Source organism: Erythrolamprus reginae, chromosome 2 (assembly GCF_031021105.1).
Source record: "Erythrolamprus reginae isolate rEryReg1 chromosome 2, rEryReg1.hap1, whole genome shotgun sequence".
NCBI classification, from domain to species: domain Eukaryota; kingdom Metazoa; phylum Chordata; class Lepidosauria; order Squamata; family Dipsadidae; genus Erythrolamprus; species Erythrolamprus reginae.
Window position 1 is genome coordinate 184,235,472 of NC_091951.1, and position 144,179 is coordinate 184,379,650.

The 144,179-nt window shown below is 41.3% G+C and overlaps 4 protein-coding genes across 6 annotated transcripts in view; 2 read left to right on the forward strand and 2 right to left on the reverse strand.

The window, feature by feature from the left end:
- Window positions 1-2,841: 2,841 nt before the first annotated feature.
- Window positions 2,842-69,883, forward strand: AVIL (advillin). Its single transcript, XM_070740726.1, has 20 exons — window positions 2,842-2,918; window positions 17,888-17,984; window positions 20,223-20,297; window positions 21,565-21,761; window positions 23,696-23,804; window positions 23,916-24,026; window positions 26,669-26,874; window positions 28,972-29,050; window positions 32,403-32,501; window positions 34,067-34,220; window positions 37,358-37,458; window positions 41,276-41,413; window positions 42,978-43,136; window positions 53,098-53,277; window positions 54,030-54,175; window positions 56,690-56,834; window positions 62,672-62,860; window positions 64,139-64,207; window positions 66,358-66,468; window positions 69,316-69,883. The coding sequence occupies exons 2-20, from the start codon at window positions 17,919-17,921 to the stop codon at window positions 69,427-69,429; spliced, it is 2,448 nt and encodes an 815-aa protein (XP_070596827.1). The 5' UTR covers window positions 2,842-2,918; window positions 17,888-17,918; the 3' UTR covers window positions 69,430-69,883.
- Window positions 69,884-74,825: 4,942 nt separating this feature from the next.
- Window positions 74,826-91,628, reverse strand: TSFM (Ts translation elongation factor, mitochondrial). 2 transcript variants are annotated; one of them, XM_070740729.1, is made up of 6 exons: window positions 91,565-91,628; window positions 84,626-84,769; window positions 81,058-81,186; window positions 77,701-77,823; window positions 76,508-76,592; window positions 74,826-75,482 (listed from the first exon to the last, which is right to left on the reverse strand). In XM_070740729.1, the coding sequence occupies exons 1-6, from the start codon at window positions 91,625-91,627 to the stop codon at window positions 75,064-75,066; spliced, it is 963 nt and encodes a 320-aa protein (XP_070596830.1). In that variant the 5' UTR covers window position 91,628; the 3' UTR covers window positions 74,826-75,063. The 2 variants fall into 2 exon arrangements, with proteins under 2 accessions (XP_070596830.1, XP_070596828.1); XM_070740727.1 differs by lacking the exon at window positions 91,565-91,628 and adding an exon at window positions 86,632-86,742.
- Window positions 91,629-92,032: 404 nt separating this feature from the next.
- EEF1AKMT3 (EEF1A lysine methyltransferase 3) lies at window positions 92,033-97,125 on the reverse strand. Its single transcript, XM_070740730.1, has 3 exons — window positions 96,933-97,125; window positions 94,752-94,863; window positions 92,033-92,424 (listed from the first exon to the last, which is right to left on the reverse strand). The coding sequence occupies exons 1-3, from the start codon at window positions 97,113-97,115 to the stop codon at window positions 92,039-92,041; spliced, it is 681 nt and encodes a 226-aa protein (XP_070596831.1). The 5' UTR covers window positions 97,116-97,125; the 3' UTR covers window positions 92,033-92,038.
- A 40,427-nt stretch (window positions 97,126-137,552) lies between these two features.
- METTL1 (methyltransferase 1, tRNA methylguanosine) overlaps window positions 137,553-144,179 on the forward strand; it is a 23,193-nt gene continuing 16,566 nt past the window's right edge. The window contains exons 1-2 of one of the 2 annotated variants that reach the window (XM_070736034.1): window positions 137,553-137,681; window positions 140,456-140,622. In XM_070736034.1, the coding sequence (XP_070592135.1) occupies window positions 137,596-137,681; window positions 140,456-140,622 (253 nt within the window). In that variant the 5' untranslated portion in view covers window positions 137,553-137,595. The remainder of the gene's footprint in view (window positions 137,682-140,455; window positions 140,623-144,179) is intronic. The other variant, XM_070736033.1, reaches the window with a different exon arrangement.

Here is a 144,179-nt window from a genome sequence, read left to right on the forward strand (position 1 = left end):
TTCTCCTAAGTCCCTAGTTAGACCTTCTCCCTCCCATGGGCTTTAAAGATCTTTGGTATATCCCATGTTGGACTCTCCTTCCAGATGCAGTGGAGAAGACCCGTTGTACCTACCTGAACGGTCTTCTCGATGCACTGGAAGGAGAGTCCAAACCCACCCGGTAGTTGAAGTTCAGGGACACCGGAGGTTGGGTTGGTTCCTGAGTTATTGCATTGGTCAATAAAAGTTGGTTATCCTCTTAAGTGCCTTTCGTTTTTAAAACTGAGCTCATGGGGGGACCGCAAGGGGGCGGTAACTTTTATTATGTAAATTTTTACTCAGTCTCTACCAATCGCATTGGTTAAATACCCATGTTGGACTCTCCTTCCAGTGCATCGAGAAGACCGTTCAGGTAGGTACAACGGGTCTTTTCTGCCGTCAGACTTCTATGTTTCTATGTCTCTAAGTTGCACCTGGAAGCACAGTCTAGATCACAGAGCAGAAAGATGTCCTGTTAACAGGCTGAGGCAATATTATCACTGCTCGTGGCATTGCATTGTGGATCAGTTGAAGCTTCGGAGGGGAGCTCCACATAGAGCATGTTACAATAATTGAGCTGTGAGATGTTACTGCAAGCCCCTCTGATCCAGGAAAGGATGCAACTGATGCACTGGATGGAGTTGTGCAAACACCCCCTGGGCCACAGCAGTTACCTTCTCTTCAAGCAGAAGCTGTGAGAGCTCCCAAGCCGTGTGCCATTCCTGACCAGGGAGGTGAAACCCTATGGAGAAGATGTAAAATCCTTGTGCCTGGACAGTCCCGACAATCACAGCCCCTCATTTATAGTAGGTCCGGTCTGCAGTTGTTTTCTCCCCAATTAGCCTCCAATTGATAAACTACACATGGAATGTTCCACCACCCACATTGGGCACATCTGCTTTGGCCTTGAGCATCTGCAGCAGAGTCTGCTGCCACGGTGTGGGGCACATGAACTGCCCATGTGAAATAAGTCGATGCCACCCTCAATGAGGTAGTGTGCTTAGTGACTGGTTGTCTTAAATGTACACCAGTTGATAAAATATATCCTTTTGCTGGCATTGCCCCACCAAAGACCAAAAGAGAAGTAGCAGCAGATGCTGAGAGAACTAAGCAAGAGAATGACATCCTTGGAACCAGTGAAGGGCTACAAATTTTTTTACTACCACACTGTGGGTGTGGCTTATTTTGTAGGTGTGGCTTACTGGCCATGTGACCAGGTGGGAGTGGCTTGACAATCATGTGACTGGGGGTGGCTTAAAGATCATGTGACCGGCTTAAAGGTGGCCAACCTGACGTCACTCACGTCAAGGGTTAGGGTTAGGGTGCCTGGCCTCTCCTCACCTCAAAGAGATACAATTTCCCTATCTATTACTGAACATCCAAAATATACTGTTTAATTCTATGTATATATGCCCTATGTGTACATACATATTACACACAGGCACTCAAAAATATACATTGTCTACTAAATAAAGTGTATCTACACACACGCATGCATAGCTCTTCTAAAATTATAACATTCAACCTCATTTACTTCGATAGGAAAAACATACCCTTCTGGTTCTGCATACCTGACCGTACCCGTAGGATCCCATCACTGCTCGGAACGGACATACTGTATGCTCCTAACCCGCTGACTCAGTACTAGGATCAGCATTATGGCAAAAACAAACATTCTTGCCACAATTGAATTAAAACATGGAAGAAAGGAAGCAAGGAATAAATTAAAGGAGGTTATGGCTGAAGGATCTGACCTCCCTTATACTACTTGGAGGGCCATGAATGGGTTGAGCGTTGGAGCTCCTAAGTGTAATATGCTCAAGCAGAGGCTCTTAGCAGATAACAACACACTGTGAATGTGGAGAAACGTAGAGCCTGGCCCATCTGCTGGTATATCGCCTACTACTTGAAACGTGTGCTGGTGGTGATTTATTTTTGGCCAAAAATAAAGTCCAGAAGGTGGCTTCATTCCAGCAGTTTAAAGTTTGATCTAGACAAGGAAGAGGAAGAAGCCTCCAGGCACTAGCACTGAATTTCAACAGCCTCACTTGGGTAGCCTGGGATCGAAAGTATGCAGTGGTGGGCAACTGCCCGGACGGAGGGGAACGCAGTGGGGCAGTGAAAATGGAGCTCCACCCCAGAGCACCCAATTTGCACTGAAAGATGTTGAAAGAAAATGCAAGGTGTCCTGCATAAGCCAGGCCAACAGCGTGGTAGTAAAAATTTTGGTAGCCCTTCACTGGTGGTATATCATCTCCATACTGATGAAATGAAAACGAGTAGCAGAGCCATGGGGAGTGACCTCACCCCCCCAACCCTCCCCATCTAGAACCATTTGCAAAGAAAGGAAGGCAACCACTACAATCTGATGCCCCCAAATCCCAACCGTTCCCAATCCAGCAGTTTCGTGGATCATGAGATGCTTCAAGAATATAGTCCCATTTCTGGCTATTGGCTCTTCATGCCCACAAGACGAGCTGCTCCGCCTCTCCGTCTACTGTCTTCTGCCTTTCATTTCCGAGCAAACCACTTTAATGTGGTTTAATGCCATATTCCCATTTTGTTGCATTATTGATGCAACCCTGCATTTCAGAAAAATCAATGGAAAACTGGGATGGCAGCAATAGAGAGAGGGCTGGCCTAAGAACCCTTGTAGCTCCTCCTAGTTCAAGATTTGCAACAACGACAAAAAAATAATAATAGATGCTTTCCCTACAAGTCATTGGGCACGGCCAGCTCTGTTTGGATCAAGCAGCTCACAGGCAGGCAGAATGCAAATATAATCAAATTCTGTAGAAGCTGGCCTGGATCAGAGGCTGCTCTGAATGGGAAGGACCATTTTCTCTGCCTGGCAGTCTCAGCCCTAGAGAGAAGTGGAAGTTATCTCCAGCAAATTCCTGGTAAGTGTGGCATGATTTATGGGGTGGTTGAAGCCCCTGCCGTAGGGGGAAGATGGGAAAAAGTGGGAGGAGATGGAGACCCTCCAGAAGGGATGGGTATCAAGCTAAGCTGATGGAAGTTGTTTTTTCCCAGGAGAAAAATCAGATTGAAGGAAGAAGTGGCAAGGTTTCTGAAAATGCGAGCGCTTAACTAGCAATTCAATCTTACACGTATTTGAGCCCCACCAAAGGTTGCAGCCCTAAGAATGCTCGAACGGAGCTTATTCAAGGCAATCCACTGAACTGTGTGAACCAAATTAGAATATATTTCTTTAAGCAAATTAAGTGTCTGAGATAGGTGCGGTTTGGTTGTGCTCATTGTCTCAAATAGGATCCATTTTAAATGCCCTCTGTTTGTTGGGATGTCATTATTTACAAGGTTGAAACTGGGGTATGAAGTCACGGTCAGAGACAGAATTTGGGCTCAGTTCCATGTGATTATGTGAAATGAGCGTTGGCACTCTATAAGGGACAGTTTTTGTCTGTAGCTTCTAAGGTCTATTAGTGACTCTTTGACTTTTCTTGGACAGCTCTGTATTTTATTTATTGAATCAATGTATGTGGCTGCCCATCTCATAAATGTGACTCTGAGCAGCTGACAACACCTTAAAACCAAAAAATATTAGCAAAGGATACAAGTCTACCACTGGTACCAAGGAAAACAGCAATTGATACATCATACCATGTAACCTCCCAAGTCAGGGCTCTGGAGCACATCCAGGTTTTTAATAGGTTTGAAAAGGCCATTGGAATGAGGACCAATCTGATCTTGGGGGCTTTCAGAGGCTAGGCCCTGGAATAAAGTCTAAATGTATTTCAAGAGGGATTGGGTATACTCAATCCAATCAAATGCATTTTTACTACAAGTTTTACATTTTGAACATTGCAAAATATCAGAACAAAAGCTAGGCGATCGGAAACAAAGGAAAGAGTACTTGAAGAGCAAACTTCAATACATGGTAGGAAGGCTACAACCAAGCTTCCTAAATAAATCTTCTGTTCAAGACAAAACAATGAGATCCGGCTTTTGCTTTGAAAAAGCAAATGGAAGATACGAAAAGCCGGATTAATCAACATGATTACAATGAGTGCCAAGCTCATTCTCAGGCATTTGTTTTGATAGCAGAAAGCTTTTCAAATTGGACTGACCACAATGATTCTGCTTTTTGTTACTTTAGAGCTGACAAAGCTCCTTCCGGGATATTAAAAGCTGTAGTATGTCTAAAATATGCACTGATGGTTTCAGACTTTATACCAGTTTGATGATCGTATCTTCATCCCCTCCAAGGCTGCTCATTCTCCCTTGGGCTTCTTTAACTTTTGCTGTGCCAGCATCTGAGTAGCAATCCCTAGAACAGTGTTTCCCAACCTTGGCAATTTGAAGATATTTGGACTTCAACTCCCAGAATTCCCCAGCCAGCATTTGCTGGCTGGGGAATTCTGGGAGTTGAAGTCCAGATATCTTCAAGTTGCCAAGGTTGGGAAATACTGCCCTAGCCTAGAGGACTATGCCAGAGCTAAATTATACGATACTGTCCCATATGCATAATTTTACACCACCCTCTTCTCTCCCCCCCCCCCCCAAATTTAATCAACCCATGTTAATTGAAGGCTATGGAAGAAGAAGGAGTTGTCTTATATTGTATATCAAAATATACAATTTCCCCAGTCCAATGATAGTTGATACAGTTTGACATTGGTTACCCAGAATTTTCAAAGGGTCCTAAACCACACTTGGAATGCATGGATTGTTCCTAGAATATTCTATATCAAAAGCAGGCATTCCACCACTGAGCAATGCCCATCCCATCTCTTGCATTCTCCATATCTTTACAGTGTTGCCTCAAAGGACTTGCTCCTCTTTTTTGGGGGGGGGGGCACTCCTTTCTTGCAGCTTCAATACCACTAGCCATTTTCAGTTAGCCATCAGGTTGGCCGTCCTATTAGTGCCATGCTAAGTCAGTCCCCAGTGCGATGAGTTGTGAAGTGGAAGTGCATGAGTGACATCACCAATCCTTCAGAAAGTATTTTTATTTTATTTTATTTATTTATTTTGTCCAATACATAATACATAGAAACATAGAAGACTGACGGCAGAAAAAGACCTCATGGTCCATCTAGTCTGCCCTTATACTATTTCCTGTATTTTATCTTAGGATCGATATATGTTTATCCCAGGCATATTTAAATTCAGTTACTGTGGATTTATCAACCACGTCTGCTGGAAGTTTGTTCCAAGGATCTACTACTCTTTCAGTAAAATAATATTTTCTCACGTTGCTTCTGATCTTTCCCCCAACTAACTTCAGATTGTGTCCCTCTGTTCCTGTGTTCACTTTCCTATTAAAAACACTTCCCTCCTGAACCTTATTTAACCCTTTGACATATTTAAATGTTTCGATCATGTCCCCCCTTTTCCTTCTGTCCTCCAGAGAGTTTATTAAGTCTTTCCTGATACGTTTTATGCTTAAGACCTTCCACCATTCTTGTAGCCCGTCTTTGGACCCGTTCAATTTTGTCAATATCTTTTTGTAGGTGAGGTCTACAGAACTGAACACAGTACTCCAAATGTGGACTCACCAGTGCTCTATATAAGGGGATCACAATCTCCCTCTTCCTGCTTGTTATACCTCTAGCTATGCAGCCAAGCATCCTACTTGTTTTTCCTACTACCCGACCACACTGCATACACATTGAAGAGAATAGATATGTAATAATATAAATAAAGAAAAGAATAAAAGAAAAGATATAAAAGTATAGGTGAACATATTTGAAAGGAAGAAAAGATAAATGAGATAAGGAGAGACAATTGGACAAGGGACGGAAGGCACACTGGTGCACTTATGCACGCCCCTTACTGACCTCTAAGGAACCTGGAGAGGTCAATCATGGACAGTCTAAGGGAAAAATGTTGGGGGTTAGGGGTTGACACTACTGAGTCCGGTAATGAGTTCCACGCTTCGACAATTCGGTTGCTGAAGTCATATTTTTTACAGTCAAGTTTGGAGCGGTTAATATTAACTTTGAATCTGTTGCGTGCTCTTGTGTTGTTGCGGTTGAAGCTGAAGTAGTCATTGACAGGTAGAACGTTGCAGCATATGATCTTGTGGGCAATACTTAGATCGTGTTTTAGGCTACGTAGTTCTAAACTTTCTAGACCTGGGATTGATAGTCTGCTTTCGTAGGGTATTCTGTTTCGAGTGGAGGAGTGAAGGGCTCTTCTGGTGAAGTATCTTTGGACATTTTCAAGGGTGTTGATGTCCGAATTTCAGTATTGTGCTGAGGATTCCTACAACAGCAATGCAAATGAGACATTACTGCAAGCAGTAAATTGCACCAAGCCCTATGAAATTCTTGTTTTAGATGGTTGGCTGTGTAGAGGGGATGTTTTTATTGAATTTATTTTATTTTTGTTTGTTTTGAAATCTTACTTGTGGGTTGTGGGGGAATGGCATGGAAAAGCATGAGTAGAATTTCTTGCACAACACAGAACAAAGCTTCTTAGAGCTGGATTTCTTGCATTTCATTCCCCAAACTAGGGAACATCATCAGTGCTCCAAAGATGTTACTTAGTTTGGGTAATGAAAAAATCTGTAAGAAAACCACCAAGTTTAAAAAGCATCAAGGGACCTCACCGAGTTATAAATAATATCTTCTAGAGATCCATAAGTTACATTTTGTGAAGTTATACACTGTATAAAAATAGAGAAATATGTCCCCACCCCTGAAGATGAGAGGTAACACAAGTAGTTTATCATTGATTATGTTACCTAGCTTAAATAGTGAAATGTCTTTATAAGGCCTTGGTAAGGCCACACTTGGAATAATGCATTCAGTTTTGGTTGCCACGGTACAAAAAGGATTTTGACACTCTAGAAAAAGTGCAGAGAAGAGCGACAAAGATGATTAGGGGACTGGAGGCTAAAACGTATGAAGAACGGTTGCAGGAACTGGGCATGTCTAGTTTAATGAAAAGAAGGACCAGGGGGGACATGATAGGAGTGTTCCAATATCTCAGGGTTTCCACAAAGAAGAGAGAATCAAGCTATACTCCAAAACACCTGAGGGTAGAACAAGAAGCAATGGGTGGGAACTAAACAAGGAGAGAAATAACTTAAAACTAAGGAGAAATTTCCTGACAGAACAGTTAATCAGTGGAACAGCTTGCCTCCAGAAGTTGTGAATGCTCCAACACTGGAAGTTTTTAAGCAGATGTTGGATAACCATCTGTCTGAAGTAGCGTAGGGTTTCCTGCCTGAGCAAGGGGGTTGGACTAGAAGACCTACAAGGTCCCTTCCAACTCTGTTGTTGTTATTGTTATTCCTATTGCTGTTGCTATTGCTATTGTTACAACCAAGCTCAGAGAGCACCAAGAACCCCTCATTTCAACCGTGAGCAACAAATATTCTCCTTTATCGATAACACAGAATAGGAGTGGGCAACCTATGTCCCCACCCCCATGCTGAACCACAGTTCCCAGCATTGCTCACCACTGGTTATGCTAGTTGAAGATGTTGCAAGTTGTAGATCAGCAACATTGAGAAAACCATCGATTGAAGCATACAATCAGAGTAGTAAATCATCATAACAAAGTAGATGAGTAGATTAAAAAAAAAAACCCAATAACTATGACAAAGCCAGATAGGGTATGCCAGAGCATGTGAAACAAAAGGAATATTCTGGACCTTGAGGGGAAAAATCAGCATTGGTTCAAGTCATATCTTTGGGAGAGAGTTAATTCCACAAGCAGCGGACTGACAAAAGGGAAGGATCGCTTTCTTCCTTAAGCACTTAAGTAGCTTTTAGTATTGTAACAGATTAGTACAAAGCAGATTACTTTTGCCTGAGAAAACATCTAAAGCTATTAAGGACACAGTACATAAACACCTTTGGCATTACAACAAAAACCCTCACCCCTCTGGAAATTCTATGAATATTTTGAGATGATAGGTTATCCTGCATGGAATACACCTTACCTGAACACCAGATTTCTTTGCTGGATACCACTGGGCCTTGCTCTCAGAACATCCTACAGATACACACACACGCCACTTGTGTTATTGTAGTTAACATGGAGCGGGAAAATCTGATGCAAGACCTGGATGGAGTTACTATATGGCTCTGTCGTTTATTGTTGTGGTTAGCTCTGGCCCAGCTCCTGCCCCAAGGACTGTGGATGTGGGGGAGACATCCACATGCTGCAGACCTGTTTTGCCCCCGGTGGAATCTGCTGATGAAGGCTCCTCTGACCAAGAAGGCATGAGTGACAGGGAGGAGGAGAGTGTGGCAGACAGCTCAGAAGGAGATCAATTATCTAGCTCCTCCTTGGATTCAGAACAAGAGTTAATGATACAGCCACGCATGCGGAGAATGATGCATAGGCAACAACAACTGAGAGATTATTATCAAAGAAAATGAGGCCACCTGTGGTTGGGTGAGGCTGTAGTAATTAGTGAGGCCGCTATAAATAGCAGCCTGTGGGTTTGACCATTGTGGAGGATTATCTGATGGTTGTGTTCGTGACTGCTTTACTGACTTTGACCTTTTGTGTGCTGATTTTTCCCCGCTTTGAAACTAAACCAGAGCAAAGTGTGTTTCACTTTGTCAAAAAAGAACGACTGTGAATTGCCTCACAGCTGCAAGCTAAGTATCACAGAACTGATAAGGGACTTGTACAAATTACCAGTTTGTTTGGAGACAAGTGCTCTTTGCTATCCCAAAAGAGGGCTTGGTTTAAGTGAATTTTCATTATAAAGAACATTGTTTTGAATTTCCAAACGTGTGTGTGTCTGAAATTTGTACCTGTAAATTTTTGGGAGGATTCTACCAGAGAGCTTGACAGAACATTTATAGAATCTAAAATTTGGTTGTATACACGTGAAATGCTTTCCAGACAAAATTCACAAACTGCTACTGGGCAACTTTATTGCTTCCAAAAGTTATTCCAACCATCGATGATTCTGGAGAAAATTCTTGAGCAGTCTAGAACTAATACCATCACTAGTATTAGCCCAGGGGCTGGCGGGAAGGCACTTTTTTAAGTAGAGAAAGAAGAGAAGCCATCCAAAGATGTAAAATTTTGCTATCGAGTATGCAGTGTGTCCTGTACCGGCTAGCAACCCAATACTGGATGAGACTCAAGGGTTTTGGATAATATTGCAGAGCTTGGCAGAGCCAAGAATTAGCCAATGTGCCTGCTAAATATTGTATGTGCATCTCTCTCAAATTGGATTGGGAGAAGGAGGCAGGAGGCCTTTCTCGGCTATGACCTTTAAACTGAATGTCCTGCTATGATTCATCCGAAGCATGTATTTAAGGAAACGTTAGGTATGAATAGAAAACTCATTGACCTTGCAGGACTGACCCACAAACAGGAAGGAGAGTTCTGCATCCTTCCCAAGTGTCTTTCCTGCATAGGCCCTTATGGGTGGTGCTGTTGCTGACCCATTCTCATGCCATTGTTTCTATGAAATATTGACTTCAGGAGGAAGTTTGCTCCTCTTCACTTCGCTCTATAAGGGAGTTGCTTTAGAAAGACAATTGCTTTTCCCTCATCTTTGCAATAGAAGACTCTCTCTTCTAGAGTGTGAAAGGCCTCACCGGATCTCTCAAGTCTGGACCTTAGCCAAGAGGAGAAAGGCTGGACAATTCTTTCCAGAGTCAAGGCCAAGGCCCTGCCTTTTTCTCTGGAACTCCAGCTGGTCCAGACTAGTCAGTGTCATCCCTGGGGAATGTCTATAGTGATTCTCAACTTGACTTCCTTGGTTTTCTTTTCCTTTGACAATGTTTCATTTGTCATCCAAGTCCAGAACTGAAGAAGCTTCTTTATTTTTAGTTATTTATTTGTTTGTTTGTTTATTTACTTGTCAAAACATGTACAAGATAATAGGTATGGTATAAACATAAACAAAAGCAAAGTACCGGTAGGCAATGTTCCCTCTAATTTTTTTTCGGTGTGGGCGGAAAAGTATAGTGTCTGAGCGACACTCCCTTTGGGACTGGGCAGCATAGAAGTATAAATAAATAACTAAATAACTAAATAACTAAATAAATAAGAAAAAAAATCCCTTCTTTTTTTATTAAAAGAAATTAATAATAAAACAAAACCAAAATCTATTACTATTATTACTTCTTCTCCTCTTTTTCCATCCCTGTCTCCTCCCCCCCCTTTGTGTGTGTGTGTGTGTGAACTCTTGAACCATTTCCAATAAATGGTTCAAGAGTTCACACACACACACACACACACACACACACACAAAGGGCTGGAGTTTTTTTTCTCTGTTATTAATTGGGTGCTTTTTACCATATGCTTTAAATCAAGAGTCATTTCTCTCTCTTTCTCTCTCCCCCTCTTGCTCTTACGGGGAATGCTGCCGGTAGGTATAGGTCAGTGATGGTGAACCTTTCTTTCCTGGGGTGCCAAAAGAGCTTGTGTGCGTGCTATCGCACATGCATAAGTGCCCACCACACCCATAATTTAATGCCTAGGGAGGATGAAAAAAGCTTCCCCTGGCCCCTGGAGGCTGGAAACGATCTGTTTCCCAAATTCTGGTGGACCCAGTAGGCTCGTGTTTCGCCCTCCCCAGGCTCCAAAAGCTTCCCTGGAGCTGGAGGAAGGTAAAAACGTCCTCCCCACCCCCCTGGAGGCTCTCTGGAAGCCAAAAACACCCTCCCAGAATCTCTGTGCAAGCCAAAAATCAGCTGGCTGGCAAACACATGCATGTGGGAGCTGAGCTAGGACAAGGGCTTGCGTGCCAGCAGATATGGCTCTGCGTGTCACCTGTGGCACCCATGCCATAGGTTCACCATCACTGGTATAGGTAAATTTGGACAATAGGACAGTAGGACAGGGACGGTAAGCATGTGGTGCGCTTATGCACATCTATTACAGACTTTTTAGGAATTGAGTGAGGTCGACTGTGGACAGTCTAAGGTTAAAGTTTTTGGGGTTTGGGGAAGAACCCACATAGTCAGGTAGGGCATTCCAGGCACTGATCTTGGAGAAGTGAATCATTTTCAAAGAAAAAAAGTAGCCAAGAAAGTCCAGTTGGCTTTTGGAAAAATACCTTTGGGGCTGTTACGTGTGGACATATGGAGTACAGATTTGCATGGCCGCCGCTGATTGGATAATCTAGCGGCGGGAAAAATAAACCACTGTCCATGGCTAGCTAGGCTGCAGGGATACCTATAAAGGAGGTTCATATTTCTAACAGCTAAGGGAATAAAAAGGTGCTGAACTGTTCCCGCGTCTGTCTTCTTTCTCACCCACGTCTAATCCATGTCTTCAAGGCCTGAACAGGAGTCTGACTCTTGCTGGACTCCTGTTAAACTCCACCACCTGGCTTCTATGAACTGGGGAGAAGGCGGAAGTAGGAAAGATGTAGAGCCTGGGTGGCGCAGCAGGTAGAGTGCTGCAGATGACTGCAGATCTGTAGGTCAGCGACTCAAATCTCATCACCGGCTCAAGGTTGACTCAGCCTTCCATCCCGAGTCTACGGAGAGGGGCGGCATACAAATCTAATAAATAATAATAATAATAATAATAATAATAATAATAATAATCCTTCCGAGATGGGTAAAATGAGGATCTGGATTGTGGGGGCAATACACTGGCTCTGTTAAGAAGTGCTATTGCTAACATGTTGTAAGCTGCCCTGAGTTTAAGGAGAAGGGCAGCATAAAAATCAATCAATCAAACAAACAAACAATCAATCAATCTAATAAATAACAAAAAACAAAAAACAAAAAACAAAAAACAAAAAATAAATAAACAAGCAAGCAAGCAAGCAAGCAAGCAAGCAAGCAAGCAAGCAAGCAAGCAAGCAAGCAAGCAAGCAAGCAAGCAAGCAAGCAAGCAAGCAACTGGAGTCCGCTTCAATCTCCCCAAACACTTCACTTGGCTGTGCTGTCTCTCTCTCTCTAGGCTACATTCAGGTTGTGCTGTGTCCAGTACAAAAAGAATAGAGATGTGTACTGTAAACATCTGCACCACTTCCATTGCTCTGCATGCATGACTAGAAGGATCCTGCCATGACAAGAAGCAAAAGCAGGAAAAAAAGGGTGTGCGCATGTATGTGTGTGTGTTAGAGAGAATTGGCAGTGGTGCAGCACACACTTGCTGCAATGTTAATTCCTCCGTCCCAGAAACTGTCTATTTTATCCCAGGGGAAGGGCAGGGTAGACGTGCTTAAAGGCACCCCTGTAGGTGCTCCACAAAACATCTTAGCAATGCCTCTACATATCCAGGGGAAACAAAAGCTTTGGAATTGAACTTAGATCTACTCCTGGCAGCAAAGAGTCAAGGATGAGCTCAGAAAAGCTATTTCATCTGAATCGATACACGGTCCACCATTCCTTAAGCTCACAGAGACAGAGAGATGTGACGTCCATATGAGTTTGGGGGGGGGGGTTGTTCTAGATGTATAATTATCAAACTAGATAACATCAACAGTGCTCCAATGATGTTACTTAGTTTGGCAATGAAACATCTTCAATAAAATTAGATCAGAGAGCACCCAAGATACCTTATTTCAACCCTGACTTATAAATATTACACTGGTCAACAAAAATAAAATAAAATAATGTGCTGGCTAAGGATGCTAGCCAGATGAATACCTAATAAACAGATTCTTTCCCCTATTTTTCTCCCCCAAAACTTAGGTGTGTCTTATGCTCTGAAAAATATGGTGCATATTAAAATAGTATAATGTGTGGCAGGCCAAAGACCCCAATTAAAATGACTTCGGCCTGACCTCCACAGTCTCTGAAAATTACATAAATGCTGGGCATGCTTTTGAGAATAGTTGTTATTGGATGTTTGGTCTGTGAATGCTGGCATGCCACTCAAACATCATGGTGTGTCACCAGGGGTGGGCAACAGGCAGGACGGAGTGGAACACAGTTTCACCGGTGGAAATGAAGGTGCATGAACAGCTCCAGCTGATTGGCAGCTGTCACTTCCTGGATTACTGGTCTCGGCTCGGCTCTCCTTTTTCCCCCCTGCTGCTGCTGCTGTGTCTGTACTCCTTGCTTTTTTCCTCTTTCCTCCTTCTGGCCTTAGACGAGCTTCCCTCTCTCCTGCCCGGCTCCCCTCCAGCCTCACGCAGCCACCTCCCACCTGAGGTGCAAGCAGAAGGTGTGGGTGGAAGTGGCGCTGGCAGCATTTATGCTTCTGGCAGCACCCGTTCGCCTAACTACCCAGCTTGAGGCAGGGAGGCGACCCAGGAAGGAGAGCGCGGGAAACACAAAGCAAATTGTCACCCCAGTGAGCGACACTGGTAAGGTTGTAAATTGAGGACTTAACAGTTCACTTGAACGATGATGATCGTTCAAGACACTCCCACCCGGTCACATGGTCAGCAAGTCACTCCTACCCAGTCACATGACCATTAAGCCACACCCACAAAATAAGCCACACCCACAGTGTGGCAGTAAAAAATTTGGCTGCCCATTACTGTGTGTCGCCTATGACGTGTGTGTCATAGGCTCACGATTATAGTGTATAGTCATCTGAACTGCAATGGTAGAGGCAGTTTGGTATAATGGTTAAAACATCTGGCTAGAAACCAGGAAACCCTGAATTCTAGTCCTACCTTAGACATGAAGGTGACCCTGGACCAATCACTCTGTCTCAGCCCTAAGAAGGAGGCAAGGGTAAATTACTTTATATTCTCTCCACCTCCCCAAAAAATGTCCTTAGCATTACCAGGAACTCTGCTTCTCTCAAGAGTGCCTCTCTTATTTAAATTCACTTAAAAGTGTAAGTGGAAAACCCATGAGACTATACTTTTTTTTCCTCTTTGTCCATTGTGAGAACTTCGGCATCTCTTTTGGGAGCAGCTTATACACGGGTAAAGGAGGAAATTCATTTCATTTGGATTTCAATTTGCCCTCTTGAACCATCATGCAGACTTCAGAATGCATCCGTTCATGTGTTGAAATTCCCATCATTCAGAATTCGCTAGGCAATTCCAACTTTAAAAAGAAGCATGCCACACCGTAGGCTTATTTTAATAAGGTAAGGAAATGAAAAGACATCCCAAATTGTATTTCGATTAGGGAAATGTTCCTTGCAAAATGTTGACACACAATGTGAACTGTGTATATTTTGGATGCATGTTTTCCTGGTTGCAAACTGAATTAAAGTTGGGAAGATGAATTTAATAGTGGGCAGAAGGGGAACCAAACCAGACAAAATCGAAACAGACTGATATGTTAATTCCTTCGCTGAATCCATTCTCCTACACTATGCTTGACATACCGTATTTTTGAAGTATAAGATGCACTGGAGTATAAGATGCACTTTAGTTTGGGGGGAGGAAAGCAAGGGGGGGAAATTCTGCCTCTGCCTCCCAGAAATTTGTCTTCCAGCAAGGAGCAAACAGCACAGATGATATACACTGTTTGCCGTGTATTTCTGTGCATGTGTAACTGACCCATAGAAATAGCACAGAATTGGAGAAATGTACATTATGGTAGTATATTAATGCCAGTATGTTTTCTTAAATGTAGTCACACTAACTCCTCTCAATTGTTTAAATAGATCTACTCCAAACATGACTAAAGTCAAGGTTGCCTTATCTTAATATTAAATGGGACATTGCTACATTTCAGGTTATACTTTTACAGATCCTGTTATAATTGATGTGGCTTTCTGGAAGTATAGTTATTCTCTACTATTTAAAAGAAGATACAATATCACTGGGCCTTATCAGATCAAGCATTTATTTTAAAAAGCTTCTTCATTTTGTTCTCTAGAACAATAATAAAGCAGTCATTAAAAAACAAGTCTAATAATTTGAACATTGTATAGACATTTATAGTTATTGATTTACCACTTTGCATCCAGTTCAGCAGAAAATAAAAATCTGCATCTCCCTCCCAGCAATTTGCCTCTTTGCAGCTAGTTTCACTTTCAGTTCAGCAGTGGCCTCAAATCAGCTGAGGGTCAGGAAGCTGATAATGACTCGCTTGCTTGGCTTAACAGGCTCGGTTCTGTTTGCTGCAAGGAGGTAAATTGCTGGGAGGCAGAGGCCAAGGAGTAGGGTGGCTGATTGGGGCTATATTCAGTGTATAAGACACACCCACGTTTTCACCCTATTTGGTGGGGGGAAAGATGTGTCTCATGCTCCCAAAAACACAGTATGCACCCTGTATGACTGGTGCCACACAGCCAGGGTGAGAAAGCTTTGTTAGTGAACTCCAAGTTCCATCAACTCCAGCCAGCTTGTCAAGGATGGTTGAGAAAAAAAAGTCAACAATAATTGAAAACTTAGAAATCCTCTAAAATTGCCATAGAGGACAATGAGAAATCTTGAAACATGAGTGGCCAAACTATTCTCTCTGCATCATCATCTGAATGCACATACTCATATTATTTTTAACACATAGATGTGAACATCCAAAGTTACACATCTCCATATTAGCATCATGCAGGATGTCCCATGTCTGATTCAACTTGACCATTTGAACTCGGCTTCTCAGCCATGCCATAGGGCAGGGGTAGGTAAAGTTGGCTCTTCTATGACTTGTGGACTTCAACCCCCAGAATTCCTGAGCCAATCATGCTAGCTCAGGAATTCTGGGAGTTGAAGTCCACATGTCATAGAAGAGCCAACTTTGCCTACCCCTGCCATAGGGGAATGGAACGTTGAATGGGACATATTGTTTTGTACATGTATCAGAAAAAGCGTTTGGACTTAAATGATCAAATGGGTCAAACTATTTTCCAAAGCATGCAAAAGACAAGACAAGAAACAATGGATGGAAACTAACCAAGGAGAGAAGCAACCTAGGACTAAGGAAAAAATCCCTAATGGTGAGAACAATCAACCAGTGGAACAGCTTGCCTTCAGAAGTTGTGGGTGCTTTATCACTGGAGGCTGTTAAAAAAGAGACTGGACCACAATTTTTTTGAAATACCATATAGGGTCTTCTGCTTGAGCAGGGGTTTGGACTAGAAGACCTCCAATTAGCCTCTTCAAACTATGCTATTCTATGAAATTCTCTGATGACGCCTCTTGGTTAGTAAAAATCGGGATCTCTCCCTAACCTAGTTAAAACACACACAGCAAGCATGCCCCCTAGTGGTTTGCTGTCATACTAAATAATAGTCATCGTAATTAAATTATTACATATCCAAAACTAGCAATTTTCAGACTTATTATAAAAAGCAACTACCGTCAAAAATTATTAATAATCATGATGACAGTTGTTATTATGAACCTATTATGCACTTCACAAACTATTATCTTGTGTCTGTCAGAACACAAACTGGAACTCATGTGTTTAACAGTGCAAAGTGACTGCTTTTGAATATTGCTCTCCAAGATGTGCTAGCCCTGGTCTGCTTTGGAAGGCTGCAGTAGGCTGAACTACTTATTTGTTGCTATTATTTAGATGCTGCCTTTCAATGACTTTAAGTGGCTTACAACAATACATGAAAAACATCCCTAAAACCTAAAATGTTACAAATATGTAATCTTTTTTTATTTTTTTTTATTTTTTATAGATTTTTAAAAAAATATGAGACAAAACAAGACATACAACATTTAACGTGTAAAGGAGCTACTATTGCTCCGCTAGGCATAGAAGTCTTCTAATACAAAAAAGAATGACTAGTTATAATTAGATCAATACAGAAAGGTAAAAGTTGTTAATAACATATCTCTTAATATCTTTAGTATGATGTAAAATCTACATACTTCAGCATTTTCGTTGTATCTCAATCTCGATCAATGAATAAAACTAAAAACTTATCCATTAAATACCAGTATACAATATATTCAACCAAGTAAGTCTAACTTTTCTATAGTTTATTTTTGTACCATTAATAATCTTTATTAACATTCCACCAATTACGTGTATATACTTTATCCCAAGTTTTATAATACTCTGTTTCCATTTGATTATTTAACCTTCTCGTCATCATATCTAATTCTGCACATTCCATAATTTTCTTAAAAACTTCATCTTTTGGAATTTCCTTTTCTTTCCATTTTTGCACAAATACAATTCTTGCCGCTACTAATATGTGGATTATTAAATAATATATTTCTTTTTTGTATTTTGTATCAGTAATACCTAATAAGAAAAATTCTGGAGTCTTCTTAATCTCCTTATTTGTAATTTCCTTTAACCATTTTTCTATCTTATTCCAATAGATCTTAGCTTTGGGGCAAGTCCACCATGTGTGAAAGTATGTGCCAATTTCTTTTTTACACTTTCAGCAAATAGGTGAGGTGTTTGGAAACATCTTTGAAATCCTGTATGGTGGAAGATGCCATCTATAGAACATTTTAATTTGATTTTCTTTGAAGGAAATCGATTTGGTTATTTTCCAATTGTGTACCCATACCTTTTCATAATCTTTTTTTTAAATGTAGCTCCCCTAAAACTCATTCAGCAAAAGACCCATGGAAGAGTAAACTCTTCAGTTCTTTTTTAAAAAGAATAATAAAATGGTGGGAACTGACTGGCTCTCTAGGTTCAAGTTACTCCAATGTGAGGGATTGGCCCTGAAGACACATAGGTCTTAACCCATCCAAATCTCTAGGGTTGACTGCTTGCAGCATGTTCTTTAAGTCAAAAAGTGTGGGATGGGGAACCTGAGACCACCGTGGTGGCACATTGGTTAAAATGCAGTACTGCAGGCTTCTGCTGCTACCTGCCACCTTCCTGCAGTTCGATTCTCGCTGGCTCAAGGTTGACTCTGACTTCCATCCTTCTGAGGTGGGTAAAATGAGGACCCAGATTTTTGGAGAGGGCAATATGATGACTGTGTAAACCATTTAGAGGGGGCTATAAAGTACCGGGAAGTGGTATATACTGTAAGTCTAGGTGCTAAGTGCTATAATGTTCATTCGATGGAGGACCTCTCTCAATGTTTTCATGAGAATACTAACGAAGATGCCTTTGTTCTTCCTTGGCAGGTTGTGAGTAATCTAAAGATTAGAAGACAGCATGGCTCTGACCAACGCCTTCAAGGCTGTAACCAATATGCCCGGACTGATCATCTGGAGAGTTGAGGTGGGATAAATGCAGCTCTTGCAATGTCCATTTGAAGATTTCTTTCCTCTCCCAGATTCACTGTTGAAGGTTGACCATTTCGTTCCATGTTGGGCCTCTTTAGAACCTGACGTCTAGGTAACATCCTGGGTAGATTGTAAAGGTGTTTAAGTACCAATCCTATGACTGCACTTTATGGACTGGCTCATTCATCTAGAGGAAATTTGATGTGTCTGAGATTAAATCTGAGTATTAAATGTATTTTTCCTGCAACACCACCACTGTTTGATGGGTAAAGTTTATAAAAATAGTAGACTCTATAGAAGTTTAAAACCTCCACACACAAAAACCCATCTTACAAAATACTTCTGTTTTGGGTCTTTTTAAAATTGAAAGTAAAAGTTTTGGGTGCTTATGTTTTTTATTTATTTGCTTATTTGCTTATTTAAGTTTATTTAAGTTTATTTAAGTTTATTTAAGTTTATTTAAGTTTATTTAAGTTTATTTAAGTTTATTTAAGTTTATTTAAGTTTATTTAAGTTTATTTAAGTTTATTTAAGTTTATTTAAGTTTATTTAAGTTTATTTAAGTTTATTTAAGTTTATTTAAGTTTATTTAAGTTTATTTAAGTTTATTTAAATTTGTATGCCGCCCACTCTTGAATGAATCAACAATAAAATAATAAAACCAGTATCAAAAATAATTAATTTACAATAATAGTTTTTTAAAAACCCTTAAATATTATCAATACATTCATACCATATCAAGCATCCCAATCAATCATATCTAGGCCAGAATTAAGGGTGTCAATTCTTACAGCCCTCAGGCCTTCTAGCAAAGCCAGGTTTCAAGGCCTTCTGGAAAGCCAGTAGGGTGGGGGTAGTACGGACCTTGGGGGGCAGTTGGTTCCAAAGAGCAGGGGCTGACACAGAGAAGGCTCTTCCCCGTAGTCCCAACAACCGACACTGCTGAGTTGATAGATGGGACCCAGAGAAGGCCAATCCTGTGGGCTCTAATCGGTCGCTGGGAGCTTTGTGGCCTTTGAGATGGAATTAGATGGCTTTTGCAGGCCAAGGATAACAGACAATTCAGCACCTCTCTCCCCAAATTTAGAGAAGACTTGGTGAAATATTCATAGTGTAAGAACATAAATGTCAGTCACTGACCTCTTTCTCTTGTTCCCACATGGTATTTTAGGGGGAAATGTAAAATAAACACTTCAGAGTGTCTTCTGCAACCTCTGACTATCGCCATATCCAGAGAACTGACCTAATGCAGTGTGCCCATATTTGATTTTGGATTCAGAGTTTATCAATTAAGTAGTCCTTGGCTTAAGTAGTTCATTTAGTGATATTCAAAGTTACATCGGTATTGGCAAAAGTAACTTAAGACCATTGCGTCCTCCCTCTGGTCAAATGATCAAAAGTCAGATGCCTGGCAACTGACTCCTGTTTATGATGGTTGCAATGTCCTGGGGACATGACATCACCTTTTACAAACTTCTCAGAGTCATTGAGGGAGTCAGGTTCCCTTAACAACCATGTTACTAATTGAACAACTGCAGGGATTCACTTAACAAATGTGGCAAGAAAGATTGCAAAACGGGGCAAAAGAACTTTCTCACTTAGCAACAGGGATTTTGAGCTCAATTGTGGTTGTAAATTGAGGACTCCCTGTGCACTTCTGTACCAGATGGGATGATAATAGCTTTGAAGTTGCTATTCTTGTTCTATGCCGTTGCATCAAAACCTTTGCAATGTATTGAAAATTCCCCAGATGTCTATCTGGAAATACCATTCTACTTTCTGAGAGTTCCTTAAATAGATCATTAAAGTCAAAGTAAACAATAGAAATGAATGTCTGGTACACACTTAATTACAGTAGAAGGAAACTGCCCTTATTGGCTTCAGGAACGAGGGATGCTTGTAGGTTGGAGATGTTGGGCCATGGTGGCGCAGTGGTAACAATGCAGTACTGCAGGTTACTTCTGCTGACTGCTGATTGCCAGCAGTTTCGAATCTCACCAAGCTCAAGGTTGACTCAGCCTTCCATCCTTCCAAAGTGGGAAAATGAGGACCTAGATTGTTGGGGGCAATAGGCCAACACTGTACAGTGCTTGGAGAGGTCCATAAAGCACTGCAAAGCGGTATATAAGTCTAACAGCTGTTGCTATTGGGCAGAGACCCAATGGGTCAAGATCATGACTGCAGGCATGGTTTTCTTCGGGCACATCTTTTAAAGGTATGCTCTTCTTTACAGAAAATGGATCTAGTATTGGTGCCTCCCAAAACTCATGGCAACTTCTATGAAGGTGACTGCTATCTTCTCCTTTCAGTAAGTAACCTGAAAGTTGGCTATCATTTATTTCTGTATAATGTAACATTATTGTTGTTGTTGTTGTTGTTGTTGTTATTATTATTATTATTATTATTATTATTATTATTATTATTATTATGTTAAACCTGCCCAAAAGACTACATTGGCTGCCGATCAGTTTCCGGTCACAATTCAAAGTGTTGGTCATGACCTTTAAAGCCCTACATGGCAGTGGACCAGAATACCTCCAGAACCGCCTTCTACCGCACGAATCCCAGCGGCCGATAAGGTCCCACAGAGTTGGCCTTCTCCGGGTCCCGTCGACCAAACAATGTCATTTGGTGGGCCCCAGGGGAAGACCCTTCTCTGTGGCGGCCCCAGCCCTCTGGAATCAACTCCCCCCAGAGATTAGAACAGCCCCCTACCCTCCTTGTCTTTTGCAAATTACTTAAGACCCAACTATATCGCCAGGCATGGGGGAACTAAGACATCATCCCCCAGGCTTTTATATTTATGTTTGGTATGTATGTGCTGTATGGTTTTAATTGCTGGGGTTTTATATATGTTTTTTTAATATTGGATTTGTTTTACTGCTATATTGTTTTATTATTGTTGTGAGCTGCCCCGAGTCTTCGGAGAGGGGCGGCATACAAGTCCAATAAATTATTATTATTATTATTATTATTATTATTATTATTATTATTATTATTATTATTATTATTACATAGGCCAAACACTACATATGATGGTGTCATAGGACAAAGAACAGCACTATGTAACTCCAGGAAAAAGACCAATGATCCAATCCCAGAACTGATTGTTAGGACAGGCAGCGAAGAGCCCAGCAAAAGAAGGACTTTACTCTCTGTACTAATTTTCTTCAACCTTTAGAGAAGGTTTTTCTTAACGTAAAAGTGTGTAGATTCAATGCCCAACTGACTGGGGAATTCTGGGAGCTGAAGGCCTTACATCTTCAAGGTGTCCAGGTTGAAAAACATGCTTTAAAACCTGGACTTTGAACTTCAGATTATCTGCAAATCAAATTGTGCTGTTAAGTTGTCTAGCGGTAATGTTGATGTACCTTTAGGATTTTAAAAAAATATATTTTTGAGGCTTTGGGTACAAACTCACTGGAATACTAAGATGGAAGCATCCCAGAAACTCAGTGAAATCCCTTCTGTAATTTTCTGAAGAAACATAAAAGGTAAGGCTTAATCCAGCTGTTTACAGTCCCCAAGTATTCAGCTTTGATTTATGTGCCCCATAACCTTTATCGTATCCACAGACCCGTCAGCTGGGCAGCATCGTTTCCTATGATGTTCACTACTGGATTGGAAGCTGCTCCTCGCGAGATGAACAGGGCTCTGCTGCCATTTATACCATCCAGCTGGATGACTACCTCGGGGGAGTCCCGGTGCAGCACCGGGAGGTGCAAGGCTATGAATCTGAGATCTTCAAGGGTTATTTTAAGAAAGGGGTCATGTGAGTATGCCTGATCTTTGCCGAAAGGCTGAAAAGATCATTTGAGAAGAAGACCTTGAGGGTGGGTGGGTAGGCTTTCCTTAGTGGTGAATATGATGTGTGCCTCTTTGATGGCTGGGGAATAGAATAGAATATAGAATGGAATGGAATGGAATGAGCCAGGGTGGCGCAGCGGGTAGAGTGCAGTACTGCAGGCCACTAAAGCTGACTGCTAGATCTGCAGGTCAGCGGTTCAAATCTCATCACCAGCTCAAGGTTGACTCAGCCTTCCATCCTTCTGAGGTGGGTAAAATGAGGACCCGGATTGTGGGGGCAATATGCTGGCTCTGTTAAAAAAAGTGCTGTTGTTAACATGCTGTAAGCCGCCCTGAGTCTAAGGAGAAGGGCAGCATAAAAAATTGAATAAATAATAAAATAAATAACAATGGAATGGCATAGAATAGAATATACTCGCAACAGAATACCTTATTCCACCAGATTTGAAATCTTGGGCTTAGGCAACTTAAAAGTAGGCCACCTTTGAATTGATCTACAATGTCCTACCTGTCAATGGCTACTTCAGCTTCAACCGCAACATTACAACCGAACAACACACAATAAATACAAACTTAATGTAAACCACTCCAATCTCGACTGCAGCAACAGTGTGGTCAATGCTTCCCTAAACCCAGGGGTGGGCTACTGCCCAGACAGGGGGGAACGCAGTGGGGTAGCGAAAATGGAGCTCCACCCCAGAGCACCCAATATGCACTGAAAGATGTTGAAAGAAAATGTAGGGCATCCTGCATAAGCCACGCCAACAGTGTGATAGTAAAAAAATTGGTAGCCCTTCACTGCCTAAACCCCAAAAACATTAACCTTAGACTGTCTGCTGTCGACCACACCCCATTCCTAAGAGATCTGTAAAGGGTGTGCATAAGCACATCAGCATGCCGACCGTCCCTCTCCTACTGTCCTGTTGTCCTCATTTATCTGTATTTACTTTGTTTATGTCTGTGTTTATATCCATACCTGCTATCTTGTACTTGTTCGACAAACAAATAAACTAAAATAAACTAAAATAAACTAAAATAAACTAAAATAAAATATAAAATAAAATAAAATAAAATAAATTAAAATAAATAAAATAAATAAAATAAAATAAATAAAATAAATAAAATAAATAAAATAAATAAAATAAATAAAATAAATAAAATAAATAAAATAAATAAAATAAATAAAATAAATAAAATAAATAAAATAAATAAAATAAATAAAATAAATAAAATAAATAAATAAAATAAAATAAAATAAAATAAAATAAAATAAAATAAAATAAAATAAAATAAAATAAAATAAAATAAAATAAATTAAAATAAATAAAATAAAATAAATAAAATAAATAAAATAAATAAAATAAAATAAAATAAAATAAAATAAAATAAAATAAAATAAAATAAAATAAAATAAAATAAAATAAAATAAAATAAAATAAAATAAAATAAAATAAAATAAAATAAAATAAAATAAAATAAAATAAAATAAAATAAAATAAAATAAAATAAAATAAAATAAAATAAATAGATGAGGATAGTCATGCCACAGTAGGTGCAACCAACAGACTTTCCCACTGTGGATTTAAAACATTCTCCACCCATCCTTGACAGTAATTGACAGAGAACTATACTGGTGAGAATGAGTTGTCCCTGTTCCTGATCTCTAGCCTATCTCCACTTTCTCTGTTCCCAGTCACTGCGATCCCCTGAATTCCCCTGAAACATTAGCTACAAAGCCTCTCTCTCTCACACACATGCACACAGGTGGTATGAGTTGTATACATTTCCAAGGGTCAACTTTAGCACCAAATCAAAATTAATATTCTTAATCCTCAGGAAGTGTTATCCAGCTTGCCTGGCTATCATATCTTTTTCCCCTTTTCCTCTAACTTGGAACAGCTACATGAAAGGAGGCCGGGCATCTGGCTTCAACCATACAGAGACCAATGTCTACTCTGTCAAGCGGCTTCTACATGTCAAAGGAAAAAGGAACGTTATGGCCAGAGAGGTGAGTTTGAGCCCCAACCATGGTTTGGCTGTTGCATTTCACATAAGCCACGCTGATTGACGGCATCCCTTGATCGTTCCCTGTCTGTTCTTGTATTCTCCTCATCTGCAGGTGGAGATAAGCTGGAATAGCTTTAACCTTGGTGATGTATTCCTCCTAGATCTGGGTAAAATCATTGTCCAGTGGAATGGTCCAGAAAGCAACAAGCAGGAGCGGCTGAAGGTATTGTTGACCAAAAGGGTAGCAGGGTTGCTTGGATTATGTCTTCTCAGCTCCATCTGATGATGCACAGGAGTTTTGCAAAACTTTCTCTTTGTTCACATCTATAGAGATTCTCAGTCATCCAGGTCATGGTTGCCCCAAAAGTGCTTTTTCAAGGGGCAACTGGACTTTCTGTTTTTTTCTTAGTAGATGTTTCACTTGTAATTCAAGAAGCTGAACTGAAGAAGTTTCTTGGATGAGAAGTGAAATGTCTTCAAAGAAAAAACAGAAAGTCGAGTTGCCTCTTGAAAAAGCACCTGGGTTTCTCATTGTTCCTGTTGTCCTTGAGTCAGGCATGTCCCTTCTTAAAGCCATGGGGTGGGGAAGAAAACAATAGCCAAAAACTCTTCGTTTAGGGAAAAGAAAAATTGTAAGACATATGGAAGGCAAACAGCCTTTTGTTATATTTGTTTCAATATCATCATGAATGTAAGTTTTATAGAACTATAGTAGTACCTCTACCTAAGAATGCCTCTACTTATGAATTTTTCTAGATAAGAACCGGGTATTTAAGATTTTTTTGCCTCTTCTCAAGAATTATTTTCCACTTACAAGCCTGAGCCTCCGGAACTGTAACCAGAAAAGGCAGGGAGAAGCCTCCATGAGGCCTCTCTATGAATGTCCTGGGAGGAAATAGGGGCGGAAAAGGCGGGGAGTAGCCTCTGTGGGGCCTCTCTAGGAATCTCCTGGGAGGAAACAGGGCCTCCACCGTCCCTGTGGTTTCCCCAAGGCCAACTCTGTGGGACCTAATCGGTTGCTGGGATTCGTGCGGCAGAAGGCGGTCCCGGAGATATTCTGGTCCGATGCCATGAAGGGCTTTATAGGTTATAACCAACACTTTGAATTGTGACCAGAAACTAATCGGCAACCAATGCAGACTGCGGAGTGTTGGTATATCATGGGCATATCTGGGAAAGTCCATGATTGCTCTCGCAGCTGCATTTTGCACGATCTGAAGTTTCCGAACACTCTTCAAAGGTAGCCCCATGTAGAGAACGTTACAGTAGTCAAATCTCGAGGTGATGAGGGCATGAGTGACTGTGAGCAGTAACTCCTGGTCCAGGTAGGGTTGCAACTGGTGCACCAGGCAAACCTGGGCAAACGCCCCCCTCGCCACAGCCGAAAGATGGTTCTCTAATGTTAGCTGTGGATCGAGGAGGACACTCAAATTGCGGACCCTCTCTGAGAGGGTCAGTAATCCCCCCCCAGGTTAATCGATGGATAGATGGAATTGTCCTTGGGAGGCAAAACCCACAGCCACTCCGTCTTATCAGGGTTGAGTCTGTTGACACCCATCCAGACCCTAACAGCCTCCAGGCACCGGCACATCACTTCCACAGCTTCATTGACTGGACATGGGGTGGAGATGTACAGCGGGGTATCATCAGCATACTGATGATACCTCACCCCATGCCCCTGGATGATCTTGCCCAGCAGTTTCATGTAGATATTAAATAGCAGGGGGGAGAGGACTGGCCCTGGAGGCATCCCACAAGGGAGAGACCTAGAGGTCGACCTCTGACACCCCCACTAACACGGACTGCGACTGACTGGAGAGGTAGGATGAGAACCACTGAAGAGCAGTGCCTCCCACTCCCAACCCCTTCAGCCGGCGCAGAAGGATACCATGGTCGATGGTATCGAAAGCTGCTGAGAGGTCAAGAAGCACCAGGACAGAGGATAAACCCACCCTGGGCCTGCCAGAGATCATCCATCAACACCACCAAAGCAGTTTCCATGCTGTAGCCGGGCCTGAAACCTGACTGTCGAGGGCCTAGATAACCGGCTTCTTCAAAGGACCGCTGGAGCTGGAGCACCACCACCTTCTCGACAACCTTCCCCATAAAGGGAAGGTTGGAGACTGGACGATAGTTGTTGAGAATGGCTGGGTCCAGGGAAGGCTTCTTGAGGAGGGGGCGCACAAGTGCCTCCTTGTAGGGAGCCAGGAAGGATATTCATATTCCCTCTCATAATAATAATAAATTTATTGTCATTGTCAAAACAACGAATTGTCATTGGCAACGAAAGTCGTGTGACACCCAGAGACCAGTCCCACCATACATAAAATTTAAAAATAGAATAAAAAATAGAATAAAATGTCCCACCCACTACAAATTCCCCACCCTGAACCACTCAACCATCTACATGACAAATCGAGTAATATTGTTCGACAGTTCACTGATGGTGACCCTTTAGTTCGTTTTTAAGTGCGAGTATAGCTCTGGGATAAAAACTATTCAGGAAACGTGTGGTCCGAGTTCTAGTTGTTCTGTATCTTCTGCCAGAAGGCAACAGTTCAAAGAGATTGTAAGCAGGATTAGAAGAGTCTTTGAGAATGGTATGCACCTTCCAAGAACAGCGGTCTTCCTTTAGCCATATTTATACTTTTAAACCATTTGCAAAATGTTTTAATTCTTGGTTTTGCTGTAGAGTCATTTGGGTGAGATGAATAGCGCTATAACTTTTGACAAGTAATAAATAAATTTCCTAACGCAGCACATAACAGAATTCAACGCTACTCAGGATCAGCTGAACGGAGCTAGTCTGGCCAATAGTCCAATTTCATATGAGGGGGCTTCCCATGTTCTTTTGGTCTTTCTTAGGCTATGCTTCTTGCCCAAGATATCCGCGATAGAGAACGTGGAGGCCGTGCTGAAATTGGAGTCATAGAGGGTGACGATGAAGAAGCCAGTTCAGATCTGATGAAAGTGTTGGAGACTGAGCTGGGAGAAAGGGCCCAAGAAATCGAACCTGCCATTTCTGATGAGATGGTGGACCAACAGCAGAATCACAACCTCTTCCTCTATTGGTGTGTTGAACATTTTTACTTGTGACCAAGACTTGACCATAGTTGTTATTGATGCAGCAATTGCACAACTGGGATGGATTGTGAATGTTGATGAAACTTCTATAGAAAAGATGTTATAGACCAGGGCTCTACAACCTTAGCAACTTTAAAACTTGTGGACTTCAATTCCCAGAGTTCCTCATCCAGCAAAGCAGGCTGTAGAACTCAGGAAGTTGAATTCCGCAAGTCTTAAAGTTGCCAAGGTTGGAGAGCCCTGTTTTAGACAACCTAGGTGGGTCTGGATTGGAAGAAAGCAAAAACTGCCCACATCAGCTTTCAGCAACACTTTGAAAGGGAAAAGAAATGTGAGATTTTGGGGAAACTGGAGAATCATGCATCAAAGCTTATAGAATTGAAACTTGACCTTTAAAAAATATGATTTCTGTAATTGTCAAAAGTCCTGTATACTCTACCTGGCTCAGTTGTTTCAGGTACTAATTTTCACAGTTTGAGTCACAAATGTACTTCCGTGGACCACATCATACTTAAGTGGTTAGTAGAAGGGATATGCATAAGTGCACTAACACTCTTATCATCCCTCTCACTGTATTTTTATTATTTTATTCTTGTTCTCATTCCAATTAATTAATTAATTAATTAAATAAATAAATAAATAAATAAATAAATAAATAAATAAATAAATAAATAAATAAATAAATAAATAAATAAATAAATAAATAAATAAATAAATAAATAAATAAATAAATAAATTTGGTGTGTCAAAGCAAGGAAAGTGGCGGACTGGAATAGATGACAACTGTATGTGAAGCTAACATGCCGGGCAATGGTAAAGTCAGAATAATGTCAGCCAGGCAAGAAAAGCTGGAATAAATATGTCAATTTTGATAAAATAAATCTTATCGGTCCAAATTTGTAGGTCTGTGAATGGTTTCAAAATCCAAACCAAAATTATCACGGAAGCTACTGTAGTTATCTTTGAAACTATCTCTGAAGTTTATTGGAACTTCTTCACTGATGCTACTTACTTGATAGGTTGCTATTTTTCTAGATTTTTTTTTCTTTTAAACAAGATAGTAACTTAACACCCATTTCTGCTGTAGGCCACAGTTATTTACTTGCTGATAGTGATGGGCGAACCCAACGATGTTCGGGTTCGGCAAGTTCGGACGAACTTTATGCAAAATTCGGCCGAACCCAAACTGAACCCGAACTCGAACCTGAACGGGGAATCCCTCCCATGAAGAGATTCCGGGGGCGTCACCGGCAGGTTGCTAAGGACACCAAGGTGATCACTTCCTGGATTCCATGGAATCTTTTCGTGGGAGGGATTCCCCAGCTCCTTCAAAGGGAGGTCTTCACGTAAAAATAAACATTGTTATTTTTACAAAAAAGGATGCCGCAGCGGTGCTGCAAGCAAAGGGCGGTCCTTAAATGTAAAAATAAACATTGTTATTTTTACATGAAGACCTCCCTTTGAAGGAATCCAGGAAGTGATCACCTTGGTGTCCTTAGCAACCTGCCGGTGACGTCAAAGCTCTGAACGCCGAACGCAACCCCGAACTTTGCCCGAAGTTTCAAAAAATTTCGTGTTCGTGTTCGGCATACCGAACACCGCAAAATTCGGTACGGACCTGAATTGTGCGAATTCGGTTCGCCCATCACTACTTGCTGAACATTCAGAAATCATTCTACTTTGCCATACTGTAATTAATACAATCAGAAACTAAATTCCAAGATATTAAAATGGAGGAGGAACAGCTAATGAATCATACAACTGAATGATGGCCTCTCTGGATGGATTCACACATGCTTATGCATCAGTTATTTATAGTAACTTGGGTGGTCCCTGCTTTAGAGATGAAATGGTAATTGTCTCTATTGAAATATGTCAGAATGGGAAGTACTGATATAAGTATTTAATTTGTGAAGGTTAATTTACACTTAATCAATCAATTAATTAACATTTACTTGTATGGCCTCATGCTCATACGTCATACTGGATACTCTGGGAAGAATTAATCGAGTCTGTAAGAAACTCTAATAGTTCAGGAATTCTGCCATTTCAAACTAACCAAACACACTTGTCTTCTTTTCTAGCGTTACAGACTCTGGAGGAGAAATAGAAATTACAGAAGAAGCCAAACGCCCTCTCAGGCAGGAATTATTAAACCACGATGTAAGTTTAAGATTGGCATGGCATAAATGGCGATAAACTAGGCTTCTTAGCTCTAATACAGGGGTGTGAAACTCCATTTCATTGAGGGCTGCATCAGGGCTGTGGTTGACCTCAGAGGGCTGGGTTGGTTGCTGCCAGGGTGGGTGTGGCCTGCTTGACATTATTCATGTTGGGTGGCCCTGTGGTGGCCTGAGCACTCTGCCAGAGAAAACGGACTCCCGAGCAACAGCCTCCTGCAATCCTTTGCCAGAGAAAACGTGACCCTCCCAAGCTCCGTTTTCACTGGCAGAGACACTGTGGGCCGATACTTCTTTGTTTTCAGCTTGGCCCTTATGTCCAGATCTAAGCACCCCATGGGACAGATCTGGCCCCTGGGCCTTAAGTTTGATGCCCCTGGTCTAATACATGAACAAAGTACAGTGGTACCTCTACTTACGAACTTAATTCATTCCATGAAAAGTTGGTAAGAAGAAGCAATTTTTCCCATAAGAATAGTGAAGGGCTACAAAAATTTTTTACTACCACACTGTGGCCGTGGCTTACTTTCTGGGTGGGACTTGCCAGCCATGTGACCAGGTGGGTGTGGCTTGATGATCATGTGACTGGCGGTAGCTTAAAGGTCATGTGACTGGCGGTAGCTTAAAGGTCATGTGACTGGCGGTAGCTTAAAGGTCATGTGACTGGGCAACATGACGTCACTCACATCAAGGGTTAGGATTAGGGTGCCTGGCCTATCCTCAACTCAAAGAGATACAATTTCCTCTCTATTTACTATTACTGAGCATCCAAAATATACTATTTAATTCTATGTATATATGCCATATATGTACATACATATTACACACAGGCACACACAAATATACATTATCTACTGTATAAACTCTATGTGTATGTACACATACACATGCACGCACAGCTCTTCTAAAATTATACACATTCAACCTCATTGAGTAAAATAGGAAAAACATACCCAGAGCCCAGAAGGGAGGAAAAATAAAAAAATAAAAATTTTGTTGCTGGTACTGTGTACCTGACCAAAATTTTGCTACCAGTACTGCGTACCTGACCGTACCTGTAGGAGCCCATCACTGCATAAGAATCAATGTAAAAGCAAATAATGTGTGCGATTGGGGAAACCACAGGAGAGTGGAGGCCCTGTTTCCTCCCAGGAGATTCCTAGAGAGGCCCCACGGAGACTTCTCCCCGCCTTTTCTGGCCCTGTTTCCTCTCAGGAGATTCCTAGAGAGGCCCCACAAAGGCTTCTCCCCGCCTTTTACGGTTACAGTTTCAGAGGCTTGGGTTTGTAAGTGGAAAATAGTTCTTGAGAAGAGGCAAAAAAAATCTTGAACACCTGGTTCTTATCTAAAAAAGTTCATAAGTAGAGGCGTCCTTAGGTAGAGGTACCACTGTAGCTTGTTGGATTATTACACAAAGTGGATTGAAGCCCTACATTCTTTTGTTGATGGTGTTTTCCTATAAATATTAAACTAAAATCCAAACATATGGCAAACATATGAGGGCACAAGATTTTGGAGAGATAAGTTTGTATTTGTTGTGGTCAATTTAATCAGTTTAATCGGTTTAGTCAGAAAGCCCTATTTTCTGCCAAATACCGTGTTTCCCCGAAAGTAAGACAGTGTCTTACTTTCTTTTTATCCCCAAAAGCCCCACTATGTCTTACTTTCGGGGTATGTCTTATATTGTTAAAGGGGCACTGACAGCTAAAAAAACTGTGTAAAATGTGTTTTTTTAGTGTATATGCATTTTACCTTCTGTGACGGGCGGGGGGGGGGGAGGTTTCTTTGGAGTAGGGACGTGCCCGAGTAAATTTGCAGAGGCGGCAGTGACAAGTGCAGGGGACGGCGCGGTGACGTATGGAGAGGGGGACGGCGCAGGCGTGGGCAGGAGGCGGCGCTCATTTGGATCAGACGGAGGCGGCAGATGCGGTGACGTATGGAGGGGGGGACGTGGGCAGGAGGCGGCGCGCAGCTAGATGAGAGGGAGGCGGCAATACCCCCGTGTTTCCCCGAAAGTAAGACATATGTCTTACTTTCGGGGTACGGCTTATATTAGCCGACCCCCCTGAAACCCCCGATACGTCTTACAATCAGGGGTGTCTTACTATCGGGGAAACAGGGTAGTACCCTTGAACACTAATAACATAGCTTACATTTGCACAATTGGCTAGGCTAAAATGTGATTGGCTGAGTTTGAATATAGCTGGGGATATGGGAACGTTACAAGTGGAAATTTCTCTCCACTTGTATGTCAGTTGCTGATCCCTACAATAAACTTGACCTTATCCTGCTACCACACAAAACATATCAAATATTTTTGCTCACTGTCCAACTTAGGGTTGGTGTTAGACAGGGGCCTTAGTTTTGTAGCGGACACCTATTTTGCTCATGAGGGATTTGGGCTTCAGCCATTGCTGAAGAGGGATTTTATTTTTATTTATTTTTATTTATTCATTTGTCCAATACACAAATACATAGGAAGAAAACTAGACATGTAGTAATATGTATAAGGGTAAAGTGACCTTAGAGAAGAGGATATATGAAAGAAAGAAAATATTTATGATAAGTGAGAGAAAGAAAAGACAATTGGACAGGGGACGAAAGGCACACCAGTGCACTTATGTACGCCCCTTACTGGCCTCTTAGGAACCTGGAGAGGTCAATCGTGGACAGTCTAAGGGAGAAATGTTGGGGATTAGAGGCTGACACAATTGAGTCCGGTAATGAGTTCCACCCTTTGATAACTCGATTGTTGAAATCATATTTTTTACAGTCAAGTTTGGAGCGGTTCGTATTAAGTTTGAATCTGTTGCGTGCTCTTGTGTTGTTGCGGTTGAAGCTGAAGTAGTCATTGACCGGTATGACGTTGCAGCATATGATCTTGTGGGCAATACTCAAATCATGTTTTAGGCGCCGTAGTTCTAGGCTTTCTAGGCCCAGGATTGTTAGTCTATTTTCGTAGGATATTCTGTTTCGAGTGGAGGAGTGAAGGGCTCTTCTGGTGAAATATCTTTAGACATTTTCAAGGGTGTTGATATCTGAGATGTGGTATGGGTTCCAGATTTCTGGTAAGACTAAGACTCCTGCCTTAAAACCTTGGAGAATTGAGCCAGGTGGATGAATGGCCCTAGGTGAGGCATGTTTCTAAAGTTTTTTGCCAGGAGTGTGGGCAGGGAATTAGGATTCTTAATTTTTATCAATTTTCCAATTGTTGTAAAACAAATTCAGCAGCTCATAAAAGCCAGTTTTGCACTGATTTGAACTTATTTTTATTTTTGCAATAAGTGATTTATACTATTTATACTATACTCGTATTTATCTCCTTTGGGTTTTAGGATTGCTACATTCTGGATCACAGCGGGATGAAAATCTATGTCTGGAAGGGGAAAAAAGCCACTAAGCTGGAGAAACAAACAGCCATGTCGAAAGCCCTGGTATGGTAGAGTAGTTCATTTCAATTCAAATGGCCACTTCCCAATTCTTTCTCTAGATTTTAAATAAGATTTCTTAATGTGGTACTTTAAAAAGTAACGCTTACATGCTCCAGTTGCTAGTGGTATGAAATATTTTTTTAAAAAAATTGTAGCACACTTGTGTGTTTGCTTTTTAAAGATCAGTGTTAATTTGCATCAGGCTCTAGTCTAATAGAAGAACCCAAACCTTTGCAGATTGTGCACATACAGTACAGGTAATCACTAGACAGAGCAGGATCTTCAGCAGTCCTGTTGTACACATGAACTACTACTGCCGGAGGGGGGGGGGGCTCTGAATCAGCCCTTAAGGCAGTAGAGTGAGAAACTTACATAGCTTTGTTACCATCTTGTAGTTGTCTGCAGCCCAGTTGCTTTTGAAGTTGTTTTTGCAGCCCACATATGATTATATATCTAAGAAAAATTGTTGGAGAGAAAAGGCAACTACTGTATATACCAGTATATCTACCATACATTTTCTTTTAGAGGTCTGCATTGTTATACAAAGAGCAGAAAAGAAGTAAAAAATAGTAAACCAAAAAATGCAGCATGTGGAAAATGTTAATAATAAAAAACAAAAAATAAAAAGTATATGTTGTGTGTCTGTCTGTCTCTGCTCTGTGTCTCTCTATGTTTGTTTCTGTCTGTCTGTCTGTCCGTCCGTCCCTACCTACCTACCTACCTACCTACCTACCTACCTATCTCTATCTATAAATCTATGTATCATCTATCCGTCTGTCTGTCTGTCTGTCTGTCTGTCTGTCTGTCTGTCTGTCTGTCTGTCTGTCTGTCTATCTATCTATCTATCTCATCATCTATCTAGATGTAAATGTAGATGTAGATCAGTAGTAGGTTCTAAAACCTTTTACTACCGGTGATAACAATTAGGGTGTAAAGAGAGTTGTTATGCTCTTTATGTTAAATAGGGTGAATGGAAGAGGCAGACAGAAGTGGCTTCAAACAACAGCTCTTTATTTGGCAACTACTGTATTTACAACCCAGCAAATCCTCTGTCTGACACCCGGCCCTTTTATAGGGAGCTGCCAGACAGTCTAGCCCAGTGATGGCAAATCGTTTTTGGCTCGGGTGCCAACAGGGTGCATGCATGTGCGATAGCGCACAAGCCCACACACTAATACAATGCCCTCCCCTGCACATGTGTACAACGCCCCCTTGCGAATGCACATAGGCCTCACTGAAGCCTCTGGACTTCCAGTAGGCCCATTGGGCTGTTTTTCACTCTCCCTATGATTCAGAAAAGCCTCCTGAAGCCTGGGGAGAGTGAAAACGGCCAAAAAGAAGGCCAAAAATCAGCTGGCCAGCCATGCATGTGCACTGGAACTGACATAGGGCAATGCCTTGTGGGCCCTCAGATATGGCTCCACATGTCACCTGTGGCATGAATGCTATAAGTTCGCCATCACTGGTCTAGCCAATCAGCAGTCAGTATTTTCCTTCCAAAATGGAGGACCTGCCTGAAGCCTATGTGCTTCAGTCTGAGAATGTAGCACTTTGTCTTGTTCCTATAGGAATTTATTCGGAAGAAAGGCTATCCCTCTAACACCAATGTGGAGACTGTACATGATGGAGCAGAATCTGGCATGTTCAAGCAGCTATTTCAAAACTGGACAGTCCAGGAACAGACTGTAGGGCTAGGAATAACCCACAACGTGGGAAGAATCGGTAAGGAGTATGTATGTATGTATGTATGTATGTATGTATGTATGTATGTATGTATGTATGTATGTATGTATTATTTGTTTGTTTGTTTGTTTGTTTGTTTATTTATTTATTTATTTATTCTATGCCCACTCCACCCCCACCCCCATCGTCCAAACCAGCTTGTAACCAGAATCCCAGGGCTACAAAAATTTAAGTGGCCATTAGATGGCGCCAAAGAACTAGGGTGCTCTCTGGGGTTTTTTGCTGCTATTTAGTGGTCAACTCAAATAAGAGAGAGCCAATTTGGTATACAGTACTAGTTAGGTGTTGGGCTCAATGGTCATAAAAGCAGGCTAGGTGACTTTGCAGCTTAACCTACTTCACAGGGCTGATGTGGAGAAAATAGGAGGACGAAACATTATATGTTCATTATATTATATGAGCACATTGTATGAGAATATTATATTCAGAGGACCAGGGTGACATTACAACAGTGTTCCAATACTTGAGAGGCTACCACAGAGAGGAGGGGGTCAAACTATTTCCCAAGGCACCAGAAGGCCAGACGAGGAATAACAGATGGAAGCTGACCAAGTAAAGATTCAACCTGGAAATAAGGAAGGACTTTCTGATGGTGGGAGCGATCAACCAGTGAAACAGTTTGCCTGCGGAGGTTGTGAGAGCTCCAATACTTGAGACTTTCAAAGGGAGATTGGGCTGCCATTTGTCCGAAATAGTGTAGGGACTCCCTTGTAGGACTAGATGACCTACAAGGTCCCTTCCAACTCTAATAATAATCAAATTTAATCTCATCTAAATGTGCCATCCTTAGTTGTAGAAACTAAAGATAAAATCTAAACCATCTCATCAGCACGATTTGCGGATGGATGGATGGATTTTTTTTAGGATGAAAGTGTGAGTTTACAAACACACACACACACACACCATATGCAGTAGACTGGAAATCTGAACTGGGACCCTCAGCTGCTCAGTCATTATTCACTCTTGCACAAATCCTTGCTCCAGTTCCCAAGACAGACAATGCCAATCTTCCCTTCTGTAATAATATTCTGTCCCCATCTGCAACCTTAATCCCTGGATTCCCAAACTTCTTATCCAGTGTTTTAACTCTTGGCTCCTCACCCCACCCCACCCTCTCTTTTTTAGGATAAAACATTAGAGCCGTGATGGCAAACCTATGGCACAGGAGCCACGGGTGGCACAGGGAGCCATATCTGCCGGCACCTGAGCCGTTGTCATTGCCGTCAGCCCCAGCATGCGTGTGTGTGCCAGCCACCTGATTTTTAGCTCGTGCAGAGCTCTGGGAGGTCATTTTCAGCCTCTGCAGGGCCTTTGGGGGGCAGGGGGTGTTTTCATCCTCTCCAGGCTCCAAAAAAACCTCTGTAGGTTTGGGAGGGTGAAAAATGGGAAATGGGGCAGAGGGGTCTTGTGCGCATGCAAGGGAGGGCAGGGCAGCACAGGAGGAGGTCACATAATAATAATAATAATAATAATAATAATAATAATAATAATAATAATAATGATGATAATAATAATAATAATAATAAGAAGAAGAAGAATTATTAAATAATAATAATAATAATAATAATAATAATAATAATTATTATTATTATTATTATTATTATTATTATTTAGATTTGTATGCCAGATGTTATTACACGTATATATTTTAGAATTCTGTGAACACCATTTTTCAGATGGCATCTTTGGATGTTGTGTTACAGATTTAATGGTTAAGTTATAAATCATAAGCCATGATTTCAGTGGTGAAATTGTCCTGGTTCTGTCCGGCATGCTTGAGTCAGTAGTGGTGGTGGTGCATGGTTTGGAGAACCGGTAGTGGCAGTAGCATGAGGCTCCGCCCACCCACCCAGATGTTGGTTACTTCCTGGTTTTAACCCTCTGCTCCAGTGGTGGGCTGCACATGGTACAGGGTCACATGGCATTGTGGTAGCAAAAATCGCAATGCCCATGCAGCTGCGTGCCCCCGATGTGTGCACGCATGCACCCACATGAGGTTCGGCTTCTGCGCATGTGCCGCAAGTGAAATCTCATGTGAGGATGTTTGCGCACATGAGATTTTGCCTCTTTCTGGCTTTTTTTTGCTTCTGAGCTGCCTGTCATGGGTGTACCTTGGTACACCCATATAACACCTTTACTCCACGAGCTGCACTGGCTTCCTATTAGTCTCCAGGCACAATTCATGCTGTTAGTTATTACCCATAAAGCCCTATATGGCTCACAAGATCATATGCTGCATCGTCCTACCTGTCAACGACTACTTCAGCTTCAACCACAACAACACAAGAGCACACAACAGATAAAAGTTCAATATTAAGCGCTCCAAACTTGACTGTAAAAACTTGACATGCGCATCACCGGGGCCTGGGGCGCATGGGGGGCATTGAATTATGGGTGTGGGCACCCGAGGAAAAAAAGGTTAATCATCATTGCACTAGAGGGCAACTCACAACCCACATACCAGAGGTAGAAAAACTATGAGCGGCCAGCAGTTGCTGAGCTACAAATGGATTAATGGCCAATTTCTCGCTATCATTGCAGGTCTTAGGAGGGAGATAAAGGTAGTCCTTGACTTACAACCACAATGGAGCCCAATGCTAAGTGAGAAATTGTTAAGTGAGCTTTTCCACATTTTACGACCTTTGTTAAGTGAATCAATGCAATTGTTAAATTAGTAACAACATTATTAGTCTAATCTGGCTTCCCCATTGACCTTGTTTATCAAAAGATCACAAAAGGGGGTCACATGACTCCGGGACACTGTGACCGTCATAAATATGAACCGGTTGCCAAGCATCTGAATGTAAACTATGGCGATGCTGTAACGATTGAAAGTATGAAAAATGACCATATGTCAAACCCCCCCCCCCCCCACTTTAAATTGTCATTAAAAAAAACTTTTGGAAGTCGAGGATTAAAAGTACTGGATAGTTTAGCAGTGTCTGGAGGTCCACACCTTCTTCTTGCCTAATTCAGGCCAATCTGATTTGTGATACACGCCTCTACTTCATCATGGTTTGTGAATGCTTTCGGTGCCTTTAATTTCACCCATCTTCGGGTGGGAGCATAGATTTCCCCCTGACTCTGGTCTGAATGACCCCATCCTTCTTTTCAAGCTAAGGTGAGCCAGGAGAGATTTGACGTCCTTACCTTGCATGCTTCGCCACAGCTGGCAGCCCAGGAAAGGATGGTAGACGATGGGGAAGGAAACGTTCAGGTAAGAGTTACAATTTCTGTTTTCTGCTAGGGAATTCTGGATACTCTCGGTTGACTTTCTTGCAAATGTAACCTCCCTCCCCCCTCCCACCCATTTCTTAAATGGAATGTTCTTGATAACTGATCAAAAAGAGAAGCAACTTGGAATTAAGGAGAAATTTCCTAAAAGTGAGGACAATAAACCAGTAGAACCGCTTGCCTTCGGAAGTTGTGGGTGCTCCATCACTGGATGTTTTTAAGAAGAGACTAGATCTGTGATGGCAAACCTAGGGCAGGCGTGCTACAGGTGGCACAGGGAACCATATTAGAGGGCACGCGATACGTTGTCCTATGTCAGCTCCAGTGTGCTTGTACACACTGGCCAGCTCATTTTCATCATTGGGAAAGGCCGTTTCACACCCTCTAGACACTTTAGGGAAGCTTCCCTAAGGCCCCGGAGTGCAAAAAGGCCACCCAATGGACAAACTGAAAGTTTGGAAAATGTACTTCCAGTTTGCCCATTGGGCTGTTTTTTGCACTCCAGAGGGTTCGAGGATAAAGTGACCAGACGTCCCGCTCTCAGTGGGACAGTCACACTTTTCGATCATTTGTCCCGCGTCCCGCTCTGTTTGAAAAATGTCCTGCTTTTCTTTCCTCCCAACTTGGGAATAGGCAGGAGGGAGGGGATTCCAGGCTCTCCGCTGCTGCCTAGCCCTCCCTGCGCCTAACCCAGCTTGGCTGGAGGTTTCTGCGGGGAGGAAGAGGTCTCTACGTGTGAGGAAGAAAGAGCGAGAGGGCCCACCGAGGTAAAGGGGTGCCGCGGCAGGGGCAGGTGAGGCGTGCACTTGCTGAGGGCAAAGCTTCGGTTGCCTTGGCGCTTCTGGAGGCAGCGGCCCACCCAAGGGCGATGGACGGTGCTTCTCTCCAGGCTGCGCGCAGTCCATCCGGGCACCTCAAGATCCACTGAGGGGGAAGCACAGTGTTTCTTCCCCTCACCTTGAAGCTGGTGGAGCCCGCCTGAGTACGCTTGGGGGCATCCTGAGGCAGGATCTTCCCCTCGCCCCCCATTTGCCCCCACCCTCAGAGCTCCCATTTGGCCGAAGGAGCAGGTGGGGGGGAGCCGGGGGCACCCAGGAGGAAGGAGCCTGCCGCTGAAGGGCCTGGCCTGAAGGGGGGGGGAAGGGGGGGGTAGGCCGGACCAGGCTGCCTTTGCATCTCTTTTCCAGAAACTAGAGCACCTACTGAGCCCCAGGGAGGGGGCTGGGTTCATTTCCCTTATGGGGAAAGAGGAGGGAGGGGAGAAGAGGAAGGAAGAGTGAGGAAGAAAGAGCAAGAGAGAGGGAAGGAGAGAGAGAGAGAGAGAGAGAGAAAGAAAGAAAGAGAGGGGGGAGGGAGAGAAATAGAGAGAAAAGGAGGGAGGAAGAGAGAAAGAGAGAAAGAGAGAGAAAAAAGGAAGGAAGAGTGAAAGAGAAAGAAAGAAAGAAAGAAAAAGAAAGAAAAAGAAAGAAAGAAAGAAAGAAAGAAAGGGAGAGAGAGAGACAAATATAAATAGAAAGGGAGGAAGAAAGAAAGAGAGAGGGGAAGGGATGGAGGGAGGGAGAGAAAGAGAGATGGGGGAGGAAGAGAGAGAGAAAGGGAGCAAAAAGAGAAAGAGAGAGAGAAAGGAAGAGAAAGGAAGAAAGAGAGAGAAGGAGGGAGGCAGAGAGAAAGAGAGAAAAACCAAGATAAAAGGAGGGAGGAAGAGAGAGAGAGAGAAAAAAGAAAGAATTTTTTTTGCAATTTTTTTTGCAAAGCCCCCCCCCCCCTCCATTCAATGGTGTCCCTCTTTACCAATGCTAAAATCTGGTCAATTTATTCAAGGAAGCTTCCTGAAGCCCCGGAGTGCAAAAAACAGCACAACGGACAAATCGGAAGTGCACTTTCCGAACTTCCAGTTTGCCCGTTTGCCCGTTTTTTCCCATCCCACACTTCAGTGAGGCCTCTGCCCATGTGCAGGGATGGGAGGGATTGTGCACATGTGTGGGGGCAGGTTGGGGGGGTTGCACATGCATGTGGGGGGGTTGCACATGCATGTGGGGGAGGGAAGGGGTGTTGGCATGTGCACACATGCTAACACATCCATACACACCCTTTGGGCACATGAACCAAAAATTTTCGCCATCACTGGATTAGATAGTCAATTATCCAAAATGGTATAGGACATGTTCACCTGCTTGAGCAGTGGGTTGGATTAGAAGACCTCCCAGCAGGTCTCTTCCAGCTCATTCATTCTATTCTATCTCTGATAGGGGATAGCAAACTCTGCAGGCACACAGATGCACAACATAGCAAGCATCATTATCATGCCAGGCATTATATATTCTGCGCTCCGTAACAGTGCCCCGTGACATCATGCTGGCCAAATGACCCCGTAAACCTGGCTCCATGAAATGGAAATGAGCAATGCTTCCCCCTATAGTCAGCAACGACTAGCGGAGTAAAATCCACAGGGACTCCTTTATGTTCCTGTTATATTTACTGACTATAGAATAGGAATTTTTGTCTCATAGCTTTTGACCTTTGGAGGAATCCATATCTGTGTTTATACATGTGGTAGGTCACAAATGTTGGAAGCGTGGAATATATGCCTGCTGGAATCTAGTGTGCTTTTAACATTAAACTATTAATGTGCTAACACCCTGTCTTATTCACAGATTTTTACTGAAAGTCCAGGCACAGTCATCATCATCATCAATTTCTAACTTTCCCACATTTTTCTATCATTTCATGTATGTTTACAATATCTACCGCAGTGTTTCCCAACCTTGGCAACTTGAAGATATCTGGACTTCAACTCCCAGAATTCCCCAACCAGCATTCGCTGGCTGGGGAATTCTGGGAGTTGAAGTCCAAATATCTTCAAGCTGCCAAGGTTGGGAAACACTGATCTATGGTATGCAGGTCTTGAAATGTTAGGAGGTCAAAAGATGTAGATAAGGTTGTGCATCCATTTCAACTACCTGTCCACAAAGCAAATGCAAATAAAAATGTATTTTTATTATTAGTAGTAGTATTAGTAGTAGTATGCTTATTGCTTACTACTTACTACTAACTACTTATTACTATTCATTGCATAGTCAGCCAGATGGTCAGACTGGGTTTGGCATTTTTGTCTACCTATCGAGTCGTTAGCAAGGACCTAGGATAGGGAAATCTGGATGTTTGACGGTGTCAAAGATATTGTCGCAGGCTGGAAGCAGTTCCACGTAAAGCTGTCTTCTGCAATTGACTGATGGCAAATCTGTCAATGTCTGCGGTGCTCAAGTGGTGTTCCAGTTATTTGGAATTGCTTCCAAGTTGGCTGCTGCTGCTCCCCCTCCTCCTCATTATTATTATTGTTGTTGTTGTTATTGTTATTATTATTATTATCTCTTTTGTTCATTAAACATGAAACTCAGTCAACTGAACATTTTAAGAAGTGTCATAAATACCAATGATACGGATTGCTGCCAGTGGACTTGGAGGTATCAACCAAGTATCTTCTTAAAATATATGATGTTCCAAATTATTATTAGTAGTAGTATGCTTATTGCGTACTACTTACTACTTATTACTATTCATCACACAGCCAGATTTTTGCAGTTTTTTGCAGTTCCGCTGGTGTTTATGCAAGAAGCTGCAATTTCCTAATGTGTATTGTGAAATTCTTGGACATGGTACCAAGTGCCATGATGATGATGATAATGATGATGATGATGATGATTACTACTACTGCTAGTACTACTAGTACTGCTGCTACTACTACTATCCATCTCAGGAAGTTAAAAGTTAGAAAGACTACACATTTCTCCCCCCAACAGGTCTGGAGGATTGAGAACCTGGAGTTGGTAGAAGTGGACAAACAATGGCATGGATTTTTCTATGGTGGAGACTGCTATTTAATCCTGTATACCTATGAGTTGAAAAATAAGCTACATTACATGCTTTACATCTGGCAGGTAGGTGTAGAATCTCAAATGCAAAGCTTCTAAACAGCTGTCCCAAAAAGGTCCAGTTGCCTTTTTAAAAGCATCTTTGGGACAACCATGACCTGGATGATTGAGAATCTGCATAGAGATTCTTTAACAGGTACAAGCAATTTCTTTGAATTCAAGCCAGGACTGCAATGCCCGGAGTTGATATAATTGAATTACATTTCAAGATTTACTGGTACTTAGCTCTCATTCCAATTATCCCAAATTGGGCAAAAGTGGGTTTTGTTTGGGTAAATAACACACACGAACCTATCACAACAGGGATATTTAGATTGATGTAAAGTGTTTTGCCTACATTGGGTAAAGAGGACATTCTTCTAAGGGGTTTGGGGTCACGAAGGGGGGAAAAATAGGAAGCACTGGCGTACGCATTGGATCTGGCTAGGCAGTAAAAGAAGTGTTCTCCAAGGCTTGAGAATATTTGCATTGTGCTACAATCTGATATAAAGTGATTTGTTTCCTTGAACCTTCCCTGCATCTTTCTAGGCCCACAATATATATTAGCAATTTCAACAGAATGTCCTCCATATAGATGAAGGGCATTCCGGAGCCAGGTTGTTTTAGGAACAAATCCAGATCTGTATTTATGGGTCATTGCCTTGTTCTAATCCCATGTTTTTAGCAGTGGAGGAGAAAATATAAGGATAAATGTCAGTATTTTAGTGAGACAATTGATGTGGGGGCAGAAAATTGGATCACCCCTTTTCAAGTTTGCTGATTTCATCATAGTTGTCTTAGCTATAATAAAATCATAGAAATTGAGAATCCCCACAGATATCATAGCATTTAACAAATGAAATTTCAAAGCTAGCTGGAGATAAAGATGTATTACTTGCTTGTGAAGTAGATTTATATCATCTCTTGCTGTTAATCCAAAGTGCTATACTGTTTCCCCCCAAATAAATCATCCCCTGAGAATAAGCCCAATGTGGCTTTTGTGTACATGGCACTAAGGCCAAGCACTTAATTCAGGGGTCCAAAAAATACAAGACAAGGTCTTATTTTCAGGTAAACATAGTAGTACCTACTCTTACAAAATCTGGATTCACACTTCTCCATAACAAGCTTAGGTAGATAGGTAGAGATTTCATCTACCTAAAACGTTTTATGAAACAGATTAGACAGAGAGATCCTGATGTTACAATCAGCCAGTGATGATAGGGCTAAATGGAGATTTTTTATTTTTTTTTTAAATATAGTTTTTTATTGGTTTTTTTTAAAAAAATTAACAAAAAACAAAACAGAAAACATAAGTGTACCATCACCATACAGAAAAAAACCCTTCACCAGGGAAGAATCAATTTTTGTCCTTCATATGCTTTGTCTCTGGGTTACATTGTTCATTCTTTATAGAGTGATTGAATTTTATTTCTTACATTTGCATCGCTTACTGAATGGAGATTTGAACTCAGCCTTCGCCAGTCTAATTCCAAGACCACTAATTAGATATACAAGTTGTGATGTGTACTGTAAGTGTAAGATGACAATAGCAATTAAACCATGTAATGTTTCCTTCTATGTTATCCAGGGATGCCATACAACAGTGGATGAGCTTGCAGCCTCAGCTTACCTTGCAGTCCAAATGGATCAACAATTGAATGGGGAACCTGTGCAGGTCCGAGTGACTATGGGCAAGGAGCCACGTCACTTCCTGGCCATCTTCAAAGGCAAGCTTGTTATCTTTGAGGTAGGAAACAGGTTTATGCAACATCTACTCTCCCACAAAAATACTGCATCCAGTTTTGGTCACGACATTATAAAAAAGATGTGGAGACTCTAGAAAGAGTGCAGAGAAGAGCAACCAAGATGATTAGGGGGCTGGAGGCTAAAACACATGAAGAACGGTTACTGGAACTTGGAATGGCTAGTCTACTGAAGAGAAGGACAGGGGAGACATGATAGCAGTGGTCCAATATTTGAGGGCTTGCCATGGAGAGGAAAGGGTCAAGCTATTTTCCAAGGCACCTGAAGGCCAGACAAAGAATAATGGATGGAAACTGACCAATGAGAGATTCAACCTAGAAGTTAGGAGAAACAGTGAGAACCATCAACCAATGGAACAGCTTGCCTTCAAAAGTAGTGGGAGCTTCATCACTGGAAGCTTTCCAGAAGCAATTGGACTGCCATTTGTCAGAAATGGTGTAGGGCAGTGATGGTGAACCTTTTTATCCTTGGGTGCTGAAAGAGCCTGGGTGCCTGCTATTGTGCATGCATGAGTGCCCACATCCATAATTCAATGCCTGGGGAGGACAAAAACAGCTTTCCCCGCCACCCGGATGCCCTCTGGAGGCCGGAAATGGCCTATTTCCCAACTTCTGGTGGGCCCAATAGATTTGTGTTTCACCCTTCCCAGGCTCCAAAAGCTTTCCTCCACACACACACACCCCCCGGAGGCTCTCTGGAAGCCAAAAATACCCTTCCAGAGCCTCTGGGCAAGCCAAAAATCAGCTGGTCGGCATACACATTGGAACTGAGCTACTGCAACAGCTCGTGTGCCAGCAGATATGGCTCCGCATGCCACCTGTGGCACCCGTGCCATAGGTTTGCCATCACTGGTGTAAGGTCTGCTGCCTGGGTGGGGGATTGGACTAGCAGGGGGTTGGATTAGATGACCTACAAGGTCCCTTCCAACTCTGTTCTCTGTAAATCTATAAATTTGATATACAGCAATGACAATACGAATAGGAGATAAATATTACATTTACCGCAAAGACCTGTCATCTAGAGAAAATTGATGCAAGATGCTTATTCATTGGCTTTTTCTTTGCCACTACAGATTGCCAAAATAGATAACTTGTGCTCAAAAACTGCTGGACATGCTATAATCAGCCTGGATCACGTTTTGTACATAGTGACACTTTTTGTACAAAGTTCAAAGAATCTGGGTGATTGAAATACGTTTTAAATACTGACTTCTCCCTCTCACCACTAATTTTCTTGCTACACAATTTCCAAAAAAAGTATAGAGAATTGGCTCTGTAGATGATAAACAATACTATGTTATTATATGCTTCTTACTGAAAATTATGATTCATTTCATAGAAGAAAGGCAGACTAAGATTTGTCAGCATGCTTCAATGTCAAGAATTAACTTTGTAGTTAAATAGCTAATCTGTTAATGATTTTTTTAGACCTAAGAGACCATTTATGGAGTATAATTCTGCACAAAAACTTGTGCCACATGTGCAGTTGATTTTTCCTAACATAATACTTTAAACTAATAGATTTTGTGTGATTTGGGATTATAAGGATAGGTTTCCTTAGCTTGTCTAGAAACTCCTGCAAACTACTTATTCAGATGGGTGGTTTTTAATTACATTGCATGCCAACACTCATTTAATTTGATTTTGACCATGTCTTTTAAACAATGGATGATAAGATTGGAGATGAAATTTTATCCGTATGAGCTGTTACGTTTTGGGGTTGGGGTTTTTGACTTAGTTTTATCCTATGGAAAAAACTGAATCTGAGATAGGATTTGCATCTAAGGGTTAGCAATTTCTGAAGCCTAATTTAGAATAAGCATTACATTGAAATTCAGGTTGAGATTGTATATATAGTGAGCAGTTTACATTTTTCTTTTTGATTAGTTTATCTCATAGAAAAAACTATGGGACAAATATATTCTGAGGGGAAAAAATCCTGTAGGCTTAGGATCACCTGAAGTCTAAGAAGTGTCAAAGGACTATGATGGTTAGATTTGGGTTGCTTTTTTATATTCAACACAAAAATCTTATGTTTCCCTTTTTGCTTACTTTTCCTTCAAGGGAAAAGCTCCAAGAAAAAGACATTCTAATAGAAAATCTCCACATTAATTAGGGTTAACATGTCCTAAGATCGGGGCGAACGGGCAAGCGGCAAGCGGCAAGCGAGCAGCCGGGCGGGCGAACGGGCAAGCGGCAAGCGAGCGGCCGGGCGAGCGGGTGACGGGCAAGCGGCAAGCGAGCAGCCGGGCGAACGGGCAAGCGGCAAGCGGCAAGCGATCTTGGGGTTTCCCCTTTGCCTGGGCGGCGGGGAAGACCCAGGGAAGGTTCCTTCGGCCGGCCAACAGCTGATCTGCTCCGCAGCGCGGGCAGCAGCGAGGAGCCTGGGCAACGGGGAAACCCCATCTTCGGCTCCTCGCTGCTGCCGCGCTGCGGAGCAGATCAGCTGTTGGCCGGCCGAAGGGTCTTCCCCTCCGCCCACACGCAAACTCCACCATCTGCGCATGTGCGGCCATGGAAAAAGGGGCGCGCATGCGCAGATGGTGTTTTTACTTCCGCACCACTACATCCCGAAATATCGATTATCGCGAGGGGTCTTGGAACGGAACCCTCGCGATAATCGGGGGATCACTGTGTATATATATATATATATATATATATATATATATATATATATATATATATGTTTTCGTAGATTTTCATGTATGTATATATACATGAAATGTATGCATATATATACACATATATATATACATACATACACACATACATATATATATACATATACATATATATACACACATACATATACACATATATATATATACATACACACATATATATACATATATATATATATATATATATATATATATACATACATACATACATACATACATACATACATACACACACATACACATACATACATATATAGGAATAGAATATATCAATGAAAGAATAGAAGAAGAGATATAGAAGATATAGGAGAGCAATAGGACAGGGGATGGAAGGCACTCTAGTGCACTTGTACTCGCCCCTTACTGACCTCTTAGGAATCTGGATAGGTCAACCATAGATAATCTAAGGGTAAAGTGTTGGGGGTTTGGGGATGACACTATGGAGTCCGGTAATGAGTTCCACGCTTCGACAACTCGGTTACTGAAGTCATATTTTTTACAGTCAAGTTTGGAGCGGTTAATATTATGTTTAAATCTGTTGTGTGCTCTTGTGTTGTTGTGGTTGAAGCTGAAGTAGTCGCCGACAGGCAGGACGTTGCAGCATATGATCTTGTGGGCAATACTTAGATCTTGTTTAAGGCGTCTTAGTTCTAAACTTTCTAGGCCCAGGATTGAAAGTCTAGTCTCATAGGGTATTCTATTTCGAGTGGAGGAGTGAAGGGCTCTTCTGATGAAGTATCTTTGAACATTTTCAAGGGTGTTAATGTCTGAGATGCGATATGGGTTCCAAACAGATGAGCTGTATTCGAGGATGGGTCTGGCAAAAGTTTTGTAAGCTCTAGTAAGTAGTGTGAGATTGCCAGAGCAGAAGCTACGTAGGATTAGGTTTACAACTCTTGAAGCCTTCTTGGCTATATTGTTGCAGTGGGCTTTGGCACTTAAATCTTTTGTTATTAGTATACCAAGGTCTTTAACCGAGTGGGGATTATCTGTGATAATTTGATTATTCAGTTCGTATTTGGAGTTTAGATTCTTCTTCCCAATGTGTAGGACAGAGCATTTGCTAGTTGAGATTTGGAGTTGCCATGTGTTAGACCACTCAGAAACAGCGTCAAGGTCTTTTTGGAGAGTAGTTGTGTTATCGGTGGTGTTGAAGAGTTTTACATCATCGGCGAAGAGGACACAGTTGCTTGTGATGTAATCGCAAAGGTCATTGATGTAGAGAATGAAGAGCGTTGGTCCCAGTACACTACCTTGGGGAACACCGCTTTTAACTGGGACAGGGGTGGATATGGTGCTTCCTATTTTGACAACTTGTTGTCTGTTTGACAGGAATGCTGTAATCCATCTGTGGAGGGATCCTGAGATGCCATAGGATTTGAGTTTTAGGAGTAGTTTGTCGTGGACCACTGAATCAAAGGCTTTGCAGAAGTCAATATAAATTGCATCTGTAGATTTCCCTTGATCTAGATGAGTTGTCCATATATTTTTGCAGTGGAGGAGCTGCAGGTTGCAGGATAGTTTTTTTCTGAACCCAAATTGTTTGTTAGAGAGCAAATTATTAGTTTCTAAATGGAGAGTAATTGATTTGTTTATAATTGATTCCATGACTTTGCATGGGACGCAGCATAGTGAAATTGGTCTGTAGTTATCTACAAGAGAGGGGTCTCCTTTTTTGAAGATGGGGATGACCATTGCTTTTGACCATAGCTTAGGAAGTGTGCTGGTTTTGAAGGATTTTTCAAAAATTATGCTTAGTGGTTCAGCTATGGCAGAAGAGAGCTTTTTTAGGAAGTATGCACATAGCCCATCTGGTCCGACTGATAGAGAAGGTTTAAGGTCACGTAATGCTTTTTCAACTTGGTCTTCAGTGAAGTCTACTTGGGTTAAGTCGTTGAGGGAGTTTGAGGTGCGATTGATGAAATTGGGGGATGAGCCATTGCTGTTAACAAAGACAGAGCCAAAGAAAGAGTTGAAGAGGTTGGCTTTGGATGAATCATCATGGTATTCTTTGTTGTTGGGTCCTTTGAGAGGTGGGATTGGTCTAGAGTCTTTGAGTTTATTGTTGACAAAGTTGTAGAAAGCTCTATTAGATTTGGTGCATAGGAGGTTTTCCTCTTGTTTGCTGTAGTAGTTAAGGCATTCTGCTTTTATTTGATTGCAAATGCTTTTATATCGGCTTTTAAAGTTGGAAACTTGTCCTTTTTTGTTTTTCCTCCAGAGAGATTTTTTTCTTGTTTGTAATTTTCTTATTGAGATGGGGAGGTTATTTTTTTTGTTTATGGTACATGTTAGAGGTACATGAAGTCTGATAATAATTTTCATTTCGAGTAGGAATGTGTTGTAGAGGTCATCAGTAGTGTAGCATTCAGAGAATAGAGTTTTCCAGTTTAATGTTGAGAGGTGGGCTTCAATGAGTTCGTAGTTCGCTTTTTTGAAATTGAATGTTGGTGTTGTATTATTTTGGTGGTTCATAGTGTGGCTTAAGTTGAGACTGAAGTTTATCATGCTGTGGTCGCTGTTGGAAAATGGTTCTGTTATTTGTAAGCCATATATTGTACTTTTGCTGTTACAGAAGATGAGATCCAGACAGTTATCAAGTCTGGTATTTTTAGTTACTAGTTGGTCGAGTCCTAGATGGGTGACGGTATTATATATAGTAGAATGGATGGTTTCCATGCTGCATTCATTTAAGGACCAGTTGATGTGTGGTAGGTTGAGGTCTCCGAGGAAGATAATGGGGTATGGGCAGTTGGTTGCCCACGTTAGTAATGTGGATAATTTGTTAGCATGTTCGATGTCGTAGTCCGGGCCTCTGTAGCAGAGTAAGAAGTGAATTGTGGTATTTAGGGATAAATCACAGACAATAGTTTCAGGTACCAATAAATCCTGTGCAACTTTGAGGATTTTTAGGTTCAGCGATTTTTTGTAAAATATAGCTACTCCGCCTCCTCTGCGGGATTCACTGTCTGAGCGGAAAACATGGTAGTTTTTTTATGTGATAATGAGTCTGGGTAGGAAGCATTTAGCCATGTTTCGCATATAAAAACTATATCAAAATTGGAGGTGTCAAGTAGAAGGAGGAATTCAGATATCTTGTTGACTAAACTTCTAGCATTTAATAGTTTACATTTGAAATTGGTCTTATGTTGGGGATTGGTTTTGGGGTGGTCAGAGGAAGTAAGGGGCACGCTTTCCTATTCTTGGTTTGAGGTGGTAGGGTTGTCCATTTGTTGTTGTGGGATGGTGGTCTGGCAGGTGTCAGTTTGATGTTGTGAGATGGTAGGTTGAAAGTTAGACCGGAAGATGTGGGGAGAATTATGGGTTTTGGGTTTGATGCTTTCTGTGCGGTAATCTATGTAAAGGTTTGTTTCACCAAGTTCATAGCGTCTCCTGAGTTCTGCCCGTAGTTCGCGAGAGCGAATACGTTGGAGGAGAGAAAGATCTGGTCTGGATCTGAGTTTGTTGAAGGACTTGTTATTTCTGGCAATGTGGTTAATGGTCTTGATGAATTGCTGTTTTATTTGTTCAGTTTTGCATACTACTTTGCAGAAGCGGGGAGCTATTGAGCCATCGTTATACTTGTGCTCAGGTCCAATTCTGGTAACTTCCAAAATGTCTTCTTGGGCGAATGTTTGTGCATGTGAGTGATGTTGGTGGATGATATTTCTTATTCTTGTTATACCTGATTCATGACTTTCATCAAGACCAAAGAGGATAGCATTCTGGCGTTTTTGTTCACGTTCCATGGCATCCTTGACTAGGGTAGAGATATCAGTGGTAGAATTAGTGGGTTTTTGGAGTACTGTATTGGAAGTGGTTGAGGTTGAAGTTGGGGTGGTGGAGTGGTGAGTGGTATTTTGTCAGGTGGATTCAGTGTTTGGATATTTTTCTCCATGGATGAGAGTCTTGATTCAATACTTTTTTCAATTCTTGTTGTGTTTTGAGAATTCTTGGTTCAATACTTTCTATTAATGTTTTTTGGGTTTTCATGGCTTCTTTTAAGGTATTAATCTCATCAGACAAGCTGCTAAGTATATTTAGCTTGGGGGCGCAGGATGAGCACATATAAAAAAGTGAAGAGTTTGCTTTTAGGAATGTGTCAATATGTTTAGAAATATTGAAGCAGCTTTTGTGAGCAGACTGATTGCAAGTCTCACATTTCATTGATAATGTCTTTGCATTTAAAGCATTGATAGCTGTGATTATCAATTGTTGCTTGTTGTTCTTTTTGGTCTTGTTGTTGTATATTCTTTTTGATTGGCATTTCTGCTTTGATTTGAGCTGTTCTGTTCCAGCGTCTGTTTACCAGGGTGTGTGTGTGGGGGGGTGTTAGTGCTTCAGGAAAGTCTTTCGGTTACCCTGCCTGAGTTTCTGGCTTCCTGCTCAGTGGGCCTCTTTATGACTTTATAGCGGCAATTAGGAGTTTGTAACTTTAAGAGAGAGGCAAATAGCTGAAACAGGCAAGAACAATGTCTTTCAAATGCCCAGTAAGCCCCCCTCTTCCTTTGCAGCCAGCACCTAGTAGTTTAAGCTTGCCTTATTAGCCCAAATGGTGTTTGAGAAGGTGATTTAGAAGATTTTTCAGTCTCCCTTTGAATGGAGCGTTTACAGGTCCTTTTGTTGTTAAAAGGACTCCTAGCGCTTGTTCAAACTAAGGGTTTCTCTCTTGGTTATTCACTTGGCTTACAAGCATCAAATGGCTCCAAGCCTTGGTTGATAGCTCGGCTGATGGCAGGGTAAGCTTGGTTCTGCAGGGGGTTCGGGCAATGGCAAGATGTTTGCTGATGCTAGGGTGCTGGAGGTCCTGGGGTGCTGGGCAGATTGAGGCTTTGTGGTGTTCAATGGGCAGTAGGGATCAATCACTTACGGTTTGATGTCTTGCCTTTGCCTTGCCTTGTTTCCTCGTGGAACTTTCTCTTCTCTTCTCTACTCTGCTCTGTTCTATTCTGCTCTCCCAGAAATGTTGATTGAAAATGTTTTTAAAATATTTATATTCAATAGAATTACTTTTAAAAAGAAAGAAAGAAAAGAAAGAAAAGTTGGACCGACCTCCGCGGGCCGGTCTCAGACAGCGGGTGGGCCGCATCCAGCCCTCCAGCCGCATCTTACCCAAGTCTGTCTTGGAGGGTCATGTCTTAATCCCTTCATCCTGCACCTGAAGTTCTTTTGTCTTGTAGATAGGATAGCATTTCTTAATGGGCACCAAATATCTACTGGGGTCAGGGAGCAGGTTTGGAAACATGCTTTTCCTTTAGGGAAATATAATGTTTTGCCTTTTAAAATATTCCTCAAAACATTTCATTTTTCTTGGAGGGGTGACTTTCCTCAAGTTAGGTGCCTCTGACACTCAGGCTCCAAACGAGATTGAGAGAGAGGTACAATTGTTTCCTGCAAAGAAATTATTGGGGGGAAATGTCTGGATAAAAACCTCTTCAAACACCTCACCTTGTATTCCTATGTTGGCTAATAGATTCCAGAATGGGTCTTATGTCCTTTTAATGCCATCATAACATTTATATAAGTCATGTATATAACTCATATCATGTATCATGTATGTAAATATTATATTTTTGTATACCGCCAATACGTATGTGACAAAACAAATAAAATAAATAAATACATAAATAAATATCTATGGAAGAGGCAGATCTTTCAGAAAGGACACACAGATACATCTGGGTTGACCCAAATAAAAATAAGTTGTTTTCAAGAGATTACATATGGCAGGACGAGAAGCAATAGATGAAAACCAGTCAAGAAGAGAACAAGCCTAGAACTAAGGAGAAATTTCCTGACAGTGAGAACAATTAATCAAAGGAACAGCTTGCCTTCAGAGGCTGTGGGTGCTCCAACAGCTAAGGTTTTTAAGAAGAGATTTTCTTCTTAAAAACATTTTTAAAAATTCTTTCCATTTGTTTGAAATAGTAGTGGGTTAGACTAGAAGACCTCCAAGGATCCTCCCAACTCTGTTATTCTATTTTTATTTATTTGTTTGTTTATTTATTTATTTATTTATTTATTTATTCATTCATGCATTCATTCATTTATTTATTCATTCATTCATTCATTCATTCATTCATTCATTTATTTATTTATAATACAAATCTAATAATTAAAACTAAAAACCCATAATTAAAAAAAAAACATACACACAAACAAACCATACATGAATTGTATAGGCCCGGGGGAGATGTCTCAATTCCCCCATGCCTGACGGCAGAGGTGGGTTTTAAGGAGTTTACGAAAGGCAAGGAGGGTGAGGGCAGTTCTAATCTCAGGGGGGAGCTGGTTCCAGAGGGTCGGGGCCGCCACAGAGAAGGCTCTTCCCCTGGGACCCGCCAGACAGCATTTATTAATTAAATGCCTGGGACAAATACAGGGGAAGAGATTCCCCTTCTTGCCTATGAATATCTACGTTGAGGAAGCGACTAAAGAAATAGAAAGGCAATGATTTTTTTTCAGATTAAAAGATTTTATTATGAACAGGACAGCATTAAAGATTTTTGAATCTTTTGCTACCCGGTGCATTTCCATACTCCACTAGTTTCAATACCTTCAGATAAACAGCTCAGGAATGAAAGAATTAGGAAAAGAAAAGGGACTTTTGAGAATCTGAAAAAAATATTATAATTCAGAAGTGAAATATAGTAAAATATGTCTCAGAATCTAAACAAGTCAAAGATGATATGATTATATAGATGCTAGTAGAGATGGGGCAGTGGGAGCAGAAAATGTATTAAATTTGCTTAAATTATTCCAGTTACAGTTATAAAAACTAGCAGCTGCTTCCCTGAAATGTTGGGAATGCAATAAACAGATTGGATCATTCTTGTATTTGTGGTGACAATATTGCATAATTCCAAATAAGTCATCACAGAAAAATTTTGAAAGTCATAATATCATTCCATTTTTTATTAAATTTGAATTGACTATGTGCCATCAAGCCAATATTGATCCTTAGTTACTACACAGATTTTCTCTAGACTAACCTAACCTGGTCCTTCAAGTCTTCCAGTGATTTGCAAGCTAAATGAAAATTATTCAGCCAGTTTTAACCTTAACAAAACTGCGGATCATCTTAATAATAAAAGTCTAAATTTACATGGTATCTCTTAGATGGTTCAGCCTACAACTCCCAGAATCCTTTGCCATCAGCTGTGCTGATGTGAGTTGTTCGTTGAAAAAACCACACCTTTTGCATCACAGATGTGGTTTGTGGCAAAGTTGTTTTGTTCTGCTTTTTTTGTCACATTCTCTCCAGGGCGGGACATCCAGGAAAGACAGAAATGAATTGGAACCCCCAGTGAGGCTTTTCCAGATCCGTGGAATAGAGATTTTCAACAGAAAAGCAGTGGAGGTGCAGGCTTCTGCGGCATCTCTCAATTCCAATGATGTCTTCTTGCTTAAGACACAGGGAAACCATTACCTATGGTATGGCAAGGTGAGACCAAGAGCTTTAGGAATGGGGAGAAAATGTCTACATTAGCCTTCCCTTGACTTCCAAGTTATTTACGTCAATGGCCTCTATCTTACTATTTTACATCAGAAGGAAAGGTGTGCATTCACGCCTGCATAATTAAAATAAAATTATTATTGGGCACACAGAATCTAGCCTTTTAGGGAAGAGGGAGAGTTCATTGGTTGTTTGGTTGTTTGGTTGGTTGGTTGGTTGGTTATTTTATTTATTTTATTTTATTTTATTATTATTTTATTTATTTTATTTTATTTTATTTTATTTTATTTTATTTTATTTTATTTTATTTTATTTTATTTTATTTTATTTTATTTTATTTTATTTTATTTTATTTTATTTTATTTTATTTTATTTTATTTTATTTTATTTTATTTTATTTTATTTTATTTTATTTTATTTTATTTTATTTTATTTTATTTTATTTTATTTTATTTTATTTTATTTTATTTTATTTTATTATTTTATTTATTTTTAATTTACTTACTTACTTACTTACTTACTTACTTACTTACTTACTTACTTACTTACTTACTTACTTACTTACTTACTTACTTACTTACTTACTTACTAGATTTGTATGCCGCCCCTCTCCGTAGACTTGGACTTTTATTTAAGAAAGTTTGAGAAGAGATGAAATTGGATAGTTTTTCTACGCAATGGCTTTTCTACTTCTCTGTGGGGGTTTTTTTTTACCCTACTTCTGTGGTTTTTCATGGCAGGGTTCTAGTGGAGATGAACGAGAAATGGCTAAGGAGCTGGCTGCTGTTATCTGTTATGGACTTCAAGAGACTGTGGCTGAAGGACAAGAACCGGCTGAATTTTGGGAGCTGCTCGGAGGCAAAGCCCTTTATTCAAGTGATAAAAAGTAATGACTTCTAAATTTTTTGTCGTTTAATGACCTCCTAGTCGCCCTGAGTCTTAGGAGAAGGGCAGCGTAGAAATTGAATAAATAAATAATCCCTTGCATTGGGGTGGAGTCGGGGCAACTGTACAAAGCTGAGTGTTTACTGGCTGGACGCCCTTCTTGCCGCCAATACAGAGTTTGCAGTAGGTATTTAAACATTGTGTCCAGAAAGAGAAGTATCTGCCACTACCTAGGATTGAACTCACAGCCTCCTGATTGTGAGGCGAGAGCTCCACCTCTAGGCCATTGCAACACTCTAATGACCTTTATCTCACTCATTAATATTTTGACTTTCTTCAGAATGTTCGCTAAGCTTAGTGTAAAATCTTCCAAAGAGGCCATTTTTAACAATTTTATAGGGTCTTTAACTGGGCCTTTAACTCATAAGCTGCAATTATTTCTACGGCTACTAGTTATTACTGTATAATATTTTGAGTTAAATGTTTTATGTTTTATGTTTGAATTTGTGCATTTGGACACTAACTCAAATATTTAAGTGTCACGTTGATTTTAAGGATTTGGTAGCACTTCTGAAGGATAAACGGTAAAAGAAAAGCAAGAACTAAGTGATGTAATCAACGATGGGCTACAAGCCGGAACACTAAATTGTGCTAGCCGCCACGGCTTGTAAGTTCTTGCGGGACCAGTGTGATTTTGCTGCTGCACCTGTGGAAACCTGTGGCTCCATGCAAACACGGGCAAACCTGTGGCTCCATGTGTGATTTTGCTACCTTCACAGTTGCAGCAGCAAACCTATGAGCCGCAGCAGCGAGCACAATTTAGCGTTCCAGCTCGTAGCCCACCACTGAATGTAATGTATAGTGTTCAGCTGAAATTTTTTTTTGGGGGGGGGGGGGTGTACAATTTTTTTAAATTTTTCTCCACCTTAAGATAAAACATATGTAAATAACAAAACACAATACCAATATCCAACCATATACATATGCCAAATTTCCATATCATTAATGTGCTTTAAGGAGTTTCTTTACTTTCTACCTTCCCCGTTCCCTCCCCTAACTCTATCTCTCCAACATTGAAAGTAGTATAGCTGAATTAAGAACTTTTAGAAATTATTCCATTGGCAGAATCTTCCCACTAGAGTTCAACTCAAACTGCTCTAATGAATAAAAAGAAGGATCACCCAGAGCAGAATTTTGAAGGTTCTTGAGACCGCAAGGAAAGCAGAAAAGCTTCACGAGATGAAAAGTTTCCCCCAGATGCAGTAAATCAGGAGTGTCAAACTCAATTTCATGCAGGGCCTCATCAGGGTTGTGTTGACCTTGGGGGACTGGGGTGGGTGTGGCCAGAGTAGGTGTGGCCAGCTTGATGTCTCTCATATCAGGGTGCCTGTGGCGGCCCAAGCTCTCTGCCAGAGAAAACTCCATTTTCGGCTGCAACAGCCTCCTGCAACCCTCTGCCAGAGAAAACGAGCTCCCGTGCTCCATTTTTGGCTGCAACAGCCTCCTGCAACCCTCTGCCAGTGAAAACGGCGAGCTTGGTTTTCACTGGCAGAGGCACCACAGTCCAGTCCTTCACTGTTTCCAGAGGGGCCCGGATGGCCAAATGTAATAGTATACTGCACAAGTCAAAAAGAGAGCGGTGAAAATATTTACTGACCTCTTGCATCCCGGACATAAACTGTTTCAACTCCTACCCTCAAAATGACCCTATAGGGCACTGCTCACCAAGACAACTAGACACAAGAACAGTTTTTCCCCCCGAAAGCCATCACTCTGCTAAACAAATAATTCCCTTACCACTGTCAAACTATTCACTAAGGCTGCATTATTAGTCTTCTCATCGTTCCCATCTCCTTCCACTTATGACTGTATGACTGTATGACTGTAACTTGTTGCTTGTATCCTTATGATTTATATTTATATTAATATCGATTGTTTCCTGCTTATTTGTATCAAGAGCATGTGCACCAAAGACAAATTCCTTCTGTGTCCAATCACACTTGGCCAATAAAGAATTCTATAAAGAATTCTATTCTAAGCACCCCATGGGCCAGATCTGACATCCACCACCAGTACCCGGGCCTTGAATTTGACACCCCTGCAGTAAACTATTCCATTCATGAGAGATTTCTGCTAGATACGTACAACCTAATATAAATAAAGAGGTCGGGGAAAGAGTAATTTGATCTGAAGCTTTGTTATCCAGCCTTCATCCATATAATTTTGGAGCATCCATAAGTGAGACCTGGAGCAAGGGTGGAGGATTTGTGGCTCTCCAGATGTTCTTGAGGATGCTTCCAGGGCTCTCTTTTTTTTTTTTGTAGAGTTTTTTGTAGAGTTGTGAAGTCTGGAACTTGGAAGAATTGGAACTTGGAAGAAGGCCAAGGCTTGGACTCTGATTTATTTCTGGATGTTTATTGGGACGCTGACATTAGATCTGCAGGGACAGTTTATCAACCTGAGTGGTTGCCAATCTCAAAGGATCTAGGTCACCTCATCCATCTTTGTCTTGCAGACTACAGCAAGAGATCCCTGATCATCCTCCACGGCTTTTTGAATGCTCCAACAAAACTGGACGTTTCGTGGTCATTGAGATAACTGACTTCACTCAAGATGATCTGAGTGAAAGTGATGTTATGCTGCTTGATACTTGGGACCAGGTGATATTTGGGAGCAGGAAGAGCTCCTTCTTTTCAATCTCTACCATTTTTTAGACATGTGTATCTGTGATTCCTTCATGTTTTAATCTTGCTTATTAGAAAGTTGAAGGCAGTTTTTGACCCTTTAATTCATTTCAGGATTGGAGGGTTGTGTTATACAGTGGTACCTCTACCTAAGAATGCCTCTACTTAAGAACTTTTCTAGATAAGAACCGGATGTCCAAGATTTTTTTGCCTCTTCTTAAGAACCATTTTCTACTTAAGAACCCGAGCCCAGAAAAGTTTCCCAGGAAATTTGAGAGCAGCACTAAGGCACAGCCAGTTTCCTGTCATTCCCCTGGGTTTCTCTCTCTGGCACAGTGTATGGGAGGCAGCCTCACGCTGGGTGTATGGGAGGCGCATGCTCCTCCTCACCGCCTCAGAGTCCCTCTTTTTTTTTTTTTTAAGCCTTAAAGTTTTGGATTTTTTAAATTCCCCTCAGCTCACCATCTTCCTTTGGCAGTGACTGTCCTCCTCCTCTTCTTCCTCCTCCTTCTCCCACCCAAATTATAAGCTTTTATTTATTTCCTAATGGGTTTGCACACATCATCATCATTATTATTACAATGTCGTCTGGCGGGCCCCAGGGGAAGAGCCTTCTCTGTGGCAGCCCCGGCCCTCTGGAATCAACTCCCCTGGAGATTAGAACTGCTCCCACCCTCCTTGTCTTCTGTAAACTACTCAAGACCCACCTATACCGCCAGGCATGGGGGATTTGAGACATCTTTCCCCCAGGCTCCTTATAATTTATGTTTGGTATGTATGTGTTGTCTGGTTTTAATATGATAGGGTTTTAGTTATTTCTTTTAATATTAGATTTGTGCCACTATAATATTGTTTTAATCATTGCTGTGAGCCACCCCGAGTCTTCGGAGAGGGGCAGCATACAAATCTAATAAATTATTATTATTATTATTGTTGTTGTTGTTGTTATTATTATTATTATTATTATTTATTAGATTTGTATACCGCCCCTCTCCGAAGACTCGGGGCGGCTCACAACAACAAAAACAGTACAAATCCAATAATTAAAACAGTTTAAAACCCTTAATATAAAAACCAACCATACATCTCATACAAACCATACATAAAATGGAAACGGCCCAGGGGAATCAATTTCACCATGCCTGACGACAGAGGTGGGTTTTAAGGAGTTTACGAAAGGCAAGGAGGGTGGGGGCAATCTTATCCTCCGGGGGGAGTTGATTCCAGAGGGTCGGCTGCTTTTACATTGATTCCTACGGGAAAAAATGCTTCTACTTACAAACTTTTCTACTTAAGAACCTGGTCACGGAATGAATTAAGCTCTTAAGTAGAGGTGCCACTGTATTCTAAAATACATGAAAGATAGATGATAGATAGAAGTTACATACATGGATACATAAATAGTTTAGAGGTTGAGGTGACAATTTAGCTAAATGTAAACTCCGATGTTCAAATATTCCCATCTAGAGCATGCAAAGCGCTTCACTCCACTGAAGCTAAATGCAAGGAGTTTTGTAATGTACCTCTGTTGAACTAAAACAACATGTCACAAGATATATTGATGGCTACAAGCTTGGATCGACTTCCCATTCCTGCCCCGACTGGTGTGCTGTGCGCGCAGCTTAACTTCTCCTGCAAGTTTTGGCTTCTGCGCATGTGCAGGAAGCAAAATTCCACAAGGGGAATGTGTGCACGCAAGAGAGATTTCAGCAATTTTTTTTTGCTTCTGTGCATGCACAGAAGTAAAAAATTACAGAAATTGTGCACGCGCGCACACGCACACGCACTCACAAAATTTTGTTTCCTGCACACGCGCAGAAGCAAACCAGGCCGGGACACGCAGGAGAAGTGAAGCTGCGCATGCAGTGTAATTTTTGCTACTGGTGTGGCGTTCTTATCCATACCGGTAGCAACTTGAGGGGATGCACAAAATCATGGAGGATAAAGCCTTAAATGAATATTAGTGTTAAGGATTGAGTACAGTGGTACCTCTACTTAAAAACGCCTCTATTTGTGAACTTTTCTAGATAAGAACCGGGTGTTCAATATTTTTTTGCCTCTTCTCAAGAACGATTTTTCACTTACAAACCTGAGCCTCTGAAACTGTAACCGGAAAAGGCAGGGAGAAGCCTCCATGGGGCCTCTCTAGGAATCTCCTGGGAGGAAACAGGGGTGGAAAAGGTGGGGAGAAGCCTCCGTGGGGCCTCTCTAGGAATCTCCTGGGAGGAAACAGGGGTGGAAAAGGCAGGGAGAAACCTCCGTGGGGCCACTCTAGGAATCTCCTGGGAGGAAACAGGGGTGGAAAAGGTGGGGAGAAGCCTCCGGGGGGGCCTCTCTAGGAATCTCCTGGGAGGAAACAGGGTCGGAAAAGATGGGGAGAAGCCTCCGTGGGGCCTCTCTAGGAATCTCCTGGGAGGAATCAGGGCCAGAAAAGGCGGGGAGAAGCCTCTGTGGATCCTCTATAGGAATCTCCTCAGAGGAAACAGGGCCGGAAAAGACATGGCGAAGCCTCCATGGGGCCTCTCTAGGAATCTCCTGGGAGGAAACAGGCCTCCACACTCCCTGTGGTTTCCCCAATCGCACACACTATTCCCCAATCGCACACATTATTATTTTACATTGATTCCTATGGGGAAAATGGCTTCTTCTTACAAACTTTTCTACTTAAGAACCTTGTCATAGAACGAATTAAGTTCGTAAGTAGAGGTAACAATGTACAACCTTGAATAGCAGACAATCCTCAATTCTCAAATGCAAGATATTTAGAAAGAGGTGGAAAGGGAGGTGGGTTAGCCTGACCTAGAATCCTCATGCTCAAAATGTTAAGCTTCTAAGATAACAAAAATAGCTTTTCTGACATAGGCTTCATGAAGGACAAGTAGGATATACAATGAAATAACAGATTAACAGAGTTGGAAGGGACCTTGCAGGTCATCTAGTCCAACCCCCTGCCCAAGCAGGAGATCCTACATCTGCCTCTACCTAGGATCAAACTCACAACTTCCTGATTGTGTGAGGCAAGAGCTCCACCTCTAGACCACAGCAGCTGGGCTTTAGGCATAGCTCATTGCATTTCTAGGTAACTTGGTTAATATATCCATAACATATCCGCAGTCTGCATTGGTTGTTGATCAGTTTCTGGTCACAATTCAAAGTGTTGGTTATGACCTTTAAAGCCCTTCATGGCACCGGACCAGATTATCTCAGGGACCGCCTTTTGCTGCACGAATCCCAGCGACCAGTTAGGTCCCACAGAGTGGGCCTTCTCCGGGTCCCGTCAACTAAACAATGTCGTTTGGCGGGACCCAGGGGAAGAGCCTTCTCTGTGGCGGCCCCGACTCTCTGGAACCAACTCCCCCCAGAGATTAGAATTGCCCCCACCCTCCTTGCCTTTTGTAAGCTTCTTAAAACCCACCTCTGTCGTCAGGCATGGGGGAACTGAGATATTCTTTCCCCCTAGGCCTTTACAATTTATGCATGGTATGTTTGTTTGTATGTATGTTTGGTTTTATAATAAGGTTTTTTTAATTGTTTTAGTATTGGATTGTTACATGCTGTTTTTTATCACTGTTGTTAGCCGTCCCGAGTCTACGGAGAGGGGCGGCATACAAATACAATAAATAAATAAATAAACTGTCTAGGGCAGGGTGTAGTTGTCACTAGTTTTTCTGTGCTTCTAAAGTTTTACAGGAGCAGCTGGCAGACCTCAGGAAGGAAGGTGGAGCTCTTATGCAGTTAGTCCTTGACTTACAACCGTTTGCTTAGTGACCATTCAAAATCATAATGGCACTGATCAAAGTGACTTAGGACCAGTTTTCACACTTACGACCATTGTAGCATCCCCACAATCGCATGATCAAAATTCAGACACTTGGCCACAGACTCATATTTGTGATGATTTCAATGTCCCAGGGTCACTTGATCCCCTTTGGCGACCTTCTGACAAGCAAAGTCAATGGGGAAACCAGGTTCACTTAATAACCGTGGAACTAATTTAACAACTACAGTGTTAGTCACTTAACAACCATGGCAAGAAAGGTCGTAAAAATGAAGTGAAACTCACTTAACCACTGTCTCGCTTAGAAACAGAACTTTTGGCCTGAATTGTGGTCATAAGTCAAGGACTACCCGCAGTCTGACATAGCATGGACATTTCTACTGTATCCAGTCAATGCAAACCATGCTTTGAACTATGTGGTAGGACAAAGACAGTCCCTGCTTGCGACTCTTTAAAGCTTCCATATCTTTCCTTATAGCTTCCCTCAGTGTCTGTCACATGATTTTATTTTTATATGACACTGTCTCACTTCAGGGAATGAATGAATGATTCAGGGAGGGGAAAAACGTGGTTTCAGAGAATTGGGCTGGCTTATGTCTGCCCGTATAACTGCTTTTTGGGAAATGTTATGGCCCTGCTCCCTTAGTTTATGAGAAGGCCAAGATATCCTATCACAAGAGTTCACAACTGATAGCCCTTCAGCTAATGAGTGGAAAAATATAAAAACTTGGGGAAAGTGTTTTTATTGACTGTGAATGACCCATTCAGATTTTCCTGTAATCTCAGCATGGAGTAGATAGACAGATGTAGGATTTAAGTGGCAATGAGGTAGGGAAGGGAGGGAAAAAATATGTTGAAATCTTTTGAAGTACGAGAGTTCAGAAAACTCTCATTATACTATATGGTGGGTTCGCCTTTTTTTGCCCCCTCTATATATATTTTCGCTTTTTTTTTTTAGTAATTTAAATACCGTGTGGGAGATAATTGGAAATATTTGTTCCTTTCCTTTCCCCTTAAGGTTCTTTTTCTTTTCTCTTTTATTTTAAAGGGCATTTATTATGGAAGAGGGTTTAAAGTATATATGAAAATTGATATGGAGGAGATTTTTGAGAAAATTGAAACATTTTGATTCTAATTAATTCGATGTGATTAAGAATAGTAACAGCCTAAAATGTATACAGTTTTTTAACTTTTCTTTTTCATATGATGAATTGGAATAATTATTTTTTCGTCCAGATGTTAAATCGTAAGGAGGTGGCATTGGTTAATCTGTGTATACCAAAATTGCACAAATGATATATTGTAAATTAATTTGAAATTAATGGTATCTTTTTTTCTGTACACGTGATTGGAGAAGAAAAATTATAAAAAAATTCACAACCCCCCCCCCCCCCCAAAAAGAAAACTCTCATTCCACTTAGAGATTAATCTCAATGTTTCAATAAACACAATGGACATTTTAATAGAATTGGTAATTTATATGATACTAGGTGGTATAATTGGTCTCATATGTAATCTGTAACCAACCTATATAACCAATCTGTATTCCCCTGACCACTTCCTAATTTAAATGCTGTTTTAGTGTATCCACCTATGCATTTGCTGAAATTTACACTAAAATGCGGTTTTAGTGTATCCACCTAGGCATTACATTTCGTGCCTTTTAATAAGATGTGTTAGTTAGAAGAGATGTTACCAGATTCTTCTTCTTTTTTTTATTACAATAGACCAGTGTTTCCCAACCTTGGCAACTTGAAGATATTTGGACTTCAATTCCCAGAATTCCCCAGCCAGCGCCTGGGGAATTCTGGGCGTTGAAGTCCAGATATCTTCAAGTTGCCAAGGTGGGGAAACACTGCAATAGACTAACCCTAGAGCACTGGTCCTAAAACTCAACAGGCTTAAAATTCACATCTAACTAGAGTCTTGTTTCAGCAGAAGAATTCCTAACTCTCACCATTTCCAAGCTAAAGGTTTAGTCTTTTGCTCAAGTTAGTGGAAAACTGCTACTCTTCTCTTCTTTCCCTCTAATCAGGTGTTCATGTGGGTTGGCAAAGAAGCCAATGAGCTTGAGAAGAAGGAGGCATTGGCAACTGCTCAGGAATACCTGCAAACCCACCCTAGTGGGAGGGAGGTCGACACTCCCATCCTAGTGATTAAGCAAGGTTTTGAACCGCCCAACTTCACTGGTTGGTTCCTGGCTTGGGATCCTAACAAATGGAGCGTAAGTGAACACTATAATACAGTGGTCCCCAACGTTTTTTCCACCAGGGACCAGTTTCAGCAAGACAATTTTTCTATGGCCCGGTGGGGGCGGAAAGGGGTGTGGTTGGGGGCGGGATTAAGCATGGGGGTGCTGGTCCTCCCCGCCCCTCTTTCCCGCCATTGCCCTGTGGCCGGCAGAACCTGCCTCCCAAGCCCTCTTGCCCGGCAGGAGGCGAAGCGCTGGAGGGAGGGGGTGGCGGCATGAGGGCCGGCAGCTGCTGACTCCACGGACCGGTGCAACATGCCCCATGGCCCGGTACTGGTCCGCGGCCCGGTGGTTGGGGACCCCTGCTATAATATATCTAAAACACATCATTTCTGATTTTTGAGGATCATTACCTCAGCCCTAGAATATTCGAATGCTTTAATGAATGCTTTAGTGTGATTGTTGAATGAATGATATTAATGCTTTTTTTTTCTTTTTAATTAGAATTTTAAAGATTGCTTTTAATGTATTAATTGGATTGCTATTATTCTTGCTTTTCTGTATATGCTGCGAGCCTTCCCGGAGAGGGGCAGCATACAAATCCAATAAAATAAATAAATAAATAAATAAAATTTAATTAGAAGCCATCAGCATATGACTTTTTAAAATGAGTAAAGCAAATATTTTGCGTATTTGGACATTAAGTGTTACAAATATTTATCTATTCATTTATCCTATTTGAGAACTGCCCATCTTCCTCAGAGTATTATGTGTAACGTATTAGAAACCATACCTGTATGCAGGGGTGGGCTACTGCCCGGATGGGGTGGAACGCAGTGGGGTAGCGAAAATGGAGCTCCACCCCAGAGCACCCAATTTGCACTGAAAGAGGTTGAAAGAAAACGCAGGGCGTCCTGTATAAGCTACGCCCATAGTGTGGTAGTAAACATTTTGGTAGCCCTTCACTGCCTGTATGTCCAAATTTTGTTTGGTGAACATAGAATTTCTACATTTCATGTTGAAAAAGAATTTGTTCCAGACCTAATGCAACATTTGATGGCTATATTGAACATTCCAAAGGTTAATTTATCATTCCAGCACAATATTCCTGTAATAGGGGACTGCCAGTGCAGATGTTCCTTCCCATTCTTTTCAATGGGAGGAAGCACCTCTTGAATTGGTGTGTGACCAGGTGTAGTGCAGATTGGTAGATGGACTCTCCTCTGTGTGTATATCATAAGCTCAGTTCCCAGCACTCATATTGAATGGCAAAATAACTCTCTAACTGTTGGGCTTTTGTGTTTTTTGCAGGAAGGGAAGACGTACGAGCAGCTGAAGAAGGAACTGAGAGATGCCAATGAAGTTATCAGAATTGCAAGTGTAAGTTGCAGGTGTTATTTTGAGAGAACCGCTGCCCATAGTTAACGAGCTGGCTGGAAGATAAATTAGAAGCTGCTGCATTTCAGTCATATCCAATCACTGATCCTATGAGCCCAGAGATGGAGATGTTGCTAGACCCTGGTGCCCAAAAGATAACAGGCATTATGGGAGGGTACTAGATGCTACTATTCTATTCTATTCTGTTCTATTCTGTTTTATTCTGTTCGGTTCTGTTCTGTTCTAGTCTAGTCTAGTCTAGTCTAGTTTAGTTTAGTCTATTTGAACAGAATAGAACAGAACAGAACAGAATAGAATTCTTCATTGGCCAAGTGTGATTGGACACACAAGGGGTTTGTGTGGTGTATATGCTCTCATTGCACATATAACAAAAATACATTTGTCAAGAATCATGAGGTACAACACTTAGTAATTGTCATACGGTACAAACAAGCAATGAGGAAACAATCAATATTCATATTAATCATAAATAATACAAAAGGAACATATGTGATCCGAGATGATACGTTCCTGTATTTTCTATAGTAGCTCTCCAGGACCTCAGATAGAGAGGCTTTCTTAGAAATTGATTCCTAAGATCCTTTAAATAGGAAATGCTGGAAACTAAAAACATGATTTGCCTATGAGTTACATACTGAATCCTGCTGCAGTCTTATAAATCTATGTAGGATACTGGGCTGGTGCTAATGCGCTTCTGTTCACCTTCCTCTACCCATCTCCTCTTAGCTTCTGCAGTTCCTCAGTGAAGAATGCTTTGGATTGTGGACATGTTTTTGAGTTTCCTGGGCAAAAGTCATTTCTATTTCTAAGCTTGTGTGCTGCTCCAAAATGTCAGCTGTGATAGAATAATTTCAAGATCCTGTTAAGACCAAAGGATCTATTTCCAGAGAAGAGTTTCCACAACATCCTACACAGTTCATTGTTATACAAATCTAATAAATTATTATTATGGCATAGAAATCTAAATAATAATAATAATAATAATAATAATAATAATAATAATAATAATACACAGCAAACGAGATCACTATGCTGGATTTCATATTTCATCACCAGTCGGGCGCTTCATTATTATTATTATTATTATTATTATTATTATTATTATTATTCCCCCCTCCCCCCTACAACACCTTTACCAGGGTGAAGGAAATTGAAATAATAATAATAATAATAATAATAATAATAATAATAATAATAATAATAATAAAAAAACCCACAGCAAATGAGATCACTATGCTGGATTTCGTATTTCATCAATAGTCGGGCGCTTCATTATTATTATTATTATTATTATTATTATTATTATTATTCCCACCTCCCCCCCCACAACACCTTTACCAGGGTGAAGGAAATTGAAATAATAATAATAATAATAATAATAATAATAATAATAATAATACACAGCAAACGAGATCACTATGCTGGATTTCATACTTCATCACCAGTCGGGCGCTTTATTATTATTATTATTATTATTATTATTATTATTATTACCGCCTCCCCCCCCCCACAACACCTTTACCAGGGACCAGCTACTCTACCTAACCTCTGCATCGGGCACCACTTGCCCCTAAAGCAGAGAATCAGCAGGAGAGAACATTGCATACCTAAAACAGTGAGAGAGCAAGGGATAGAAAAGGTAATCCTTATTCTTTAAATCCCATTTGGTACTTAATGATGAGATCTGACTAAATCTTTGCAAAACGTTTGCACCAGCAAACATTAGGCTAGAAGAGGGATGGGGAACCTGTGACCTTTCATCTGTTTACTAACAATTTCCAGGCTCTTAGACCAAATGTCTTTTCTCTGCTGTCCAGCACTGGTGTGCCTTTCGTCCCCTGTCCAATTGTCTTTCCTTTCTTTCACCTATCTTATATATTCTCTTCCTTTCATATATCTTCTCCTCTATGCTCACTTTCACCCTCTTTTATATTATCACATGTCTATTTTTCTTCCTATGTATTTGTGTATTGGACAAATGAATAAATAAAATCACCTCTAGATGTTTCGGAAAACCATTCTAGCAGGGAAGCCTGGGAGTTTTAATCCCGCTTCTTTTGAGGATACCAGGAGACTGGTCCAGGGGATAAAATTTTCAGCAAGCTTTTAAGAATTTGCTGTGCTCTGTTTAGAATGACAGACCTGAAACCCTGAGCAGCAGCAAGAGTGCAATCTATTCTCTGGACGTTTTGCTCTCCAGCCTGGAGGACTTACCCGAAGATGTGGATCCTGCTAAGAAGGAGGTGAGTCCTATCGAGCATTTGCCATGCACTGAGAACCAGGCTTAGCCTCAAAGATTCCATAATGGTATGTTTGTTGTTTTAAAATTGAGGGGCAGGATTAGAGGTGGGATTCAGCAGGTTCTGAACAGTTCTGGAGAAGTGGTAGTGGAAATTTTGAGTAGTTTGGAGAATCGGTAAATATCACTTCTGACTGTCCCTGTCCCCATCTATTCTCTGCCTCCCGAATCCCAGCTGATCAGGAGGAAATGGGAATTTTTCAGTAACTTTCCCCTGCCACACCCACAAAGCCCTGCCCACAGAGCCAGTAGTAAATAGTGATCCCACTGGACAGGATTATTTTAGACTCGCAGGTAAGTATATTCCTAATTCTCATGGTTGCTCTAATCAGCTCTAAATATTTTGGGTTATACCTGGTAACATGTCAGGCTTCTGAAACACCAGATTAAGAGATAAACTTGGACTTAAGACACACAAACGCACACACATACACACGTACACACGTACACACGTACACAAATACACACACACAGGGATTTCTGCCTCATGTATCCCAGCGGCCAGTCAGGTCCCACAGAACTGGCCTTCTCCAGGTCCCGTCAGCCAGCCGGGGCATAGGGGAAGAGCCTTCTCTGTGGCAGCCCCAGCTCTTTGGAAAACTCCCTCTGGAGATTAGTACTGCCCCCCACCCTCTTGGCCTTTCATAAGGTTTTAAAAACTCACCTTTGCCGGCAGGCTTGGGGCCATTGAATGTTAACATCTTACCCTGGCCGATGATGTGAATGTATATATTATGATGGGATGAATGTGGATGAGTGTTTTTTTAAGTATCAGGATTTTAGATTCATTTTAGGTTTTGGATTTCTGATAGGCTTTATTTTTATAATATGTATTTATCTTGTTTTGAGCCGCCCTGAGTCTATGGAGAAGGGCGGCATAGAAGTCCAATAACTAACTAACTAACTAACTAACTAACTAACTAACTAACTAACTAACTAACTAACTAACTAACTAACTGTTGTGATTCAGTCTGAGGCTCCTCAGGGAACGGCTGGAACTCTGCCGGCTCCATGCTCAGAGGGGGAGGACGAGGAACAGGAGGAGGAGGAGGACCAGGCAGACGGGGAAGAGGAATGTCAGGATGAGGAGGAGGGGGAACAGCTTGAGACCCCCGGGGGGGAGCTCTCCCCAGCGAGTAGCCTGGAGTCATTAGATGAGAACGCACAAGCCATCATAGATATGAGGCAGAGAAGGGCAGCACAACGACAATTAGCCAGGTATTTTCATCCCTAATAGACAACAGCTGGGTTTGGGTGTGGTTCTCCTCAGAAAGGTTGAAAAGGCAGGCCCGCCCTTCCTGTATTGTGGAGAGTTGTCTTTTGGGAGTCCTGTGACCTTGCTTCGATCCTTGGCGTCTTTGATTCTGGCTTGTGGCCTCGAAGGCTGAAAACTTGGGGGAGGCGTGGGTTTTCTTATCTACAGTGGTGTGTGTGCCAGCAAGAAGCCTGTTGTATTGTCTGGCCGTCGTGACTCTTCTGTGAAGCTTCACAGCATTCCAGTTTGTAAGAACAGTTTTTGTTATCTGTGTTTGTTTTCAAAGATATAAAATGACTTTGCTTTTTACCAGCGTGTCTGGCTACTCTTTTTAGTTGGTGTTGGCATCTGGGGAACCCAGACAGAACACTAACTAACTAACTAACTAACTAACTAGCTAAATAAATAAATAAATAAATAAATAAATAAATAAATAAATAAATAAGACTCAGGGCGGCTCACAACAACAATAATACAATATACAGAGTACAAATCCAATATAAATCAAAAATGAAATTTAAAATCCATAGATGTTAAAAACAATCATTACTGCACAATCATACCATTCTCATGTATTACAGTCAGGAAAAAAGGTAGTAGTGGGTGGAAGAGATAATTATTCCCCCCATGCCTGGCGACATAGACAGGTCTTCAACATCTTGCGGAAGGTGGGAAGAGTAGAGGCAATTCGAATCTCTGGGGGGAGTTGGTTCCAGAGGGCCGGGGTCGCCACAGAGAAGGCTCTTCCCCTGGGTCCCGCCAGACGGCATTGTTTAATCGACAGGACCCAGAGAAAGCCAACTCTGTGGGACCTGATTGGCCGCTGGCATTCGTGCGGCAGAAGACGGTCCCAGAGGTATTCTGGTCCAATGCCATGTAGGGCTTTATAGGTCATTACCAACACTTTGAATTGTGACCGGAAACTGATCAGCAACCAGTGCAGGCCGCGGAGTGTTGGCGAAACGTGGGCAGATCTTGGAAGCCCCACAATAGCTCTCGCGACTGCATTCTGCACGATCTGGAGTTTCCGAACACTTTTCAAAGGTAGCCCACACAGTAATAAATAAGTAAATAATAAACAAACAAACAAACAAATTTCAGAAGCTTGAATTGCAACTCAATGCCAAGTATATCTCCCCAGTTCTCATTCATCTGCAAAATTAGCATACCAGGAAGGATTCTAGCCCTCTCATTGAAAGCTTATTTTTCCTTCAGCACGTGTTAATTCCTTTATCATTATCTCAATCCATTTTTGCCAAAGAGTTCTCATGACAACCATATTCTAAACAGCATCAAGTTACATTTTTCAGTGCATAATGTTCAGTGTGGTAAGCCCTTTACGTTTCAATAGTCTATCCAATGTGGTTTCTTCCTGTAATCAAAGTAAGGCTCTTAAAAGCAATCAGCATGATTAATTTAGTCTGGTGGGATCTGTAGAGCTAATTTTAACTTAATTGGGAAAAATACCATTGTTTCTACACTCTGCTACAGCCTCATCCTTCTTACTCATCTGTTGTTATTTTTCGCCATCCATAGAATTTCCTGTCTGATGATGATTTTATGAGAGTCTTTGGAATCCCCCGGGAAAAGTTCGCTGCCCTTCCTACTTGGAAACAACTTCATATGAAAAAAGACAGGGGTCTTTTCTGAGTAAAAGGAAAACGTGTCATTTCTCAAACTCCAGAGTGGGATCCATCATTCTTGGGTTTCTCTTGAATTCAAGAAGGAGTCAAGTCCAGAAACCGCTTGCTTCAGGAGCTGCCTTTCTTTTAAGAGGGTATCCATATTGGGCCTAAGTAACTTCAGAAAGTTGTTTTAATCTATTAAAGGCTGCTCTTGCCCAGGAAGTTTATTTTACCCGCTGCTGTCAACGAAATATCCACTCTCTAACAAGGCTTCATTAGCAGAAAAGCCACTGCTGGTGAAGTCAACTGAACTGCAGAAACTTGTCAGATCCACTAGTAATTTGGTGCTGTGCTTTAGGCAAATATCTATCCTATAAATAAATAGAAACTGGGTTGACCCCTGGAAATCCAAGCTTTTTGGCAGGGCTGCTGCTTTGAAGCATGTACTGTTACACGATCATCATTAAATATGTGAATAGTACCTTATTTGTTCTGAGCCTTATCTATTTTCCCGGAATATTGGAACTGTGAAAGGGAGACCTATTCCTAATGGTTATGCTGTGGCAGCACAATGGTTAGAATTCAGTATTGTAGGCTAATTCAGCTCACTGTTAGAAGTTCGATCTTGACCAGCTCAAAGTTGACTCAACCTTGCATCCTTCTGAGGTTGGTAAAATGAGGACCCAGATTGCTGGGGTGGGGTGGGGGGCAATATGCTGACATTGTAAACCACTTAGAGAGTGATGTAAAGCAGTGTTTCCCAACCTTGTCAACTTGAAGATATCTGGACTTCAACTCCCAGAATCCCCCAGCCAGCGAATGCTGGCTGGGGGATTCTGGGAGTTGAAGTCCAGATATCTTCAAGTTGACAAGGTTGGGAAACACTGATGTAAAGCACTGTGAAGCGATATATAAGTCTAAATGCTATTGCTATTGGGATGGGTACCCGAGACTATCCAGTGATTCATAGACTTGCCTTTAAGGCTGCATGCAAAGAGCCCTGGATTATAGATGCTTCATTTCAGCAGTTTAGCAAGCTGATTGTTCCTGCCTTTGCACATTTTAAAAATGATGTGCGAATTTGTATTACCCATTAATAAAATGAACAATTGGAGTTTAGGGCTGGGCAAGAAATAAGCATCTTACTTACTTTTCATGACTGGATTTAATGATGTGGGACAGGCACACATTCTCAGTACAACCTACGTTAAGCACCTGAAGGGAATGCCAGATATAAAGCCCAGAAAATTAAATAATGGAATAAGCTAATTTCTGTTGACATGCTGTATTTTTTTAATAGTATACATTTTTTAAAATATATATATTTCAGCCTTCTAAGTTGCTCATAAGTTTCAGGACCTGCCATTTATAGCATTGACTAACAGCAATTGTGTATAGGATCTTACTTCACATTTCCTTTTTTTAACAGACTGTGAAGGTCATGAATGCAAGAATTGGCCACAAAATAACAGAATTACAGAGTGGGAAGGGAGGTCTTCTGATTTAACCGCCTGCTCAAGCAGCACACTCATTCCATTCCAGGCAATCCCAATCTTTTGTTAAAAGCCTCCAATGATGGGTCATCTACAACTTCTGGAGACAAGCCATACCATGGATTAATTATTCTCAATGATAGGAAATTTCTCCTTAATTCTAGATTGGATCTCTGTTTTCATCCATCATTTCTGTCCTGCTCTTAGGTGCTTTGATTGGTTTTTTTTCATTTATTCTATTTTTTTTATGGCGTCCTTCTCCTTAAGACTCAGGACTGCTTACAATGTTAGCAATAGCACTTTTTAACAGAGCCAGCATTTTGCCCCCACAATCCGGGTCCAATGATGGAGAATAGGTTGACCCCCACTTCTCTGTGGCAGCCCCTCAAATATGGGAAGACTGCCAGCATATCACCTCTAGTCCTCCTTTTCATTGGTCTAGATCAGGGGTAGGCAAAGTTGGCTCTTCTATGACATGTAGACCTCAACTCCCAGAATTCCTGAGCTAGCATGATTGGCTCAGTTATTCTGGGAATTGAAGTCCACAAGTCATAGAAGAGCCAACTTTGCCTATCTTTGATCTGGACACACCCAGTTCCATTCATCGCATGATTTAGCTTCCAGTCCAAATCATCTTTCTTTCTCTTTTCTGTACTCCTTTTTAGAGTCTCAACATTATTTTAGTATTGAGCACAGTACAGTGTCCCCTTGATTTTCGCAGGGGATCTGTTCCGAGACAGCCCGCGAAAGTCGAATTTCCACGAAGTAGAGATGCGGAAGTAAATACATTATTTTTGGCTATGAACAGTATCACAAGCCTTCCCTAACACTTTAAACCCCTAAACTTCAATTTCCCATTCCCTTAGCAACCATTTAGATTATTACTCATCATGTTTATTTATTAAAGTTTATTTAAAAAAATATTTATTAAAGGCGGACGAACGTTTGGCGATGACATATGACGTCATCGGGCGGGGAAAACCATGGTATAGGGGAGAAAAACGGAAAATATATTTTAATTAATATTTTTGAAAAACCGTGGTATAGACTTTTCACGAAGTTCGAACCCGCGGAAATCGAGGGAACACTGTATTTCATTATTTCAAGTGTGGTCTTACCAGTGCAGTATAAAATGATACTAATGCGTCACATGATCTTGATACTACTCTATTGATGAAGGCCAGGATCACACTGGCTTTTTGGGGGAGCCAAAGAACACTGCTGGCTCTTACTTGCTGTCCATTAGGACATTTAGATCCCTCTGTTGAGCCATGTACTGCATTTGGTTTTTCTTGCCCAAATGTATGACCTTACTACTCTCATGACTGAACTGCATTTTGTGGGATAGGACTCAGTGTTCAAGTCTGCCAAGATCCTTCTGGATCTTGAGCCTATTTGTTGGCTATTTCATCTAGCTTGGTGAGTTTCCCTTTTTATCTCACGTACATTGTGGAGAAGTACTGGGCCCAAGACAGAATCTTGGGGTATCTCAGTGCACGCTTCCCTCCATGTAGATGTAACTCCATTGTGATTAATTGCTGAGTGCGATTGGTCATGAATTGCAAATCCATCTGGTGGTAATATTGTCTATGTTACATTTTTCTAACTTAGCATGACATAGCCTGTGGTCCATTTTGTCAAATGCCTTCGTGAAATCTAAGTAAACTATGTCTACAGAATTACCCTGATCCACCAATTTAGTCACTTTGTCAAAGAAGACAATAAGTTTAGTCTGGCATTATCCATTTTGGACAAAGCTATGCTGGTTTCTAATAATTGTCTAACTTGACTCTGCTGATTTATCCAACTACACACCCCTGAATAAAACCCTTGTCCCCATCTAGGTCACTTTGAACAGGGACACTCAGCAGCACTACCACCACGGTTAGACCTAAAGTTGTCCACCACCAACAGGCCAACTCACACCATTCCTCAAGATACACAAACCTTGGGGAACGCTACACTATTTCGAGCGGTATTCTCTTTCGTTTGATAGAACCCTGTGGACCCAGCCCAGGCTGGGTCAGGTCCAAGAGACCTTTGTCCTTGAAGAAACTTCAGAAAACTTCTCCGCAGCATCCAAAAACCATGTCAAAGAATACGCTATTCTTGCGCAATTTTCAGAGGATCCAGAGGTTGTGGGAGCGCATATCCCATTCTCACACAGCCTTTGAAAATTATGCTATAGTGGAGTGTACTTTCAAGAATAGTTGAGTGTTGGTGAATACTAGCTTATCACCTAAAATGTCACTGTGTGTCACGTTTACATGTATATCATAGGTTGCCATCACTGGCCTAAGCTATTCTAAAAGATGTCATCTCTTTAGAAAGTTAATATGGACATAAAGTAGCCAAACTGATGTTGCATGTGGGAACTGAAGATGTCCATCTTACACATGCCAGTTACAGCATGGGTTACTAAACATAAGTGTTTGTTTACAACAGTGACACAGTAACCTGTTACATTTCTTCAAATACTACAAACTACAGCAGGAAACAGAACATGATCTTCTGTTAAAGAAGAATCATTCTCCTGGAGGACGGCAACTACAATACCCCACGGCTGCTATTCCAGACACTTTCATGATCTGGGAAAGAGGGCACAGGACAAGAAAAATTTAACATCTTAGTTTACTTATTGGTAGTAACTACGTTAAAGTTTTCCCGGGTTCGCCTGGTGCACCAGTTGCCGCCCTACTTGAATAGGGAGTCTTTGCTCAGTCACTCATGCCCTTATCATCTCGAGGTTCGACTACTGCAGCGCTCTCTACGCGGGGCTACCTTTGAAGAGTGTTCGGAAACTTCAGCTCATCCAAAATACAGCCATGTGAGTGGTTATGGGCTTTCCAAGACATGCCCACATCTCATCACTCCACGGACTGTATTGGCTACCAATCTGTTTCCGGACACAATTCAAAGTGTTGGTTATGACCTATAAAGCCCTACATGGCATAGGACCAGACTATCTCCGAGGCCGCCTTCTGCTGCACGAATCCCAGCAATTGGTGAGGTCCCACAGAGTTGGTCTCCTTAGAGTCCCGTCGACCAAACAATGTCGGCTGGTGGGACCTACAGGAAGAGCCTTCTCTGTGGGTGCCACGGCCCTCTGGAATCAGCTCCCCCCGGAGATTCATACTGCCCCCATCCTCCTCACCTTCCAAAAGAATTTAAAAACTCATCTTTGCCACCAGGCCTGGGGTTCCTCAGATCTTTTCCCCTGACCAATGAATGTTTTTAAGATGATTGTTGAATGAATGGTATTGATAGTTTTTAATTAGAATTTTAAAGATTGTTTCTAATGTACTATTAATTGGATTGTTGTGACTGTTTCTTGTTTTTTCTGTACATGCTGTGAGCCGTCCTGAGTCCTCGGAGAGGGGCGGCATACAAATCCAATTAAATCTTAAAGGGACTTAACCACTGACTTAAGTAGAAGCAGGAAGGCAATTCTAGTCTTCATTGTTAACACGCTGCAATTGAGCATAGTTGTTCCTGCGCAGGAAGTTTCCAAAGGATATGAGGAATGTCTATTCTTCATGATTCAGCTATTTACCTCACAGACAATTCTCTCACATTTGGTGTCTTCTGGATGACTGTCAGAGCCTGTCTCAACTTGTCACTGGCACTCAGAAAAACCCACTTTCCTTCCCCCTCGTGAATCCTTTACTCTTATTTATTTTACTTCCTCTTCTTAAAAACACTTCATTGATCAGAATAACAGAGTTATTAATTACTCAGAAAAATACATATTCTGTCCCTCTGGTTAAACGCTTTAAATGTACGCAAAGGGCACATGGCGTTTTCTGGCAGTTAGTTTCAAAGTCTCCTACTGATTTCATTTACAGAAAGTAAAGACAGATGGTCACATTTCGGAAAGCTAATGCAAACAATATAACAGGCTTGAATCAGAGGCCACAACCCTGATAAATTTATCCTTACAATCGCATACTCATACTTTATTTGTTACATTAACATCTGTTCGCCATATTTTGTTGCTCACATTCCACAAAAGTCATTTCTGTTTTCTTGAAAGACGTTCAATGTTCTTCACTCTTGGATTTAGACGTCGCATTACTGGCATTAACAGCTACTTCTGTGAATTGCTCCCAAGCTCAAGCAAAACTGGGAACTAGTCTAACATTCCCAGTCCGACAAACCAATCTTTCCTAGCTTGATTCGGGTAACTCTGGATCTCCTCCACATTCGAACCGCACAAAATCCATCACAGATATACCAGTTGGCTGAAGGAATTGTCCCAAGGAAATAGTTGGCTCCATAATGTACGGCTGGGCAAGCATTTTTGTTTCGGATTCATCTCCGGGTTCGTCTTCCATAGAGCCCACAGAGAGAGGAGCCATACCTACCACATGCTGGGCCAGCCTCCTGCTCAGTTCAGTAACGTCAGACTTTGGGTCTTCCTCTGAGGAGCTGCAGATCACCACGGCACCGTATTTGCCAAATAACACGTTAGAGAGCAATGAGCTGCGTTGAGAGGGTGACCCGTGTACGTAAGAGCCGAGGAAGAAATTCTCAGGCACCGATATGCACGCTGCCCTCTTAACAACCATGTTCTCGCCTAGCTTGCCTTTAAAAGAAAAGAGGAGGGGGGGGATTAGAAAGTGGGAGGAGGAGAAGCAGAAAAAACAGCACGAACCACGAAAGGTGCATAGAACGTTTCAGGGCTCACCAACATGTGGCAAAGCAACAATGTGAGTAAGAGAAAATATTTAAAGAGTCTCCTTAAAATTAGAATAGTAGTTTAAGATTTGGACGTCCCTCAGATGGTGGAGACTGGACCGGGTCTTTTTAAGCCAATTGTTCTTTCCCAGCCCAGCTTCCCTCCCCCAGGAATGTTGTAGGTCAGTGATGGCAAACCTTTTTTCCCTCGGGTGCCGAAAGCATGTGTGCGTGTGCTAATGTGCATGCGCAAGTGCCCATACCCATAATTCAATGCCTGGGGAGGGCAAAAATGGCCTCCACCGCCCCCTGAGGCCCTCTGTAGGCCTGAAAGAGCCCATTTCCCAACCTCTGGTGGCCTGATAGATCCGTTTTTTGCCCTCGAGAGGCTTCCCTGGAGCTTGGGGAGGGCAAAAATGCCCTCCTCCATTTCCCTGAAGACTCTCTGGAAGCTGAAAATGCCCTCCCAGAGCCTCCGGGAAAGCCAAAAATCAGCTGGCTGGCACACAATTGCAGAGCTGAGCTATGGTAATGGCTCACATGACAGCAGATATGGCTCTGCATGCCACCTGTGGCACCAGTGCCATAGGTTCACCATCACTGTTGTAGGTGGGTGGGTGGGTGGATGGTTGAGTGAGTGAGTGAGTGAGTGAGTGAGTGAGTGAGTATGTAAGTAAGTAAGTAAGTAAGTAAGTAAGTAAGTAAGTAAGTAAGTAAGTAAGTAAGTAAGTAAGTAAGTAAGTAAGGTGAGCAGGTGGACATTGCTTTCAGTTCTTGGGAAAACAGGTGCAATATAAACCGATAGAATATTACATCTCTCCATCAGTCATAAATTCCATCCATTCAAAAGTTAAAACACAGTGCACCAAAAACAGGAAATTACTACCACCTTTCTGCCCATTGCTGGCTATTAACTGGGCACCAAACACTCACCTATCGCCAGAGCAAGTTGGTCTGTAAGCAAAGATCCCTCTGGTCCTGTCCTGAGTTGAGAAAGCTCATCAGAATGTAAGAAACGCTAGAAAATATTCAAACATGGTGTCAATTCATTTTTTAAAAAATGGAAACCTGCAAAGTAAATCCAGGGACTGGTTCATGCATTGCTTTTCTTATGACATGGTAAGTGTTGTGGTTGGCTCTGGCCCAGCTCCTGCCCCAAGGAATGTGCAGGTGGATGTGGGGAAAACATCCACATGCCACAGGCCTGTTTTGCTCCCGCTAGACTCTCCCGACAAAGTCTCCTCTGACGAAGGAAGTGTGAATGGCAGGGAAGAGGGGAGTTTGGCAGACAGCCCGGGAGATCAATCATCCTTATCATCCCTGGATTCGGAACAAGAACTTATGACAGACCCACGCATGCGTAGAGTGGTGCATAGGAGAGAACAACTGAAGGATTATTACAGGAGATAAGTGAGGCCACCTGTAGTTGGGTGGGGCTGCTGTAATTAGTGCTACAGATAAAAAGAGCAGTGTGTTGGTTTAGCCTCGTGGAAGTTTATCTGATTCATCGTTTCGTCAAGATCGTGGTTTGCTGTTTCCCTGTTCAAGACTGTGTGTGGAATTTCTGGACTTTGGAATTGGACTCAATTTCCCAGTTACTGGGTGAGAAATTGGATTGCATTTAACCTGTGCCTTGTGTGTACCAGAAAATCCCTCTGACATTTAAAAAGGGAGTTTTTTCTGCTTTTCTGTTGATAAAGACTTCTGGTTTCCTTCTATCGTATGGTGTGTGTCTTTTTGGACTAATTACCCTGTAATTACAGGCGGTTGGGACACACCGGCAGAACAGTAAAGAATTTGGAATAATAAAAATGGAATGAAAAGATACCTTAATATCAGTTTGGGGAATGCATACCTGTTTTTGATCAGCAATACACTAGTTTCTTAGCGAAAGACTCATGCACCATGCTGGCCAGCCCCCACCTAATCTCCTCCTAAATGTAGGAGATAACCTTTGAAATCTCCTACACATTTTTCATTGCCCAACTAGAGTTTTCTTTGAAAGTGTTCCTGAAGAGCCAACCAGCAAGGTGATTTAAGTGCAGTGCTTTGAAACATTAGTATAATTTCTTCAAAATTACCAGATATTTTTGAGGCCCACATACATGTGTTTATGTCATTCTTACCTTAGTATATGTGTTTGACGGGTCCATGGTCTCCTTATGGTGAATCATTGTTCCAATAGCTACTTGCTGAACCAGCTGTTGAAATTTAACATTTTGGGCCACGAAATCGGTCTCGCAGTTTACCTGGCAGAAAACACAGCTAACTTAGGAATGTCTCACCAGCAATTATGTTAAAATAGAGTTAGACACACAGACTTGCCCAAAGTCAAGCTAGGTGAAAGGGAGATCCTAAATTTTTAGAAATCTGACATTCTTCTCTCTTCCTTAACCTGTAAGAATATCCTGTATTCTAAAACTACCATGAATCAAAGCTAAAAGTAAGGTAAAAGGTATGTACAGGGGGTGGACAGAAAAATGGAAACACTTGATTTTTTTTGCATCATGTTTGAACATGTTCAAATCAATCAAAACTTGACATATTTTAATGTTTTGGGGGTTTTTTAATTCTGTTATTTGATATGTATTTTTAAACTACCTTTTTTTTAAACAGAAATTTAAGGAAATTGGTTATACAGTAACCTTCTAGAAATGGCAGACCTCTCAGACTTTCAAAGAGGCAAAATTGTTGGTGCTCAAATGGCAGGTGCTAGTGTAACAGAAAGTGCACAAATGTTTGGCATTTCAAGAGGTCATGTCTCAAAAGTAATGACTGCTTTTGAAAGAGAAGGGAAAACGTCCTCAGCCAAGCACAGGTCTGGTCGAAATTCGAAGTTGTCTGAGAGAGACTGTCGGACACTAAAGCGAATTATTAGAGCAGATCACAAGACCGCAGCTCCTAAAATCACTGCAGAGCTCAATACAGAACACAGTTTTCACAAAAACTGTTGGAAGGGAGTTTCACAAATCTGGATTCCATGGAAGAGCTGCAAGGTATTTCCATTTTTTTGTCCACCCCCTGTATGTATGTATATATATAATCAATATTATTTTAATGTCTAAAAATAGTTCTCTGTTTAGTGTGTGCTCAATAATACTAGTTAATAATTACCTGGACCTACCATATTTTTTGGAGTATAAGATGCACCTTAGTTTTTGGGGGGAGGAAAATAGGGGGAAAAAATCTGCCTACCAGGTATTCATTTAGCTATCATTCTTAGTCTGGTCAGCTTCAGCACATTATTTTATCTTCTGGTTAGGGCTTAAAAAAAACCTTATTCCGAGTGAGCAGCAATGAAAAAAAGCCTGCAAAGACTTATGACTGGAAAAAAAACCTTCAAAAAGAGTTTCAATATAGCAGGGAAGATCGTTAGCACCTCGTTAGGGCTGGTAAAAACATTCTTTGGAGTGAGCAGCAATGAAAAAAAAAGCCTGCAGAGACTTAGGGCTGGAAAAAAGACCCTTTTCAGAGAGATTAGCAATGAAAAAACCTGCAAGCTGGTAAGAGCAGTGAAGAAGATTGTTAATGCCTCCTTAAGGCTGGGGGGAAAAGGCTTTGAAAAAGCTACAGAGTATAGGACGCACACAAATTTTCAGCCTTTTTAATAGAGGAAAAAGATGTGTCTTATACTCCGAAAAATGTGGTACCTTTGTAGTAAAGATAATAATAATAATAATAATAATAATAATAATAATAGTTGTTGTTGTTGTTGTTGTTGTTGTTGTTATTATTATTATTATTATTATTATTATTATTATTATTATTGATTAGATTTGTATGACGCACCTCTCCGAAGACTCGAGGTGGCTCACAACATAGCAATAATACAATACATTACAAATCTAATAATAAAATTTAAAGTCAATTAAAAAACATTAATATAACATAATCAGTGTCATAAAATCACCAACTACACAATCGTACACATTCAACCCAGTTAGTCAGAAAACACAACGAAGAGCGGAGGTCCCACCACTGTAAGTTTTGTACTTGTTTAAGGAGAACTGAATGTAAAAATGGCTGTTAATAGGATCTCTAGTAGCTCCATTGCCTCCCCCCCCCCACCGCAAACTATAAAAAGCGCTGCCAAACCATTGCAGTAATCCCTTTGTCTTTGGCGAAAACTCTGAGCAGCATCCTATGACAAAAAAGCATTGTATCACTTTATTCAATGCTAGTATTGCTCAACCCAAAGAATAAAATAAAGGGGAAAACCCAGGAAAATAAACACACCATGTGTTTAAAAACCTATGACCAGTGAACTGACCCTTACTTTAGATAAATTAGATTTCCTGATATTTGAATCTGGGAAACACCAGGAATATTTCCTGCATTACCTCAGCAGGCAAGTATTTATCTTTTTAGTGTTACTTGGAGACGTGAAGAAAGTGGCTTTTCAAACAGAGCACTTTCTTCCAAACTTATATCCAGGAGCGGCTTTTCAGAATTACAGCAAAATATAATGCATCGTTCGTTTCTCTGCCTTGGACATTCTCGCTATCCTTGATCACTTAGTCCTGCTGCCTATGATCAAAAAGAAAGGATCCCACAGAGAATTTGAAACAGGCTGTTTTGGAATTTTGGAAGCAGTAATTTAATTTTGACACTGTTCACTTTGAACTCGCTCTTTAGGTAAGTGGGGCAGCCCATTTTTAAATACAAAAGGGTTGTCTGAATTTAGGACAAATTCTTTTCATTTAAATGGTTGAAATTAAAAAAAATGAAGACCCCTTCCAAAGAGACTCATAGCCCCAAATGTCAGAGTCTTCGGAGAGGGGCGGCATACAAATCTAATAAATTGAATTGAATTGAATCATGTTCAAGGCAGGGGGTACCTATATGGCTAAGGGGAAGCATATTCCCATATTAATCTTTCTTGCTCCAAGATGTCTAATATTTATTGATTTATTTAACCGATTTATATAACTGGCCACCTGCCAAAACAAAACCTGAGCAGTGAACACAAGAACACAATTCAATAAAGCCACTTGTAACAGTAAACTGCACTGAGGTCCTGATAAAAACATCCCTCCCTCCACCAACCAACCAGAGCCAGGGTGGCGCAGCAGATAGAGTGCTGTACTGCAGGCCACTGAAGCTGACTGTAGATCTGTAGGTCAGCGGTTCAAATCTCATCACTGGCTCAAGGTAGACTCAGCCTTCCATCCTTCCGAGGTGGGTAAAATGAGGACCCAGATTGTGGGGGCAATAGGCTGGCTCTGTTAAAAAGTGCTATTGCTAACATGTTGTAAGCCGCCCTGAGTCCAAGGAGAAGGGCAGCATAAAAATTGAGTTTAAAATAAAATAAAATAAAATAAAATAAAATAAAATAAAATAAAATAAAATAAAATAAAATAAATAAACCAACCAACCAACCAACCAACCAACCAACCACCCTATGCCATCTTTATAAGCATTCTGGCCTCAATTGCCTGGAGGAAAACAAGGTCTTCATCTTTTAGGCCAAAGGAAAGACTCACCTCTACCATTATTGCTGAGCTTCCCTCTTGAAGCAGCCCTATTAGACCTTCTTTTGCCTTCCGCCCTTGAAGTTTCAGCGCTTTGCTCCATCCCTCCTTCTGTGCTTGTTCGTGCAGCCAGATTTCAGCCTTTGAAGACAACCCCCCCAGCATGAAATATAATTATTCGCCCATCTATCCACCCATACATCACAAATACAGTTAGTCCTCGACTTATGACAGTTCCTTTAATGACCGTTCAAAGTTACAACGGCATTGAAAAAAATTATGACTTAGGACCATTTTTCACAGCATTCCTCCTGCATAACCCCACTACAGAAAAGCAGCAGCAGCAGCTGCAGGGGGAAGGGCAAGAGCTACCGGCCTGCTTAGGTGCCCCTCACCCTCCTCTTGGGCTTCCCTCGTGCGCCCCATCTTCTTATCCACCTTCACCACTGCTGCTGCTTCCGCAAGTGCACGCGCCCGACTCATTTCAAAACACAAACAAAACACAAGGGAGCAGGGGCTGCCAAAACCTTGGGCAGGCTGTATGGAGGCCAGCCGGGGTGGTCTTCTCACTTTAGTGGCCATTGTGGGCTTTGGCAGCATGTCTCCCCACTTCGAGAGGGAGCCTGACTAGCAACTCAGCTTTTGGGCTCCCTCCTACTGGGTGGGAGGCAGAACTGTTGGGGGGAAGGAAGGCAGTGGCAGCTGGCCGCAGCCTCCCCTTCCCTTCCAGCCAGACTACCAAGTCACAGGAAGGCGGAGAACTCCTCAATAGAATATATACTGCTCAAACAAATAAAGAGAACACTCAAAGAACACATCCTAGATCTGAATAAGTGAAACATTCTCATTGAATACTTTGTATTTGAATAAGTTGAATGTGCTCAACAGCAGGTGAAATTGATTTTCTATCAGTGTTGCTTCCTAAGTGGATAGTTTGATTTCAAAGAAGTTTGATTTACTTGGAGTTGTATTGTGTTGTTTAAGTGTTCCCTTTATTTTTTTTGACCAGTGTAATTCTTTACTGGCCAAGTGTGATTGGACACACAAGGAATTTGTCAGAATTGGCGGCGTAGCAGAATCCGGGCTTCCTCTCACCTCCTGCTTCTTCCTGGTCACTTCGCCCATAGCCAGCGGCAGGGTTTACACAAAGGTGTCCTGAAACCCAAGCAGGAAAAGGGAGAAAAGGATCCCGAGTCCAGTCTCCCAGCCATTGCCCGCCGCCGCCACTTCCTTCCTGGAGTGGCAAGGAGAGAAGGAGGGCGAAATCTGAAAGGCAGGCGGTCCTGGCCAGGTTGTAGCCTTTTCGCCTTTCTCCTCCTCTGAAAGGGACTTGCCCACTCAGGTCCCTCTGAACGGGTCTCCCTACGTAGCCTCCACGCTGAATTATGCGACCCGACATTGATCGGCCACCCAAAAGGAGCCTGCCTCCGATCTCTTCCAAGACTTGCTTTCTGCAGCGAACGAGCTGGGGTGCAAAAGGCTCTTCCTCTCTACGTGGATGTTGCTTATTATCAGCTCTTCACCCTCCCTCTGCACTCAGGTAGCACTCAGTGGCCACAGGTAGCAGCATCTTGTTGGTATTGTGGTGTATATGCAGAGCCGGTAACAACACAGAAGTAAAGGGGAAGCACTTTTCGTGCCCCCAGCTTGTTCGTGCAGGAAAGAGCGGGCGCTCGGAAGAGATCAGAATGCGGGCTCCTTTTGGGTGGGCGAACATCGGGGTAGTTCAGCGAGGAGGCCACGCAAGGAGACCCATTCGGAGGACCTGGGAGGGGTAAGTCCTGCTTAATTTGGCTGCTATTTTTCCGTTCCAGACCAACTCCAAGCAACCTGTGCACAAACGTCAGCAACTCTTGCGCTGCTACCTGCACTGCTTGCTGAGAGCTGGCTTGGAAAGGAAAAAACACAGCCCAATTAGGCAGGACAGGCCCCACCCAGGTCCCTCCGAATGGGTGTCCCTACGGGTAATAAGATGGAAGTTAACCCATGCTTGGACTCTCCAAGCAGCATACAGGAGAACAAGGTTTTTTGGGAAGCAGCATGTTGATAGACGGAGAAAGAATGAGACAATGAAAGTACAGTAATACCTCATGATACGAACTTAATTGGTGCAAGGACGAGGTTCGTAAGGTGAAAAGTTCGTAAGATGAAACAATGTTTCCCATAGGAATCAATGGAAAAACCAATAATGCGTGCAAGCCAATTAGGAAAATCCAAAACATTAAGGCTTTAAAAAAAAAAGCTGCCGGCAGACGAAGCTGAGGCGAATGGAGTGGGGGGAGGGAAACCCATGGAGATCCAGGGGGGAGAATGGGGCAGGAAAGAGTGGAGAAAAACGGAGGAAACCCATGGAGATCCAGGGGGGAGAATGGGGCAGGAAAGAGTGCAGAAAAACGGAGGAAACCCATGGAGATCCAGAGGGGAGAATGGGGCAGGAAAGAGTGGAGAAAAACGGAGGAAACCCATGGAGATCCAGAGGGGAGAATGGGGCAGGAAAGAGTGGAGAAAAACGGAGGAAACCCATGGAGATCCAGGGGGGAGAATGGGGCAGGAAAGAGTGGAGAAAAACGGAGGAAACCCATGGAGATCCAGAGGGGAGAATGGGGCAGGAAAGAGTGGAGAAAAACGGAGGAAACCCATGGAGATCCAGGGGGGAGAATGGGGCAGGAAAGAGTGCAGAAAAACGGAGGAAACCCATGGAGATCCAGAGGGGAGAATGGGGCAGGAAAGAGTGGAGAAAAACGGAGGAAACCCATGGAGATCCAGAGGGGAGAATGGGGCAGGAAAGAGTGGAGAAAAACGGAGGAAACCCATGGAGATCCAGAGGGGAGAATGGGGCAGGAAAGAGTGGAGAAAAACAGAGGAAACCCATGGAGATCCAGAGGGGAGAATGGGGCAGGAAAGAGTGGAGAAAAACAGAGGAAACCCATGGAGATCCAGAGGGGAGAATGGGGCAGGAAAGAGTGGAGAAAAACGGAGGAAACCCATGGAGATCCAGAGGGGAGAATGGGGCAGGAAAGAGTGGAGAAAAACAGAGGAAACCCATGGAGATCCAGAGGGGAGAATGGGGCAGGAAAGAGTGCAGAAAAACGGAGGAAACCCATGGAGATCCAGAGGGGAGAATGGGGCAGGAAAGAGTGGAGAAAAACGGAGGAAACCCATGGAGATCCAGGGGGGAGAATGGGGCAGGAAAGAGTGCAGAAAAACGGAGGAAACCCATGGAGATCCAGAGGGGAGAATGGGGCAGGAAAGAGTGCAGAAAAACGGAGGAAACCCATGGAGATCCAGAGGGGAGAATGGGGCAGGAAAGAGTGCAGAAAAACGGAGGAAACCCATGGAGATCCAGAGGGGAGAATGGGGCAGGACAGGGTGGGAAAAAACTGGGAGGAACTCAAGTCTGGAGGTGGGGCATCCCAGCAGCCGGCGGCAGGTTCGTAAGGTGAAAAAAGTTCGTAAGAAGAGCCAAAAATATTCCGAACCCTGGGTTCGTATCTTGAAAAGTTTGTATGATGAGGGGTTCGTATCATGAGGTACCACTGTATGGATTACAATGTCATACACATGCAGAGATTATTCTTACTTCTGCAAAGTTATCATCATATTTTTCCAAGGCTTTCTTGCAGTTCACAAAGGAATAGCCGGTTTTCTTCCTAAGTTTCATCAGTGCTTCCTTTGCAGCCAGGGCCGGAATGCCAAGATGAAGGAAACGAGGCAAATGCCATTGCTGTATGGGGACAAAAAAACGGATAAAATGAAAAGGTTTGATATTGCCACTGACCCATCTGTGAATAGCAAAATGAAGCAGAAGAATTTAGAATGTGATCCCATACAACAGTTCCCCTACACTTCTGGCTTTGCAGACAGGTGGGGGAGGGGGAATGGTTCTGTTTGAGTGGCAAGCAAGCATGCACAGCTCCATTTGCATGAGCGGTAGGCAGATGTGCCGGCTGCCCCCACAAATGGAGTGCCCATGCATGTATTTGCCCACTCTCATGCCACTTTCATGGCCCGGTTCTGAACAACTCAAGGCCTGATAATGAGCCACCTCCAAGGGTTGGGGACTCTTGCCATAGAGTCACTTGAAAATCAATTCCACTAATCTTATGAGAAATGATCTACAGCAGAAAAACATACAATCAGAATTCTAAGTTTGACAAAGTTCTGTTGGGGAAAGCATATTCCCAAAGAGAATGTGCAGATACCAATTCACCTGTAGCAAGGCTGTCTTTTGATCTGCTGGGAACATACAGAAAACAGATGCTCTTCTCAGATGAAGAAGAAATGAGAGGACAGATATGTAGTGCCAAACTGGCTTCTGAAGCATGGAGGAAATCTCTCAGTTTTTCCCAACAAGTTAAACTTTGGAGTGTCGCAACAGATTTCTATTCTTTTATTATAATGTTAGTAATAAATTACTCTAGGAAATTTACAATACAAAATACAACACCTACCAAATCACAGCATATTTAATAATAGGGGGGAAACTGTAACACACAATTCCACAAGAAACTCCGAGTCTACGGAGAGGGGCAGCATAAATAAATAAAACATCCAACTTCAACGAACCCTTCCTGATAGAGATTATAAGCAATCAACCACCAAAGCTCCTTTTTAAAAATATAGTTTGTACTACTTTTTGGAAGAATAACACGCTATGGATCATTTGCACTTATGAAGAAAAAGTTTTCTAGAGTAGAAACAACTGTTGAAAAGGACTACTTGCAACCTCCCTGAGTTCTCGGAGAGGGGAGGCATATAAATCCAGTTAATAAAAATTAATTAAATAAATCTATCTCAGAGAAGAGGCTCCTCTCTATTGTTGTTCACAGGGAGTGGGAAGATTAAAGATACAATCTGAGTTGGTCAACGGGACTAGAGGTTTACTCTTCCTCTAGTAAACCTCTGATCCCTGTGACCAAACCACATTAGATATCTGCAACATTATCATGGGACATGAATATTTACCTTTATCCGAGGGGAAATTCAATTTGAAAAAGATGGTCCCAGAGAAACCTGAGACTCAAGCTAGTGAAGGTTTACAGGTGAAAAGTAACATTTTGAAATGTACCCATAACTCAATATGCAGCATGGAATTGATGTCATGTGACCATAGCAGCTCTTAGTTGCCAGTAAATTGCCGATCATTTTGCAACGATTGCAATTTCCAAATAGTTTGCAAGGAAAGCTTTACGTAAAGCCCATGGAAGAGGTCCACCCTTGAGATGATGAGGACATGAATTACTACTTCCAGATCTTCCAATTTCAAATAAGCCCTGCCAGTAAGGCATTGAAATGGACAGATTGTGCCTTTGATTCCGAGTAAACTGACTAGACAAGTTCCTGCTATTTTCTTGGTAAGTTTTTGTAAGCGGTTTGCATCGTCCCTAGAGCACTGAGAGAGCGCGAGGAACTGGTGCAGAACTCAGTTTTAAAGGCAAAGAGAAGCCTCGGAGCTTCCCCTTCTAAAAAGAAACATGGGAACCTGCTCCGGTGTTGGTGATTTGGATGGAAACAGACCGCAAGCAGAACCATTGCAAGTAAACTGGCTCAAGTTCGGCATCGCCTCCAGGCAGGCGCCCCTCTCACCTGCTGCACCAAAGCACCCCTCGCTTGCAAGGAGACCAGGGTCCACCCCAGCCCCGAAACGCGCAGCATGTCGAGGACGCGAAAATTAGACGTCATAAACTCGCTACGCTGTGCGACGAGGGAGACCCGGCTTTCCTTAGGGTGCGCGCGCAGAACAAGGCCCGGCTCCCCTCCAAGCTGATTCGTCTCTTAACCCATCTAAACGCTTCACTGGTTGAAGCAAGACGCTGATGAGTCGTAGAGAGGGGAAGGGAGCCAGGCGGACATCGTGCTTAGCTTAGATGGATGGGGTTCTCTCGCCCCCCCCCCCCCTAATTGGCAGTTTTTAAAATGAGCTTTAATGTTTAATGATGCAAATTCTTGGCGATTTACCATTTGAAGTATAAAAATTGACGGAGATCAAGTAACGTAAATAAAAATTTATTTAGATTCATGAAATACTTGGCATATGACAGTTGACAAATGATCTCAAGGAACCACAATATCTTCCATGCAATGCAGCAAGAATAAATATTGTTGCAGCTGTACTTCTACAATCGATATGCAATGCAGAATCTCTTTAAAATGCATAGCAATAGACAGATGATTGATTGATTGATTGATAATGTGCATTGCAGAATCTGTTTAAAATGCATAGTAATAGTCAGATGATTGATTGATTGATAGATAATGTGCAATGCAAAATCTGTTTAAAATGTGTGTGTGTGTGTGCGTGTATATAGTGCTCAAAAAAATAAAGGGAACACTCAAATAACACATCCTATATTTGAATGAACGAAATATCCTCATTGAATACTGTGCACTTCAGCATGTGAAATTGATCAGTGTTGCTTCCTAAGTGGACAGTTTGATTTCACAGAAGTTTGATTTATTTGGAGTTATATTGGATTGTTTAAGTGTTCCCTTTATTTTTTTGGCAGTGTATATGTATGTATGTATGTATGTATGTATGTATGTATGTATGTATGTATGTATGTATGTATTTATTTATTTATTTATTTTTATTTCTAAGCTGCCCTCCAGAGATTCAGGACGGCTTACAACATAAAAAATACATAAACATGACACAGTAGAAATCGAAGTTAAGTCTAAAGCAATTTAAAACTAAAATGCATTAAACATACTAAAATCCAATTTAACAAATCTAAAACCCAATGTCATTAAAACCATGACCAAAACAAATCCCAGCGGCCGATTAGGTCCCACAGAGTTGGCCTTCTCCAGGTCCCATCGACTAAACAATGTCTCTGGCGGCTCTGGCCCTCTGGAATCAACTCCCCCAGAGTTCCGAATTGCCCCCACCCTCCTTGCCTTCTGCAAGATGCTTAAGACCCATTTATGCCACCAAGCATGGGGGAATTAACTCCCTCCCCCCTACCTTCTGATTGAAGCATTTGTGAATGGTGTGATTGTGCTGACCTATCTATTTTTTTTAGTAATTATGGGTTTTTAATTTCTTATCATTGGATTTATATTTTATTGTATTGCTTTTGCTGTTGTGAGCCGCTCCAAGTCCTCGGAGAGGGGCGGCATACAAATCTAATAAATTATTATTATTATACAGTCACATTCATCCATATCTCTCAGTGTGTGCTGGAGCAGAGTGTGTTATATTCAATAGCCCCAAGCCTGCCAGCAAAGATGTGCCTTCAGCATCTTCCGAAAGGTCAGGAGAATGGGAGCAGTGCGAATCTCCGGAGGGGAGGGGGGGGGAGGATTGATTCCAAAGTTGATACATACATACATTAGCATCTTTCAAGATACAGTATACAACAAATGTGACTGGAGCCTTGATTCCTAAATGAATGGGACAGTACAGTGTTAGAAATACAAATGCACAGTGTTTGTCTACAGGCACATACAAACATCACGTCCCACTTTGTGTAAGTTATTGTAAAGAGGAAGACATAAAAACATCTCAAAATGAGAAAAGGCACCATGTGTTTTAATGCCCATATTATATGCTTCACTTTACAAGGTTCCAGAGTTCTTGGCTTTCCCCACTCCTATTTAAGAGTTACACGAACCTCTTGGGTGAGAGTGAAATCATCTGTCAGCACATATGACAGATGTCATAAGTGTGCTAACGATTACTATATATTTTGACTCTTGACAAATCAAGTGATGCTATTGAGTTTCTATTTCGGGGTCTGCAGGGTCCGTGGGCCAAAATGGGGAGGAACAAGCTTAGGCCCAATAAACTTTGAGTAACTATGGGATTTAGACACCAACCCACCCCAAATCTGGGGATTTTCCATCGCTGGTTCTGGATGGGGTCGCATTGCCCCAGACACCGGGGTGGGCTACTGCCTGGACGGGATGGAATGCAATGGGGTAGCGAAAATGGAGCTCCACCCCAGAGCACCCAATTTACACTGAAAGATGTTGAAAGAAAATGCAGGGCGTCCTGCATAAGGCACGCCCACAGTGTGGTAGTAAAACTTTTGGTAGCCCTTCACTGCCCAGACATCATTGGTGAGCAATTCTGGGATTTCTCCTAGGACCTAGGCTCTAAACTTCTGTTTAAGAGTCAAAAAAGAGCCTTTGTACAAATCCATCTTGTACATCATTTGCACCCATACCAGGACCAGGAGGCCATTATGATATTCATGCTTTGATCACCTGGTATTTTCATACTACAATGTACTCTACAGCAGTGTTTTTCAACCAGTGTGCCGCGGCACACTAGTGTGCCATGAGACATGGTCAGGTGTGCCGCGAAGCTCAGAGAGAAAGAAAGAGAGAGAGAAAGAAAGCAAGAGAGAGAAAGAGAGAGAGAAAGAGAACAAGAGAGAGAGAAAACAATAGAGGGAGAGAAAGCAATAGAGAGAAAGAGAGGGAGGGAAGGAGAGAGAGAAAGACATAGAGGGAGGTAGGGAGGGAGAGAGAAAGAGCAAAAAAGAGAGGAAGGAAGGAAGAGAAAGAAAGAGGGATGGAGAGAGAAAGAAGGAAGGGAGAGAAAGAGGGAGGGAGAGAGAAAGAAGGAAGGGAGAGAAAGAGGGAGGGAGAGAGAAATAGAGCGAAAGGGAGGAAGAGAGAGAGAATTTTTTTGTCCAAACTTTTTTTAGACCCCACCCTTCCCCCGCTCAATGTGCCCCAGGGTTTTGTAAATGTAAAAAATGTGCCGCGGCTCAAAAAAGGTTGAAAATCACTGCTCTACAGAACTAACTTTGAAAAATCACACTACTTCTGAACCAGAATGCAGCAGCAATAGCAAGCTTCTCTTGCTGTACCTGAGTAAATACAACTGTGCAAACTGCATAAGCTCCCAGTAAACTTCTGCATCAATTCAAGCTACGTAGTTGTCATAGCTATTTGTGGGATCATCGATTTTCAATTATTTCCGGACATATTCTAAATCCTTTTCATTCAACAGTACCATCTTAGGGGACCTACAAAATACAGTGGAACCCCGACATAAGAGCTGCTCTACTTAAGAGCAACTCGAGATAAGAGCTGGGAGGGGAGAGATATTTTTGTTCTACTTACAAGCCCAAATTCGAGATACAAGCGCCAAGGAGCTGTCTCCTGAAGCCAAACGCTAACTTCCGCGTTCGGCTTCAGGAGACAGCTGCGAAGCGGCGCGCATGTTTTAAAAGGTTGCAGCCGGCCTGGGGAGCTCGGGGGGTTGCTTGCAGCTTTCTTTCTTGCTCTTTTTCTTTCTCTCTTTTACCTTCCCTTCCTCTATTTTTTCTTTTCTTTCTCCTTCCCACCTTCTTCCCTCCCTCCCTCCCTTCACTCATTCCTCTCTTACTCTCCCCTTTCATAAGTTTCCTTGCTTCCTTCCTCTGTTCCTGTCCCTTCCCTCTTTCCTTCCTTCCTTCCCACCCTCCGTCCATTCATTCACCCATTCCTCTCTTGATCGCTTAAAGCCGGTCCCTGGTGCAAAAAGGGTTGGGGACCTCTGTCCTACAGGATTGGGTGGCAGAGAAGTTGAACATATGTAAATTTAAAAGTTTAAGAAAGTTTACAAGTTAAGTGAAAGAAACTTCATTATTCATTTATATGTACATGTACATTTATTCATTAAAAACATGTCTTTCTGCATAATTTAGACTAACTTTGTGAGTTTTTTGAGGGCTGGAACCAATTAAAATTATTTACATTAATTCCTATGGGGAAAAGTCGTTCGAGATAAGAGCTGCTCGACTTAAGAGCCCAGGTCCGGAACGAATTAAACTCGTATCTCGAGGTACCACTGTATATCTTTGTTCATCCCTGTGAAATAGCATATCACCTGACATTCAGATGCCCGGACTCAGATGTAGATTTTTATGTTGCCCCAACTGAGATGTGCTTCAGTGTGTGTTTTTAACTGGCTGTTTTTCTCCCCCAGGATTGAATGTCAAAGGCAGACATGCAATTCAAATAAATAAATAAACTTTCCTAAGTGCAGCAAAGAGTCCACCTCTGTCCAGCATTAGAACTACTGTATTCCTATGAGCTGCAGTGGCCCAGTGATTAGAATGCAGTACTGAAGGCTACTTCTGCTGCCTGCTGGCTGCCTGCAATTTAGCAGTTCGAATCTCACCATTCTCAAGGTTGACTCGAACTTCCATCCTTCCAAGATGGGTAAAATGAGGACCCAGATTGTTGGGGGCAAGAAACTGACTCTGTAAACCACTTAGAGAGGGCTGTAAAACATTGTAAAGTGGTATATAAGTCTAAGTGCTATTGCTATTCTGCCTTTGGCACACAAACCATTTGGTGCCTGATAGCCACTTTTGAACCTACCTGCAAACAAGAACAAAATGAGCCATATCTGAAGGCCATACCACCCCTAGAAAATACACACTCCTAAAGACATAACTTCAGATTTTTCTAATGATCTCTTCAGGAAAAGAGAAGGAAGACAGTAGAGAGAATGGCTGCCTCCTATTGTTAAATTTCCACTGGCAATATATGCTTGGTAGCAGAGGTGGGTTCCACTTACCTTCACCATCGGTTCACATGACGTTTCACAAGTATCCCCTCGTGCAAATTCACTTCTGTGCATGCTCAGAAGATGTTTCGGCCTGAAACATAGCTGAGGAACTGCTCAGCTTTGCAGAGAATGAAGAGAAGCCACCTAAAGCAGAGAACAAGGAAAAGCCATGGCGGCACACATGGACTGGCACAGATTGAACCGGATCTGTGACGCCATCTTCACGTCACTAGGGAATCACTAACGGTTTGGCCGATCTAGTCCAAACCGGGAGGAACCCACCCCTGCTTGGTAGGACTGCTGCCATGTCTCAGACAGGATCCTTCCTTGCAAACTTTGCAGATCTATTCTTACAGAAACTACAGTGGGAGATACGAAGTTCATTCCACGCTGAATTCTCAAATCCCAATGTTTGTTTCCTTTCAAAAAAGATGGAAGGTGAATATTCTACTGCGTAAGACCAAAGATAAGTCTTTAACCAATTTAACTCTTGCTGGTCACTTTGTAGATGTTAATATTCTCAGTCTCATTCCTAAAGGTGAGCTTTGTGGTGAAGTGCATAGGGAGCAGAGTCTCAAAAAACAGTGCGGTACTGTGTTCCTCTCTCATTTTTGAGGACAGATAGATAATAGATTGAGTGCCACACACATGCTGGAGAGTCCTTATCAGGAGTGGGTAAGTGTCCTTGAGATAGACAATATCTGCACCCAGGATGAGGTCATAATTTTGAGGAAAATCCTTGTGGTCCAGACCCCATGATAGAGCACAAACCGTGGTTCGTGCAAGGCATTGTGCAGGCAAATTCCGATGGACGTTCTCCTCTATCTGCTTCAAAGCTACAGGAAGATCTGTGATGGTTACATGGCCTCCTAAAAAGAAAAAGAAAGGGAACTCTGAACAAAAAACAAAATGCTTTCAAGGGTTAAGCTCACAGGTATTATCCATAAACAACCAAATGATCTCCAGCTGTGCCAAAAACAATATTTATTTATTTATTTATTTATTTACTTACTTACTTACTTACTTACTTACTTACTTACTTACTTACTTACTTACTTACTTACTTACTTACTTATTTTTTCAATTTTTATGCCGCCCTTCTCCTTAGACTCAGGGCGGCTTACAACATGTTAGCAATAGTACTTTTTAACAGAGCCACATATCGCCCCCACAATCTGGGTCCTCATTTTACCCACCTCGGAAGGATGGAAGGCTGAGTCAACCTTGAGCCGGTGATGAGATTTGAACCGCTGGCCTCCAGATCTACAGTCAGTTTCAGTGGGCTGCAATACAGCACAATACCTGCTGCGCCACCCCAGCTCTTAATAACCAGTCAGAAATATCATCATAAAGCTTCATCTTTTGAATTCAATCATTCTATGCATAACAATGTATCAATAAGGAACTGTGAAATGGGGTGGCGTATAAATGTAATTTTTTAAAAAGTACAGGTAATCCTCGACTTACAACAGTTCTGCAAAAAAACTATTAGGAATACAAATTAAAATAGGGAAGAAAATGGTAAGTGAACACCTCTCTACCCTAGACGAGTTCAAATCACCAGGACCGGATGGATTACACCCCAGGGTTCTGAAGGAATTGGCATATGAGATCTCAGAACCACTGAATTATATCTTTCAAAGATCTTAGATGGACGGGGAACTGCTAGAGGACTGGAAAAGAGCTGATGTAATTCCCATCTTCAAAAAGGGGGAAAAAATAGATCCAGGAAACTACAGACCTATCAGCCTCAATACCAGGGAAGATTCTGGAAAAGATAATCAAGCAATGAATCAATGAACACCTAGAAGCAAACAAAGGAATAACCAAAAGCCAGCATGGGTTTGTCAAAAACAGATCATGCCAGACTAATCTTATTGCATTCTTTGACAAAGTGACAAGATTAGTGGACCAGAGGAATGCTGTCGATATAATTTACTTGAACTTCAGTAAGGAATTTGATAAAGTAGACCATAAAGTACTATTAGACAAAGTAGAAAAATGAGGGTTAGACGGCAACACCACCAGATGGATTCAAAACTGGCTAACCAACCGCACTCAACGTATAGTGCTCAATGGACTTGCATCTACATGAAGGAAAGCATGCAGTGGAGTTTCCCAAGGCTCTGTTTTAGGCCCAGGACTCTTCAATGTCTTCATCAATGACTTGGACAAGGGGATCGATAAGGAACTCATCAAATTTGGAGATGGCACCAAACTGGTAAGAATAGCCAACTCTCTAGAACAGTGTTTCCCAACCTTGGCAACTTGAAGATATTTGGACTTCAACTCCCAGAATTCCCCAGCCAGAGAATGCTGGCTCAGGAATTCTGGGAGTTGAAGTCCAGATATCTTCAAGTTGCCAAGGTTGGGAAACACTGCTCTAGAAGATACGCTCAAGATACAGAAGGATCTTGACAGACCTGAACATTGGGCACTATCTAACAAAATGAAATTCAATGGTGAAAAAAGTAAGGTTCTACATTTAGGCAAGAAAAACAACATGCACAGGAATAGTATATGTGGTACGTTGTTCAACAGTAGTAACTGTGAGAGGGACCTTGGAGTCCTAGTGGACAACTATTTAAATATGAAAAGCCAACACAGTTCTAGGTTGCAATAACAGAGGGATAGAATCAAGATCACATGAAGTGTTAATGCCATTTTATAATGCCTTGGTAAGGCCACACTTGAAATACTGCATTCAGTTTTGGTCGTTACGATGCAAAAAAGATGTTGAGATTCTAGAAAGAATGCAGAGAAGAGCTGCAAAGATGATTACGGGACTGGAGACTAAAACATTTGAAGAACTATTGCAGGAGCTGGGTATGTCTACTTTAATGAAAAGAAGGACCAGAAGAAACATGATAGGAGTATTCCAATATCTCAGGGGCTGCCACAAAGAAGAGGGAGTCAAAAGTATTCTCCAAAGCACATGAGGGTATAACAAGATTCAATAGGTGGAAACTAATCAAGGAGAGAAGCAACTGAGAACTAAGAAGTTTCATGACAGTGAGGACAATTAACCAATGGAACAGCTTGCCTCCAGAAGTTGGGAATGCTCAACTTGTTGGGTAACCATTTGTCTGAAGTGGTGTAGGGCTTCCTGCCTAAACAGGGGACTAGACTAGAAGACCTCCAAAGTGACCCAAGACCATCTTTCGTTCTTACAATCTTTGTAGCTAATTCAACATACCAAGAAGCGATGCGAGGATCCCAACAACACCTGTCCCAGCACCAAGCTCTATCACTTTCTTGTCCTGAAAGTTCACCTTCTTCGCTTCAAAATATTCACAGAGAGCTAGAGCCTTAAAAACAGATGAGAGAATAACATTTTAGAATGAAAAATTCAAACAAAAAAAAATTAATAGCCAGTTCAAAGATATGAGTCATTTTTGCTTCACAGACTTCTTTTGATGCGGACACCATGTTTTCTATTCTAAAAGGCTTTTGTTTCCAAGGGTACAATGTCTTAGCAATTGTTTTGAGGTACTTTGCAGCCAATTATTTTTTTCACAAAAATATATTCTCTTCTATTTCATCACCCGGGTTTCACACACACACCACAAGTTATTGTTTACAAAATTTATTTCTTTGTCAAACTTCTGAGAAACACTGTTTTCCCAGAACCACTGAAACCCTGAGAGTGGTGTTGCCAATTGGAAAAAAGGTCTTTTTCAGGGACATCTGGGTGGCCATTGTACAATACAGACTGCTCAATGAGATGGGTCTTAGTTTAATTCAGGGATGCTGGCTGGGGAATTCTGGAATTTGAAGTCCACATGTTTGAAGTTGCAGAGGTTGGACATCCCAGGTCTATTCTACCCAGATCTCTATTCAGCACTGGCCTAGGAGGACTTGTCTTTGTTCATCTATATTTGTTCATCCATATTCCATACTCTTCTAGGTGTTCCTTCATCTCAAGTGATCTCAGCAGAGTTCATACAAATCTAGGAAGGATCCTATTTACCATCAAATATATATCGGATTGACCTTTTCCTATTTTTTTTCCTTGCAAGGAAAAATGTTAGGATGCCCCCATGTTCACATTTTTCCACATAAATAATTAGAGTCTATACCTAATGCATTCCTCATAAATATGCCTTGTACAAGTTTATGTACAATACAATTAACAACTTCCTCTAACTCTCTTTCTCTCATTGTTCTTATTCAATTGCCTCCTTTTTCATATATTCATCCTGGCCTTGCTTTTTATCCAAAGACGAAATTCTTTCCTTCCTTTGGAACTTTATTTCTGCTTATCCCTAGATATCCAACTGTCCACAGGTAACCATGATAAAGAAAAAGTGCATAAATTAATGCCCTGGTGTAAACATCACTCTTTTGTCCATGCACTTTGACATTAGATCCACATACCTAATTCATTGGATATGTGTCACAACATTCAAACATATTCTCTCTATTGTGCTTCCCACTGCAAACACCCATGATGCATTTTTATCTGAGATAACTTTTATTCTTAGACTTTCTGAATAAGGATTTGTTTGGTCAGCGATGCTAATATGACCATTAAGATATAAATACATAAAAAGATTACGCAAACTTGATAGCAGGACTTATTCATTATAGTGCACTGTGCTGATTCAGATATTTTGACTTTTCCTTTGTTTTTAAGTGGGTGGGGGTTGTTTTTTTAGTCTCAATCAAATAGAACAGTTATGAAAATACGTGCACAACCATATTCAATTGTTCTGGATTATCACATGCCAAGCACACGTCTTATATTGACTTAGTTGGTAAAGTTGATAAGGCCAAGATGCAGATCTGATTAAGGCACTGAGAAATGAGGCAAATGATATACTAAAATACATTAAGCAGCCCTAAAGAAACTGGTACAATTATGTTCATTTCTTTTTGCTAGTCTCTTTTGTATAAATTTGTATTTTCCATGTATTAACGCTAACGCAACCAACCCAGCTTCAAAGCTAAGAGGGCCCAAAGGGAGTTAAATATGTGCATGTAGAGGTGCCAAGTCTCCTTTGAAACCAGATCACTCTGTTTATTTACTGTAATGAACCACAAAAAGCTTCAAATATCCATAAGGAACCTTCAAATATTCATAACATTTCTTTGTTGTTAAGGCGTTACTGGTGTTTTTGTTAAAATAAATCAACGGCCTCCTGAGAACGATCATAAATTGTTAAGACTTTAAACTGTCCAAACTTTCTTTGTTCTGCCAACTCTTTCTAAAGGATCTGCTTGAACCACCAGCAACCATCTCGACCCTTCAAGTGGGAGAATGTTTTGTAGCTCAGGCTTGAAACGAAGGGTCCTCGGTGCTTTCTTGCAACCGAGCTCAGAGAGCACCCAGGGACCCTTCAATCACGACCGTCCCAGGCTGCAAACTTGCGCTCACCGCCTCCCAGACCGGAGCAGCTACTCCCAGACGCGCCCCGTGGTACTGCGTAATGCTCAGCTCGTGCCCACAGAGCCGGTACCGGGTCTGCACAGGGAAAGCATCCGCAAACAACTCCAGTTCCTGCGGAAACACCGACTCTAACCCCACTTCCACGTCGCCTGCAAACACCAGCGCCGCCATCTTCTCAAGTTTTTTCTTAGGGAGATGGCACGGGAGAGGGGGGAGCGGCGAAGGGGGGAGGCGGGGAGCATAGAAGGATCCGGGAATAGCTGGCGTACCCTATTCTGATTGGTCAGGCAGGACAGCGCCTCTCGGATCTCAATGGAAAGGGGGCGGAGTTTTCTCCCCGGGATTTGTTTTGACGTGGCGGGTGTTTACTTTGGTTCTCCTCGGAATGAGGGACAGATCGCAGGTGTTCCTTAGACATCCCGAAGATTTAAGCACAGGACTATCAGATCCGGGCCAACCCCCCAAAAAAACAAAACAAAAAAACACAGACGAATATTCCCGACTGCAGAAAATACGATTTCAGCAACAGAGTGATCAATGCCTGGAATGCACAACCTGACTCTGTGGTTTCTTCTCCAGACCCCAAAAACTTTACCCTTAGATTGTCTACAATTGACTTCACCCCACCAGCGCGCTTACCGTCCCTGTCCTACTGTCCTGATTGTCCTAATTTACCTGTACCTACTTTGCTTTTATTTATGTTTATACCAATATCTACTATCTGGTACATTATTGACAAATAAATGGATGGATAAGTAAGTAAGTAAGTAAGTAAGTAAGTAAGTAAGTAAGTAAGTAAGTAAGTAAGTAAGTAAGTAAGTAAGTAAGTAAGTAAATACGACTTCTGCAACAGAGTGATCAATGCCAAGAATGCACTACCTGACTCTGTGGTTTCTTTCTCAACCCCCCAAAACTTTAACCTTAGACTGTCTACAGTTGACCTCACCCTATTCCTAAGAGGTCTGTAAGGGGCGTGCATAAGTGCACCATCGTGCCTACCATCCCTGTCCTACTGTCCTAATTTACCTGTAGCTACTTTGCTTTAGTTTATGTTTATACCAATACCTACTATCTTGTACATGATTGACAAACAAACAAACAAATAACTAAATAAATAAATGGATGGATGGAATGGGTGGATGGATGGATGAATAGACAGACAGACAAACAAAAAAACAAACAAATAAATAAAAAATAAATGGGAACGAAGATAGTTAAGATCATCAGGCCATTCTGTTAATGTGGAATGCTGAATCAAAATACTTATTACATTTTTATTACATGGAATAGTATTGTCTCTAATGAGGACAACATATCCACACCTTGATAGCAGGAGCTAAAGAATCTTGACACTTATAATTTTTCCTTCTGACAGCTATCTTAACCAAGTGAGTTCAAAGTAAATTACTCTGCCATTGAAATCAAGGAAGTCATTATTCAGAATGCAACACTTCATTCATCTCACCCACCCAACAATGACACTGACTTCTAGAACATCCATAGACAGGATCAAACAGGGTATTTGCATCCCTCGGTGACTTTTCTTCATTTTATTGAAAAACAGAGGGATTTTTATATTTGGTGTCCTCAGAAATTCATTATGACCAGGAATAATATTAGAATGCATTTTATTTTTCTGTAAAATCGTCTGATGCTTTGCAAACATTTGGGAGGGAAATTCAAATAGTCACTATGCAAGAAGCCTGATGCACCTGTGAATTACAAAAACACTGTCCAAAAATATTCAACAGGGAAGAGGCTCAGGGGAGTATCAGTGATAAGCCCTGCCAGAATGCTAAGTTTGGGTCATTGCCCAAGGAATGCTAGGCCAAATAATTTCATTGAATATTTCTCACTTAATTCACTGTAACAAGTATGTGTAAAATCACAGCTTTAGTCATAATTACAGTAACTTGGCTGGACCCAAAATGTAGTATAGATATTTTGCAAATGATTACTAAACCTCATGGCTTTCACTGTAATAGAAAGGCAGAATATAAATCCAGCTAATAAATAGAATAGAATAGAATTCTTGATTTGCCAAGTGTGATTGGACACACAAAGAATTTGTTTTTGGTGCATATGCTCTCAGTGTACATAAAAGAAAAGATACATTTGTCAAGAATCATGAGGTACAACACTTAGTGATTGTCATAGGGTACAAATAAACAATCAGGATACAATCAATATTAATATAAATCATAAGGATACAAGCAAAAAGTTACAGTTATACAGTCATAAGTGGGAGGAGATGAGTAATAGGAACGATGAGACTAATAGTAATAGTAATGCAGCCTTAGTGAATAGCTTGCCAGTAGTGAGGGAAATATTTTTTTAGCAGGGTGATGGCGATAAACAGTAACAAATCTATAAACGGTATCAGAATAAGGACAGTTTCTTTCCTCCAAAGTCTTGCTTTCATTAATGCAGATTTTCTTTTTGGCAAATGTAATAGTTTATCCATTATACTATTCCATGTGCTGTATTAGGCAACCTCTAATTTAAGTCATGGCAATAGTTCACACAAACAGACACTTACCTTTAGTCCTCAATATCATACTTGCTTATTTTCATGAAATTTTTGGCTTGAAGCCTGCTGAAGCACCCTACCATTGACAACCCTGCTCTCTAGCGTCATTCTACATCTTTGACTAGTAAAATAATAACGCTGCTGCTAGCTGATTTATGAGCCAGGTCCCAAAGGATCAGAAGGACATTCCGTGTTCCCTGACCCATCTCTGTTAGCTTCACGAGACTGGAGGCTTAAGAACAGGGAAAGAAAGCCATTCCCACATTCATGCAAAGTCACCTGTTTGCTGAATGCTGAGCTTCTAGAGGTGGCGTCAGTTCTTGACGCATGTCACAGTTAAAAGTTATTTTTGCAAGACCTTCAGACAGAAAAGATGCTCTTGTTTGACTGATCTAGTTAGTGCATTTAACAGAAACCAACACAGAGTTAAAGATTAAAAGACCCGGTGAATCCTTGGTATATTTCCATTCTTTTTGTTTTATTTTTCAGGATTTCAAGGTACTTGTTTTTATTGTCAGATTTCAAAAATCCCTGTCCTTCTCTAGAGAAGGAGGGGGGAAATAGTTGTTTTGCTGTTTTGAAGCTGTGTTTGCTAACATTCTGCCAACTCCATTCCTCATTCTCTTTTCTTTAAAAAAAATTCTCTAGACGAGAATAAAAATTGAAAATAATTAAAATTATTATGGTACCAACTAGGTGCTAAATGTATATTTGCAGTGGTTATTGAAACCATCAGATATGTTTAATTACATTGTTCACTTTATGACATTCAATTGAGGCAACATTTTTGTAAAAAATAAAAATATATGCTTAACTTTACTTTTAACTAAGTTCCTTGGTGCTTTTCATCAGGTTTATTTACAACTCGATTTTCAGACTCAGATGATTTTATTTTTTTCAGTACATGCCAAATTCTGTCAAGTAATTTCAATATACTGTACATAGCAGTTTAACATACTTATCTACTTAATTAATCATTGTATATATTCTATGGTTTTTTTTAAAAAAATAAACGGGACATTGATGTTATAAAGAATCTGTAGTCTGTAATAACCTACCTGACAACCTTCTATAATACTAATAATTTGTTCTACAAAATTATGAAATAGAAAGAACTACGAAATAGAGATTGGACTAATTCTATTGTTAGGGCAAATGTGCTGGACTTGGTTGCAGAGTATCGTGACATTGCTATAGGTGATGTGTAGGAACCCTACTTTGGATATGTTCAAGCCAAAACAATTGTGATACAACATATTCTGGAGATTGAAAGACAACAAGAGTAGCTTCTCCTGCCCAGAAATGTTCAATAATCAATCTTGTATTTTCAGACTGGCAATGTCGTTTGGCGGGACCCAGGAGAAGAGCCTTCTCTGTGGCGGCCCCAACCCTCCGGAACCAGCTCCCCCCAGATATCAGAGTTGCCCCCACCCTCCTTGCCTTTCGCAAGCTCCTTAAAACCCACCTCTGTCATCAGGCATGGGGGAATTGAAATTTCCCTTCCCCCTAGGCTTATAGAATTTATACATGGTATGTTTGTATGTATGAGTGGTTCTTTAAATTGGGTTTTTTAGATTGTTTTTAATATTAGATTTGTTTACATTGTCTTTTTATATTGTTGTTAGCCGCCCCGAGTCTTTGGAGAGGGGCGGCATTCAAATCTAATTAATAATAATAATAATAATAATAATAATAATAATAATAATAATAAAAGATACTTAGATCAGCGATGGGTTGTTACCAATGCGGTAGGCCATTGTGTACTGGTAGCAGCCGCCATATTCCGCAATTTGCACGTGACTGGTGCCAGTCCTTTGGGCGCCGCCATCTTTTTTTCATTATTTTTTTGCATTTTTTGCTTCCTGCACATGTGCAGAAGCAAAATCTCGCAACAGACACTTGTGCATGTGAAATTTTGGCAATTTTTTGCTTCCGTGCATGCGTGGAAGCAAAAAACCCACCAAAATCTCACACATACATGCCTCCCCTCACAATATTTCAGTGCATTTTTGCTTCCTGCACGTGTACGGAAGTAAAATCACACTGGGGACGCATGTATGCACACAATATTCCCAATGCTGCACATACAGCGCACCGGTAGCAGGAGATAGGAGCAATCCGCCCCTGACTTAGGTTATAACATGATATTCAAATTGAGAAGAGCTTTAACACAGGCTCAATGTAATGTTTTGCTGTTAACTATTCTGGAAAGCAGACTCACCAAAAAGTCCAATGCTGCTACAATTATGTCATGTGTGATACAGGTGCCATAGAATGTATCATAGAATGTACCCAACAAGACCGACACAGACTTCAGAGGACAATCAGAACTGCAGAAAAAACAATTGCTGCCAACCTGCCTTCCATTGAGGACCTGCATACTGCACGAGTCAAAAAGAGGGCGGGGAAAATATTTACTGACCCCTCACATCCTGGACACAAACTGTTTCAACTCCTACCCTCAAAACATCACTACAGAGCACTGCACACCGAGACAACTAGACACGAGAACAGTTTTTTCCCGAACGCCATCACTCTACTAAACAAATAATTCCCTCAACACTGTCAAACTCTTTACTAAGTCTGCACTTCTATTTCTACTAGTTTTTTCTCATCGTTCTTATCATCCTTTTCCTCCCATTTAGGACTGTATGACTGTAACTTGTTGCTTGTATTAATATTTATTAATATTAATATTCATTGCTTATTTGACTCCTATGACAATCAGTAATGATTCTTGACAAATGTATCTTTTTCTTTTATGTACGCTGAGAGCATGTGCACCAAGACAAATTTCTTGTGCATCCAATCACACTTGGCCAATAAGAAATTCTATTCTATTCTATTCCATTCCATTCCATTCCATTCCATTCTATTCGTATTTTATTGTGTTGCTGCTTTTATAGAGATATTACAATTCACTTGAAGTTCCCATATCTGATAAAATAGCCAAGCATTCTGATACCACCTACACACACACACACACTAAGCAAGACCATCTTGTTCAGAATTAATATTGGGGTGATTAATTTTATAAAATTATAGCCTTGAAGAGATAAATGGATGAAAGCAAGCAATAATAAAAACAACTAAGTTGATGGATGGTTGTAGGCATAGTTCCCTCTAAGCTGAGCAGTGAGCAATCGCTCACTTAAAAATCATCATCAACTCAGAGTTTTCCAAACCTGCCCAGAAGCCGAGAGGGAAAGAGTGAGAGGGAAGGCGAGAGAGAGGAAGAGAGAGAAACAGATAGAAAAAAGAGAGGAAGGAAAAGAAAAAGAAAAAGAATGGAAGTAAGGAAGAGAGAAAGAAAATCAAAATCTAGTTTGAAACTAGCTCAACTATTTAAGTGGCATTTTGATATTGATAGAGTTGCCCTATTATGAGCTCACTGTTATAGACACACAGTACAGTATTTTATTTTGAAATTCTCTGAGGCAAAACAGGGTGGGTTTTTTATTTGTTTGTTTGTTTATTTGTTTATTTGTTTGTTTGTTTATTATTTCTGTGCCGCCCAGTCCCGAAGGGACTGCCGCTCAGACACTATACTTTTCCGCCCCCCCCCCCAAAAAAAAAATTAGAGGGAACACTGGTTGTAGGAAAAAGGAAAATTAAGGTCCTCTCTTTGATCTTTCATCCACGTCTCTTCACAGAGCAATAGGCTGTCAATTGTACAAAGGTGATTACTCTTTAACTACTGCCCTTTGGGTTTCCTGTTGGAGTAGCCAAGGCATTCATCCATCTTTGTCAATGTGCGTCAAAGCCACAGGTCATTGTGATGTTCTGAAATAAATCTTGGGCAATTAACTCTCTGAAGATGATTTCCTAGCTGATATACCATGAAGTGAGCTGGAGGCTCATAACACAGTTACTAAGAGAGTACGGTTTAGTTTCATGGTATGGGGTGTTTAACATCCCACTGCGTTGCAAATTCTGCTGATGGCCCATTGACATTTTTTGCAAGCAAATTCTTTGAAAATGACACACAATATTCAAATGTTTTAATTGTGTTTGTGTGTGTCTGTGTGTGTTTCTTTTTTAGACTGGGTGCATTGCAAACAGTCCTCCAAGTGCTGGCTGGCTGAACCACAATTACATGAAGAATGGCAAAACAGCCAATAATGAGTGCAAGAGCCAATAAGGACAAAAATATTTGAGGGAGAAATGTTGTTCAACTGGATGAATTGGGGAATGGGCTAAAATAGAGAGAACAGGATGGGATGGGATGGGATGGGATGAGATGGGATAGGATGGAATACAAGGCAAGGACAAAAGGCTTCTGGAAGTGAGTGGGAAGCCGGGATGAGAATAAACTAAGAGCCATCCTCGGCTCAAATTGATGAAAGGCGAAAGACACCATAATGGAGAGGGGATGAAAGAAAAAACTGCACATCAAAATATCTTCTTCCTCCTTTATCCCAGATCTAGTTATCACCCCACAGATCTGTGAGCTGGCCTGCTTTACTAGTCCAAGCGATAAATCTGCATTCCAAAAAGGCCAGATAAGTGATACCAAGAAGAATCAGAATTTTATGGTATCTGGCAGAAAGTATATACTTGGTGGGAAACCAGGAAAAAGGGATAAGTGTGCTGTTATATTATTTTGAATATTCGAACTTAGTAGTAGAATTGTATTAGATGGTAATTATTTACCAATATAAACATAAATTTCTCCTTCTTTCAAAATTTTTCTTTTCTTTTTATATATAATTTTATAAACTTTGATATAGTTTTAGATTTATTATATTAAAACCGATATTCTCACTTTATATATACACATATACTTTATAGATGGAATTTTTCATGTACTATTATGGTTATGACTTCTATTTTGAGCGGAGCAACTGTAGCTCCATTAAATGTTGTATGTTATGTTTGTAATGTTTGTTTTTTGAAAAATTAATAAAATATATATATATATTTTAAAAAGTGATACAGATAAAAGAGTTTATATGACATCATGAAATTGCTTCCTTCCTGGCTGATCCCCTACTCCCCTGATGGCGAACCTATGGCACGTGTGCCAGAAGTGGCATGTAGAACCATCTCTCCAGGCATGCCAGCCATCCCCTGTTGCTATTCCAGGTTCTGGCACACATGTGCTGGCCAGCTAATCTTCACGTGTGGGGGAGTGCCAGAAATCAGAAGAGCAGCTCCCTGGTGCACATCTCAGACATCAACACTCTCGAAAACGTCCAAAGGTATTTCACCAGAAGAGCCCTTCACTCCTCCACTCGAAACAGAATACCTTACGAAAATAGACTAACTATCCTGGATCTTGAAAGCTTAGAACTGCGGCGCCTAAAACACGATTTAAGTATTGCCCACAAGATCATATGCTGCAACGTCCTTCCGGTCAACGACTACTTCAGCTTCAACCGCAACAACACAAGAGCACGCAACAGATTCAAACTTAATATTAACCGCTCCAAACTTGACTGTAAAAAATATGACTTTAACAATCGAGTTGTCGAAGCGTGGAACTCATTGCCGGACTAAGTGGTGTCAGCCCCCAGCCCCCAACATTTCTCCCTTACTCTCCACGATTGACCTCTCCAGGTTCCTAAGAGGCCAGTAAGGGGCATACATAAGTGCACTGATGTGCCTATCGTCCCCTGGCCAATTGTCTTTCCTTATCTCATATATCATATATTTTCTCTCCTCCCCTTCTACTTCTCTTCTTTCTTACTTTCTATCTTTCTATATATTACTTAATGTCTATTCTCTTTCATTTGTATTGTATATTGGACAAAGAATAAATAAATAAAAATAAATAAATAAATGTGCATGCCAGGAAGCTGAGCTTTTAGTTTCCAGTGTGCTCACGAGCACCGGACAGCTAGTCTTAGCACACACATGCGTGCCAGAAACCAGAAGACCAGGTTATCAGTGTGCATGTGCATGCTGGAAACCAGAAGCTCAGCTTCCCGGTGTGTACATGTGCAACAACGAGCTGCTCTTCCGGTTTCTGGTGCTCCTCATGCACACACATGCTCTCCTGTCTCAACACTTGGTTTTTAGACCCAGATTGAATGGATTTCCCCATGGTTGATAAAATGGCAGAACTATTGATTCAATCCTAGTTTTCAAAGAAACTAGGGGTGGCAGAACTGGCAAGAAACAGCTAGCAACATCCAGAAATATCCCACAAAGAACACAACATGGCAGTTTCCCAATGTCATTAAAAACATTACAAAGTTCAGGACTTGAAAATCTTACTGGAAAGGAGGGAAGATGGACATGGAAAAGAATGTGGGGGCTAGACAGAGAAGATAAACCATAGCCAAATTAAGGCTTTGAAGTCTGTGTGCTGCAATTAGTGCTTGTGGGGTGCTATCAAATCAAATAGGAAGAGGCTTATTCTTCCGATTTGTTTGTCTTCCTTTCTTTTGGCCACCTTCCCCTTTTCCCTGCCTGGCTCATCTGTTTACAATTTATTGTGCTGTAATTCACTGTAGGCATTAATCTCTCGTAGCAGAAAGTAATGAGTGAAGCAGTAAGTGACTACGAGAGGGAGCCTGGTTCCGAGGGCACATTGCCACCCCTATTCATTCCTCTCCCTTCTAGCTTTTATTCCCTCTTTTTTGGCCTCTTACATTCCAACACCAGGGCAGCAGCACCCTTAAATGGGGCCGCTGGGTTTCTTCCATAGTGCACCCTGTATGGAAGCTTGCATCACCATTGGGATGGTGCCTGTGGTTGCATTGGCAGCTGGTGGCAGCTAACACTGCAACCAACCTCATTGGTGCAGTTGTCAGAGTGCAGTACTGCAAGCTACCTCTGCTGATCATTGGCTGCCAGCAGTTTGGCAGATCGAATCTCAATAGGCTCAAGGTTGGCTCAGCCTTCCGTAGGTAAAATGAGTACCCAGATTGTTGGAAGCAATACGCTTACTCTATGTAAACTGCTTAGAGGGGGCTGTAAAGCACTGTGAAGCGGTATATAAGTCTAAATGCTAAACTACTGCTTGAACCCATCAGGTAGCATTCCCTTAACACTCCCCTCTGCCATGCAGAATGTTGAATATGTATGGAGTCTATGTAAATAGTTGAATCAGAAATGTTTAAATGTGATTGGTTTAGAAATTGACCGGGAAATTCAAGAAAGTGACAGTTGTGTTTAAGCGGGAAAGTGAGAGTATAAAAGAGGCACGCTGACACTGTTTCAGTCAGTCACACCAAGAACTGAAGTCACAAGTTCAATTGTATCTCTGCTACCCAGAATAAAAGACTTTTAAAGAAGCTGACAGTCTCAGTATTCTTCACAGAGGAATTGTCAACACCACGGGGAGGGAAAAATTGGCCCTCTTTCACTCCTGATATTTAGATCACTCTCTGCTGTGGACATTGCCCAGGGTAACAAATTAGGGCCATGATGGCGAACCTATGCCATGTGTGTCACAGGTGAGACGTCCCCGAGCTCAACTCCATTGTGTATGCACATGCCTCCCACCGGTAATGGGCAGCCAAAATTTTTACTGCCACACTGTGGGTGTGGCTTATTTTGTGCATGTGGCTTAATGGTCATGTGACTGTGTAGGAGTGGCTTGCTGGCCATGTGATCAGGTGGGAGTGGCTTGAACAATCATCACAGTTCAAGTGAACTGTTAAGTCCTTGACTTACAACCTTATCACTGTCGCTCGCTGGGGTAACAATTTGCTTCGCGTTCCCTGCGCTCTCCTTCCTGGGTTGCACCCCCACCTCAGGCTGGGTAGCTAGGGGAACGGGTGCTGCCAGAAGCATAAATGCTGTCAATGCCGCTTCCACCCACACCTTCTGCTTGCACCTAAGGCGAGAGGTGGCCATGTGAGGTTGGATGGGAGATGGGCAGGAGAGAGAGAAGCTCCTCCGAGGCCAAGAAGAAGGAAAGAGGAAAAAAGCAAGGAGCGCAGATGAAGCATCAGGGAATTTTTTTTTCCTGTTGCTCTTTTCTGTACTTTCTCTAGAGTTTCAATGTCCTGCTAGTTGATTGCAGTGTTAATAATGTATTGGTAAAGTCCTGCAAATTAGTTTTATTTTAATTAACGGTTTTAATTGGTTTCAATGGCTTTTATCTTGCTTGTGTTGTTGTTGTTTTAATTAGGTACGCCACCCATAATTGTTTAGGTGAAATGGGCAGCAATATAAATTGAATGATTGAGTTAAATAAATCAATAAAATCATTGCAGAGAGGAATGTAGTCTGACCAGGCTCTCATTCTGCCTGACAAGCTGATTGAAGCAAAGTGAAATTTCCTCTTCCTCTTCCTATTCTCAGATTGTGTTTTTGCGTAGATTCAAAAGCTCACAATTTCAAACTAATACTGTATTTGGGTTTTCTGAAGAAGTCTGATTATTTTCAAAAATTTGCCTTGTGCAAGAGGTATTTTCTCTGAAGACTGCGTTTCACATTGATGGGGCAACATTACTAATTATGGCTCTTGTATAGCCTGTTTCTGACCATTTCTGATGGTGCAGTTCTATTTCTACTTCCCGTTCTGAAAAAATCACGTGCATCATTCTATTAAACATCTTTGTGACATTAATGTGCAGCTGTTTTGCAATTTCAGTTTGCTTGCATCCTATTACTGGCAGATCTCATAAAATTAGGAGGGAGCCTCCTTCAAAGAAAATTGAAGTTCTGCTTTTCAAGAAATATGACTAAGTGAATAAATAAATAAAAGTTCTGCTTTTCAAAAAAATTATTTCTGAAAAGCCCAGGATACTTCTGCTTTTACTGCAAGAAATTTCTCTACTTAGCTACTACATGTATATGGTGTTCAGCACTAATATTTGTACTCTGCAAAATATTGTATTAAACGAATGAATTTAGAGAATAATAATTTCATAAATAAAACCCAACATTGAAATGAGCATGCAAATTACAGGTGTGTGATGAAAAGCCAAGAACAGTGATGGCGAACCTATGGCATGGGTGCCACAGGTGGCACGCAGAGCCTTATCTGTCGGCACGCGAGCTGTTGCCCTAACTCAGCTCCAACATGCATGAGTGTGCCAGCCATCTGATTTTTGGCTCACACAGAGGCTCTGGGAGGGCATTTTTGGCTTCCAGAGAGCCTCAGGGGGATGGGGGAGGGCGTTTTTACTCTCCCCTGTCCATAGGGAAGCCTTTGGAGCCTTGGGAGGGTGAAACACAAGCCTACTGCGCCCACCAGAAGTTGTTAAACAGGCCGTTTCTGGCCTCCAGAGGGCCTCCAAAGGGCGGGGGAAGTTGTTTTCACCCTCCCCAGGCATTGAATTATGGGTGTGGGCACTCATGGATACGTGATAGCGCGTACGCACACTCTTTTGGCACCCGAGGGGAAAAAAGGTTCACCATCACTGGCCTAGAACATAGAATCATAGGCTTAGATGTTTTCTAGTCCATTTTCCTGCTCAAAGAAGAAAACCTTATACCATTTTGATCGAATGGCTGTCCAGTCTAAATTTGAAAACCTACAATGATGAAGCACCTAGTACTCCAACAGGTAACTCTTCTCACAATAATGCATATCAACAACAAAAAGCCTTTTACTTCTCAGTTGGATCTCTTTTTAACAAGCTTCTACCCATTATTTCTTGTCCTGCTCTCTGATGCTTTGGAGAATAAATCAATCCCCTCTTCTTGGTGACAACTCCTCAACAACTAGAAGACTGTTATCATGTCCCCTACAGACTTCTCTTTGATAGCTCCCTCAACCATTCATGATACGATTTAGCCTCTGGACCCTTAATTATCTTTGTTGCTCTTCTCTGCAAACTTTCTATGGTCTCAGCCTCTTTTTTGTATTGTGGTGGCTGGAAATATATGCAGAATTCCAAGCAGTTTTATCATGGGACGTGATAATACTGCTTTATACTGTACCTCCCACGTCCCGTGATTTAGATGCTGTCCCTCTGTCGATGCAACCTTGGACTCCATTGACTCTTTCGACAGCTGCAGCACAATGCTGGTTCATACTTAAGTAGCGGTCCACTAGAACATCTAGATCTTTCTTGCAATTACTACTTTTGAGCCAGGTACCCCTGGGGTGAAATTCAAAAATTTCCATTAATGATTCTGTGGGCGTGGCTTGGTGGGCATGGCAGGGGAAGGATACTGCAAAGTCCCCATTCCCTCTCCACTCCTGGGGGAAGGATGTTGCAAAATCTCCATTCCCATCCTCATTCTGGGGCCAGCCAGAGGTGGTATGTGCTGGTTCTCCAAGCTACTCAAAATTTCCACTACCAGTTCACCAGAATCTGTCAGAACCTGCTGAATTTCATCCCTGTGTACTACCTACATACATCCTAGACATTTCAACTCCTACCCTCAAAACGTGGCTACAGAGCACTGCACACCAAGACAACTAGACGCAAGAACAGGTTTTCCCAAATGCCATCACTCTGCTAAACAAATAATTCCCTCAACACTGTCAAACTATTTACTAAGTCTGCACTACTATTGCTACTAGTCTTTTCTCATCATCCCTATCACCCATTTCTTCCCACTTATGACTGTTTGACTGTAACTTGTTGCTTGTATCCTTAAGATTTTTATTAATATTGATTATTTCCTCATTGCTTATTTGACCCCTATGACAATCATTAAGTGTGGTATCTCATGATTCTTGTATATTTTGTTTTATTTACACTAAGAGCATATGCACCAAAGACAAATTCCTTGTGTGTCCAAGTCCAATCATACTTGGCCAATAAAGAATTCTATTCTATTTGGTTTTTCCTGCCTAAATGCAGAAGCTTACTTTTCTCACCAGTAAATTGCATCTTGTTGGCTAGGGCCCAACGCTCAAATCTGTCAAGATTCTTCTGAATCTTAAGTCTATCTTCCAAAATATTTGCATTTCCCTCCAGTTTGGTGTCTGCAAATTTGAACAGTTTACCTTCTATCCCCTCATTTAGAACATTTATGAAGATGTTGAAGAGTTTACTTGGCCCCAATACAGAAGCTTGTGGTTTCCCACTGCATGCTTCCTTCAATGTAATTGGTTTTTTTTATTTATAAATTTTTATTTACAAGACTATATACAAACAACATAACAACATATAAACATCAATAGGCAATATACAATAACAACGGAAAATACATTTAAAAGGTTGGGCGGGTGAACGGCAGATCTATGATAATAAGTTGTGCTATGAATATTCTCAATATCCCGATATAGTATAGTTAAATAATTACATTGTATATAAATAAGAGATAAATTTGAGTATGAAATAGCAGAAAAATTATAAATAGATACGGTAGGTTGGTTTTCGTATATATCTTTTTTCAATCTTTTACTAAAATAAAATAAACACCAGACTGTTATTTTTGTATACAGTGATCCCTCGATTAGCGCGGGGGTTATGTTCCAAGACCTCCCGCGCTAATCGATTTCCGCGTTATAGTGGTGCGGAAGTAAAAACACCATCGCGCCATTTTTTTCATGGCCGCACATGCACAGATGGTGGAGTTTGCATGTGGGCGGCGGGGAAGACCAAGGGAAGGTTCCTTCGGCCGCCCAACAGCTGATCTGCTCCGCAGCGCGGAAGCAGCGAGGAGCCGAAGATGGGGTTTCCCCGTTGCCCAGGCAAAGGGGAAACCCCATCTTCGGCTCCTCGCTGCTGCCGCGCTGCGGAGCGGATCAGGTGTTGGGCGGCTGAAGGAACCTTCCCTGGGTCTTCCCGCCGCCCAGGCAAAGGGGAAACCCCAAGATCGCTTGCCGCTTGCCGTATTGCAGCTTGGAGCCTTGCTTCGCCTCCTTCGCTGCAATACGGCAAGCGGCAAGCGATCTTGGGGTTTCCCCTTTGCCTGGGCGGCGCTGGGGCCATGCGGAGCCGCTCATCTAGGGGGGTGTTACCGGTGTGGTATAAGAGAGAGAAAGAGAGAGAAAGGAGGGCGACTTGCCAGTCCACGCCCCCCTGGATGAACAGCCTCGCATGGCCCCAGCGCCGGGCTCCGCTGTTGCCTCCGCCCCCATTCGGCTCTGCAGCTGAGAGGCAGTAGCTACGTTCACTCCTTTGTCCTCCCCAGCACCTAGTGTCCGGCCCCACGCCACCTCCAGCTCCCGGTAACACACCCGACCTCTACTTGCAGGAGGGGGGGAGAGAGAAGGGAGGAAGAGAGTGTGAGAGAGGAAGAAAGAGAGAGAGAAATGATAGAAAAAAGGGGAGAAAAAAAGAGAAATGAGAAAATGATTGAAGCAGAGAATGACAGGAAAGAAAGAGAAAGAGACAGAGAAGTGACTCTTGGTGATGACGTATGACGTCATTGGGTGGGAAAAACCGTGGTATAGCAAAAAAACCCGTGGAGTATTTTTTAATTAATATTTTTTGAAAAACCGTGTTGTAGCGTTTCGCACTAATCGAGACCGTGCTAATCGAGGGATCACTGTACATACAATTACAATTGTTAATCAATCAGATTTTTTCTCTCCCCCCCCTTTTCTACCCAGCAGTAGAACAAGTCCCAAAAGTTATAAAAGACAGAATCTTCGTTATTTCAAAGTTCCATAGTTAATTTGGTCATTTCTGCGCAGCTTCTAATCTTTTCTAATATTAGTCCATCATGAGTCTACAGAGAGGGGCGGAATACAAATCCAATTAATAATAATAATAATAATAATAATAATAATAATAATAATAATAATAATAATGTGGCATGTCATCATTTTTCCACCATTGTGCGAATGCTAGTCTCGCCGCTGTAATTGTAACTGCATTGTGAACTACAAGTTGGATGCCGTAATCCTTAATGGAATTATATCTACATGGAGGGTTTTTTTTTTTACTTTAATAAATTTTACTTGGATGCTTGTATACTTGAATGCTGTCCCATAGATGTGACCTTAGTATGAAGTGAATACAGCCTCAACATGTAAAAACCTGTAGGGTTGAATATGACTTCACCTCAGAGGCAGTGTTCCCTCTAATTTTTTTGGGGGGTGGGCGGAAAAGTATAGTGTCTGAGCGGCAGTCCCTTCGGGACTGGGCGGCACAGAAATAATAAATAAATAAACAAAGAAACAAACAAAGAAACAAACAAACAAACAAATAAAAAACCCACCCTGTTTTGCCTCAGAGAATTTCAAAATAAAATACTGTACTGTACTGTGTGTCTATAACAGTGAGCTCATAATAGGGCAACTCTATCAATATCAAAATATCACTTAAATAGTTGAGCAAGTTTCAAACTAGATTTTGATTTTCTTTCTCTCTTCCTTACTCCCATTCTTTTTCTTTCTCTTTTCCTTCCTCTCTTTTTTCTATCTGTTTCTCTCTTTTCCTCTCTTCCTCTCTCTCTCCTTCCCTCTCACTCTTTCCCTTTCGGCTTCTGGGCAGGTTTGAAAAACTCTGAGTTGATGATGATTTTTAAGTGAGCGATTGCTCACTGCTCAGCTTAGAGGGAACTATGCTCAGAGGGATGACAACAATTGGAAACTGAGGGAAGATAAGTAGTTTTCTGCCTACCCAAGAATGGGTGAGTAAACATTTCAGCTAAGCAGTGGAAGAAGACATTGGTTGTCCCTTTAGTCTGTCGCAAAAATGTTGTTGTTGTTGTTGTTGTTGTTGTTGTTGTTGTTATTATTATTATTATTATTATTATTATTATTATTATTATTATTAAATCAGGAAGTGGAAACCATTTTCTGTTGAGAGCCACAGTCCCAGGCCTAGAGGAAAAGTTGGTCCACATTGGATAAGTAGAGGAGACTTCACACAGAGAGACAATATAACCTGAACTTGATTAACAATAGGCATTGCTGCCCACTGATTCCAATTTTTCTCTAGAAATTGACTAAATTGAGTTCTGGAAAATTACAGTAAGTAATCCCAAAGCTCCCCCTAGGCCCTGCCAAATGACATTGTCTAGTTGACAGGACCTGGAGAAGGCTGACTCTGTGGGACCTGACCGGCCACTGGGGCTCATGCGGCAGGAGGTGGTTCCGTAAGTAATCTGGTCATGCACAAGTCTTGACATTCCCCCCCCCCCAATTCCCATGAAGATATCAAGATCCTCTTCGAACACGATGGACGAACATCATTAGTCCTTGACTTATGATCACAATTGAGTCCAAAATTTATGTTGCTAAGCAAAACATTTATTAAGTGAATTTTGCCCCATTTTATGACCTTTCTTGCCACAGTTGTTGAGTGAATCATTGGAGTTGTTCAGTTAGAAATACTGTTGTTAAGCGAATCTGGTTTTCCCATTAACTTTGCTTGTCAAAAGGTGATCCCATGACACTGGGACACTGCAACAGTCACAACTATGAATCAGTCACAAGCATTTGAATTTTGACCACATGACCAGGGATGCTGCAGCAATTGTGTGAAAAATGGTTGTAAGTCACATTTTGTTGTAACTTCAAATCAGGGGTGGGCAGTAGGCAGGATGGGGTGGAATGCAGTTCCATTGGTGGATATGAAGCTGTGTGCGCAGCTCCAGCTGATCGACGGCTGTCACTTCCAGGATTACTGGTCTCGTCTCGGCTCTCCTTTTCCCCCCTGCTGCTGCTGCATCTGCGCTCCTTGCTTTTTTCCTCTTTCCTCCTTCCTGGCCTCAGACGAGCTTCCCTCTCTCCTGCTTGGCTCCCCTCCAGCCTCCCACTGCCCCTCCCGTCTGAGGTGCAAGCAGAAGGCGTGGGTGGAAGTGGTGCTGGCAGCATTTATGCTTCTGGCAGCACCCGTTCGCCTAGCTACCCAGTCCTGAGGCGGGGGGGGGCAACCCAAGAAGGAGAGCGCAGGAAACACAAAGCAAATTGTCACCCCAGTGAGCAACACTGGTAAGGTTGTAAATTGAGGACTTAACAGTTCACTTGAATGATAATGATTGTTCAAGCCACTCCCACCTGGTCACATGGCCGACAAGCCACTCCTACCCAGTCACACCCACAAAATAAGCCACACCCACAGTGTGGCAGTAAAAATTTTGGCTGCCCATTACTGCTTCAAACGGTCACTAAATGAATGTTTGTAAGTCAAGGACTACCTTGTAGTGATAAGGCACAAGAAAGAAAGGTAACTCACTTTGGCCATAAGGGGAAACAAATTCAATATTGGAATGAAAAACAATCTAGATTTTACCATCAAGAAAAATATTGCTAAAAGCAGATGACAGGGAATCAGGAAGGAAGGTGACCACACTGAAGAAATGAAGTCCGGTTGGTCAGAACCAGCTGTGTGTGAGAAAAAGAAAATGATAGCAATTCAAATTAAGCTGCACTGGGATCTGTTGAGGCTCCAGCCAAGATTTTCCAGGATTACTGGAAAGAAAATAGCAAACTAACAGAGATCGATCCACAAATGTCTTTTTCAATTAAGCTTTTACCAGAATTGTAAAATATTTGTTTTCTTATAAAACTGCTCAAGAATCTGGACAAAGTGGGCTATTTTTGACTGGTAACTACAGCCTCAAATATAATTTGTTCATCCCCATCATTTATGCACTAAGATAGGCTGTTAGAAGATTTTCAAGATTTAGCTATAAGAAAAAGCCATGAGTCAGAACTATAAATTGCACAACTGTAGGAAGTATTCGGAGCAAAGTAAACCAATTCCAAGAAAAGATTTATAATATCTACAATTGGATCAATTTTGCCTAGGAAAGATGATGAATTTGGGAGGGGTATTAGGAACTAAAGTTGAACAAAACTGGCCCCATAGTCACGTTGCTTAAAAATGCCTCCGTATACTTTATTTCTGTCCCAATTTATCATTTCAAATGGTTCAGGAAAGCTGCAAGGATTTATTTTCTTTTTTTAGTGATATATTCTAACTCCTGTTTGAGAATGTACTGAAATTCTAGAAGAGAGCATCTCCAGGCTCACTGGTGACTTAGCATGGGCAATAAAGCCACAATAAATGGAAGAACTGGAAAAGGACACAAATCTCCATTATCTAGATCAATGATGGTGAACCTTAAGTGCATGTGCACACATTATCACGCCTGCACGAGTGCCCACACCCATAATTCAATGCTTGGGGAGGGTGAAAATTGCCTCCCCTGCCTCCCCCTCCCCCAACGAGGCCCTCTGGAAGCTAGAAATCACCCTTTCCCCAATTTCTGGTGGGCCCAGGAGCAGTAATGGGCAGCCAAAAATTTTACTGCCACACTGTGGGTGTGGCTTATTTTGTTGGCATGGCTTGATGGTCATGTGACTGGGTAGGAGTGGCTTACCAGCCATGTGACCAGGTGGGAGTGGCTTGAACAACCTTCATCGTTCAAATGAACTGTTATTACCTCACGATGCCTTTTCATCTCAGCTGTGGGCAGAGTGAGGGTTTCGCGAGGGGAAAAAGACTGCAGTCCAGACTGTTTCGGTGAGGCGTGGCTCTCCTGGCTTTGGGAGGTGGCCGTGTGAGGCTGGAGGGGAGCCGGGCAGGAGAGAGGGAAGCTCGTCTGAGGCCAGGAAGGAGGAAAGAGGAAAAAAGTGAGGAGTGCACAGCAGCAGCAGCAGGGGAAAAAAGGAGAGCCGAGCTGAGACCGGTAATCCAGGAATTTACTGCCGCTGGTCAGCTGGAGCTGGGCATGCAGCATTTCCGCCAGTGGAACTGCGTTCTACCCAGTCCTGCTTGCTGCCCACCCCTGTCCAGGCCGGGAGGCCTGATTTTCATGCCCCCCAGGCCCCAAAGGCTTCCCTGAAGCCCAGGGAGGGCAAAACTGCCCTCCCCATCTCACTGGAGGCCCTTCGGAAGCCTAAATTGCCCTCCCAGAGCCGAAAATCAGCTGGCCAGTGGGCACATAGGTGCTGGAGCTGAGCTAGGGTAACAGCTAGGTTCGCCATCACTGATCTAGATCCTTTTTTCCTCCACTCTAGTTGATGGGAACTCTCAAGTCAACCCAACTCTTATAACCAAAACAGTCAAGATTTTGCTAGTCAAGGTATTAGTCTTGGCAAGTCACTAGTATATAAATAGAGAACAAACTTTCATTCACTTGTAGCATGATGTTACCTAGTTTGGTAGTGAAACATCTGCAAGAAAACAATAAAGCTGAGAGGACCAAGGACCCATCCACAGTTCAGTCCTGAACTACAAACATTCTATTGATATTAGTCACCCTTTAACTAATTGCAGTAGTTCTCGGGGGTACATATTAAGAAAAAACTATGAAAACATCATAAACTAAAACAAGATAGAATAAATCTCTCAGACCTCTGTATTACTTTTTGGACTTTTGACCACCTCAGTATTGTTTTTTGCAACTTCAAATTTTTCAAACAACTTCAGAAAAGAATTTAACAACTTCTGTTACTACGCACTTCCTTTCATTTGTCAGCTATTAACAAGAGTTGCAATGCCACACATCCATTTATCTGGGTTAAAATTCTTACATTGAATCTGCTCGTATTCTACATCAACCCGTTCTGGAAAATAACAGATTGTACCTTTAAAAAAAAATAGAGAAGAACCACGTAAGGACACAATGTTTTTGAGAAAGGACAAAAGATTATCATATAAACTATCCTACTATATATGGTGGTCATATAAGATGCCCATGGAGGGGGCCGTGCTGGAAAGGTATTTCCAGAGAAGTTATACCTGGGAAGAAAAGGTTAACCTTATTTATTGCTTTAAAAAATTATTACCATAAGTTGGAATGACAAAGATACCCAGTGAATGTCCATGGCTGAAGGTGAACTTAAACCAAAGTCTCCCTAGAATTGATCCAGCATTTTAATGACTATCTCCCTGTCCTTATTTGCTATAATATTCCTCAATCTCTCCAGTGGAAATTTTGTTGTTTTCCTTTCCTAAAAAGAGAGCGAGAGAGCGAGAGCAGAGAGGGGGAGGGAGGGGGAGGGAGAGAGGGAGGGGGGCATGGGGGAGGGAGAGAGAACGATGAAGAGTGAAGAGTTAGCTTTCTCCTTCACATTTATTCCCTCCTGAAAATCCCCTACACAAAGGCTTAGAGGAACAGCTTATTTTAATTGCAAGGGAATTTTCCCTCATACAGTAAGTGTAGCAGTGAATGGGGTGTGTGTGTGTTAAAAATCATAGATACAGGATGAGTAGTATTCCTTTTCTTTCTGATATATTATTCCACCCCCGTCATCCTCTACATGGCAAGAAAGCCCGCAGATAAATGGAGGATGAAGCTGGCAATGCTGCCTACAGATTGCTTGTTGGATTCAAGGTCCTGGTGATGGAAATGGCCATGACTTCTGGAATCCAGTGGGCTATTAATCCTCCACGGAAACTTGCAGGTACAGGCCAACCTCACCACCCACAAACATTTCCATCAACAGAAAGAACAGTAGATTTCCAAACAGGGCACAGTGTTATCACCTGGTTTAATGCAGGTGAAAAAAAGAACAGGAACATCTGGACCTTATTTTTATCCTGTTTGGTCAAACACTGAGCAGGGGAAAGTGATCCCTCCAGATGGGCAGTTCTGTAAGAGTTTTTTAAACAGCAAAACAGAATTTTTATCATGGCCTTCTTTCAGAATTAAAAAAATAAAAATCTAGTCCCAGCGAGAATTTATTATCTATCTATCTATCTATCTATCTATCTATCTATCTATCTATCTATCTATCTATCTATCTATCTATCTATCTATCTATCTCTAGCTAGCTATTTATTATCTGAACTTATATGAGATTTTGCTTCTGCGTATGCGCATTGCGAAGGGATGTGCGCATGTGCAAGATTTTGGTGACTTTTTGGTTCCACACATTCACAGAAGCAAAGAATGGCCGAAATCTTGCACAAGATCCTGCGCATGCGCAAAAGCAAAATCTCTCTGGGAGGCACACGGGCGCACGCAGGAGAAGCGTAGCTGCACACACAGCTCAACTTTCGCTACCGGTGCAGCATCCTTATCCATACCAGTAGCAACCCGCTACTGGGCGAGACATAGGAACAGTACAGCACCTTTATTGTCTATTAGCTAGAACTAATATGGACCACCAATAGGATGCAGGGAAGCTGCTCTTAAGGGCTTCCCTGAAGCTTGCTAGCCACTGACAGCAGTTTATTTCTCCCATTGTTAGCTTAGCCAATCAGCGGCGGCTATGCAAATCCATACTTCGTACGTCAGTACATAACATCCTCGACTTTCAACAGTTCATTTAGTGACCATTCAAAATTACAACAGCACTGAAAAAAGTTACCCATGTCCATTTTTAAACACAAACGCTGCAGCATTCCCATGGTCTCATGATCAAAATTCAGATATTTGGCAACTGCTTCATATTTATGGTGGGTTGCAGTGGGCAGGTGGGGTTCCTACTTGCTACTGCTACCTGTGCGCTGTGTGCGTAGCTCTAGGTGATTGGTGTGCATGTATCCGAGCGAGATTTTGTTTCTGCACATGTGCAGCAGGGGTAGGCAAAGTTGACTCTTCTATGATATGTGCACTTCAACTCCCAGAATTCCTGAGCTAGTATGATTGGCTCAGGAATTCTGGGAGTTGAAGTCCACAAGTCATAGAAGAGCCAACTTTGCCTACCCTTCATGTGCAGGAAGCAAAATCTCACGAAGGGACATGCGCGTGCATGAAATTTGGGCAATTTTTTTTGCTTCTGTGCATGTGTGGAAGCAACCCATTACTGAAATCTCACACACATGTGTGTGTCCTCATAAGATTTTGCTTCCTGAGCATGTGCAAAAGCAAAATCTTGTGAGGGGACCCACGCGCGTGCATGCACAGATGCAGAGTTGTGCGCCCAGCTCTATTTTTGCTATCAGAGCTATGGTGTGGCCCCTACCGGTAGCAACCCGCTACTGGTCCTGGGGTCCTGTGATCATCTTTTGCGACCTTGGGTAAATGGGTAAACCAGACACACTTAACAAGTGCAAGAAAGTTTTTTTGTTTTGTTTGTTTGTTTTCTCATTTTTGTTTGTTTTGTTTTATTTTGCTTTGTCTTCTGTCTATGGTCTAATGCAAATTGCCTAAAATTTGATACACAATCTTTGTTTTTTCCATTTATTTATTTTCCTTTTGTATCTCAACATGCTTATATTGCTGTTTGTACCTAAATGTATTTACTGTATATATCCTTGTAAATAAAACTTTATTTAAAAAAAAACAAGTGCAAGAAAGGTTGTAAAATGGAAAAAACTCACTTAATAAATGTCTCGCTTAGCAAAATAAACTTGAGGCTCAATTGTGGTCGTACGTTGAAGTATACATGTACTAACAAGTTCTGGCCCTGTTGTGTTTAGCTTTGCAGGGTCAGCTAAGGTCAGCCAGGAGCTGCCATTTGCTGTAATGTAACTATTAAAAATGACAAGATGACAATGGACTAAGTTTAGCAGATAGAAACATTCTAAAATTAAAGGTGATGAATCCAGTAAAAAAAAGGTTTCATGAAATAAGAAAGTGGAAAAATACATCTCAAAGGGAACATCAGACTTCTCCAATCTTGTGTTCTGTAGCTGTGTTGGTCTTCAACTCCCTTCTGGGAGTTCTGGTCCAACACATTTGCAAGGCACCAACATGGAACAAGATATTCTGCAATGGGAAATATACACTGCTCGAAAAAATAAAGGGAATACTCAAAAAAAAATAAAGGGAACACTCCTAGATCTGAATGAATGAAATATTCTCATTGAATACTTTGTTCTGTACAAAGTTCAATATGCACAACAGCATGTGAAATTGATTGTCAATCAGTGTTGCTTCCTAAGTGGACAGTTTGATTTCACAGAAGTTTCATTTACTTGGAGTTATATTCTGTTGTTTAAGTGTTCCCTTTATTTTTTTGAGCAGTATATTTTGACCATGGAAGAAGGGAACAAATCAAATTTTACTGAGCTAGAAGCAACATATGTTTTAAAAAAAGAGGGATGGTTGATTATGAGATTGCAGCTGCTGTCTGACCTTTTTAATCACTTCATCCAGAACAATACAGCAAAGCACCGACTACTTCAACCGAAGCCTAAACATTTCCAAAAAACCTAATGTGGTTTATTTTGGTCTGCTTCTCACTCCAACAATGCCAGTTGGCTTTTATTAAAGGAGCTGAGTAACTTATTAACCGTTAGTACAGTCAGAACTTAAGGCCGATCGGAAAGTAATAAAATATTTTTTTCACTGCGATCTGGAGTGCCCCTGTGTCCTGACTGAGCCTCTTCCTTACAGCTATCCTATCTACATTCTTAGAGTCTTAGAGTCAGCAGAAAAGTTGGCTGGCAGAATTTGAATGAGCTTTATGGTGTAGAAGGCACTAAGCCAGTGGTGAAATCCATTTTTTTACTACCGGTTCTGTGGCCGTGGCTTGGTGGGTGTGGTATGGCTTGGTGGGTGTGGCCTGGTGGGCATGGCAGGGGATGGATACTGCAAAATCTCCATTCCCACCAACACTGGGGCCAGCTAGAGGTGGTATTTAATAGTTCAGTAGAAACTAAAAGTTTCTACTACCAGTTCTTTGGACTAATCAAAATTTCCGCTACTGGTTCTCCGGAACCTGCTGCATTTCACCCCTGAACTAGGCTGGGTAGCAGTGCTTCCTTTGCAGATTTACTGTAGAAGAATGTCAGGCAATGATTGACAGATAGCCTGGCTGATTCCCCCCCTCCCATACAGACTCATCCGCTGGCATGAAAAACAACCATTAGTTACTTTCAGTAATTCAATGCTTTTCCTATACAGAATGTTTCTGTTTGTTTTGACAGAAAGGTATCAGCCTCCTGAGTGATTGATAGTGTGCCAGAAATAAACAAACAAATAAAATACTTCAGCTGACAAGTCTACTCAATGCAAGGCAGATATCTGGTCTGTCTTCTAACCCATCTTAAAATGGAAGCAGAGGGCAGTTTCCAAAAGGAAATCATAGGTTCTTTCTTTCTTTCTTTCTTTCTTTCTTTCTTTCTCTCTCTCTCTCTCTCTCTCTCTCTCTTTCTTTCTTTCTTCCTTCCTTTCTTTCTCTCTCTCTCTTTCTTCTGACACAATTATGACAACAAACAGCAATAGAAAAACCCTGCCCTGTCAATCAGGCTACAGCCTGCAGGCAGATCAACTGATCTTCTTCTCAGTATATCAAGTCCATCTCAAAGGCTACCATCTTGTCAGCTAATATTTGTCTGCTGGTTTTTAACACATGTGATTCAATCTTCTGGAAGGCAAGCATTTATTTGGAAAATAGCACCAGTCTTTCGGACGATCAATACTCCCTTGTCAAAAACAACAGCAAGAAGTTATGTGCCCCTCCCAAGCGAAATGGCGCAGAGGGCAATGGCCAGTAACTGGATGGGAAGAGGACCTGCAGCAGACTTAAATGCTCGGTCCTATCACTGCCCGACTGTGTCATCACTAGGTTTTTCATAGAGTCTTCAGAGTTTGTATGGCAAGATGTGTATTAGAAGAAGGGAGGGAATACCACACCTACAAAAAGATATTGACAAAATTGAACGGGTCCAAAGACAGGCTACAAGAATGGTGGAAGGTCTTAAGCATAAAACGTATCAGGAAAGACTTAATGAACTCAATCTGTATAGTCTGGAGGACAGAAGGAAAAGGAGGGACATGATCGAAACATTTAAATATGTTAAAGGGTTAAATAAGGTCCAGGAGGGAAGTGTTTTTAATAGGAAAGTGAGCACAAGAACAAGGGGACACAATCTGAAGTTAGTTGGGGGAAAGATCAAAAGCAACATGAGAAAATATTATTTTACTGAAAGAGTAGTAGATCCTTGGAACAAACTTCCAGCAGACGTGGTTGATAAATCCACAGTAACTGAATTTAAACATGCCTGGGATAAACATATATCCATCCTAAGATAAAATACAGAAAATAGTATAAGGGCAGACTAGATGGATCATTAGGTCTTTTTCTGCCGTCAGACTTCTATGTCTCTATGTTTCTACCACTTTAATAGCAATAAGAGGACTTTAAGTGGCTTTTCCAATCAACTGTGGATGAGATAGAAACAGTTTCACAAGGATGTGCCCTAAAAACATGAGCAAGGTATCTGCATACTACAATAAGCAAGATGATAATGAGCTTGAATCTTCAACCTAAAATACTGCATTCAACCTTCCAGTGGGACAGGTATATAGGGCTCTCCCATATTTCTTAAAGATGGGAATACTGGTGCAAAAGAACCTCCCCCCCAAAAAAACAATTCCTGGTTTCTCTTTGCAGTTTAAAAAGCAATTGCCAGTTTATACCGTAATGAGGAATGCAATTAAGACCATTCATTATTGCAAAATATGCATTATATGAGTTTTTTAAAATATGGTGACCAATCGTCCTCCTTTAGGGAGAACAGTCCTTCTTTTGTAGGTTCTGCCCTTCCTCGAAAAGTGTCCTGCTTTTCGATATTTTAAAAATAATCTGTTAATCTCTGTATCCAGAGATGCCCCGCCGAACTGTTACGTGTCATGTGACGGTATAGTTTGGAAAGACGCGATTATGAAACACATGCACAGGGCACAGGAGAACTTCACATGCCTTGCACTTGTCACCCACCATTGCCTCTATATTATACTTCGTGTTTACTTCAAACAGAAATACTAAATTATTTCTTTCTCAGTGAATGTAATACTCAGGTAAGTACAATTCACGTTTTATTAATTCATTGATTCAATTTTATACAACCCTGTTTTCAACACAAGTGTAAAATAATTTAAATATAGATTCAGCAAAGTTTTATTGCTTTTGTTATTGAAGTTTTAGTTTTAATTCTTAATTTTATTTATTCATAATGACAGAAATGTTTCATTTATTTACATTGTACTTTTTTCTTCAATTTTTTAGTCCTCCTTTTTATTGTAAAAAAATTGGTCACCTTATTTTAAAGAAACACTCACCAACCTGGTTGAAATTAAGCCATGATTATTATTTATCCATTATTGTTAGACTGCATTAGTTTTATGATCATTTAAGTCCATTCAGAGTGGAGGCATAGCAGAGAGAGAAGAGAGAAGTTTATAATGGCCAAAATTGATCTCCGGATTAGACATGTTTGATGAATGCGTTTCAACAAGGAATAGAAATTATTGCCCATAGCTACTATCTGCCCATCCAGATACAAAGTGAGATTCAGAACATCTTTGAGGATTAACCTACCCCCAGAATAGTCTGAATCCTTTATTCCAAAATCCATTTTTGTCTTTTATTTTTCTTTCAACCTCTTTCAACTCTTCAGATAAATCTTCAGTTTAGAAGTTCGCATCCAAGACCTGCAGGTTTCAGCTCAGGGCACTGAATAATGTAAAGTTGCATGTTACATGCATATAGACAAAAATGCATTTCTAAATCTCTAGGTAATCATTCCAGCAGCCTCATGTGTAGCTAGTAAATAGCATACATTACAAAATGTATCCCGAAAGTTTATAAATATCAATGACCTCTGTTAGATTAGCATAGGAATCAGAGTAGAGACGTAGAACGGCACTTTTATTTAAACAAGTAAGATGTGTAAGAAAAAACTGGTGGTGAGAGGCAGGGATGCAACTTTTAAGGTTTTCCGTGCACCTCGCTTACCAGTGACTGGCATTTAAATCTGCCGCCGCTATCTTGGCCAATCAGCGGTGGCCATGCAAATTTACTATGTATAGCCATATGTATGTTATCTCTATGTAAAATAGAATATTATCCCAATGACCACCAAGGAAGGGATGGAATCAGCCAAAATGGATACTTCCAGTTAATCATTCAAATCAAAATGGGAAGACCAAAAAGTTGGCACATTCAGGGTAATTAAAGAGGCCAGGAGGGGTTGGGTGTTTTTTTTTGCTATTTCTGCAGAAATAAAACTAAACAACATTAAAATGAAATCCAGTGTTTTTACAATGATAAATTGAAAATATGTGCTTTGCCAATTATAAAAAAAAGAAAATCCAATACCCATGAAAGCAAGGTACTATTTCATGACTGAGTGCTTTGCAATAAAATGGAAAATTTAAGACTGGACATCATCCAGTTTGGGATTTTCAAAAGAGATTTCACAATAGACACTACACAACTAGATGGAATAATGCCATGTTATTTACTGATTAATGAACTAAGGAATGAATTAATTTAGCAACTACTTCAGTCAAAGCTACTCTAAGCAGTGTAAAAAAGCAAGTACCACAGTGCTACCGTACAATTACAGTAATACACTGCTGTGGAATATTTTGTTCAGAAATTATAATTAATCTAATATTCCTGGCACTGGGAGATATACAGTACTCGGATCCCACAATACAATGGCTAGGATCAAGCATGCAAATAGTTTATGCAATGCTATCAATAATCATATGTATATGTCTATATGAATATAGTCTATCCATATAAGCAGACATCATTATAGGCAACAGTTCATTTAACGACAGTTGGAAGTTAAAATGGCATTTAAAAAGTGACTTGTGACCATTTTTCACAATTACAACCATTGCAAAATCCCCAGGTTGATATGATCAAAATTCAGATCTTTGGCAACTGGTTCATATTTATATCTCTTACAGTATCTCAAGTGATCTCATTTCCTTCAGTATTTTCATTATTATAATGTTTGCAGCCTTCTATTTTTAACAACCTAAAATCTTTATTTCCATACAGTGCTTAGTATTTAAAATCACGCAGTGACTTATTTTTGTTATAACTTGCAAAACCGAAAACAGGATCTACTTCCATGAGATTTTGTTTATTCTTTATAATTTCTTTTAAAAATCCTATTTTAAAGATTTCAATACTCCAAATTTATCTAATTTACCTTAGTCTTTTTGTAACTTTCTAGGATCAAAATCTTGTTTAGTTTTTTGTAAACTTTTTAAATTCTTACGTTTATGATTTATATTTACCTTTGTTCAGGATTGAAGGCAAACTCATCGGATGAATTATCAACTGTGATCCACGAAGGCCTGTTGTTTTTGGTGCTACAGGTGTGCTTTTCATGGCCAGCACAGGAGGGTGCATGCACCCCAGTGGTGCGCAGCAAGCCAAATCTCGCGTGAAGATGCTCGCACGAGTGAGATTTTGTGATTTTTGCCGATATTTTTGCTTCCGCGCATGCCAGGGTGGTGCAGCAGGTAGAGTGCTGTACTGCAGGCCACTGAAGCTGACTGCTAGATCTGCAGGTCAGCGATTCAAATCTCATCACTGGCTCAAGGTTGACTCAGCCTTCCATCCTTCCGAGGTGGGTAAAATGAGGATCCGGATTGTGGTGGCAATAGGCTGGGTCTCTTTAAAAAGTGCTATAATTATAATTATTATTATTATGTCAATACAACACAGCAAACGAGATCACTATGCTGGATTTCGTATTTCATCACCGGTCGGGCGCTTCCCAAGCACCTAGGACTGCGTGATATAGTGGCGAATTATGTTTGCCGATCCCAGTAAAGCGGCCTTTTGCAATTGACAGATGGAGATTTTGTCAATTCCGATGGTTTTCAAATGTCCACTGAGATCCTTTGGCGTGCCAAGTACCACTGGGACCACTTTCACTGGCTTATGCCAGAGTCGTTGCAGCTCGATTTTTAGATCTTCGTGTTTCACTAATTTCTCTAGCTGCTTCTCCTCAATTCTGCTGTCCCCTGGGATTGCGATGTCGATGATCCATACTTTCTTTTTCTCCACAATCAGGATATCTGGTGTGCTATGCTTCAGAATTCAGTCAGTCTGAAATCAGAAGTCCCACAGTAGTTTTGCTTGCTCATTTTCGACCACTTTTTCGGGCTTATGATCCCACCAGTTCTTTGCCACTGGTAAATGGTAGTTCCGGCAGAAGTTCCAGTGGATCATCTGTGCCACAGCATCATGTCTATGCTTGTAGTCAGTCTGTGCGAACTTTTTTCAGCAGCTGAGTATGTGATCGATTGCTTCATCTGTTTCTTTACAGAGTCTGCACATTATTTTATTTATTTATTATTTTATTTATTCTTTGTCCAATATACAATACATATGAAAGGGAATAGACATTAAGTGATATATAAAAGATAGGAAGTGAAGAGGAAGAGAAGTAGGTGGGAAGGAAAGAATATATATGATAAAATGGAAAGGAAAGACAATTGGATTGGGGACGAAAGGCACATCAGTGCACTTATGTACGCCCCTTACTGGCCTGTTATTATTATTATTATTATTATTATTATTATTATTATTATTATTATTTAGATTTGTATGCCGTCCTTCTCTGAAGACTCCAAAATTAGCTATTGCTAACATGTTGTAAGCCGCTCTGAGTCTAAGGAGAAGGGCGGCATAAAAATTGATTGATTGATTGAATGAATGAATGAATGAATGAATGAATGAATGAATAAATAAATCATCAAAATTTCGCTCGAGCGAGTGTCTTCACACAAGATTTCACTTGCTGTGCATGATCAGATGCCAAAGCTCACACCAGGGTGCATGTTTGTTCATCGGGAGCACCCAGCTGTGCACACATCCCAAAAATCGCTACCAGAACATAGCACCCTACCGTTCCGGTAGCAGGCCATCACTAACTATGATACCATGAAAAATGTGTCACCCATGGATAAGCTGACCCAAATTTCAGGGGTGGGTTCCTCCCGGTTCAGACCAGATCGTCCAAACTGGTACTGACCCGCTGGTGATGTCATGGTCGGTGCCAGTCCGTGGGCATTGCCATCTTTTTACTGAAATGTTTTGCAAATATTTTCCTGTTTGGATGGCTTCTCCTCTTCTGCTGCTTCAAAAAGAGCCCTCTTGCCCACATGTGCGACTGGAGCGAGTGTACAATTGAGCAAAATGTTGTGATGCAAACCAGTGGCAAAGGTAAGTGGAACTCACCCCTACCACATTTTTAATATTTTGGTTCAAAATGTGACAGTCTGCTTAAGTTGCAGATGGGTTTATCTGTGAGTTTATCAGGAAATGCAGGGTGTTGTGGGGTTTTTTTTAAACTATCCTCGCAGATAAGCCCACCCACAGATAAACCAAAGATGTTTTCTTGGGGTGTGTTTTGCTATCTAAAATTCTTGGCTTATCTGTGACTACATGACTGAGTATTAAACTAGACATGTGGCACTTTAGCATTTAGGAGTTTTCACTCTCTCGTATCCCACAGTTAGCTATAGAGAGGTCTAATCCTTTGCAGATCAGTGATGGGTGGAACAGCTTGACATGATGGGTGTTGCTACAGCTGGACATGGAAGACCTGAGTGGCTACAGCAAATCTGGAGTTACAGCTGGTTACCTAGGCAACAGAAGAAAAAGTCAATTGGGTTGAAGAGAGAACAGTGGGAAGGAGGAAAGTACTCTGGATGAATAAATTCTGGAAAAGAACAAAGTCAGAGTAACCAATTCAGAGTTAACAGGGAGAGATAACAGTGAAAAATGCTACGGTTAGTGTAAAATGATTTTTCAAAGGGACTTTCATTCAGAATACACCCATGTCTGCTGAGAGGATCAGACATTATCGAAATGGTTTGGGTTATCTGAAGGAATATTTAGGGGAGTTTACTCAGGAAATGGTTATTCGGGAAATTTATATTGCTGCCCACTTACTCACAGCGACTCAAGACAGCTTATAGGAAACAGTAAATGATGATGTCTTTATTGTTATTATTTGACTAAATCTATATTCATATTTTCCTTGTAAATGTTACTAATCTTAGTTTGTTGTCAGTTCTTACCCATTTCTAAACAACTGACTCCACTACAATTTTGGCTTGCAAAACTCATTGAAAGCAACTCGCTCTTGGACTGAAATCAGAAACAATGACCATTAAATTGACAACTTTCTGTATAAATATTTGAATTAGCAGAAACTAGCTATTGAGAGAGGAAAGGAAAGAATTCCTTCATGGTTTGAAATGAGTGGGGCCAATCTCTCCTCTGATGCATTACATGTTTTTATTCTGTAAGGATAGCAAGGGAAACATAATAATTCAATTCAAACACCAAAAAACAGATCTGCAGAAATATAAGATAGTAATGGAAATGGGGTTGTCTTTTATTTATGGAGCTGATTCACATTTTGATGAATGGACTGTCACAAACTATAGTAGATTACATTTTGAAGAAATAGTGGAAAATATACAGGTTTCTTATAAGATTCTTTATGCCCGGTAATAGCACAAACAGAACCCATCAAGGAACTTACAACCTTGTAATAATATTGTAACAGTAATGGAACTTTAATAGTATTGTAAAGTAATGGAAATTTATCTATTGGAAGTGTTGCTGATCAAGAATTGGGAGTTTTCATCTTAACTAGAAATCCATTCTCCATTATCAATTTTAGATCTATACCACATACATTTTTAGGAGCTGAATTATTTAAGAAATATGAAGCTAAACTTATCATTATATAAATAAACATTACTTGATTGCAATTAGAATGGAAGATTCTTTGGAAAAGGATCCAACTAAGCGGTCAAGTGGCGAGATTAATAATCTCACCAAAAATTGGTTCTTTTCCCAAAAATATGAGTGTTGTTCAGTGGAACCAGAAAGCAAACTTCGTAGCTGAAACAAAGGGTTCTTACATTCACCAATGTAAGCAAAAATGTTTACTGAGAAATAATAATAGAACAGTAAGAGGATGATATCATAGACTGTTTGTTAAGGCGCCAAGACTGAAACACTGTAAGCCTGTTGAAAAGTAGAATGATAACTTGCATATTTCGTAATGTCACATTGGTGTTCCAAAAAGATCCAATCAAACTGCTGATGAAATCTGCAAGAAATTAAATTAATAACTCAGATTTGAATAACGCGAGGAATTCTCATCAACCTTTGGTAAAGTGTCCCGACAAAGTCAGTTAGTTGTTGGATGAGTAGTAGTTATACAACTTGAGTCATATAAATTGAATGGATCATATAAATACTCTGGATCATCAATGTCCGAGGATACCTCCTATTTATTTACAACAGAAATAGAATTAGGAGGTGCAAGAATGAGACATATCTATTCTGAGATGGGCCTATTTGTCTTAAATAAAGTGACAGTATCATTTTGCCTATGTTACCAGTAGCTGAGTAGTGAAACTCCATATGCAATTTGCATTTAAACCCAACCTTTTTATGATCCTGTAGTCCTACCCTAGGTAAACTCAGGGCATTTAGATGGAGCTGAGCATTTGCTGGCTAGATGCCTTTCCTGGCGCCTAAACGGAGTTCATAGCAGATATTTTTTTATTTGTGTCCTGATAGAGAAATTGATAGAAGATTGAACTCTCAACCTTCTGAGTGGGAGTGCCATATTTTGCATCTAAAGCTGAATAATAAAACTAAGTGAAATTTAATTTAATCATAGCTAAGTGGTTTTCCATACTGGAGAAAGAACATGTAGTTATTGCTGGGTAGAAATGCAAATAATATACAGACAACCGTTTTTTTCAAATAGCAAGACATTTTATCCCATACATTTTGCCATAGTAATTGCTCTTCTTATTTAATTACCCTGAGCTCTCTGAAAACACTGAACCCCATGTAGCTTCTTTAGTATCTGCAGGATATTTAGGAAGAATAATATAAAGTCTCTATATTAGGCCCTTATTTTGGCAACTCAACCAAGGCTTTGACAGATTTACCAATCTGTAATAATTAAATAATTAAATTAAATTAAATATTCTGTTTCTAACATTAATTATAAGCCCAGTGTGGAATGCTAACAATTTTTTAATGTTGTTTTTATATAGGTTTTTCTTGATTCTCTTCCTACCCACCTGAAAATATTTGCAGGTTTGTTTGGGCAATGGGACAATCCTTATCATAGTTCCCTCTAAGCTGAGCAGTGAGCAATCGCTCACTTAAAAATCATCATCAACTCAGAGTTTTCCAAACCTGCCCAGAAGCCGAGAGGGAAAGAGTGAGAGGGAAGGAGAGAGAGAGAGAGGAAGAGAGAGAAACAGATAGAAAAAAGAGAGGAAGGAAAAGAGAAAGAAAAAGAATGGGAGTAAGGAAGAGAGAAAGAAAATCAAAATCTAGTTTGAAACTAGCTCAACTATTTAAGTGGCATTTTGATATTGATAGAGTTGCCCAATTATGAGCTCACTGTTATAGACACACAGTACAGTATTTTATTTTGAAATTCTCTGAGGCAAAACAGGGTGGTTTTTTTATTTATTTGTTTGTTTATTTATTATTTCTGTGCCGCCCAGTCCCAAAGGGACTGCCACTCAGACACTATACTTTTCCGCCCACCCCCCAAAAAAATTAGAGGGAACACTGATCCTTATATCTATATTAAGAAATAAAATGTTTAATACTGTAGCAATAACGAGTCTACGGAGAGGGGCGGCATACAAATCCAAAATAAATAAATTCTTCAACTGGAAACAGCTGACATTCAATGAGCAAGGATGTGATTCATTCTATCAGTTTCATTTAAAAAAAAAATCCCCATGGAGCCATTCTTCCAGTAAAAAAGAGTCCCGACAATCCCACATAAAGAAGAATGAAGAAACAGCTGATTTTGGAAAGGTCCATTTGGATTTGTGCCTGGTCATTTGTTCCAACAGATCTTTTTTTTCATATCATGTTTATTCTATTGTCCTGTCTGCAGTACTGAGGCTGCCATTGAAGTAGCATTATTATTTTCATTTACTGCAGTTCCTCTTAGTTTTTCCCATGTTAGTTCCAATCCTTTTTATTACCTGTAGAATCAGAGTTGTAAGGGACCTTGGAGATCTTCTAGTTCAAATCATTGCCCAAGGCACGTGTTATGTTTGCAAGTTGTTAGAATAAATGTGATCGCTGATTGGAGCAGGGCGACCTATAAGAAGCCTGCTAGCGCAACCAATGGGAAGCCTAGGCGCGACCAATAAGAAGCCTCCGGGCACAACCAATAGGAAGCTCTGCCACGAAGTCTTGAAACATTGTCACCAATCCCTGCGCTAGTAACAATGTATATAAGGTGCGGTTTTGGCCGCTTGTTTTTAAGTCGCTACCTGCCTGCGAGCTGGTCACTTTAGATGTTCCTGATTATTCAATAAAGAGCTGTTATCCTCTTCATCGGCCTCCAGCCTCTGATTTAAGAGCAGGAGTCCTTATTCCTTCTTGGATCAATAGTTGATTAATCTCTGGTGATGCAACAACCCGTTCCACTGACTGACTGTTCTCATTTTCAGCAAACCTCTCCTTAGTTCCAGGTTGGATTTTGCTGTGACAAGCTTCCATCCAATGCTTCTTGTCCTGTCTTCAGGTGGTTTGGAGAATTTATTTTATTTTTTATTTTATTATCGGAGTTGGAAGGGACCTTGTAGGTCAGTGATGGCAAACCTAGGGCACGGGTGCCACAGATGGCACGCAGAGCCATATCTGCTGGCACACGAGCCGTTGCCCTAGCTCAGCTCCAACATACATGTGTGTGCTGGCCAGCTGATTTTTGGTTCACCCAGAAGTTCTGGGAGGGCATTTTGGGCTTCCAGAGAGCCCCGGGGGGGGGGGGATAGGGGAAGGCATTTTTACCCTCCCCCAGCTCCAGGGAAGCCTTTGGAGCCTGAGGAGGGTGAAACACAAGCCTACTGGGTCTACCAGAAGTTCAGAAACAGGCCATTTCTGGTCTCCAGAGGACTTCTGGGGGGGTGGGGAAGCTGTTTTCATCCTCCCCAGGCATTGAATTATGGGTGTGGGCACTCACACATGCGCGATAACAAACGCACCTGTTCTTTTGGCACCTGAGGAAAAAAAAGATTCGACATCACTGTTATAGGTCATCCAACCCCCTGCTCGAGCAGGAGACCTTATACCACCCCAGACAGATGGCAGTCCAATCTTTTTTTGAAAGTGTTGAATGTTGGGGCGTTCAATAAATCTACCCCCTCTTCCCTGCCTGGAACAACCTTTCAAGAAATGAGATTGGCCATGTGACCCCCTAAGCCAGAAGTCTTCAAACTAGGCCACTTTAAGACCGGTGGACTTCAACTCCCAGAATTCTCCAGCCAGCATTTATACTGCCAGGCTTGGGGTGATTAGATCTTAGCCCCTTGGCCAACGAATGTCAAGTGCGATTGGGGAGAATGGAAGGATTAGGTCCTGATAAGATGAGGGAGGGGGAGGCAGTAAAAGAGATTGGTCACTATTGTGTTTGGGCCTGGGCCAGCCGTTGCTCCCACAGATGGGAGAGACGCGGCACAAAGTGAATGTGAAAGCCTGGCTGACAGCCAGGAAGATGTGGCAGACAGCCAGGAAGACATGGCAGCCAGCCAGGAGGACGAGGCCACTGGTACGCAGGATTCAGCAGACAGCCCAGGGGATTTGGCATGCAGTCCCTCAGACAGTCTTTCCTCCCTGGGTTCTTCTGCAGATCAATATATTGATCTGCGTAGCCAAAGAGCTATGCAAAGAAGGGATCGATTGAAGGAGTATTACAAGTCATCATAGTAGCACCTGGGCTGGATGTGGTTCTTATACTGAGGGCTGGGTGTGGTTCCCTTAATGAGGGCTAAAGGTATAAAAGGGAACAACAGCCCAAGGCAAACTGTGGCTGTTTATCTGTGTTATTTTGTGGTTCCTGCTCTGAAGTTTCTGTTCCGTGCCGTTGGAGTTTTCAACCCAGCTTTTTCAGACAAGTGGGAGGTGAAAACTCTGGGACTTGCTGTTTGCTCCAAAGATGCAAAAGGACTCCTGAAACGTCTTGGCTCATTCCAGGTTGTCTTTGTTTGTTTTTTCCTGTGTTTTTGTATGCAGCTGAAGTAAGCTTTGCACTATCATTGTTTTTCGGACACTAAGAACTGTTTTGAGTAACCCTTTTTTGTTTATTTAATACACGTTTGCTGATTAGCAGAGCACGTGTGTGTTTGATTTCTTTTCCTTGGACTGTTACGCATTGCCTGAGCCAGTCAGGCAGAACAGTCACAAAGATGCAAGCTATATGTGAGACGTATTGTCTATACTACTTTATCAGGTATTTTAACTTTGCATTTAAAAAAAATACTAATGGGTGTCAGCTTGACATACAGACTCAATAGTAGCATCAAAGAATTTCAACTTCTCAGGACCCCAAATAACAAATTGCAAAGTGACCATGCTGATAATAAGGAGCTAACATTAGAATTGACTAAGAAGTCACATGCTGAAGTCACACATATCAAAAGTCTACTTCAATAGATTCCAACAGACACATTTTTAGCTGATTATGGTTATTCAGTGGTAAGATTGCAAACCACTTCCTGAGAACCTTCTTGCTTACTTGGTCAGCATTCCTATTGATGCTCTAGTTGATTTATGGATTACTTACGCCCTTAACCTGCCTACTCTTGAGATCAAATGCTCCCCGGGGAAATGAGTGATCAGGGAAATAGAACATTTAAGATTCAGGCTATTCAGATAAAAGAATAATAGTTCTTTGTGTTTTTAATCCAGTCTTGATTTCAGAAGGCCACATGGTTTCTGGACTGTGAGATAACGGTCAGCGGCAGCTGTATCTCTCCCCTCCCCCGAAAAAAGTTTTATCAACGCTGTCTAAGCCTTGATAATCACTTACTTGGATACGTTAATGTAGCATTCATATAGCTGTCTAGTCAGTCCAAAGTACAGCAGTTTTATGTCTGCCACTGATTTGATGAACACAACTTGTCACAGCTGTTTTGTATCAGTTGCTCCAAATCTCAATGACTTCCAGTTCCAGACACTTTTCAATTATCTTTACACTAAGTATTATAGTTTGAATAAGCCGCACTTGCCTGAATTCACATTACATGTAAATGGCATGATGATGCACAAGCCCCAAACTGCTGGTTTTGAGCCTTTTGCTATCTAGTGCCATAGTGGCACAGTGATTAGTATTGCAGCTAATTCTGCCTACTGCCAGGAGTTCAATCCTGACCTACTCAAGCCTTCCAAGGTTGGTAAAATGAGGATTCAGATTGTTGGAAGGCAATATGCTGACTCTGTAAGCCATTTAGAGAGGGTTGTAAAGCACTATGAAGTGGTATATAAGTCTAAGTGCCATTGCTAAGTGCCTATTTGATCTTTAAACTCATAAATAGCAGTACCAGGCAGAGACTGCTTTCTACCTATCCAAGTATTAAGATCTACTTCAGAGACCACCCCAAATAATCTAGCAACATAGCAGGCTATAAATCATAATCTGCCTCTATAGTAAACTTGGCATCTCATGGCCAAGATGTTTGACTTCAGGGCCCACAAAGTCTAGCCAACAAAACCAGTGGTAATCCCACCAACTGTAATTCACGTAAAATTTGAAATAACATAATTTTGTTGGTTTAATTTCTGGTACACTGCTCATGTCCCCCAGCAATTGCCTTTAAAAGTATTTGAGAAAAATAGCAATAGCAATAGACTTATATGCCACTTTGTAATGCTTAGACAGTAATTGGAGTCCTCATTTTATTGACCTCAGAAGGATGGAAGGGCGAGTCAAACTTGTTTGTTTATTTATTTATTATTAGATTTGTATGCCGCCCTTCTCCGTAGAACCAGTGAGACTCAAACTGCAGAACTAGTGGCAGTAGAATTAGCCTGCAATAGTGCATTTTAACCATTATGCCACCTAGGCTTATATAAAAGATATTATAGAGCTCACCAGGGCAAATGGACTGATTCAGACAAGATCCCACCTTTGAGTTATGGTTTGAAGATGAATACTCTTCAAGGAACTCTTTCTGTGGGATGCTTTAAAGCAGTGATTTTTAACCTTTTTTGAGCTGCGGCACATTTTATACATATACAAAATCATGGGGCACATTGAGCGGGGGGGAGTGGGGGGGCTAAAAAAAGTGTGGACAAATTTTTTTATCTCTCTCTCTCTTCCTCCCTTTCGCTCTATTTCTCTCCCTCTTTCTCTCTCTTCCTTCCTTCCCCTCTCTGTCCACACCTCTTTCTTTCTCTCTTCCTTCCTCTCTTTTCTGCTCTCTTTCTATCTCTCCCTCCTTCTCTGCCTCTCTTTCTCTTGCTTTCTCTTTCTCTCTTTCTCTCTTTCTTTCTTTCTCTCTCTTTCTCTCTTGCTTTCTTTCTCTCTCTTGCTTTCTTTCTCTCTTGCTTTCTCTCTCTTTCTCTCTTGCTTTCTTTCTCTCTCTTTCTCTCTTGCCTTCTCTCTCTTGCTTTCTTGCTCTCTCTCTCTTGCTTTCTTTCTCTCTCTCTCTCTCTCTCTCTCTCTTTCTCTCTCTTGCTGAGCTTCGCGGCACACCTGACCATGTCTCACGGCACACTAGTGTGCCATGGCACACTGGTTGAAAAACACTGCTTTAAAGGACCCTGAGATCTTAAAAGAGATCCAAGCGTTTGTTTTTAGATAAACATAGCTCTTTCAGAAGGCTGAGTTAAAGGGCTATTCATCGGTCCAGGAGCCAGCAGAAAAGTGTGCTTGCATAAATTCTGTGGCTCTATTTTTTTTCTATTTTGCTGCAGAAATAAGGCAACAAATGGTGTTGTCTTCACAGTATGCCTATGCAGATATGTTAAAGAAGAAATTGCTAGATTCGGCTGGCATAGTTTCCCTCCCAGCAAGTATTAGAAAGTAATAGCATTATGAAAAACAGTGACCAATCCCTCTCCTTAAAATGTGAGGGAGAGCAGTGAAATGAATTTAGCCCAATTAACAAGAGGCAGGTCTGGGGTGGGGCTGGGGTGCGGTATGTGCGGAAGTGGGAGTTTGCCTGACGTTCCTTGTAATTCCTCTTTGCATATCAATCTGTCTGTCCACCCTTCTGTCTGTCTATCAGGGGTGAAATCTAGCAGGTTCTGACAGGAGAACTGGTAGAGTAGTTCAGATAACCAGCAAATATTACCTTTGGCTGGTTCCAGAGTGGGGAGGGAATGGAGATTTTGCAGTATCCATCCCCTGCTACGCCTACCAAGCCACACCCACCAAGCCACACCCACAGAATCAGTAGTTTTAAAAACCTGGATTTTATGTAAAGTATTGAGTTTACAGCTTGTACAACTGTAAATGTGCTGTCCCTTCAAAATAATGCAACACACAGCCATTAATGTCTAAACTGCTGGCAATAAAAGTGAGTACACACCTAAGTGATACTGTCCCAAAGTGCTGTGTTTCCAAATCGGTAGAGAAGGTAAATAGATTTCACTGCTGAGACACATGACACCAGGGAGGGAAAACAGCTACTTGGGCCCATTTGGACATTATCACTTAGGGATGTACTCACTTTGCCACCTTTCTTGCCACATTTGTTAAGTGAATCACTGCAATTGTTAAGTTAGTAACAGTTGTTTTTAGTGAATCTGGTTTATCCATCAACTTTCTTACCAAGGGTCATGAAAGGTTTTATCACATGATCCCAGGATACTACAACAGTCATAAATGTGAGACTGATGCCAACAGTCTAAATTTTGATCAGATGACCGGGGGGCATGCTGCAATGGTCATAAGTGTGAAAAATGGTCATAAATTACTTTTTTCAGAGATGGTGTAACTTTGGGCAGTCACTAAATGAACTGTTGTAAATCAAGGGCTACCTGTAATACTTTTTTTAAAAAAAGTGGGCTCTAAATACACCTTCCAATAACCGCTTGCTAACTCCATAGCCTGCAACTACTAGATACAGATTAAGAGTTGGAAGGGACCTTGTAAGTCATCTAGTCCAACTCCCCCACTCAAGCAGAAGACCCTACACCATTTCTGACAAATGCAATCCAACCGCTTCTTGAAAGTCTCAAGTGATGAAGCTCCCACATACAGAATGAGGAAGGTGGACAGCCAAGTAGGTGAATGATTTAAAAAAATATTCATTTATTTTATTTATTTATTTGTCAAAAACAAATTGATTGACCTCTTCAGATTTCTAAGAGGTCAATAAGGGGCATGCATAAGTGCACCAGGATACCTTCCATCCCATCCAATTGTCTCTCCTATATATCATATTTCTTTTCTTCCACTCATATACCTCTTCTTCTATCCTCCATTGATGTATTGCATTTTATTTTTATATCTTCACTCCTATCCTTCCTTCCTTCCTTTCTTTCCTTTCTTTAATATATATTCTACATAGTTAATCTCATTAACCTTCATTATGTATTGGACAAAATAAATAAAATGAATGTACCAAATAGTAGCTATTTGTATAAACATAAGCAAAGTAGGTACAGGTAAATTTGGACAATAGGACAGTAAGACAGGGACGGAAGGCACAATGGTGTGTTTTTTTAATCAAATTTTGCCAGAAGGGCACCCAGCAAGTGTCATAGGAATACAACCAGCATTTTCAAAGAAAGGCGGGGTAAATTTCTTCCCGCTCTTGCGCTCCGCCGTGACGTCAGTTCTCCGCGACTTATATTTGCAGGCGAATCCACGTGTTTCGGCATTTCCGGGTTTCCGGCTGTGGTTGGCCATGGAGGAGTCAACGGCGGTGCCCCAGAAGCGTTACTACCGGCAGCGCGCTCATTCAAACCCGCTGGCGGATCACACCTTATTCTAGTGAGTGTAGCCAGGGTTTGCCCTTAAGCGGTGCCTTAGCTTCTCATCTCCCCGTTTTCTGGGTGTGTCTCAAATAGTTTTCCTGCCAGTTCACAAACGAAAAGGAAGAGCGTCCAATTTCCAGCGAGTGCTTTTATATTCGTGGGGATGTATTTGCTCACGAGTCCCTGTGGGTTCTTGTTGTGTTTTCCCCGTTTGGCTGTACTGAATGCTCAAATGTTGAGGCAAGCCCTTTGCTGCTGGTCGTATTGAACTGTGGTTCAAGAACATCTAGCAAGCTGAAGATTCTTGCTGTTGACAAAAGTCACCCGTCTGAAATATATAGAGATAGATAGATATGTGTATGTGTATATGTATATGTATATATATATGTATGTGTGTGTTTTGTGTGGGTGTGTATATATGTGGGTGGGGGAAGCATGAACACATCTTTTACCCAGGTTATTGATTTTAAAGGACGGTCGTTTTAAAAGATAGCAAGACAACATATTTTTCACCAGCACATTATAATCATTGCTACAGAAGTGCAGAGGACAACAGGGAGATAGGGAAACCTCCAATTTCTGCTACTTGCAATAATCCCCAGTCCTCTGGGAGTAGGGCAGCATATAAATCCAAATAATAAATAAATAATGTAGAGTTTTACCAGGATTTACACTGAGCGTGTATCTTATAAATATTCTGCAAACCAGGTTAGATTATTCTTGAGTTTAATGTACAGAAGAAAGGCTGTCTGAAGGCTGGTTAGACATGCTACTGGCATCAAGTCCCTATTGAGAGATGGCAGAGTGTATGCATAGCCCAGTTTCTTGCACATTCTTATTTGCAAACCAGCTCAAAGAAAACCTGTGTGGCCATTGCTAAGAATTCTGGGAGCTACAATAGCAACCTATTTGGAGAGGGCCCAGGACAGATTGGCATATCTCTTTTTAATGGGAGGATGTCAGCATATGTTTATTCAGTGTTAGTAAATTTTGTTTAATTCAGCCATTATTGCTCGAGTTGAATTTTATTTAGAAATACTTTAATATCCTTGGGACTTGATTTCAAACTATCATTAACACTGCAGGCCTCTGCATAATTGCTTAGAAATAATCCTATGAAATAGAAATGGAGCAATGGAGCAGTCAGTCAATTTTTGTTTTGCGTTGACCAATATAAAATAACATTCAAAGATGACACTTTGCAGTCATCTCAATATATGCTGTTTTGCTTATAAGTTATGAAAAATAACATTTAGACTTACAAAATCATATCACTTAAATTACTCATAGAAACTAATATGGTGCAGTATATAATTATGTGAAATAAACTCTAGTATATGAATACTTTAGGAAATAAGGTAGACAAATCCAATAAACAAACACAAACTATGTAGTTTAATCTATCTTTAGAAGACAGCTTAGATAATTTTATTCCCAAGCCAATTTATTGAATTAGTGGGTTGAATGCAATCCTAAGAATCTACTGACATCATTGAAATATATTGTGGTTAGTTTCAACATGAAAGTCCCTAAATTATTGTATTTGGGAAATATTTTGCTGCCAGATTAGTACTTCATTTGGCTATAACACATGTCCTTGGAATGTCAGATAAGTCATTTGAATATTCCTGTGTTTTAAAATAGTCATCTCAGAAGCATCTTGGAAATAAGCAACAGATTGATATAATCATATGGCATCACCACAGCTCAGTAACCAAGTAAATGTCTCCAAAAAAGTAAATTGAAAAAAATATGGTAGCCCAAGAAAAAGCAAGAGTCATCTGCAACATACAGTGTAAGGACTGTAACATGTAGAACAAACTATGTAGAACAAACAGGCAGAAAACTAGCAAGAGTGCATTTATGAAGACCAAGTATTAGTTAAAAGGCAGAATGAGAACTACCTAATCTTGTAACGCATGAAGAGATTCAACTATAGCTTTAACTGGAAATCAGCATTCTACACCAAGCTTGAATCCAAAAATGCTAGGGAATGCCTGGAGACTTGACATTCACACAAATCAGCCATCAATAGACAAGCCACATTTATGCACCATTCAAAAGAAAGTAAAAACTAAAAGGGAAGCAAGCAAACAAATATCCTCTCCAGCAGCTTACATTGTTTAACAGCAAGCAAGCAGAGAACAATACCCTAATCAAGGAACTACCAGGTAGAAAACCACACCCACATCAATACTGACAGGACAAGCTGACATATGTAACCTGAGAGAAAACCTGCATTTATTAGCAATATTACCTAGTCAGGTGCAAACAAACAATCTCAAAAAGCACCCAAAAACTCCACATTACATTATATTCCAGAATATAGGCTCAAAGATAATTTTTCCCTAAATTTTGCCTCCTTTAAAGACGTTAGGATTCTATTAATCAGAATTCTCAAGAGAGAATGTAGAAACAGATCTATAATGTAGTTTCTAGGACTGAGTATTCTTTGAAAATGACTCAAGAAGGCCTTCAACTCACAGGAGGCCTTCTGCTCAGGAATGCCGCCAGACCTTTTTCAGCTTCTGCAAAAAGTGTGTGTGTTGGAGGGGGTGGGAAATGATGCTTTAAGGAATCCATTTATTCAAATTAATGCAGCTTTTAAAGCAGTGGGGTCTTTTTTTCCCCAAGTCCAAACAGCTGTGCAGAATACTAGACAAGCCCTGCATTTACGTCTAGTCTGAAATAGATCTTATGCATTGTTTTTTTAGGTCTGCATAGCCTTAATAGTTTCTCTTCTGCAGTGTTTGTTTCATAAATTTCTGTGGGGGTTTTTTTTCTCATTAGTCCTCCCAGGCCTGAGGAAATGGACTGGTCTGCACTCTATCCAGAGTTTTTTGCTCCATTAACCAATGACAATAGGCACGATGATCCAAAGGACATGGAGGAAAGAACCAAACCTAGACATCAGGTGGAATTTGCTGATATTGGTTGCGGTTACGGAGGATTGCTTGGTAATTTTTTCACCCTTCCATTGATTAAGACTAAGCTTATTTCCAAATTTTATTGATATGTGAATATTCATACCATGAGAAACCCTTTTTACATGTTTCCCTCCCTTTGACAAGATCTGTGAAGGTTTTGTGATGTAAGTCAAGAGGGGAGTTAGGTATATATATATTTTCTTTTTGATAAAGAGGACTATAGTCTGATTTCCACTAAGGTGATTTTTTTAGGGGATGATTGTGGCCACTATATGTATAATATGATTAAAATGACCTTGCTGTGCTAAGTATTGCATAAATATACCATATTTTCCGGAATATAAGACACATCTTTTTCCCTCCTAAAAGAGGCTGAAAATTTGGGTGCATTTTATACTCTGAATGTAGCTTTTTTTGAAGCTTTTTTTCCCAGCCCTAATGAGGCGCTAAAGATCTTCCAGGCTTTTTTTTCACTGCTACTTGCTCGGAATAAGTTTTTTTAAAGGCCTAACCAGGGGATAAAATAAAGTACTGAAGCTGATCAGACTAAGGACAGTAACCAGATGAATACCTGGTAGGCAGATTCCCCCCCCCCTATTCCCCCCCCCCCCGGAAAAAACCCCTAAGGTGTGTCTTATACAGTGTTCCCTCGATTTTCATGGGTTCGAACTTTGCGAAACGTCTATACCACGGTTTTTCAAAAATATTAATTAAAAAATACTTCACGGTTTTTTCCCCTATACCATGGTTTTTCCCGACCGATGATGTCATATGTCATTGCCAAACTTTCGTCTGCCTTTAAAAAACATTTTTTTAAATAAACTTTAATAAATAAACATGGTGAGTAATAATCTACATGGTTGCTAAGGGAATGGGAAATTGTAATTTAGGGGTTTAAAGTGTTAAGGAAAGGCTTGGGATACTGTTCATAGCCAAAAATAGTATATTTACTTCCACATCTCTACTTCACGGAAATTCGACTTTCGCGGGCGGTCTCGGAACCCATCCCCCGCTAAAATCGAGGGAACACTGTACTCTGAAAAATATGATAGTTTTTTGCTCAGTTTTTCACGTGATCAGTTGTTCCGGCATGAATCGATTCTATGCAGCTACTTTTCAAATCCAGGCAAATATGAATTCGTAGGAAATAAAGTCTGAAGACTCTGCAGGACTTCTGAGACTCAAATTGTTTCTATCTGAAATACCATGGTCAAAATGTTAACTCCTTGCAGCATGTTCCACATTGAAGATGCGGCTCAATGAATTCCGTAATGCTTGTAGCACATGGAAATGTGGGGTTGTGGTCTTATTGGGCATGCCTCACACTGGTAGTCCTTGACTTAACCACCTTTCTTTTTGTGACTGTTCAGAGTTACAATGTCACTGAAAAAAATAACTGACAACTGTTTTTCACATGTATGAGCGTTGCAGCATCCCCATGGTCATGTGATCAAACTTTGGCTGCTTGGTAACTGCCACGTTCTTAATTATTGTTGCAGTGTCGCCGGGGTCATGTGATCAGCTCTCGCATTCTGAGGAGCAAAGCCAATGGGGGAAGCCAGATTCAATTTACAATCATTTACAATCATTTACAATCATATGACCAAGTTAACAATTACGGTTAGTCACTTAACAAGTCTGGCGAGGAAGGTTGTAAAATGGAGCAAAACTCACTCAATAGCTGTCTCACTCAGCAACAGAAACTTTGGGCTCAGTTGTGGTCATATATCAAGTCTATCAAAGCTCCTACCCTTTGGTACAAGTAAAGTTCCATGGAAGCAAACTGTATTCATTGTAGTTTGGTGTCAATAGGTGATAATATACTGTATTTTCGGAGTATAAGACGCACCTTAGTTTTTGGGGAGGAAAATAGGAGAAAAAAATCTGCCTACCAGGTATTCATCTGGCTAGCATCCTTAGTCTGGTCAGCTTCAGCACATTATCTTATCCCCTGTTTAAGGGCTTTAAAAAAACCTTATTCAGAGAGAGTAACAGTGAAAGAGCTTGCAAGCCAGTAAGAGCTGGGAACATCGTTAGCACTTGGTTAGGGCTGGAAAGAAATATACTGTATTCCGAGCAAGTACAGCAATTGAAAAAAACCCTGCAACGACTTAGGGCTGGGAAAACATTCTCCGCAGAGAGTAACAATGAAAGAGCCTGCAAGCCAGTAAGAGCTGGGAACATCGTTAGCACTTGGTTAGGGCTGGAAAGAAATATACTGTATTCCGAGCAAGTACAGCAATTGAAAAAAAACCCTGCAACGACTTAGGGCTGGGAAAACATTCTCCGCAGAGAGTAACAATGAAAGAGCCTGCAAGCCAGTAAGAGCTGGGAACATCGTTAGCACTTGGTTAGGGCTGGAAAGAAATATACTGTATTCCGAGCAAGTACAGCAATTGAAAAATACCCTGCAACGACTTAGGGCTGGGAAAACATTCTCCGCAGAGAGTAACAATGAAAGAGCCTGCAAGCCAGTAAGAGCTGGGAACATCGTTAGCACTTGGTTAGGGCTGGAAAGAAATATACTGTATTCCGAGCAAGTACAGCAATTGAAAAAAACCCTGCAACGACTTAGGGCTGGGAAAACATTCTCCGCAGAGAGTAACAATGAAAGAGCCTGCAAGCCAGTAAGAGCTGGGAAGATTGTTAGCACCTTGTTAGGACTGGAAAAAAGCTACGTTTAGAGTATAACAGGCACCCAAATTTTCAGCCTCTTTTAGGGAGGAAAAAGCTCTGTCTTATTCTCCGAAAAATACGGTACATATCCTATGGATAGATGTTTGATTTCAGTTCCAGGTATGCATATCATGTTCATCTTTTGTTGACCTCTTCCCCTCTACAACCCCCCAGCCAGCATGGATGATAGACATGTTTGGAGATGATAGGAGTGAGAAGTGTGTTTGTCAGGCTAGCATGGTTTGCGGAACCCACCAATTATATGCATCTTGCGAACGAATGCTACTTTGAGGTGGACCTTGCTCTACCATTTTGCCCTTAAGCAAGAGGATATAGTATCATATTCATAATATGTAAGCTGTTAACTATTAAGAGAATCCCAAGTCCGCATGCTTGTTTTGCAGATTTATAACATGCTGGTTGACAATGGGAATTGCAGCCCCAAAAAAAGTCTCTTGCCCTGGTTTTAAAAGTTTTTAGAGTAAATTGAACGATAAGAGAGTTGCAGGGCTGCATGTGCTGTGATCAGAGCCCCAGAATACAAAATATATACATGTTATAAACTCTGGATTATATAGTGTTCTGTCTGGGTTTTCCCAGACCTCCACACCCACTGAAAAAACAGCCAGACACTCTGGTAAAATCCAAAAGTATTTTATAGCAGGAAAAAATAAGCACAAAGGAAAACCTGTCTTCACAGCAGACAGGTTACAATACGTTACAACAGGGTCCTGATGTCCAGTCAATTTCACAAGCTTCTTGCTGGCACCCCCCCCCCCCCCCCAAGGTTTCAATAGTCCAAGGCACAAACCAGGATTGTAGCCACCAAAGTTCACAGACAGGTCTCACGAATCTCCAAGATAAAACTCCACAAGCCAGGAAGGGTGGGGCCGCCTTTTATCCTTTCCCAA

What these genes read in the sequence shown, in the direction of transcription:
- AVIL (XM_070740726.1), top strand. Translation starts at nt 17,919, where the DNA reads ATGGCTCTGACCAACGCCTTCAAGGCTGTAACCAATATGCCCGGACTG. An exon ending in GGAACGTTATGGCCAGAGAG is followed by an intron (nt 23,805 to 23,915) that starts GTGAGTTTGAGC and finishes CCTCATCTGCAG; the next exon opens with GTGGAGATAAGCTGGAATAG. An exon ending in CACAACCTCTTCCTCTATTG is followed by an intron (nt 26,875 to 28,971) that starts GTGTGTTGAACA and finishes CTTCTTTTCTAG; the next exon opens with CGTTACAGACTCTGGAGGAG.
- TSFM (XM_070740727.1), bottom strand. Translation starts at nt 86,727, where the DNA reads ATGACGTCTAATTTTCGCGTCCTCGACATGCTGCGCGTTTCGGGGCTG. An exon ending in CGTCAAACACATATACTAAG is followed by an intron (nt 76,593 to 77,700) that starts GTAAGAATGACA and finishes AATATTTTCTAG; the next exon opens with CGTTTCTTACATTCTGATGA. An exon ending in CCAACTTGCTCTGGCGATAG is followed by an intron (nt 75,483 to 76,507) that starts GTGAGTGTTTGG and finishes TTTCTTTTAAAG; the next exon opens with GCAAGCTAGGCGAGAACATG.
- EEF1AKMT3 (XM_070740730.1), bottom strand. Translation starts at nt 97,115, where the DNA reads ATGGCGGCGCTGGTGTTTGCAGGCGACGTGGAAGTGGGGTTAGAGTCG. An exon ending in CTGCTCCGGTCTGGGAGGCG is followed by an intron (nt 94,864 to 96,932) that starts GTGAGCGCAAGT and finishes TCTGTTTTTAAG; the next exon opens with GCTCTAGCTCTCTGTGAATA. An exon ending in GATCCTCGCATCGCTTCTTG is followed by an intron (nt 92,425 to 94,751) that starts GTATGTTGAATT and finishes TTTTCTTTTTAG; the next exon opens with GAGGCCATGTAACCATCACA.